Below are 140,714 nucleotides of genomic sequence, written 5' to 3'. Positions count from 1 at the left end.
CGTATCAACAACAAGTACCGAGCACTCTCGAAACACCCGCAGAGTCATCGACAATTATCGAGCGACCCTAATTGCTCGCTAATGAAATCTGTGGCGGTCGTCGGGCGAAACTGCCTCACTCATCTAATTCCTTCCAGCCCACCATGTCTCTGTAGACAACATACGAACGGGGTTTTTCCTCTTGTTGACTGCGCTTCCCAACGAGTTTTTTTTCCACGTTCAATCCAAGTGGATTGACCGAGCCGTGTCCCACAGCTACTACAAGTACGCGGAAAGTTTTTTGTAACAGCTGTTTTTCTCTGTACGCGTCAACGATTGTACACAGAGCCTTGTGACGCCAGGTGAGATTTAGAGCCTTTTACCTCTGAGTGAGAGCTTTGGACCGCACTCAGTCAGAGCTTGTGTCTTCTCCCGCTCAATTCGAGTTTTCCGCTGCCTAATACCGCAAAAAATAGCCTTGAGCCTCTGCACGGAAATTTGAGGCTCATTTCAATCATTGTCTGAAGTCCGCAGCTTTGTCGAGGCCGATTCCGCTCCTATGTCTCGTATTCAATATTTTTTCCCCTGTCTATCCGCTTTTGATGTGTTTTCTCGCTCCACTCGACCTCTTGAGGAGTCTAGATTGGAAAGACCTGAGAAAAACCTGACAAGAACGACGCTCACGACCCCTAATCGAGAACTCTTCAGAGGCGACTGCGGAACGGTGCCCTTGGACGGAGAAGCGTTCCCGTAGATCTGCTCTATTCACGTCATTTCCAAACGTCATGGTCGGAATCGGCCATTTCAATCTTCGACGGGCAAGCGAAACTCTGCGAAATGATTTATCAGATGAGCGTCGCCACTTCGAGGAGCGACGCGGTTCCGAAGCGCTCCGCAGTAGTAATGAGGGTTGCGAACGTAGCCTCTCCTGTCAAAAACTTTCCCAAGCTGTTTGTCTGCGCGGAAAAATTTTTCATCTCCGCAACTCCTGCCCGAACTCTAAGACAATTCGATTGATGGCACCGTCGAATGCGAATCGTCCTCTCCAGTTCGTTGAGCGTTGAATTCACCGAATCAGCCGTGAATATTCGATCGGAGTTGTACCCCATCAGCCACGATCTTCGGTCGATGCCTCTCTCGGTCCATATGATCTATGAGCACGAGGTGGGTATACGATGAGAGCAAATTACGATAAAGGTCGAGGTATTCCCAATATGTAAACCTTCGGTGGTTCCAATAACTTCTCGAAGAGCGCCCTGGCTGTATGCCATGGTAACACTAGCAGAGTGTACCCTTCTCTCCGACCTGCGACAGGCCTTCAGCCACTTCATGGAGTTACTGGCTAAAAAAAAGCAATGGCCTACTCTGTGGCGTACATGCAGCGGGACAGGCTCCAGCCAGCCGGTGGGCAGGTGAGCTAGTCGACTGCCCGACTCTATCTCCAGGGCCATATGCTGGGAGAGCTCGACTTCATTTTCTGACTCGCGTTCTCAAACGGATTGAGCTACCTGATTTCGCGGAAATGTGCTCTAATACTTAACGGCCCGATGATAAATGATCTCGCGGCCGCCTCCTGCTGTCACCTCAGAAAATCCCAGTTTTCCTCTTGCCAGTTCCTAGCCGCACGGCGCTCGCACATTGTCTCCCTTCGAAAACGTTCCTAGAATCTGAACTGCTGGTCTCAGGATCGTTTCCGGAACTGAATTTACCCTGGAATCTCTCCTTCACCCATGTCTCGCGAGAGATAGAAGCGGGAGTCTCGCGCTGAGATGACTTTGTGGGACGATTTCCGTCAGACTGAGAATGATCAACCTATTCCGCGAGACAGAGATCACCATTGAGGTGAGCGCGGAGCGATCCTTCCTCGTCCCACGCTTAATCCAAATGCGAGCCTTGACTGGAGCCCCGATGTTGTCCCTCCTTTCCCTTAGGCTGCTGAATTTGAGCATTCGATGCTCGAAAACTTTCGATCGGAAGACTTGAAGAATGCTTCGGCTAAAGGTACAGCTGACCCGCATAAATGAATGCAGTTCCACTGCTCCCTCTGAGCTCCGCCGGCGCCGATGCCACCGGGGACTTGGGCGCTGAACGGACATCGTTAGGAGGTTTTAATCTCCCTAAAAAGAAAATAATTGATTTTCACTCGTCGATGGGATCGAAGCGGACGATGATCGTCAGAATATTCGTTTTCGGATTATACGCACTCGTCCAACGGCTTCACTATGGGAGGAGAGACTCCACTATGGAACTGCCACTTTGCGCCGAATCCATGCTCCTGGTGGCATATGTCTCCTCGAACCGGGAGGACCCCGTGGAAACGAGGAAATTAAGCAGCCTCACGTTTGAAAAAAACTGATGATATATGTGCTTATCGCTTCTTTCCCCGGCCACTCTCGCATCGGGATATGACGCAGAACGTGGCTCTGGGAATCCTCAAAGTCCGCAGGTGGAGCGAGCGAATTTGGGATATCAGCTGACGCTTAATGACTCGACCCGGGCTCCAGGACCGACTCTGGTTATAGGGCTTTCGATTCAGATGAAGAGAGAAAAGTCCGACTCTGCTCGCGGGCTATGCTCGATTGATGCCGACATCATGATTGAATTCCCGATTTTGGAAAACTACCGAGATTAGATGCAGAGGTACGGGTGCAGCCCCCGATCATGGACAGACTGCAGTTTGGGATCGGCGGGATCTAGTGTATATCTTACTCAGCATCAGCGAACGCGTTAGCGCTCTTTTTTCTACTAGAGCACACCGCTCGTCAAATGGCTCGGCTCCCTCAATGAACCGATTCATTGCGTTCAGGTTTCGGTGTGACAGCCATCCCCTGGGAAGCATGAGATTGCGCCCAAGCATGAGATCTATACGGAATCGTCGGTCTCTCTACGGAACCAAGCAGCCCTCAAACGGATTATGCCACAGCGGCAGCGCGAGTTGCGGTTTGATGAGTTATCGTTCCGGAAGCCTTACCTCGTTTTCAGCCGCGCCTCATCCTCGGATTCAACACAAACATCAGACTGAAAAACGTTCCCACAATTCCGCACACGATGGAGATGTCACTTTTCCTATAAGAGCACAGGAACGCGTCGCCCAAATTGTTTCGAGTTCAGAGAGCTCGGCGCGAATATCGTCGGACCGTTGACTGGCTGATCTGTGGCAAGCGGGTGCGCGCTTCGTGGGCGAAGGACTGAGAAAGGGTCTTTTTGCGTTCACGTCTGACAGCCCTCGCCGTACTGAGGAGGAGTACAAGCACGTGCTCCCGCGCCACAAGCTGACACGAGGTCGCTTTGTATATTCTTCCCGACGAAGCCTCGAGAATTTGAGAGTCTTCTCAAGCCACACCCATGTGTGTGTGCATTCGAAGAAATCCAGATTTTGCGGAGGACCCTTCTGCGAGAATTTTTGGCGACCAGAACGCCCGAGGGCTTCGCTCCAATCCTGAAACAATCGGCTGTGCGCTTGACGCCCTGTCCCAGGGTTCAACTCAATCTGTTCCAGCCTTCTAGGTTCCGGAGCACGAGTTCGAGAACTCTTTTCACGAGACCATAATTGGGACAGGGTGTGAGAAGCCGGGTGCATGAGAGTAGGTTTCTCGAACCCTTCTCTGTCAAAGGGTGGCCACCGGATTATGTATGCCTCCGGGAAACTGAACGAGAAAGAGAACGAACACGACTCTCTGCCCGGCCTGCGAAACACTGATCCTGTAGCGCATGAAATTAATGGCGACAAATGAGTAGCGTATCAGCGTCGGGCTGAGCGCGGAGAATGTCTACGAACTCGAAGTATCCTCTCTCGGACGCATCAGACGATGACTCATATTTTTTTCCCCGTGGAAAGGTCCAGCATTTTCCTCCGTGAAAGCACTCAAGCATCGACTATCTGAATGACAGATATCCCACTGGAGAGACGTCCCGAAGGTATCGGATCCGACAAGCTTCTTTTATTGAATTGAAGCTCCACCTGTTGTGTCGCTGTGTGCCGGAGACCCTGGGGAAGGTCAACAGCGCTTGACCGGATGACAGGTTGATAAAACACGAGGACCAAATCCTTCAACTCAGCACCCACCGTCCATGTCACGACAGCTCTCATCGCTGAATGGCAGACAGACAGCAAGCTTGCGACTGCGACACAAGCTGGGAGAGTTTCGCTTCTAAGCCTTGCGAATCACCTGTCCCGGAGAGTATGAAGTCTTCTCTGAGCGATCAAGTTCTCTTCCGGTCAACTTCGATATCCGATCAAATGCCCTGAGCTCCGATGGACCGCTTGCCGTCTAGCGTTGCTCCGTTGATATCGAGACTTCCTACCGACAACGCGGTGAAAATCCTCTTTCGACCATGGCAGCTTACTCGAACTTCATCTCTCTTCGTCGAAATCTACTTGTCCCCGAAAAAATCCACGAGGATCTCGACGATTTTATGCGAATGCAGTCATGTCATGAGTTTGTTCGGGTAGGTCTCTCCCCGGAACAGGAAATTCAATTAGAAGCCAGAGAAGAATACGACGATTTCGCGGCCAGTAAAGAATTCAGGGATAGGAGGGCGATTCGGGATGAGATCAGACCGGGGAAAACTCCCTGGGAAAAAGTGTTCGACGTTGACGTGAGCGACGCCGAGCTGCGAGTCTGAAAACAAAAGGAAGCCCCGAGCATATAAAGCCAGTGTCGCTTCGTCGACGCCGGCGTGGCTTCTAACAATTGCTTTTCCAACAACAGGAAGGCGCTGAAGTGGCCCGAGAACAAGAGAAGAGAAGCTCCGCAAGAAACACCGCCTTTCAAGCCGCGCTTGATAGCTCAATTCAATACTCCGCTCGGGGAAAACGTACTGAGTGAGTGCCGGAAGGAACCCACACCACCTTACTCGTCAGAGCTCTAATCAAAACCAGTTCCTGGTCACAATCTCAGCATGAGCTCGGAGATCTCGTCGGCGCGGTATCGATACCCACGAAACGGGCCGAAAGAAGACACAACACGTCAATCGATGTTCTCGATCGAAAATTGCCCCTGAGCCGAATCAAGCTGGAGAGATCAAGCTTTAGATGGGAAGATACATAGAGGTCAATCGATGGATGTCAATCGATGTCCTGGATTTGTCTCTCGAGGGACGTCAGCGGCGGTCAATGCAATCGGTGGGCTCTCGATGCGATGAGCTGTGAGTTTCGAAAACGCTATAGGGCGGCTACTCTGGCACATCGAAAAACGTTCGAATGGGGTGCCGATCGTATTAAGCCGATGTCCGGACATCGGCCTAGAAGCGACCCCCGTTATCCTGGAGCATAGCTTCGGAAGCGTCAAGCGAGCGAGGTCGAGTTCGCATATCCACGAAGATTTTCAGAGCTCCGAGGCTATACATTTGATGGCGAATTTCGAGTTGGTCTCATAAACCCCGGTTCACTACTTCAACGCGGGATTCCGAGACATAATCTCTGACTATTCCAAAAATCCCCCCCCCAAGCAGCTTTCTCATGCTCATTTCGGAGATTTGATTCCTCGCCATCACCATGCCGCGCCGTGAATATTTTCCGAGAATCCACAATAGGCAGGCTAGTTGATTTCAGGGGGGCGGCCGCGCAAAAAGAAGGTCTCTCGACGGAGGATAATCTAGTGTGTTCCCTTCGAACCCCTCCCGGGGAATCAAATGCCGAGCATCCCTCTTGCCCAATGACGAGTATTTACCAGAACACGTCGACCTCGCCTATTTGGGTGAGTTCTAGCACAGCTTCAGCTCTACTAATAGTCACTCTGCGTGATCTTCCGAAAAGATCCCCTCCTCGAACTCATACAACTCTATATTCGTCCAATGATTGTTTCGATCGTCGAGCTGAGAAAATGTCCTTCTCGGACCGACTCCTGACCGTCGGCGTCGCGTACTTTGGCGGGCCACCGATTTCATCGGGAAAGGGAACCCATTATCGGGTGCGAGCCTATAGCCGCGTGTCCTTCATGTCGTGAAGCGGCAGGAAAAAACGGCCCTGAACGAATAGAATTCTATACAAATTCAAAGCACTCAGCAGAACCAGATCTCCTACCTTAACTGCGTCGAAATTCAACGGGAATCCCGTGCGCATGCGATTCCGCGGTTCGAATTCGACAGCTGATGAAGGTACTCATCATCCGGACAGCCAAGAGCTCCGATGCGTTGTTCCGCTATGAGCGTATTCCCGCGAATTTCTGGAACTAAAGGATCTGGCGCACGGAGGCGGTATTATAGGGGGCTGGAGACCGGTCCGCTTGGAAAAATGAATTCGAAGCTTTGCTAGATCCGGAAACATCTCCTGTCCACTATTGCGAAATTCTCGCGGAAATGGATTGCGGTGTCGCTATGCCTTGTCAGAACGCCGTCGCCGTTCTTTGGAGTTATGCGTGAAGCTCTGTCATCGTCCTCGTAGATGCTCTCGATTCCGTAGGGAGCCTTCGATCGCGTTTGCAACCGTTCAGTGATGCATTGCTCTCTGAGGAGTGGAGTTCGCAGGATCCGACGGGATAGCTTCCCGAAAATTCCCATAGTACTAGAGGCAGCCAAGCACTCCCACAAACTCTGGGTCCAATCTGAGCAAATGAATTGACTCGAACTCATGTCACAAGACGCTTTCGTATCTTCTCTTTGACGGTCATCAGCGTGTTCAGCCGATAGTCTGGTCCGTCCGCCCTAATGGATTCCGACGCTACGATCGCCGACTTGACTCTGAGATTCATAAGGAGAGCAAGCGGGACTCTGTTGTCTTGATTAAGCCCAAGATTCCTCTGATCCTTCTGTTCGCGTGGCCGAGAACTCTCGGCCAAGGCCGCTGTTCATCCCTTGTTGCAGAACTCGCGAGACTCAGCTTCCCGTGCATGCCTTCTGTCCAGACGTTCCTTGTTTGCTTATTGGCTTAGCAACAAACGATATATCCTGATCGGGAATCCCAATGCATTCCTCAACGGTGGGGATCATAGTACATCATATCTGGAGATTCATGATCGAGAGGATTAAGCGAATCGAGCTCCGTGACATCCAACAGGATCAGACGGTTTACGCACATCGTCAGTGTACCGGAGTAGCCGGCATTACCGTTGTTTCCCGCTCGGCGTACCGGTGTCTGTCTCTGGCGTTGCGCATGGGAATCCACGGAAAAAATGCTGCTTTTATCGACGAGTGCATTTGAGGCTCCCAATGCCCGGGTTTGGCGTGACAGAGCTAGATTCCACGATCACAGGCATTGTGAGTCACGTCCCGCGTGACCGTGATAGGAGGATCCCCTGTGGGCGCGTCGAAGCTATCGACGAAGATGCTTGCGACGCACGGTGTCTTGAGCAGCCAGTTTTGATGCTTTTCCGTAAGCTTTACGCTTATACAACAGCCCATTGATCCGGACGGCATCAGTGTCTTTTCGTGAGTTACCAGCTTATGGGCCCAGATAGAGAGAAGCCCACGTGAAGCATCGAGTGCCATAGAATTGGCCGGCTTCTCCGGTCAACCGGTAAACCAAGCTGTCACATAGGACAGTGACAGAGAGTGTTTTGAGGATGCGTTAGACCCGTGCTTGTTTTGCGCCGCCGCTTGTTTCTCTCGTGCTCTCTCTCGCTTACATACATACATACACTCACTCTCTCTTCGATGTGTGCTCGTTCAATTACAACGAGACCCAACGTCACGTACGTGAGTGGGAGGTCGCGCACTCCCCCGTCTGCTCGGCTCTCCGGGCGGAACGCTGTCCGAAGCGCTCGGTCAGCACTTCTCCGCCGAGCAGCTACCGGCAACGCTGTGAGCGAGACGTCGCACGCCAGCCCGGAACGCATTCATCGGAGCGTTAATGCTTCGCGACGAACGATGAAGTCAGCGGCAAGAAACTACAACAACATCAACGTCGACGCTCGGTCCAGACGTTTCGAATGCGTTGCACGTGATGGATAGTTCACTCGCTCCGCTCGCTCAAATGGAGCACCAGTAGTAGTTGAGCGTTGTAACCATCGGATCGAGTTTCCGCCATTCTTTGCATTCGAGTGCCTATTCCCGGTCCGAAACTCGATCTCTGGGAGAGATCTTCCCGTGCACGCGTTTATTCATCGATAAACTATGTACAGCCTGGATGAATTTCCTCAGAGCGATTCCGCAGCGAAATTCATCGACGAGACCCTGGACGAGCATAAATCTCGCAGATCTGCTCCGATTTACGACGGCACGTGGCTGATACTCACTCAGAGCGTAGAACCCGATACTCCACGAGTGATCACGTCTAATTGAGCAGCGAAAGTTTCTCTGGAATCTCGATCGTCTCTACTTTCTCGAAGTTCCGATGACTGAGAGTTGAAGATTACCCGTAAATTGATCGGCGGAACTTTCCCTGGAAGCTCGGTACTGAACTTAATCGGAGCGGAGCTCGCTCGTCTCGAAGCGTGGAAGCTGCGAATACTGAACTCTACGTTTGGACCCCATGGAATTTGTCCCAGGGATCCTCCTCCGTATCCATTATACCGAAAACAAACTCAATCCCCTTCATATACCTGCTCTCATAGGACCTGAGTCGGGTTCGGATCCCCGTTCGGTGGCGGAATCGAGTGATCTGCTTGCATCCACGGTGCACTTCGCATACTCGGGTGGAGACATCGTCCCGAGGCCCCATCCCCACGCGGCTGTTCGATGGGGTCCGAATGAAGGTGACTTTCGATACGCCTCCAGGGACGACCATCCCATCGGAGCCGGTACATGACGGTCACTCGCATGATGAGAGGGAGGATGAAACTGTGGGCGTGGAGAAATAAATCTTGAGGGAAGCATCTCGAAAAGTCTGCTCAAGGGGAGAGTCCCGCGAAAACATGATGCACATGAGGATCGAACGGATCCGCTTTCGGGAATCACTGAGCGTCCCGATAAGATATCTGTCAACCATCTGACCAATGACACGTATCGCATACACTTTGCACACGTTGCGTGACGGATCGCAACAAGAGCAACCTGCCTGCGACAGGGAGAATAAATTAGTCCTTTCGGAGACGCGATTAGCTCGATATACTATAATTGTATGTTCAAAGATGTGCCGAATCATCGTCGCGAGAGACGGTACCGTCCCGTATGCCCGATTTCCACGTGCCCGATTCCGAGATGCCAACGACGGACTGGGGAAAATATCGATAACCGCACTCATCTTGTACACGAACGAGTCGATATTTCCGATTGGCCCCCCGAAGGTGAGATGATACAGCTTCCGGAATCCAAGCTTTGCAATCGCTTGGATATGGATGTAGAAAATCTTCGGGCGGGAGCGACGCGGGGCGTTCTGACCACCGATGAGATGAATAGATGCATGAGCCCTCCTGCAACATTGCGAGCAAAGGCGAGAGGGACGCGCCAGAGGAGACGATATTCCAATCGCTCCCCGGTTCAGAGCCGCTTCTGAGCGCTCCGTGACCCTTTTTTCCGCTCTCAGAAGAGCTGCCATCGTGCTCATTCCGTACACTTGAGAGTCGTTGCAAGAACCTCTTCGATAAAGTGATTTCATGAGGCTATGTGAGAAGGGACTCTCGGCTGGCTCTGCGTCCGTTGTTGAGCGAAAATTCACTCAATAGTTCGACTTATCATCCTGGTCATGAACTTTGATTAGAGAACCGGCGATACTCGCTGAGCGCTGTCAGAGACACCGAATGTTTTCGGAAAGGACCACGTGGCTGACGTTCAACGTCTCATGTATCCCCAATAGAATTGCTTCCGAGGACGGATCCAATGAGCGAATGTATCTGGATGGGACAGGGCCGGGCACCTGGGCGTCCGCAAGGATTTTTATCCGGCAGCAGGAATCGACCGACGCCACCGCATGAGCGGAGTCCTCCCGGCCTTCTAGGAAGTCAGATTCGTGCTGAGTACGTTCGCCCGAGGAGTGATACATGAACTGAGCACTGGACTGACCGAAGGTTAGCGAAAAGAGCAATAGTTAGAGGAACATTGTCAGTATCGGAAGATTGAGCCGTGGAACGAGTCGTGAGGTCTCGGGGTATCGCATTCTCTCCACCTGAAGGTCACACTCTATAAGCAGGCAGGGTCATTCCCGTCTGGGAGGCCTCCTCCTTCGGAAGGACGCTCTGTTTCGACGGGTGACACCGGGAATGTAAATATACATAGTTTGATCCACTAGACTAGACAATAGACTAGGGGATGAGATCGGGGGTGATGAGGGGGCGGACATCTTTGGGGGTTCCTCCTCATATTATGATGGGCCTCCTTTCATACGCAGGCACCTTCGAAACAAATCCTCCGAAACCGGAACTCTTCAAACAAATCCTTGAAGATGAAGGAAGGGACTCTTTTGTCTACACGGAGTCCGCTAACCCATCTCGCTCCTTGAAAGCCGAATTTTCATCAATTCATCAGCTCCGGGATGCCTCTCGATTTTCTCAGGTGCAGGACCACGCTGGATGCCAACCCGTGGAAATATCCCGCCACGGCTGCCCGTGAAAGAAGGTTCGGGACTCGATTCCGAAAACTAGATAGACTAGAATTGGAATGAATCTGTATTCTCCAAATGAAAATGCATCTCCTCGGATCTCGGGGGAAACATCTCTCTGTTCTGAGGTCACAGTTGACTGAGATTTAGAAAGCTCATCGAGGATGAGGTGTAAATCCCAGACAATCCACATTGAAGTCGATTCGATTCTCATGAGCCACCACGTCATTTCAGGCTCCGGTATAGAGATTCCTACCGACGAGCTTCCAATTTACGACCGCGATCTTCCCTTGTCGACGAGCCTGAATGGATGAAATGAGAGGATGCGCGATATACATTCAAACGAAGACTCCATTAGGCAGTGAACAAAACATCTCGGACTCAATTACCCGAAAGCCCGAGAGTTCGGATATGGGCTTGAGCTCATGGAGCCCCGAATGAATTGTAACACTCGCACCTGCATCGGGGATTCGGCAAACTCTCGCTCGAAGACTCCGAGGGTATGAAAATATAGTGATTCAGAAGGTCCGCGCCCGCCGCCAGGTCGATCGCGATGTTCTCTCGTTCAAGGACTGAGCAAGCACTAAACTCCTGATGGTGAAGTTTCGTCATTCAGCTTCTCTCCTGCTTGTTTTACGAGGTCGCGAAAATATTTTCGCTGCTTGAGTCGGTTTAAGACAGAGATCAACAATCGCGTGACACAGCTTACTGTGGGCGTCTAAGGCCAACCAGTCTATGACGGCTTTCTGAGAGCGACGAGTGTCCGGTCTCACGACGCCAGATCGTCTTAGACAAACCCGGTTCCGGCTCAGAGAGCTCGGCTCTTTTATCTACCGATGGGGGAAGAGTCATCTTTCTTCGTGTAATACAGAGAGGTCCGTCGTGACGGCTGCGCCGCTTGATTTATGAGACCACATAATAAAACGGTTGAGAGAGTCGTGTTGAGACATTTTCGAAACGCTGCAGTGTTTGCGCTCGGTCACCCGAGATCTCTGTCTTGAAGTATTGAAGCGAGAAGCGATGTTTCAATTCTTCTTCGTCGCGCTATCTCTGAAGATGGGAAATTCGATATCCCGTACAGTTGCATCTGAGTCCCAAGATCGTACAACGATATTCTCCGAATACGATGTTCTGACCACTCCAGAGTTGGCGAAGCGTTTTCCCTAGAGGAATCGCTCAGCACACCCACTCAGTATTGCGTCGTCGATTCTTGGTTCCTCCGTCTCTCCATCTTGTGGCCTCGAAGGAATGCAACCCATCATTTTTACGGGTCTCAGAGCTCAGAGTCCTACCAGGGCGGAGAAACGTGAAGGGAGGAAGGTCAGAATCAGGACGTTGACAGCATCTGAAGCGTTCCCGCCTCGAATTATTCTGTCCTCTGTTGCGGTAGCGATAAGGTCGGCCTCTTGAGATGGATTCGGACGGCGACCGGCGGGGAGGTTCGTGGATCTCATCCTGTCACATCCTAGATGACATGTAAAACTCCCCTCTCTACCCTGAGAGAGAAGAGAAAGAAGCCCCCTCAGCTCTCCTCCCACCACCCCCTCCCCCCTGTGGAAGCGCCTGGAATCAGGGGCTCCGAAGGCGACTTATCCGCCACAAGATGCTCGGTTCAGATTGCTAAGGCTCTTCACCGATCGATGAAAGCAGTCCGAAAGAGCCTAGAATTCGCCGTTACCTGGCTTGCCTGCTTCCAAGACGCGATTTGCCGGAATCAGCGCTCGAAGGCGATGTCTCGAGAAAACATCCGGGGAGGTCTCTTTGATCGGAATCCCCAATGCCTATATTTTCTATGGAAGGGAACCATCACTAACTCAATGACACTTTCTCTTTCGGAGCAATCAGAAAACCTCTCATCTTCAGTCAATCGTGTGGCGCTTCGCAGTCATAGACTTCGATGATTGATGCTCGGTAATGTACCTCAGACGCGCTCCTCTGCCTTCACGCCGTTCCACCTGGTTGTTTGTGACCACTAATCCTTTGCGCGTCTTGTTGTGACCGCCCAGGTACGAAAATATCAGGGGAATTATTATTCCTCAACACGATTCATTACTTCAGAATCTCCGCGGCGATGTCGCCCAGGATTTGCAGCTATTCCTACCTTTAAGCTTTATAGAAGTGCTCGTGATTGATCTCGCTAGTCATTGAGGCCCCCAGTCGTGGCGCGAGGTAGGTCCTCGAGCAGGATATAAGTCACTCCGCTCAGCGATTCCCCATTGTAGATCAATTATATTGATGTTGACGGCTTTCCGGTCAACCACACGTTGCCTGGATCTCCTCCTTTCCTAGAGGCTACACTCTGTCTCACACTTCACAATTAATTTGAAGCGCCTCGGTGCCATCATCGCGAACCCAAGATGAGCGGACTGCATCAATTCATGTGCGACTTTGAGTTTTCGGGAACTCAGCAGATCTCTCCAACGAGACCTTCATCCTAACTCTTTATCCGGTATAAATTCGTCAATTTGACTATCATGCGTTTATTCCAGCCGACGAAAACCGCCCTCAGCCCGTGGGAATGTTGAAACTCAGTTCTTCCGTCGTTCCGAAGGTACCTCCGTCCGATTGACGTTATGGCCCGGAACTCCGTTCATTTTTTCTGCGTATTTCCCTCCAGAGAAAAATAAAGCAGTAGGAGCCGTGGAGGGCACTTCGAACGTCTGTTTTCACGAGTCAGACAACTTTCTCCGCTGCGTCTGTCCTTTCCTGAGCTCTTACGCTCGTTTCCTGCCAGTCCATAAGCGGGTTCCTTCTTCATTGTGACGGGAAAGCCTCAGCAGAGAAGCGTTCCGCGAAGACAGAGTTGCTTGTTTCCTCAAACTACGCTTGGCAGGTGACTGACGGCGAAGCTGTGCCATCCTTGGTACTCGTTCTAGACGGCAGAGAAATGAGCAAATCATCCGATCGCAGCTAGAAGTCCCGGCTTATATGGAGGCCAACGATAATAGATTCTACCGTGAGGGAGTATCAAGGGACCCTCAGGTAGGTTGTCGCATAGCGTCATCCGCAGAGATTCCTTATACGAATGACTTCCGCAGGGCGCGGCGTCAAGCCTCCTAGGGACTTGCCTTGAGCAAGAAATCGGTTGATTCCGTCGAATCGCCGTGATAGATGAACTTTGATCATTTTCGTCGATGAGATCGCCGACCGTCTATATATAGAAGGGTCGACGGGTGTCCATTGCTCGGAAATCTTTGGCAACCACCGAATAGACTCTTTATGTTCCACATCTACTAAGGTAAAACTCTGGAACCTGTCGATTCGAGCGCATGAGCAGGGAAATTCTCGACGCTCAAAATATTCGGCTCAATTCATCACTCTGAGGGGCCGTGGATGAGCTTGACTTCCATTGCGAGAACTCCTCTGGAACGAGATGTCGGGGGAGGGGGGAAGGCGGGGGTAGAGGCATTCTGTTCAGTGCGCTTCTAGTACTGCCGCCGACCTCTGAATGAGGGATGGGACGGGAAGCTCCGAGGCGGATCTTTTCTCCGACTCTCCCGATGTAGGTACCGAAATAATGCACACAAGAGCACTGAAATAATTCCCGTAATGAGAACGCAATAAGTTCCGGATTCCTTTCGTCACTCCGCTCATTTCCCAAATTCGACATTATCCGAGACTCAATGTTGACCTTGCTTCTGGCGCGGGGATCTTCCCACGACGAGTTGTGGCTCGTCAACAACTCCAACGAACCGAACAGAAACATGACATCTGCGACGCAGTTTTTTCCGTTTCCAGTTAGACTCAAAACCGCCTCGGTCTATGGAACTACTAAATCATCACCGAGAAGACGTCAGTATAGAAATAAGGAGAACTCTTCGAGGATCCGCAATCCGAACATTATAGAAGCCGGTCGCCCGGAGTATAAAATGTCTGCGACTGAATTGTGAGTTGTACTTCCCAAGCGATGGATGCTCCCAGGACCATCCGAGATTCGCCTGCTTAACCGAACCCCGAGAAAAAATTGAGGAACGACAGGAGTCACTCATTCGCTTCCCAGTGGAGCGTCGAACCATCCTGAGGAAATCGTCGCCAGCTTAGCGCATTTGCCAATTCAAGGAACAACCCCAATCGTGCCTCGATGAGTTGATCTTTTATCTCTTTTCGCAGCAAGGACATCCTCAATCGAGGCAGATATCTATTTTCTGACCACTTATGATATAGAACCGTCGCGCTGCCGTTCGACTTTCACACCAATCCCGCCGACATGACACACGACCCTCGCACGAATACAATCTCCGAGAATACCGAGAGGGAAGTATGACGCATACTCGCACTGGCGGCCTCGAGCTCAGATTTTCGGAGATGCGAAGTTGCTCGCGAATTCCGCCGTGACTCCGAACTTATGGGCTGGAGGCTAGCCGTAGGCCCGAGTTTTCCCGCGCAAGTAGCTCTCAAGGGCTGACAAAGAGATGGAACGGGAACGCGGGAGCCTCGTCGCTTCGAAACTTCGTTCCGCCGAGAGGCCAAGAACGAACTCATCGCGAATCAGATAGAGCTGGAACTGCGACGTAAAAAGCCGCTCCCGGGTTCACTAACTCCCTGACATTTCGAAATACTTACGAACCGGCAAAACGAGGTGGCCGACCATAACAGGGCTCTGCGCCAGCGAACGTGACTAATCCGAATCCGTCGGGCAAGGCGGGAAAACGAGACGATGATACAACTTTTAGTTGTGCAATAAAGTCCGGTGCCGGTTTCATCGCTGTTGTCCGGCGGAGTCTACATAACCATCATACAACCGAAGGTGAGCACACAAACGTTTTTTACGGTCGGTATCATAAATTAGGCCAATTGGCCAATTCCACTTCGAGAACGACGTGAGATGCTGACTCTATTCGATATCGATACTGACTCGATGGCCAGAATGACACCGTCTCACACGGGAAGACCGATGGGATGGCCGCGGACTTGGCGCGTTCAGACTTTGTATCGGGGCGACGCTTGCGGGGGGGTGATCTTCGGCCGCCATCGGAGTTCTGGTCGGGGTCTGCGCGAGAGTATTCGTGAGGCGGTCCCGGCCCCCGAATACACACGCGGGTCCGGGTCCGGATCTTTGGCGCTTAACATATTCGTTCTGTACCTAGAGGGAGCAGAAGTTTTCTGGCGATGCTCAAAAATCGGAGCTCCAGATTCGCGGAAATATTGGCATGACCCCCGAACTCGAGATGCGGAAATTCGTAACACACTCAGGCATTCACGTCGCGGTCCCTTTCGGTCGCTTCATTGTGATTCATCGTAAGTCGGGAATGGAGATGCTGAGGCGCGTTCAATTCTAGAAATTCTTCCCCGTACCCCCGACGGACTCGATCAGACCAACGGATGCCGGAGGGCAACGGTGAGACCGCGTGGAGAAGTGCCCGGGGCAGCGCGGCTCCTTGTTCGCGGTCTCTCCAGGTCCTCTCAGGGAAGGTTTGGCCGAGGGTCCAGGGTGGTTTTCCCGGCGCGGTTCGGTGCTTTCCGAGGGAGGAGGCACCGACACGCCGTAGCTTCTTCAACTGAGAACGAATATCAAGGAGAAGCGTGACCAACTAGCTTAATGAAGAACATGTACCTACTCAAGTCTTCGTTCTCCTCATGCTCATCGCGCTGCTGATGAGTATCATCTGTTCTTCCTTTTTTCTCAATGCGCCAGAGCAGCGATCCGGAGCTGCCTACTCTGAATGTAAAGGAATGCTCGACTCATCTCCGGCTCCTGCGGGCCATCCGACGGTGCAGTGTTCATGTTCCCCTTTGAGAGCCGTTCTCATTGAGCATCGGGACTCTTGAGGACGTTTCAAGCCTTTCTGTCGACACTCGCAGCGCCTCCACAACGAGCTGAGCTCTCTCGAGCATGAAATTGTGTGTTCGGAATTATCCTTCGATGGAGCTCTCCAACCTTGGTCATACAGCTCGCATCTATCAGGCTACAAGCTCGGAGACTCACTGATGTGCCCCACTGATCGTACGGTGCGACTCGCACCTGTTGTTGATCATTTTTTCAGTCAGGTAGGGATCTCTGAGTTTCATTCCGGTGAAGTAAACAGCAATGATGGTCACTGCGTGTCTGCTGTGGGCTTTCGCCCGCGACACAGTCACACGGGAAAAACGCTCAATCCGATTGAGTCGGCAATATAGGCCGTATAGAAAGCACGTTTGAGCCCGTGCACAACAGGGGCTGCTAGTATTCACAGGTGGGGACAGGAGGGGGGGGGGGAGGGAGTTTTGAGGGACGAGGCATTCAAGCCAGAGTTTTTCAGAGAGGCATTCTATACTATGATTCTATGCTATACTACACATTAGGTACTGTAATAAACAATCTATACTCGAGGATCCTCACGAGGTCTATCTTACACGCGACGAGTCTAGTTCGTCACGTGTGATGTTGATTCAGTGGTTTTTGAGGGCGGTCTTGATGTATTACATATCTAGGAAAACGGTCTAGGCAATTATCGACATGGTTACGGATCCACACACGGGTAAGGGAGTTCTTCCATTTGCTGCTTTGAGAATTTCAGTGCAGGGGAGCATACCCGCAGATCTGTTTCGGGTCGGATACCCGAGTTGGGGTCGCGGAAGGAACGCCATTCCACAGCTCAGATGGGTCAGGAGGCTGTATAGAGAGCTTTCTGACCTCGAGAGAGACTGCCACAGGGGACGAAGTTTGGGGCCGAGTGCGAAGGTGGTGGGGAGTTTGTGAGCCGGCGGACAGCATTTTTCTGCACTTCCAAAATTTTTGAGATCAAACCATCGGTTGTTTTCCCGGAGATCTATATCAAATGACGTATCGCAGAGTCAACAAGAGACAAGTAAATCTGCCGTTTGAGAGAGCGGGAGCATCTACATATGTCTGTCTCACACGGGAATGAAGGGCGACACCAGAGTGGATGTAGGTGCAGACTTCCCTGAAGTGGGCTCGAGACCTGAGGTCTGACAAGTGAACATTCTTTTTTGAAAATGACAATCACCAGGTTTGACATGCTTTTCTGAAAGTTTCCGAGCCCCGGAGCAACCCCGAGGCGTTTTACCCTGCTGTCCTGCATTTCATACCCCTTTCCTGCAGGCTCCGAAACCCGGAAAAAACACCATTTACATCGAAATCCGGAATATTTTGCTCGGATATCAATGGGAATGGGTCTTTCCGGGCTTCGGAACCTGGGGAAAAACATTTCCATCTAAATCCGAGAAAAATATCCCGGATATCAATGTAACTGGTGTTTTTCCGGGTTTCGGAGCCTGCAGGAAAGGGGTATGAAATGCAGGACAGCAGGGAAAAACGACTCGGGGTTGCTCCGGGGCTCGGAAACTTTCAGAAAAGCATGTCAAACCAGGCGATTGTCATTTTCAAAAAAGAATGTTTACTTGTGAGTCCAAATGCAATCCGGCGAAAAGAAGGCTCTGTGAGGATTCATTAACGTGAGATGGACCCCGAATCGGAACTTTGAGAGGATTGCATGCGGATCGGGCCATCAAGCGTTTGCCGTAAAAGAACGACACATTTGATCCTTCTAGCATTCGTCGAGAGATGATTGCCCTCGATGCAAGATGCCCGAGCATCAGAGTATTTTCATGGGCGAGGGGAAACGCAGTGACGACCGCAACCGAAATTGCGTTCACAGCGTCTCGCTCGCTCAGGAGATTATTTCTGAACAAGGTAGATGATATTGGTGCAAGATTGGAGTTCTGTGGAACACAACAGACAACCGGGTGGGGACTACTAATTGAGTCGCTATATTTGGACAATTCCTATTAGTCCTGGAGATAGACGCGAATGAGCTGGTAGGCAGCCCCGTGGGAGCCAATCTGGGAAGCGTGGCTAGGAGCCAAGAGTGATCTACAGAGTCGAGAGCTTCACTAATGACACAAAAAATTGTGACACAGCTCAGATTTTTGTCCTCAACCTCGACGATCTGTTCGACTGACTTCAAGGCAGCATCCTCACAGCTTCGCCCTTTTCTGAAGCCAAAATGATCACTGCTTGAAATATCATCGTTTCCAATGAATTCCGAGATTTCATTCGTGAGGAATCTTTCGATGACTCTGTTGAGTATCGGGGGAAGAGAAATCAGCCTGCAGTTGGAAACTGTGATTCGGTAGGAGGAGTCAAGTTCTCTGCCCCAGCCGGTAGAACTTGTTCTTTAGAACTTTTTCTTCGTACTTTTTTTCGTACTTTTCTTCGTACTTTTCTTCGTAATTTTCTTCGTATTTTTCTTCGTACTTTTCTTCGTACTTTTCTTCGTACTTTTCTTCGTACTTTTCTTCGTACTTTTCTTCGTCCTTTCTTCGTACTTCTCTTTTTCTTCTTAGAACTCTTTCCGCAGTCAATCAAGACATCAGGCTTACGGATTTGGGTCGCCAATATGAGGGCGCAGCGTTTGGAAATTTTAGCGGGATCTCCACGAATTCTGATTACCTGTTGCTCGTTTCCGCGATCGGAGCAGTGAGTCCATTCGACAATCTTACTCCCTCCGCTTCGACACAGTTTCACTCGCCTTGAAAATTGGTCATTTCATCCGATTGCCAAGTCTCAAACTCGACAAAAATCACAAGATTTCCCTAGCTCGCGGCTCGTACCTACTTTCTTTCAGTGAACCGGTGTCTTGACTTATTGATTCGAGCGTAGGCCAGCGTGTGCTTGAATTATTGATTCTAGAATTCGATCAGGTCCACTCGCATCACTGTGCGGAGCAAATTCCTCTATCCAATCGATTCTGCCTCTTTCATCGATTCTGCTTTGCGTTTGTGTATAGGGCCAGCCATTCAACTGATCGCCCCGCACGTATATTTCGGGAAAACGCTCTCGGGGTCGCCGGAAGGCGGACCTTGTTCGTTTGAGTCTCCGTCTCTCCAAACTTTCCAACATGAGATCCACCGTGCGAAATCCGTTTTCGTCCGAAAGACATTTCTCCATTTAGCCCGTATCGCCTCTCTCCATCGCATCCATGGAATTCGCACCCGCTCCGAACTTGCGGATGCAAGTGGTACTTGGATATTTTTGAACGTACACGATGGGCTTTGTAGGTGCCCAGAGCTTCGAGACAGTCCCCGCGCATCTCCCGAGAGACGAGGATTCGTCATCGATAAATGCATCGTATAATAGCAGGCTCCCTCATAGCTCGAGGTATCAGGTGAGGAATTACCGAATCAAAAAGCTTTAGTCCATCTCTGGTCGCCTCAGTCGAGGGTGTGAGCTAGAAATAAATCTGGTTCAGGCTCTGTTTACCCTCGCTGTGTATTGGTGTTTGGACGCCCTCGTGATGGATAGTCCGGGGGCCTTTCTGCGTGTCTCACCACAAAATCCGGGGTCCTCCCATGTTTGAGTGCCGTTCACTCGCTCACGGAATTGACGTATCACATCCTCTAGGGTATATGACGCCGAGGAAGCGGCTCGAATCTGCTTGCTCTGCGGGAGAATGATTCCCCTGAATAGGGATCGGAACACTTTTCCTCGCTAGAAAGAACGAGATCCCACGCAAATAGTACTTTCGGCCTTATGTGCGAATAACCCCGTTCACGCGAACGTGCATATGAGAGACGGGCGCAACGACGGAAAAGAATTCACGGTGGGGTCATCCCTCCTCCTCCGATCCAATCGTTGAGGCGTCAGAGGACAGGGTTTCTCGACCTCGAGTTTCAACGCCCGATTCGGATGGCTACTCCGCAGATGATCCGATACCGATTGGGAGGAAAATTCGTACAGCCTCATCCAGCCCCGGAAGTGGATTGAGCCACTTGACGAGTCTATATTAGTTCGATTACAGATGAACGAATGAATCTGTGGTTGACTCGAAGAAATCGGAGGGAATCTAAATACCTCCGTACGGTGGGGACAATGACCTCTGCCAGCCTGCATATCTGAATCTAGCCATCGAATCCCTTTCGGAGGTTTCGTCGCGGGCTCGCGTGGATATATTTTTCCGCTCCGCTCCTGATTCCAAACGACTTGTGGGCACAACGCGGACAAAGTTGCTTCAATCTCCATAGAAATATTGACTATCTGTCCGCCGAACGGGGTCCGAACCGCTGTCCACCGTCGAGATACTACATATAATAATTCTACCCCGACCGTTGACTCCGACGAGCGGTCCACACATGAGGCCGTTCTTGCTGCTTTCTTCACCGAACGCAGCGTCCGTTGCTCGGAAGAATCATGTAGTTCATCTGAAGGGCCAGATGCGGGATGGATCAACATTGAAGTGATTTCTCGACGAGCACCATTACAATAAATTCTCCGTACAGCGAAGTTTCTTTTTCGTTTTTTGGGCTGGTTCACCGTGGAGAAAATGATAGAAAACATCCAATGAAGCGATCATTTATTAAAACAGGAAGGTTCCTGATCGCGCGAGGTTCGTTGTGATAATCTTCTACTGTGCTCTACGCTTCAGTAGGCCTCAGCCGATGTGTACATGCTTCTCGCGGTAGTGCCAGCAGAACGGGTAGCAGAGCGCCACCGCAAGAGTGTGACGAGCGCTGAGTGGAGCCGCATTACTCTAGCTATGAGCAGGCCTGCTGAGGTAGGGGACCTCAGTTAAGCTATTAGAGTCGCCGAAGATACGATGCAGACACTAGGACTTTTTTGCAGCTTAGTCTGTTAGGGAGGGATAAGACGTCTACAGAGAGAGTTTCTATCTTCAGCATGGGTAACTCAAGGCTGCGGTATCGTGCGTTTCCGATTGATCCTGCCGCCTTGCGTTACGGGACGTTCAGGCGCGTAGGCGCAGCCGACGAAGAGTGCGGGAAGGATCTTGGCTTTCAAAAAGACCCGGATTGTCCCGGAGCGGGGAGGGACGCCAGAAGTTATTATTATATCATGAGCCAGCCCAGACCGCTTTTTTTTATCAGCAGGAGCCGCCTCTTCCATCTGGATTCCCCTCATAATTCCCGTTTTCTCTCAACATCGATCGGTCTCTCCTCACCGAAGAGAACGCGGCGTAGAAAACTGTAGTCTCGGGAGGGGACGTTCCACTCCGTATAGATTGTCGGCGACAGATTATTTTGGCGCTATTCGCTATCGAAGGGCTTTCCTTTTACATCCGGGGAGCGGGGAGACTACATGTCGTGTTTTGAGCTCCCTCACGTATACGGACCAGTCATACGACGATTCAAATTCCGTTCGTGATCATAAGATGTCCAATTCAGTCTTCGCCGTGGAATCGATTCCTGAAGAATTCTTCCGGTGTTCAGCAAGAATCCCGAATGTCGACTCTTCCGTATGAAAATGTTTTGTCATGAGCAATCAATCACGATCCAGCAAGCCTTTTCAGCTCTACCCATCTCTATTCCTTCAAGCAGTATGCTCGACCCGACCGCAATGATTCAGCGATGAGGAAAGGCGCCGCCTGGCCTTTTGTGTCCCTCGCAGTCGAGGCAAGCGCTTTAGACTAACCCGAGTTTACACCACTCGAATCCAATTTCCCGGGACGCTTCGATCCATGCGGCAAATGCCCGATGATCGGTCGGCCCTCCGGCGAGAAAACGAGCGATGGAGCTTCGTTTGTCTCTTGCTACATGCTTCACGGGTAGGTTCTTGGAGTGGGACACGCAGAAGGACGCGGCGGTGTATTCGATCTCTTTCGATCAGAATGGGCTTGTCGGCTACGCAGCGACACGACTATTCACTCGAAAAGAGATATTTCCCCTGTCAAGCAAAATGGACAGCTTCCGAAGGAAAACATGTTATCCGCCGCGTCACATGAAATGCTTATGGCGAACTCAGTAAGGAGATTATATCCTGACCGACATGCGCCATCGGATGATCGAGTCTCCGAGCTCGCTAAGCTGCTCGCGAAAATCGAGTGGGTGGCAACCGAGAAACAGGGATACATATAATCCAGGGGCATGCAGATCCTGTGCGCACGATGAACGCTACCATGAACGAATCGGGGAGAGAGGAGACGACCGAGGAGTATCAGACGTGTGCATCGCGTTCCACATTCATATCAAAGCGAACCGATCCACGCTTTCGAATTATTCGATGAGATGAGGTATTTTTCTTTAAATCGGGAGGGAACGTTTTCGGATAGCTGGGAATCCCAGGTGGATCCTTCGCTAGTCGGTCCCTAGCTCATTGATTGACCATGGAACAACGAATGTTCTCACGGAATCCTTATATTTCCGCGATGGAAGGTTGCGGCGTATACATATGTATCTCCGCTTCGCTAGTTGTCTACCTGTCAGCCTTGTTTATGAAGTCTTCGAATGAGAAGCTTCCCATGCCACCATTTCGCGAGCGGATGGAGGATACTAAAACGCTGCAGCCAGCCTCGGGGTTCCATGAATTGACGGCGGGAATACTGTACAGTATTCTCGTAGGCTCGAGAGATTCTCTAGGACACACCTATGAACATATCTCCGCGCAGAGGGATTGTGAGGAGCCGCGCACGGGAAGCCTGAGCCCAGCCTCCTGGAGGGGACCCAGACTGTCTTTCACAGGGTGGATTGCGGTACTCCGTGGTGGATCCAAGCCTCCATGTTGAGTAACAAAACGGAGTGATCACATCGGATGGGCTTTCGATGTCCCCTAGTCAGTCGAAGATCTTGGCTTTAATCAAGGCGGTAGGGAATCGAGAAAGCCTTTTTATTTTTCAGATGCTACATTTCTACGATTCTTGGTAGTAATCGGTTAGTCTGCCCTCGAACCTCGAATCATACTGCGTTAGGATCTTGCAACTCCGATGGGATCCAGCTTCATGTCTCGAGTCTCACGCGATTCACCAAGGAGCCCAGGAGTCCTTCGCGCAGCTTTTGATTCTATTCCGATCAATCTGAGTGTGATTCCGATGATACTTGGTACCGATCAAGACGAAACTACCCGCCAGATGCCTTCCTTGGACAGACCACGGGTTTTGAGGGCTTCCGTCTCGGACTAAAGCAACAGAGCCTGCAGGGGATATCGTCGGGGGTTGATTCTGACGAAAGATCAATCCCTAACTCCCATAGAGGCGGTCCGACGATTCTACCGAATGATCTTCGAGACTTCCTCGAGCCGTCTCCTGCCAGCTCCACTTGGAGAGCATCAGCGACTGCAGCTAAATCGAATCCATCGACGAAATACGCCCCGAACTCTCTGGTGATCTGGTGGTCTGATGCTCGTCAGATACTGCTCCGAGGTATTGCTTATCTAGCTGCTCGCATGTGTGCTAGTCGAGCCTGACTAAGACGGGACTTCGCAAAATGAAAGGCAAGATATTTATGCATCATGGCGCAATCGGTGAGACCCGAAAGTATCCGTGGACGGGAATGATCTGATACGAGTCAACACGCTGACTCAGGTGATTGCCGGATCAGTGGGGCACGTTCGCTTCGCATCCAAACTTCCGGTATCTAGCTCGCGAACGATAGAAGCAGAATCCTCTCTGTGAATCGAGGCTCTACACTACATGTCCCACTACGGTAGAAGGGACGCGAATGATCTGTGCGAGTGTTCATCACATCCTTCGTTGCTTCTTGGGCCCAGTGGTTTTATCCCTCCCAGAGCTCGAATCCCGAAATTCACGGCATTCCGTGACCGCGAGGACTTATCCATGTAGCGCTCGACTGTGACCAGCTGGTCCTGAGCTCCGAAGCGATCTGATCAGAGCTCACAGCAGTCTTTGGCCCCTGGCTCGCGGGTAGCAAGGCCATCGAAGACTGTCCGGAACCGATGCCAGCTAGCCGAGACTCATGATGTTCTAGCCCACGAATGTTTCCGATGTCGTCGAGAGGGAGAGAGGGAAAGGCAAATAGAAGCATCCTCTGCCCCCGCCCGCCCTTCCTCTCGAACAACATGCACATTCCATTATTCATCATAGGCATTTTATTTTTGATCATGGGCTCGAAACAAGCGGTCAGACTGATGGTGAGAGTTCTTTATCTCTCATCCACAAGGGAGTCCTATATCAAGAAGAGGTAATATTCTCACAAACAAGGAATTATTGCCTCCGAAAAGCCCAGAAAAGGCGGCGGACGATCAGGGGAGACGAGGAACTCAAAATTCCGATGAGCGTCTACCTGAGTCGTCTGTTCATAGTTCCGTGTTGCTCGGGAAGGAACGAGGAGACGATGTCTGTGATGTACGAAGACGATGTTTGTGATGTCTGTGAGGAATTTTCTTCGCCGAACAGAGAGCTAACTGTGATGAGCTTCCGCTGTCGACAGAGTCCTCGGCGAGCTCAATCACTGGCGACTTGTCGATCTAAAGAGCCCTAGAGGGACTGTCAGTTCGGAGGAGCCTATCTAGGCTCGAAGCTGACCTTGGGGTGAACAAATAGCGGGATTACCTTGTACAATTAGTGATACTATGGGAGACGACGATTTCTCGAAATCCATCTCGCCTCGCTCACTGTGCCTCTCCGTGAGGAGCGCTCTGGCCATTCCTTACCGGATCGGGTAATCGCTCACTCTCTGCAGGGTAACTTTGAAGTTTTGTGTCTGTCGTGCTTGCAATGGCGCTCGTGGAGATGCTCCTTGCCAGGATTTGCGAGCCAATTGCTTGGGTGGCTCTCGTCCTCGGTATTCTGACTACATACGTTATTCGTTTCTACAATCGAGTGAGGAAACTCCCTCCGGGTCCGATTCCGCTTCCATTCCTCGGGAATCTACTTCGTGAGTTGATTTGAGCGAAGGTTCATCCGCGAAGTGGACGGGTGTCTCCTCATGTCATCTGCGTTTCGTTCCGACAGAGTTGCGAGCGCCCAGGCCACTCTACGAGAAAGCGATAACTTGGAGTGAAAAATATGGGGATCCATTCACCATCTGGTTCGGAAATCGCCCGTTCGTCGTCGCTAATACGAAAGAATCCTTCATGGAGATGTCCGGACCCCTCAGGAATCTCACAGCGGATCGGCCACAGATGAAATTGAATGAGCTTCAGATGAGAGGACACGAAGTAAGTTTGGCGAAACCCTGCTCCTGACTTTCGCTGGGGGAAACAGCGAGCTCTTGAAACTAGACTACCGAACTCGAGGAGAGCGAGCGCCAAGTACGAGGCTCGCGGGCTCGCGTAAATCGAATTCTCCAATCGAATGATAATATCGCTGCAAGAGCGCTGGAAATCACGAATGAGATGTCTTTTTGATTCCATCTCCGCTCAAGGATGTGATCGCGAGCAACTTCACATCAGGATGGGACGTTCTCCGCCGCCTGAGTCATGTCGCTATGAGGAAATACGCTCAAACTGAAAAGTTGGCCAACCTGGTGGCGAAAATAGTCGACCAGGAAATCGAAGACGTATTGGAGAGCGCGGAATCGAAACGTTTCGGCATAGTCGAGTACTTGGAAAACGTCCTCGCAAGCGTTTTGGCCATTTCCGTCGCCGGAGAAAGGTACGTGGATCGATATCTGACGGCAGCATCGACTCTCGATCCAGGAACTTCACCTGTCAAGAATAGACGATGCGGGGTTTCCGTGTTTCTCGCCAAAGTTTTTGGGCGGGTGAATTGCTTACATACCGCTTCGAGGGACGGAGGGGGAAATTTCCGGCGGTTCTTGAAAGTTCAGAGCCGAGACTTGCAAACTAAAGGAACTTTCGTTCGTGGACCAGCCGACATTTTTTTGAGGAGTGATTTTGACGTGAATCGATAATTGAATCGTTTATTTTCGAAACATCGAAACTCCACTCTGGAAAAACACCCAAAAACAATCTTCCCCCTGTAATTTATCCCACAGGATACCTATCCTGGCTTGTGGGGCCATTTTCGAAAGCTCTCGGTGAGAGCTTTCAGAAAAAAAATATAACACCGCCCTCCCTCTCCTTCTGTGGCTACACGCGGAGAAATGAGTCTTTGGAGTTACGATGTTTTGAAAATAAACTTTTTTTCAAAACTCAGGAATCTTTATCTCGCCGTAAAAACGTCCAGGATCATAGTAGGAGGCTGTTTTTCTTTTCAAAATGTAGCCCAGGTCCTCAGCTTTTCAACGAGGCGCCGCACGACCCTATAGCTTCATTCAATCAAAAGTCACGGGCGTTTTAAGAATGGACCACCCCCCATAGACTTAACATTGACACGGAATTTTCCAGAACGGGTTTTTCCCTTCCCTCAAAAACATTGTAGAAACGTCCAGAATCATCGTAGGAGGCTGTTTTTTTTCCCCAAAATGAAGCCCAGGTCCTCAGCTTTCCAACGAGGTGCCGCACGACCCTATAGCTCCATTCAATCAAAAGTTACGGGCACTTCAAGAATGGACCACTCCCCATAGACTTAACATTGACACGGAATTTTCCAGGACGGGTTTTTCCCTTCCCTCAAAAACATTGTAGATGTTGTGATCTTAGTCGTTCATACAACTGTAATCATATCCAGGAACTAAATTACTATCAATAAATCGAACCATCCGTCGCGCCACGGTAGATGCCAACCAGTTGTGGTGGTATCCGGCAGCGCGTACGTGAGAAGGCAGTTCTGCCCGCGACTCGCAGCTACAAGCATCGTGTCCTTATTGTAGATTTAACAAAAATCTAACAGTAGAAACGTCCAGAATCATTGTAGGAGGCTGTTTTTTTCCTCTAAATGAAGCCCAGGTCCTCAGCTTTCCAACGAAGCGCCGCACGACCCTATAGCTCAATTCAGTCAAAAGTTACGGGCGTTTTAAGAATGGACCAATCCCCATAGACTTAACATTGACCTCCGATCTGCAAAATGACTTCTCTCCCATCATGCTGTAGGAGAATATACTGAAGATGAGAACGGATTGAATGAGAGAAAGAACGCACCAATCAATGAGGAAAACTGAAGTTTATTCATTTAGCCCTCGGAATCATACTCCGAATCATCACCCAAGTCCAGATCGGCTCTGGATGCGAGTTCATCGTAGAACTCCTGGTATGGCTGAATGTCCGCAAGTTTTTGTTTTTTGATGGACACCCCTCTCTGTCCATATAAAGATGTCGTAGGGAGTGCCGGGGGCACAGCCGTCTTGGCCAGCAGGAATGTGATCCCCGAGCATCAAGCATCTCCGCTGTGAAAGTCGGTCGGGTGTCCATGCCTTTCGGTTCCCCCAATGCGCGCCTCGCGATGGCTTTTCAAATCACCCGCCATTCGAGAAAAAATCATTGGCGTTTGAATCAATGTTAAGTCTATGGGGATTGGTCCATTCTTAAAACGCCCGTAACTTTTGATTGAATGGAGCTATAGGGTCGTGCGGCGCCTCGTTGGAAAGCTGAGGACCTGGGCTACATTTTAAAAAGAAAGACAGCCTCCTACGATGACTCAGGATGTTTCTACAATGTTTTTGAGGGAAGGGAAAAACCCGTTCTGGAAAATTCCGTGTCAATGTTAAGTCAATGGGGAATGGTCCATTCTTAAAACGCCCGTAACTTTTGATTGAATGGAGCTATAGGGTCGTGCGGCGCCTCGTTGGAAAGCTGAGGACCTGGGCTACATTTTGAAAGAAAAAACAGCCTCCTACAATGATCCTGGACGTTTTTACGGCGAGATAAAGATTCCTGAGTTTTGAAAAAAAGTGTATTTTCAAAACATCGTAACTCCAAAGACTCATTTCTCCGCGTGTAGCCACAGAAGGAGAGGGAGGGCGGTGGTATATTTTTTTTCTGAAAGCTCTCACCAAGAGCTTTCGAAAATGGCCCCACAAGCCAGGATCGGTATCCTGTGGGATAAACTACAGGGGGAAGATTGTTTTTGGGTGTTTTTCCAGAGTGGAGTTACGATGTTTCGAAAATAAACGATTCAATTGACGTTCATCATGTGCCGCCATTGCAGCTTCGAGAGAGGTGGTGAGGAATTCAAGCTCTTCCAGAGAGCTGCGAAGATCTTCGAGAATGAGGCATCAAACGGTCTTCCTTCTGATATACATCCTTTATTGGGATACATCCATTTTAGACGGGAGAATGCGGTCCGGAAGGCCATCGCTGACATCGTCAGCGTGACCGATCGGATGTACTTGCAGGGTAAAAACTCATGGACTAAAGGTGAGCGTCAAAAGCAGCCAACATCGGCGTTCGACTAGGAGTCAGCCTGCTCTGAAGAGCAGCGATATGTCGTCCACAGGTCAGAATCGGCATTTCGTCGACTTCCTCCTCAATGCCAGGGAGGAGCTCATCGCCGAGGAAAAAGGATCCGCGAAGTATCTCCACGATGACAATCTCAAGAACGTGGTATTGGACATCTTCGGAGCGGGAACCAGCACCAGCAAAACGATCTTGGGCTTCAGTTTCCTACATCTAGCGAACGATCTCGAGCTCCAAGATGAACTCCGCGAAGAAATCGTCGACGCTTTGGGCAGCAGAGTGTGTGGAGCAGCAGATCGAGGGAAAATGCCGAAAGTGGACTCGTTTTTGCGAGAAGTCATTCGTGTGCACCCTCCGGCCCCATTGGGAATCGGGAGGAGGACTCAGGCCGATATAATTCTAAGTACGTTCCTACGTACGGTCCCGCGATTACGCTGTTTCCCAGTCTACCCAATCCATAGTGCTCGATGTATCAGTGGCTTGCACGGCTGTTCTTTCCAGATCGACGCCCCGTTCCCATAGGTACCGACATGTTCATGAACATTCTCGCAGTCAACCATGACAAAGCCATCTGGGGTCCGGATGCGGGCGAATTCAACCCACGCAGATTTCTGACGGCGACGAAGGAGCAAGTCAATCGGGGAGCCACTTCTTTCGGGCTGGGAGCCCGAACCTGCCCAGGAGAGAAAATGGCACAGGCTGACATGTTGTACGCGATTGTCCGAACACTCCAGAATGTCAGACTAACGTGCCCTGATGGACCCGGCACTGCTAACTTGAACAGCATTGATTCTGATCTCCTGATCGATGCTGTGAGACAAGACCTCATTTTCACCAGAATTGATGTTTGATTGTACGGATGCCAATCTCCATACCGGACGAGGTGTCGGAGGGAATCGCCGTCAAATAAAACTCCTATCGAAACTCCGCTAGTGGCTGTTTGGACGAGCATATTTCCTGTGAGACAGCGCTCATGTGCTGATCCAAATTATTATATACATCATGAAGGGGTTGATAGAGCGCAGCGTCGCCTGAGCACGACCGTGCTTGGCGTCCCGCTCGCGAACGATACATTGTAAAATTATAAGCACGATTGTACCCCGCCTGGTTCGTGCTGGGCTGAAAATTGCACCCTGTCATATTCAGCATAAGATCTTCTGCGGTGACGTCAGACATGGACTCGCGATCCATGGGGAGGATGACATACGAGGAGAGGTGGATTCGTGCTGCGGCACGGTGTGAACACTCTCGAGAGCGCTCCAACGACTCATGTTCGATTGATATTCGAATCTGATGTTTCGATTCACGCCAACAAGAATATCTGCTTCCGAGGATCGGAGGAGGAAAATTGGTGGGCCGAACGAGAATTCGGAGCTCCACTGTCCACTATCCTCGCCAAGATCGGTTTGAAAGAGGGAACTAACCGTCCTGGGGACACATAACTAGCGGCTGGGGACACATTCTGCTCTCAGAACATGACGCGTCTTACAGGTAGTACCGCTTGCTCTATCGAGACTTTTGAAGAGAGACGCGGCGGGACAAAAATCATCCGCGTGCTTCTGCTTTCTATCGAGTCTTGGGGGAATGCGGAGTACCTTGAAGAAGTACATATTCCAGTCAAGGAGACTTTCGCCAGAATTGTGTTCGCTTTCAATAATTGCAGTTCTCCCCGTGACGACTCGATCTGGACATTATATATATATATATCTCGATTGTAGTCGCATTGAGAGTTTTATGGAGGTATCGACTTTGTCGGCAGCACAGATTCTCTTGGATGGAGACCAAGGGTGCCTCCCTGTAGGTCCTCGAGGGCGTCATCGCTGCAAAGAGTTGAATGTTATTAAACGGTTTCCCGGAAGATATGACAATCCGCAATCTATCGGGAGAAATCGGTCTCTGAAGATAGACCTCTCAATAGGAACCATGGATTTTCTGGGCTCACCCTCACCCGAATCGTCGTTACTGCGATGGAGCGGCCCTATTGCTAGCTGTTGATGGCTGTCATTCCGGCTGCACAATGGCGCTGGTCGAGTTGTTTCTCGTAAGACTGACCGAGCCGATTTCATGGATCGCCTTGGTCCTCGGCCTACTGACGGCCTATTTGATTCAGTTCGTGAATCGGGTCCGTAAACTTCCGCCAGGTCCATCGCCGCTACCTTTCATCGGGAACATTCCCCGTAAGTTCCTTGATGCGCATTTCACGAAGTGTAATAACTTCATGCGGGCGTCCTCTGATACTTCTCCCTTCTCGTGAAGAGCTCCGGTCGGAAATTCCTCTGTATGAGAAAGCCATCGATTGGGCTCGACAGTATGGAGACCCAATAACCGTGTGGATAGGGCCTCGTCCGTTCGTGATAGCGTCATCGAAAGAATCTTTCAAGGACATCTCGGGCCCATTGCGTAATCTGATTGCCGGCCGGAATCCCACAAACATTGGCGCGCTCCAAACTCGTGGATACCAGGTCTGATGGAAATCCGCGCGTAATATACTTTCTCGGTCCCGGCTCGATATCTAAAGCGTTGCGCATCGCCTCCAGGATGTTCTGTTCAGCGATTTTTCGCCAGCATGGGATACTCTGCGAAGAGTCGCTCACGTTGCGATGCGTAAATACGCTACCACCGAAAAACTGGCTAATTTGGTGGCCGAAACCGTGGACTCGGAGCTCGAAGGAGTTTTCGAAGGGAGAGATGAATGCCGGTATGAAGTCGTCGAGTTTATCGAGGGAATAATCAACAACGTTCTGGCCTTGTCGAGCTTCGGAGAAGGGTGAGTGAACGCCAATCAGACTCTCGACAGCAGACCTGAGAGCGGCCACTCGCCAGAGGAGCGCGAATTGGACAAGACGCAACCGAGAGAAGATCAGCTTGAAGCCTCTATGGGCAATAACGACAAGTGACTCACAATCAGTGATGCGATAAGACAAAGGGGAAGCTGAGTATTGGGAGATGCACTTCGACGATCCCTCGGAGTCAATTTCTTTGAGCATGCTTTACCTATGGTCTCTTCCCCGAATTTCTTCCAGATTCAAGAAGGGAGACGAGAACTTCGAAAAAATGAGACGAGCCAATCGAGACTTCGAAGTAAACTCTCCGAATGGACTGCCGTCGGACATTTTGCCCATTCTGCGCTATTTGTTCCCAAGGCAGGAACGAGCCGCTCGAGGAGCTATCCTGGAAGTTCTCGACGTCACGGACGAAATGTTTGCTAAAGCGAGGGCAACATGGACGTCCGGTGAGCTTTGGCGGCCTCGATCCAGATCAACAGCGATGCTCGGAAATTGATCTATCGCTAAATTCCCCAACTCCTCAGGGAAGAGTCGTCATTTCACAGACGTTCTACTGAACGCTCGTGAGGAATTCGTCGCCGAGGATCGAAACTCCGCGAAGTATCTGACCGACGAGAACCTCAGACAGGTCGTCCTGGATATCTTCGGCGCAGGAACCGGGACGAGCCGCGGTATCTTGAGCTACTGCTGCGTAGAACTTGCGAACGATCCCGAGCTCCAAAGTGACTTGCGCACAGAAATTCTCGAAGAGCTCGGTTCGAAACGCTGCACGGCAGAGGATCGCGAACGGTTGCCGAGGACTGATTCCTTCCTGCAAGAAATAATACGATACTACCCGGCTGCTCCGCTGTCTCTCCCTCGGAAGGCCATGACCAACACGACTATAAGTGAGTTGCGACGCGGCATTCTACAGGGTGTCCCGTAGTTCTCTTCTAATTCTCTTCGTTGAATTCCCTTCAGACGGTCGTCCCGTACCGAAAGACATCGATGTCATGATCAACCTGTATGCCGTGAATCGAGACGAGAGCATATGGGGAAGCGATGCGGGAGAATTCAGGCCATACAGGTTCCTAAATGTGACGAAGGATCAGCTAACCCGCGGCTCCAACTCGTTCGGAATCGGAGCACGGTCTTGCCCCGGGGAAAAGTTAGCGCAAGCGGACATGTTCTACGCGATCGTAAGAACTCTCCAGAGAGTTAAACTCACCTGCGTCCATGGACCGGGAACAGCTGATTTCGGAAAGAAGAATTCCGACATATTCCTGGAATCTCCTCGGCAGAACTTGATCTTCGCGAAAGTTGATACCGTCTGAATGCGCAAACATTCTCCGTGCTAGAGCCAGTGTAAGATATACAATACTTAATTGAAGGATATCTTCTCAACTGAGCTATCTTTCTATCTCCTTCATTGAGCTGAACAATTTCTCCATCGGACCATCATCGTCTCCCCTCGATCTTAATCTCTTCTGATGAATGAATCATCGAGCCCCGAGAAGGTCCGGTCGCTGCCTGGCGAGCGGATAATCAAGAATGCCGGCCGATCCCCATGTCATCTTTGCGGTTCCCAATAAAATATGAGAATTTGATCATCACTCACAAGTTCACTCCGGACCCCTCTGCATGGAAGCTTCTTGCCGCCAATCGAGGCAAATCGCATAAGCGACGTAAGCCTCTAGTTCTTTGCCGCTCCTGAATATTTCCGGCGAGAGGGTTCGAAAGAGATCGCGGCGAAGTTCACGCCTTCGGGTGAAACTCCTTTCCGTTGTTATGAATCGACGGATTCTAGCGTTTCGATTCGCGAGAAAGTTCAGGATCAATCGTTCCTCAGCGATGTTCGCTGCCGATCACCCCGGAGGACCTAAAAGGGGACACGGACCCGAATTCAGGATAGCCCGGTCTGGAGGAAGGCGATCTGAGCGTTCCGAACGTATTAAGGAGACCAGAGGGCCGTCGCTCGGGAACCGTATGCGAAATTCGGTCATGTGTTCCCTTCGGATTGATGGTCGCTGCTTCAAGCTCCTCTGCGAGGAGACTTCTAGTCTCAAGAGCGCTGCAAACGGTCCTTCTCCTCGGAAGTTGAGGTTGGGTAAACGGGAATCTTCAAACCGAATAACGCTGGAAGTGCACCTCAAGCTGTCCACTGGATACGAGGGAGTCATCATCTGAATTTACTCCTATTGTTCGTTTCCCGTAGCCCCACAATCAAAGAATCCGCCCCGTCGGCGTCGCTGCATGAGTCTAGGTGCTAGCTCACAGCATTTTCGAAGATTTTCCTCCTCCGACATGTATCTCGATGCTGCTCGCAGAATATCGATCGCAACGACACAAGATTTTCAAGCGAGACCGTGACTCCCTATCGCCTCTTCCTGCCAAGCAGATAGCTATTTACGTCGATATCGGAACGAGGGAATGAAGGAGCCATGCGACGATCCAAGAATCCTCCTGGACCAGAGTCTGATTTGGAAGAAACACATTCCTGTTCAGCTACCCTGACTTAATTCTCTCGCTTCTAAATGCCATTTGAGGAGCGGTCGGAGATTCGCTTCCGCTCGTGAATGTCCGCGCCCAATGCGAGCTCTGGAATCCGGTGCGCAGAGAGTGAGCTGTTCTTCCGAGAGCCGAGAATCCCATCACAACTCCGGTCTGAGCATCATGGGGCAATTCCTATCAATCGGAGCCATTCGTATGGATATCAGAATTGAAGATCAAACGACCCCCCTCAGCCCCCTCGTTCCGCCGCTTTCCCACCAGCCCCTCGACGCCAGGTCGAGGATGAAGGGACCCCATAGGCTCGTTCGGATCGAGAGAACCCATCACGGAGATCTCCTCAATTCACGCGATTCGCATTCCTCTGCCTCGACAAATATGGGTGTGGGCAAGTTTTTTTTTAGCATCGAATGTATTCTGTTAGACAAGGATCGTGTCAGCCTTTCACGGGTCGAGGAATCGAATCCTACTCGATTGTCCGTGAGCTAGCGTCTTCTCAACGACGAGGATACGACGACGCCGTGCAATTCATAGCGCCTACGTAGCTTCTCTCTCCTACATCGACCCAAGGTCTTGTCCTACGGTTTGTCCGTGTTGTTCAGAGAACCTCCATTCCACTCGAGCCGGCTGCGGCGTTTCTCGCCGGCTTCGCAAGAGTGCCACCTGGAGTTCTACAGTGGGCGACATCCTGAGGGAGTCGAAAGGTTTTCATCGTTGATCGTGCATCAAATGTGAGAATTTTCGATTTATTTCTCGATTGCCGCCTCCCTGGCTTCCTCGGCCCTAGATTCGCGTTTTTGAGGTCTTTTCTCTTTCATCTGATCACAGATATCCCCTGGTGATTGCATATTCTGAGTAGCATGAAGACCTCGCAACCCCATGAGGTCCTGAATCATGCGCTTATCGAATCTCTTTCCGATCGAGTATGCCTTCTGACATTTGGGGGAGGAATCTATCGTTTCGGGATCACGTGCTTGCGACGACAAGAATAGAGATCGAGAATGAATAAAGTCTCTGAACGGACGCGGGCGCAAGGACGAATGCGATCGCCGGTAGCGAAACTCCGATGACGCGTTTCCACCACAGTCATCTCGCATTGCCGGCAATCTGCTCGCTCATTATTCGACACCGATCCCGCTTTTGGCGGTACTTGGCACCGCCTGAATATTACGGTCCAAGCCCCAGCGATTTCTCGAAATTCCTTCACGGAGCGTTCCCCTTCCCCTATGATCCCCACCAAATGGAATGGGGGAGATGGAATGATGAGGCCCGGAGATAGTATGGAGGCCAGCACCCTCCGTTCTATCGCCCACGCTTGGAATGAACTTATCGGCAATGATTTTCTTCCCAAGCTTGATGCAGAAGAAGCTTGTAAGCTCACCAGCTTCGATATAAGTGATCTCGTATCCCGTCCATCGTTAATGCAGACGCTGTCGAGTGGAGAACTCCGTATGCTCGCGTCGGAGTTCATTATTCGAGCGTCGTGCTCGGGCGAGCGCATATCGAGGAGATCCGAGTTAGCCTAAATAATTTCGCCGTCGCGTACTGCGGTCGATCCCAAGCCTCTTCGGCTGATTGACCACGGGCGAGAGTCGATGAGAGCGTGCCGCTACTTTCTTTTGTTCCGTGATGGGAAGCACTTTCTCTGTTCGAGTGATTATTATTATTGCTTGAGGTAAACTCACCCAATCGGAGAGAGTCCTGTGGGGATGAAGTGGATCGAGGAGAGCCTTAGTCCCTAATTGAATTGGCTTGGAGCTTGTATACGGATTCTCCGACTGACAGTTCCCCCCGGTTCCCTCAAGTAGGCTTTTCACATCATCGCAACCGGAGCGCGCCTCGATCCGTCGAGAGGAGTGCGATCTTGCTGGCTCCTTCCAACAATAATTGACGGAGAAATTGACGATATTATAGAAGAAAAGACGATTCGCGTCGGACTTGGAGGTTGAATCGACATGGAGTCCGCCATTTATTGAAAAGTTCCGCAATGGGCTGCGGGCCATCTTGTGCAAAAACTTCTGTGGTAATCGTTACACCATCTGAAAAAGACACGACTTCGGCGGCTGGAGCGGACAACGAGGGGTGAGCATAATCTTTCTGACGAATCTCGTTCACACAATTGAGCTCCGGATGGGATCTTTTCCGCGACTCACCGTTTTTGGCACCAGATGCGTGGGAGTCGCACTCTTTCCTCCCATCACGGAGGACACGTTTCCGCGGATTCTTCATTCGCTCTCCATCTCGGACGACGGGTCTTGCCTGGCAATCTTTGCGATTTGAGCAATTCTTACAACTATGCTCTCGCGACTCCTATTCGACTCCGCTCAAAGCCGTGCGAAATTCACTTGACTTGCGCGTCCATCTCGTCTCTTTCCGGACCTTAGCTCTCCCGAGGGGCTCATGCATGAAAGTCAAGGGAAACTCTTAAAATATGAAAGTTTCTGATCGTGAATTCTAGAGACCCGTTCGGATCACTCAAGGACACCTCGCCCGTGCACAAAGGACTTCGGAGCTCCTTGAAGAGTGGGAGGCGGATCAGTTCCGGATTGTTGACTCCTGAGAAGAGGAAGCTCGTGACCGAATTCAAGGAAATGCATCTCCATTGGAAGAATACTCAACTCATAGGTGAGACTCTACGACCTCCTCACCCTGGCGGTTTCCCCATACACCGCCTATCGCCCCATCGAATGGGACCCTCGCTTTCAAAGGAGTATATATCCGCTACCTGTTGGTGATATGCGCGAATTAGCTGCGAAAGAGCGATTGACGACATCAGAATCGGAATTTACAGAGAGTCATGCAGCCGATGTCACTGGCTGTGATTTCGGCAACGACTGTTTGGCCACTTGTTCAGGCGACAAAACAGTACGGGTCTTCGAGCGGTACTCCGATGGACAGTTCATTGAGAAGGAGTGTTCCCCCCTAGTTGGCCATACTTACGCGCTGACCGCCGTGCGCTTCACAGCGTCCGGACACCTCCTCTGCTCGGCCTCGATCGATGGCACCTGTATGATGTGGAACGTGGAGGTTGGTTTCGAAGAGTTTCGCATCGCGGAACTCGATGGGAAGCAAGACCTGTCATTTGAGGAACGTTTCGGATATTCTGCTCGATTATTGAGTTGTTTTCTTCCCGGAAGACGGGTTCCCAACTAGCGACCTTGCGACATCCTTCATCCAACTCTATACGGTGCTGCGCATTCGCACCTTCCGAAACGTTGCTGGCCACAGGCGGCGACGACGAAACTCTCGTCATATGGGACGTTGCGACCCGGTCTGTGAGTCGCACCCTCGCGGGTCACGAAGCCACGGTGGGTCAAGCTCTTGCTTTCGCGGACGGGGTACGCAACCTCGAACGGTTCCAGGAAATCTGGTCGATGAGCGTACCAGACAAATTTCAGGTCACCTGCTGTGCTTTCACCCCGGACTCGAGTCTGATCATGTCGGGAACCTCGGAAGGATTACTGAAACTCTACGACGTTCGAGGAGGAAAATGTCTCTCGACGAAATTAGATGCTCACGATTTGGGTGTGCTCGCATGCGACTTCTCTCCCCAATACGAGTCTAATGGTGGGTTCATGTGAGACGAGAAACAAAAAATCGAATCGAGGCGCACCAGAACTGGTGAGCGCGACTGACCTCGATAAATCCTTCAGCTTCTGCTGGAGGGCCTTTCAGTATGTTCATGATGGCGTCCGGAGGAAATGATGACCAACTGCGGGTGTGGCGCATCGAAGCTGGACTCCATTGTCAGATTACGCTAATTTATAATCTTCAAGGTATGAAAAGCGGCTAGCTATGCATTCGTAGGTTGGCAAGGTCTTCTGACAGACCTATCAATTACGAGGCTCGCTTCCAGGGCACTCAAGCAATGTGATGGGCGTTCGATTCTCCCCGGACGGAGCGATGCTTGCCTCGAGGTCAGGATATCGAATGTTGTTTCTGGGATCCCCAAGAACCGATAAGGGGGGCTTATGATTGAAGAGAGAGCTCCGAGAGCGGACCGAAGTTTACATAATATGTATTCCCTCACGCGTTTTCAGTGCTGGCGACAAAGTGGCCATCGTGTGGGATGCGGTAGGTGGGAAGCTGACTTTCTTCCAAAGGCTGCACGGAACCTTAAAGTTGTCGTCTAAAATGCTTCGCATGCCTAAAAAATCTCCAAAACCTACTGGGTTGGGAGAGTTTGAGTAAAAATGTTCCCCCAAGTGTGTCGTGTGGGCTTTTCAGATCCGGATGTACGAGACGACCGCTCAACGGTGTCTCGCCCCTACGTACACGGAGTACTTTGGCAGTGGCGAGACTTTGACTCTGAAGAGGCGAAAGCATTTGGAATCTCAATACGAGCCTATTCTGCTAGATCAGGTACATCGAAGTCCTTCGGGTGCAGTCGTGTGTCAATTTGGAAGGACCTGAAGGTTCTAGCATCTCGGTCGAGAGTTCGAGATTCACTCCGGATAGCACATGGACCCACACGAGAGAGCATGTTTGGAACCCATCGATTTGGTCGTTCTGCATGAGGTTTCCCGGGGACTGCGTCTTGAAAATGAGCGCTTTCTCCACGCCGGGAGGGAAGTGTTTTCGTGAGCGGCTTCCACAACAATCGTATGCGACACTACCGTAATCTGCACCGGAGCACCTGCTTCATGCTGAATGTCGCGATCGAGATGGCTCCGGAAACTCGAATTCTCCCAGAGAAGCATGCGGACTCCCCTTTTATCGAATTTCAGTGTAATGGTGAACTTCTCCAGCGCTTAGAGGGTCACCAGAGCTATGTACCTTGTTGCGCGTTCGGCTTTGACGGCAAGGTGAGTGAGAACATTCGAAAAAATTAATTCCTCCGCGGAATAAATTGTGCCCGTTCTTCGATTATCTTTCAGGCGCTCGCTACGGGGTCAAACGACCGCACCATAATTGTCTGGGCTCTGGAAGACGACGGCAACGGGGAGCCTTTCTCTGTGGGTCCGGTGAGCATCGCAATCGAAGGCAGCCGAGCGAGGAAAAGAGTGGCTGACAAGGCAGATGCAATGGAGGTTCTAAATATCGATCTTTCCCTCAAAATAATCATTCTTGCCGGTGCTTAAATTGAACCCCGAATTCCAGAAAACAGCAGCAACGAATCTCCCCGTGGCTCACCGCATTGCTGTGGTGTCGCAATGGGACGTCAAAGACGTCGGCCTCTGGCTCACAAAGCTAGGTTTACCGAATCTGCAGAATGAGTTCCGCAAACACGCCATAGACGGCCAGGAGTTACTCCATTTGACTCACGAGACGCTGACCAACGTCCTGGGCGTGGGTAGGTGTCCATCGCGACCTAATGACACACGCGCCGAACTTGCAGCGATCGATTCCCGCGATCGAACGGAGCCCCGTTCTCTGAATGCTCCCTTCTCAAATGTCACATTTCATGCTCGTTGCTCGAAACATCACCGTAAATCAAAGTCGGAGCCGCATCGATTCCTTTACTCTGAAATACCACAATCATTCCTCAGTTTCTGACGATACATCGATCGGAAACCGAACACACAATCATAACTGAGAGCATAGTAAGCGGCTGCTCTCTCATTGCAGAAACCCTCGGGCATCGGCAAAAAATACTGCGGGAAGTTTCCCGGCTGAAGAACCCCCTGTGGAAGACGTTCGCGCCGGAGGACGAGGATAACGCGCTGATCAAGGTGAGAACAATTGATGCTCCAAGGGATATCAGATCATATTTCGTTCCGGCGATCCGTTGTTCAAAAACGAAGGCGATTCGGAGGCCGGCCACTCGCCCCACCATTATTGGGGGTGAATTGAAATCGTCAACTTTTTTCAGGAGTGTACTTGTCCGATAACGCATGAAGTGATGCAGGATCCAGTAGTCGCTGCAGGTGGGTTGGAGCTTTATTTCTTGAGATTAAATTTGAACTACGGATCTGATTCCCCCCAATAAGCTTGAAAGAAACTGTTGGCCCCGATTTTCAGATGGATACTCCTACGAGAGATCGGCCATAGCGCAATGGTTCGAAAGCGGTAAAGAATCAAGTCCGATGACTAACGAGCCTCTCGAGCACACCATGCTTATACCCAACAAAACTCTGTATCTTTTGCTCAAGAAACTTTCCAACTGAACAACTCCCCCCTGCGAAAACAAAAAAGAAAAAGTGATAGCATTCTTCCCGCAAATGAAGGAAGTTCGCTCGTCTGTCAGTCGCGTGAATAGCGAGAGCTGCTGACGAGCTTTCCAATTCAACAGTCGAGTTGGGAGGCGGGAGTTCTTCGCCATATCCCGGCTTTATCGTAAGAACATTCATGCTCATTCTCGAGCATGCTTCGTGGTTGAAATAAAATGTTCGCTTGCCTCATCTGTTCGTCTCGATATACCGGCATGCCGACGGAGAGCGTCGCTTAGAAGTTCAACCACAGGACTTGCATCCTATTGATCCTGATCCGAGAGAGTTTGCAGTCCTCTCCTACCGGAGATCACTGGTCTGCGTTGAGGAAATTCCAGTTTCGTAGGGTCGATTGTTCGGCAACTCTACTCGAGCTCGAAAATCGTACAATCATACTGGACGAAACGCGGATTTTGTGACGGTGTCCAGTCTCCAAGGCTAGATTCGATCCATCGTCCGGAGACGCGTATGCCGGAATTTTCCACCAGGAGTCCATACACATTTCAGCGACTCCGACGCCCAAAAGTTTTAGGCAGCTACGCGTCGAAACGGCTGCGAGTCCATCGGGATTATTACGAGCCTTCGGCCGCTGACGGAAGCCACGCATCGCTTCGTCCACCTTCAAGGGAGTCGTTTCTCGAGTCAACGCAAGAAAGATGTATCCCCAATCAACTTGACAAGGAGCCTCTCTATGCCCCATCCGTCGACCGCTCGTCGCGGATACCGAACACTTAGCGATGTTCGGGAAGCTCATGGACATCATCGGGAGATCGTAGCGCACAGCTAGCGATGTTCGGGGAGCTCATGGACATCATCGGGAGATCGTAGCGCACAGCGCACTGCCTTCTCGATAAGATCGGATCAGCTTCGGATCTCCTACCCTTTGGGCGCTTCGCGACGACTCTGGCGGCTCACTGAGCTTCTGACGGAACCCTTGCGATAACCCGATGAGGAGAGTGAATGCTGGATGATGGAGTAATCGAAGGTGCTTCGGTTGACCGTGCGCTGACTCATAACGCTAAAATCGAAGAATAGATGCAGGGGGGCTCTGCACTGGAGTTGCGAGGTTTTTCTATGGCGAATGCATCATCGTCCCGAGCTCATCGAAATCTGCTCTCGAGAACTCCTCGGAAACGCTCATCCTCATCGGCGCGAGAACATCTATCATCTGACATAGAGGGGAGCCACTGGGGCGTACATCATTTCCGCGTAGGTTTCATCCGAGGTACTTCCCGATCTTGGAAATCTTCCAATCTCTCCTCTGAAAGAGAAACCATCACGACAGGAACGATCAGCGTGTCACTCCCTCGGAGACGTTGAAACATGTTCATGAGAGACAATCCTGTCTGACCGCTCTTCACTTGGCACATCACCCTCTGGCTTATCTCAGATCAGGAAGACGTACCAAGATTCATAAACCTGAAGTCGTCACGCGGAGCGATGCCTGCATTCGAAAATGAAGGGGTGAGCTGAAATGTAGGTATGGTAAGCTGAGATGCCTAAGCCGTGGTGAGTGGAACGGCTGATCGAATACGGTGTTCCTCTGGGGAGCACCCAAGGACAGTGAATTTTTACGGTATGTGTCTATGATGTATTTTTTTGGACCCATCCTCATCGCACGGCCACTTTTGCTGACGATACATTCGTCATGGTCTGGAGCAAACACCGGAGTTAAAAGTTCGCATAGGCTCATCATCGTAAAGAAACTTCACTGAAAAAAATGTTTCGGCTACAGCGGTCCTGTTCTCAACGAAAAGGAGACGAAATCAATGCAGCTTTCCTCAGCCCCGAAACACTTGGAGCTGACGTTGGAATCCATCTGGAAACTCAGTGACGCGAGATCTTGTGCATGCCCACGCCTCGATGGACAGACATGGGTATCTCGGTCTCATCTCAATTCTTCTTTTGTACAACATGCTGGACTCGAAGAACTTCTCGAATGATCCGGGGGAAGAATACTAGGAACAATGATGAATAGTATTTTCGTGGAAGCCTTGGAATCCGTGAGCAGCTTCGGAGAGCAGAATCGGGACGATTTCCATAAATAGCGAAACGGAGGTAGAGAATTTCCGAACAACGGTGTCAAAGTCCCGTAGATATTGGTCGGATTACTCATCGAGTAATCCTGGGCGTCTCCGTCCTTCGAAAATCGACTTTGCGGGCTGAGATAAAGAGCTACCACAAGAGCTGAAACCCCGCCCAGAAGATGAACACAGCCGGATCCCGCGAAGTCGAGAGCTCCAAAGGCTTTCGAGAACCCATGATTGCCCTACAGCTTGAAATTTCATAGTTCAATTGTTACCCACCGATGCTGAGGAAGCTGAGCCTTGAGAACGGAGCGAGCCATCTTGCCGATCAACCAGGATCGTCGGATTGCAATCCCAAACAACAGAGACTGGGTTACACGAGCTCACTCAGCCCGCTAGAAATCAGAAAACTCTTATGGTATTCAGCAGCGAGAACACACAATGGGCGCTATATTTTTTTCTCTCGGCCTTTGCTCCCGGTACGATTGTCGTCGCTGCTATAGAGATTGGGAGCTGGAAGAATCGAGCCTGGCTACTGGAGCTCCGACGATCCGGATCCTTGTCTCTTTATTTCTTCGGCGAATGACGCAAGACTTGAATATCAATCTGGCAATTGATTCGCGAAAACGTGGACCCATGACTGAGTGAGATATCAGCGTCCACAGCGAAGAAGTCGCCACCAACTCGATCAGAAGTCAGAGCATCAGCTGCACGATAGAGGAGAAACTCCCGCCGATAGACAGGCCTCTGAGAAAACACACCCGGCAGCGATCACTGAATCCTCCTTGGAGTATTGGAGTCTGTAACCTAACAGCCAATACGTGACCCCGCCCAACACAATATCCGCTGCGTTTTTCATCAGAATGTTCACTTCGTTCTTCGGTGCGACCCGATTCTAGAAGACCGAAACCTGAACAGGACTGGGAGTCGTTGCCGTTGTCACGAAAAGTCTTGGCAACGGACGACGCAACGATAGAGGAGTTCGGAGAAACGAGACCGATGTGCAAGCAAGGGCAAAATCACGGAGGTCTGTCCGGATGTCTGCGAGTGCAGATACCGAGCCTACAACTTTGCATTGTGAAAAAGGCGATCGAAGCGGTCATGGGAAGCCATCTAGCATCGTCGCAAGAGGATGGCTCGTCGGGTTCCTCAAGATTCGTTGAATTATCCGAGATGATGCTCATCCCGTCGCGATCTTCAGGGATGTTTTCTGCGGAGGATGATTTTCCATCCAGAGGGAAGAGGATATCACTGGAATATCTCTCGATTCCCCTGGAATAACCTCGCTACGTATTTTAAACCATCGAGTGCTCATTCAGGCCTAATCTTACGCTTGATTTCGAGCCGAGAGCAACAACGATCCTTGCGACAGTGGGTTGATGAACTGTTCGAAGAAGTCTGACTGCCTGACTGGGCTTATTCTATCGGTTGGTTGCCTTCTGTGAATCCATTATTCACGACTTACTTTCGGTTGCTGAAGTTATCCATTGAGAATCCTCTTTCCGACGAGTTGTTCTTGAAGGACTCCCATCGAGTAGGCAAGGTCTCATCGGCTTGAATCTGTAACGAGTTGCCTCCACTCGGCTCAGTCATTAATTCCCCGCTGCGATAGAGGATCTCAGTCGACTCGAGTCTCCCGACAGATTCGCGAGCAGGAGAGAACTCGGGATCAGTCGTGCTCGGAAATCTCATGGATCATCCGTGGGAACCCATGGTGATTATCACCACGGAGCGCGGGGGCGACGGGAAAATCTTTCTCGTGGAATGAGAAACTCTCGCTGAGCTTCCCCATCGGATGTCACCGTTTCCATGGGATGATGAGATGAGAATCTCGACTTTCGAGCAAATTCTCCGTCGCGACGACATCGAAATGGAGAAAGGATGGGTAAAAGGAATGACGTCGAAAAATCAATATTGAGAGATTTGTTTATTTCAATCAGTACAATACTCATTTCCATTCTTTCCCTCAATCGACACTATGCCCGTAATTATGATTCGTAACGTAACAAGGACGGGCTACGGAGCCCGCTATCTATCTTCATCACGCGATGTCGCGGCGAATTGATTTGTCGATCTTTTCCTAGCCATACAGCTGCGAAGCCCCCTTTCGCCCGTCGAGGGGAGGACATGACGAAAAATGGGCTCCTAACTGAGTCTGCTCAAAGTGGGAAATCTTATTCAAATGGCTACAGATAAAGAACTCGGCGGGAGCTGTTGGAGGTTGCCGAAGTAATACATGGATATCATCACATGAGGCGTCTCGATAATCAGTAGGTAGTCGCAATGAGTTCCATCCCGTTTCCATCGCACGACGAGCGTTACAATGACGCAGGATGAACTCAACGGAAGACCCGAATCTTCTCCTAGGAGGACGACTGACGGGATCGGGTTCGAGCGTTTCCAAGTACTGTCTCGTTGGGTTGACTCGTGATTTATTCTTTCCCTCCCAGAAGGCGCGTTCCGAAATGTGCCGTTTATTCCAGCACGATACAAGGCTCATATGTTTTCGAAGTCACAGTCCGGATTCGACTCACAACCTTAAATAAATAACTTTTCAGACGAGTTTCTCTGGATGCTCCTTACTCTCCCTACCGATGACAAATCTGACTTTCTCCTCTTTCACTCGGTTCAGTGGTGCACCATCGAAAGAAGGAAACAATGAAAAAAACACGCTCTGATAACCTCGAACTAATGCGCTGACATGGCCTTCTGCAGGTGAGTCTCTGTTCGAAACATTTTTGCTTATCGCTTTCTATCTCGGAACTCGGTAAAGGAGCGATTGATTCGTCGACTACAACGATCGCGAACTGAAAATCGAATCTGAAAAATAGGAGATCTCGTGGGCCATGAGCGAAAAAGAGAGGAGTCATCTCGGGGGAAAGCACTTGAGCAGCTGTGCTGATACCGGACGATCTCATCAGATTTCGTGAACAATGATAAGAGTCTTGAATTTCAGTGATTCGTGAGTGAGAGTCTTGAGTGCACGGAAATGTGAAGAAGAGGTAGAGGGGTGCGCGGGACTCCGGTGGAGTGCAGCGGTCTCATCAGAGCGTCAGGGAGGTTCGATAGATCATCTCCTTCGAAGATTATTCGTTAGTTTCGTGGCCTCTCAGAGAGAAGTCGAAAAATACTCGTTCAAACCACTTCGTCGCCTTCAAATTGAATCGTTACCCTGAAGCTGGTGTGATAACCGCTCGGAATTTCCAAAAGCAATAGAGTGAAAGGTTTGGCGGTGTGTTAAGATTTAAGATTCGATTTCGCCAAAGGTGTCTCGTGATGATGGGGTAGATATCAATGAAGGAATCCCCACGTGGAGATAGGTACTTCTTAATATGTTTCGCGTGTGATGTGTGGTGCAGCTCGTTCACCAAAGTGCCGTGATCAGACGGGTGCTGGGTCGAAGAAAGAGTTCGTCAACATGGTATGTCACGTGTTCGATTTTAGGTCTCGGTGCAATCGCTTCGGTAGACTGGTTTGTGGTTTTCGGTCGGATGATTCCTCGGTAAGAGGGAGAGCTCATACATACATACGTACGCACGATACAATTCAAGGAAATGAAGCATGTCGATGCATGGATGCGTGATGGTAGCTTGGCGAATGCACGGAGGCTCAAGCCACGTTTTCATATAGGTAATAATTTGTTATCGCAGAAGTCGTTATTAAATGATGATCGGTGATGTCGGCGGTGGAGAAACGGGGGACGATCTTTTTCCCGAACCGATGCGGTGAAATGTTTCTCTCAAAGGTTTCTCCTTTGGCTCTTCCAAGTAGTCTTCTCTGGGTGGACCGCAGTCGTGGGTGGCGACCCAAACGGAGTAGGAGTTACTCTAGGTCTGAGATGCTTTTCCGATAAAAATATCCAGAACATACATTCAATGCTAGATGTCGAATGACTCAGTGATTTACAGTCATCAATAGAACCAAGGATCCAATTATTATTTGTTGCTCAATGGAGGGGCAGTGCCCGATCTCTGAGTTTCGGTATCCGTCATGGTAATCAGTTTCATTTTGTTTCTGCGGATATAATTTTTTTCAAAAGGGCATTCATCTGTGGCTGCTTGCGCATGCTTGCGTGCAACTCGCGAAGTGAATGCAGTGGTCGATATCATCGTGAAGTAAGCTCGGCGAAGTCCGATGAGCGTGATTCTGTGTAAACAACGCGGTGAATGGCACGAAGGAATGTCGACGGAAATCAGACCATATCATTAAAACACTCGTTGAAAAATCTCTTGCTCAATCCCATGATCGCGATTACCAATCCCTCGCGGTGGGGCCGGGTTTTCTCCAAAACGGATTTTTTGCGTACTGCAAGATTCGTAACCGGGAACATCGGCCGACAAGGATGGCAAAAAAATTACTCATAGGCTGCAGGTTGGGTCCGATCCCGTGGCTCTCCGTCATCTGGATTTACGGATCTACAGTGATCGTATGCTCAATAGGGATCTCGAGATCACGAGGTAATGGACCAGAATGGTTGGTCTTCATCTCCGTCGTCGATGTACGCTAAATCCTTAGTTTTGTTAATAAGTGAGTTTCGAAGCGGAGAGCTCACGGGATTGTTTTGGGCGGCTGTTGTCGGGGGAGAACTTCTCGAAGACGACCCGCTAAGTCACAGGACGGTGTCCAGCATAAACAGACTGCGAGTTCGGCTTTCATCCTGAAATTCAAGTTCAATTTTAGGATATCGATCATCTTTCTGGTTCACCATTCGAGCACTGTCAGACTCAAGTTTATCAGGGGGCAAACGGGGGAATTCAAGGTGCGCGTAGCTTTTCGGACCCGGTCCCCAGCTGTTAACCTCATTTCCTTACAACGGCCGGATAGAGGCAGGGACTCCGAGTCTTCGCGGACGCTTTCTCCCTCGGACTTCGACCGGGTCGTTCAGATCGACTCAGGGAGGCTGGCAATCAGGATCATGATTCCAATCTAATGGAAAACGGCAACCAAGACCGCGATTCTGATGATGATGAAGATAATGATGATCGCATTTCCCCCGAGCCAAAGATTCAATTCTCCGAGCGGGGCATCCCCTTTGCGGGAGATTTTCCTAAGCGAGCAACCCTTTGAGAATCCTTCTTATCACCCATTATATGACGAACGTTAGAGCATCGTTTTGGGTGAAGACTCGTCATTTGGCATTCATCTCTCGGACCGAAAAGCCAGGGAACCTATTGAGATATGGGAGGAGCAGCCGTGCGGAAGAAAAAGCGCAACGGAAGCACCGAAGAAAGACCGCCGGACGAACAAGCAGCTCTCTTATTCAGTAGCAGAAGGACAGGCAGCAGCAGCGACGACGACGACAGCGACGGTCTACCTTCCATTCAATCGGGTCACGAAACGGGGTTTCTTTTAAGAGAAGTGGAAATAAAGGGAGTGGAAAGAAGATTCTTTTTGTCCCGACTACCGTCGCGTCGTCGGCCTGCGGGTCCTACCGAGCTGACTGAGCTGGGCCCCAGGTCCCTTTCGGGAAGAACCGCCTTTTCGGTGTACCTTAATGCAGCTGATAACCCGTCCGTCCACGACCATCGTCGCAGCCATTCCGCGACTGTGACCGACAGCGATTTCGCCTTGAGGCCTCACTATTGTGCTCTCCAACGCGAGGGGCACAATCAGGAGGAGCGGAGCCTACAGACAGACCTCCACAACAACAGTTACCCCATCGCCGGCTCTGAGTTCCCTCGACCGATGGAGTTGTCGTCGAACGCTGGCGTACCCTCGAGACTCATCTGACAGTGTTGCTCTTCATTTTCCCTGACAATGCGTCCCGGCAATCGAGTCGCAGCAGGCAGCAGCACCAGTTAATAGATGGAGATCCACCTGCCCCTAACGTACAGCCCGCCGGCCGGCGGCGTGACGAATATGCTTCCGACTGCGCGGCCGAAGGTCGGTGGCTCACAGTAGCAGCGCAGAGGCCACGCGGCGCGACTGAAGGTTAGGTGGGCTGGTGGATTGTCGACCCGGCGGGCGGACGGTCGGTCCTCGGTTTTGTCGCTCGGTTGGCTGTCTTTGAAGTCTCAAGGTCGTGAGTTCTTCTCAAATCCCCGAGGTACATTTCAGAGGCAGATATCCTAAAGTGCTGCGAGGTCTACTGTAGCGTTGCAAACTTTCACAAACGGAGCGAATTGGACTAAAAGTTGCTCGCCACTTGAGTGCTGGTGGGACTTATCGACAATCGCGTCCACAGAGAATCGATGATATATGCGCGAGATCGTAAGTTCGATATCCGTTTCGAGAACCGGGATCCGCAGTGCCTCTTCACGCTCGAGGAATACGTTGCTTGTGGGGTTTCTCCTCCGGCTTCATCGGAATGTCGACGGAATGGCGATTCCGAGTTTTGGATGAGTTTTTTACCCTGCCCGCCGCGCACTTTTTGCCAACTCGGGAGAAGACATTGGTCGCGACAAACGCCAACGGCAAATAACACCGCTTAGAGAGGAGCTCGCGGACCCATGGCCTTTGGTGTGTTATGCGCGCTCATGCCCAGTGCACCCACCGTGTGCAATAAAGGTCATCGGCGCGATCGAACTGCGGGATCGCTCCGATCTTGACGTGGCGTTTAGATCGTCGATTTTCGCTGATTGTGAGACGCGACCACAGCGGCCACAAGCCTCGACGGGATGGTGCGCCCTTGCCCAACATCGTATTCAAGACACCGGACCCTGGTCAAGTCGAGCCATTGAAATGCTGGAACGCTCCCAGTCTGATTTCGCAAGCTCTCGAGTGCTTCAGAGCTATTCGGAAATATCCCAAACAACAAAGCCCTCGAGCGTATGGCTGACTGAGAGTCGCTGCGCTCTCCTATCTAGACTACGCTCCCCGGAATCGACGGCAGACTGCTCCCAGGATCGGGACCGCATTTTCCCTTTGGGAAATGTGTTCCTCACCACAAGACCATGAATGATTCTTTCAGGCTGAACTTCAAGCAGCGCCCCGCCCTCGAGCCTTCGGGTCAGTGCTCCGCATGGAGAGTCACTTCAGCTGCATTCGCGAGAAATTCGGAGAGACCTCACCGCGAGGCCTTCCGAGCTGACGGAGGTCAGAACGAAGGCTCGCGCCTTCTCCTACTTCATCCATAGTGCTGAAACATCAGCCTGAAGCGAACTTGACCAAGGGGCGGAAAGCCGGAACGACTTTGCAGCGACCTGACGCTCGCATGGGTAGCGAGTAATTAGGCTTTTTAGACCATGAGAATGGAGCGACGAATGGCGTTCACGCTGTTGGTGGTGGTGACGGCGACGTTTGTCCAGAGCAGTCGACCGGCAAGCTTGATTGAGAGAATGGCGAGCGCCAGACCTTGCGACACTGGAAAGAGCAGGGGCAGATTGCCTTCAAGGGGAAGGAATCATGACGGAGGTCGGCGAGCAAACGGGGGTGGGAATCCCGGACGGAGGTCAAATGCTGGTGGCGGCGTTGGAAACACGAACGAATTCCTCTCAGAAGCCAGATGGATAGAGAGATCCACGCTGTTGGACAGATTGCGCATATCGTCGCTGTCAGGCAGTTGCCTGGCTGGCTGGCTCGCCAACCAGACCTTTGCATGCCAGAGCAGCCCGAGCTCATTGTCCGCTTCCACGATGGCTCGATAGCCTCCTCCGAGCGAGACGTAGATACGTATAATGATGGCTGCCGAGTCGGCAGCAACAGTTCGCCGCCAGTTGGATCGGAATGGCGAAGTACTCGATGTTGCTGGCATGCCGAGTCTGTTTGTCTGACACTCGGTATGCTCGCTCCTCCGTCCGTCGGCATACCCGACTGTCGGTCGGTCTGTCTGTCCGTTCGACCAACCGTTCTTCTCTTCATATGTCTGCTCGTCCGGGTGAGTGAGTGAGTGAGTGAGTGAGTGAGTGAGTGAGTGAGGGCATGCAGGAAGGCAAGGCGGCCTCTGCGAACGGAGAGCGCGAGTTCGCCGAAGGTTCCGCGATGCGCTTTTCAGAAGTTGGAAAGAATGGAGGAGCGGAGAACCTCTAGAGACGCCGTGGCATCTGACACGCGAGAGGTACTCGGAGAGGAGCCCCACTTCTAACCCTGACCCTAGCCCTCCGACGTTGCTAGCGCCGCTGTGCAAAAGGAGCAAAACACGCTTGACGTCGCTTGTTTTTTTCGTTCGTTACTCCGCTATTCTTTCCGCTGGCTGTTGCAAACTAAGCGTGAGTTGCTGCTTCGGTGCGTTGTTGGCCCTGTTCCGCGCCTCGCATCCGTTCGCGGACTCGCTCCCGCACTTGTCCCGAGTCGAGAGTCTCTCCTGCTGCTCTCGTTCGCGCTTGAAATCCGATCTCGACTTTTGTTGACCAACAGATAAGCGGTCGGCAGCGATGCTCATCGCTACGCCACCGTTGTTCTGTTTGGCGGACGATGGAGATCATTTCGAGCATCGTCGGCTTTCGAGCCTTCGATTTCCCCCTCGCTCGCTGCTCCGACCTGTTTCGAGCCAATAAACGAACTATTCGGAGTTCACGTGGTCGCCTCTCGCAGTCCGCTGCACGCCACCGTGTTTGCAATTCAGCAGCACGGTACGGGTCATTTCACATTGAAGACTCGCAGATGCCCCTTGATGCAATTCGATTCCGAAGCTATTGTCAGCTTGTCGCTCCTGATTTCACAGGGGTCTGTGTCGCAGCAGCCCGGAAGCCTTAGCGATTTGTCTGTCGAGACGACAAAGGAGGAATAACGAAACTCTCGACAACATGCTCTCCTCCGCCGATTCCGACAGCGACGTCAACAACGACGATTATTCGATGTACTGCGGAAGAGGAGAAACTCGGAGGCATCGTCGGGCGGCGGACAGGCGTTAAAGGAGCCTGTTCTTTCATCGCTGTTCCTGACAGATGAGCGATCATACGCCCAACCGGTGCTGTTGAATAGTGATGGATAACAGTGAGTGCCTGCGACACGACAAGCAATTTTCAAATTTGCGTCAATCTACTGCGAACTCACTTGGAGCCCCTTGGTAGTAAAGAAGACGACGCCAGACACCGTCCCAGAATAACAACCACGAGCAGACGAGGGATAGAGAGAGAAAACAGAGCCACAGAGATCGTCCTCTCCTAATCGAATTTCCCTCTGTGGTGAGAGCCATTTCAGCACGCGGCTCAGCCCGCGTCTCGGAAGTTATGCCTTTTCCACAGCTTCTTGTGACTCTAGATATCTCTTCCTCGAGGAGACGGAGGAAGAAAATCATCGTCTGCACCCCATTTCTCGGTGTCGACAATGCGATTGCTACACAAACGTGGCACTCAAAGACTGCTCGTCTGCTGGAGAAGCTCTGACTTTGACATCGAATGCGTTGCCTGGTGCGGGAAGCCCTCCCAGAGCGTCCTCCCTACTACTGGCCCGCATCGACAATAAGCATCGGGAATCAACCATTCCCCTGTATTCCGCACAGATAAGCATGCGGAATGCAGTCTATAGAACGATCTTCGAGTGCCAAGCCAAACTCTTCAAATCGCCCGCTCGCGGATCTATCAGCTAGAAGTCGATCAGCTATTCTATCTCATGAATGTATTCTCAAAATTAGATTTTTTTGAAAGAGTCGCTCACCCTCTGGCACCACACAAGAAACTCATCAAACGACACGAGACCATCATGATCGGCATCGATTAACTGTAATTGGAATACACCTCCTTTATAATATTGTCTTCATCTAATCCAGGAAAACTACGAGGCGACGGGAGAAGTTCAGAATGGCTGCGCTTATTTCGTCGCGTACGACCCAGGTCTGATGTGCGCATAGACAAATGATTACTCGCTCCTCGCTCGGTCTGGCAGACATACATAGGTATGGTAATAATTAGAGAAGAACCGCATGACTCGTTGTCCAAGTCGAAAGCATTTTCTAGAATTCCCTCACTCGGCTCGCGTCTTGTCTACTCTGCGGTGATCGCAGGAAAGCCTGGGGTGCTGCTGACTTACGTTGAAAATCTTATCGACGTGCTCCTTGGCCGTATGTTCGTTCACCTGCGGCTGTGTCCAGTGGCCCAGCATGTCGTATATGGCGGAAACTACACGCAGCATTTCCGTGCGAGAGATGAAGCCATCTCCATTTAAGTCGTACAGCCCGAAGATCCACTGCACCTTCTCTGTGACACTGCCTCGAGAAAGTGATGAGAGCACCTGCGCGAAAACGTCGTCGAGTTAGTCGCAGCGACAGGAGGTCGGTGATGTATTTGATGCATGTCGCAAGTTGCATCACAGGGCAGATCCCGTGCAGGTGCATGATCCCCGTTCCCCATCCCATGAGGTCCTATTCGACCCTGATTCCTCGCTCTAGAAGAGGTACGCATCGCACCGAGGCCATCTGGACAGGATTTCGTCACTGAGGATCGCCATTGAGGCCGAACGCTTCACTGTGTAGTCGGTGGTCGTCATTTGGTCAGAAAATGAGTGAATGAGAAAACGAATATGATCATCGGGACAATGACTGCTCCTCTGGCAAAAGAGACGCAGCGCTGGAGAAGTGGTCGTTAGACGATCAGCGATGAAATACCGCAACCATTGTCAGCCTCGATGCACACGGCTGCCATGGTCTCTATGTGTTCCGTGCGTTAGTGTCCCCACGTACCTGGAGAAACTGTTCGAACGTTAGGCATCCGTTGTGACCATATTGCTTCATGGTGTTGAACACGTAATGGGCATACTGAGAAGCATCTGAAATGTAGATTTGCCGCTGCAGTCTCCGTTCCTCGGTTTTGGGAGCCTGAGCGATTCCGCCTCGATCCCTGCATCAGGGTCATTTCCCGAATATTTTCTGAATTTACCTCCTTGTGGGAAAAATTGGGCAAATATGAGTTTGAACGCGTCTTCGTCGACTAGACCCGTTGGGCATTCCTGAATGATGGGGGAGAAAGATGATTGGATTATTTATCCGGTGCTTTCAATAATTTCGGTAGCGACGCGATCGGGTTCGATCTCGTTCGGACTCACCTGCTTGAATCCCTGATAAATGAGACGTATTTCCTCGCGGTCGAACTTCGTATTCTTACAGAGTTCGTCTAGTCGTTCGGGCTTGTATCGAGGACCGAACGTTTCCTCTTCTACCTCGGGCTCTGAAATGAAGACGGAGAAATCATTAATCAAATGTCCCGATCTCTAAGGGGTACTCACTTCGTCGGCGTGAAATTTCCGACAGCGATCTCCCCCTTTCCCTCGTCGTCGGCTCTCCCATCGAGGAATTGTGAACGATTCGCAAGAATGTATTACGATTTCACGTGTGCGTGTCTCAGAATCGAGCCGCGATGAAGAATTGAAGCGCAAAAACTCGCGTGATCTTGTTTTCAAATGAGAGTCTAACGTTCCGCCGCAGCGAATTCTCCCTCGAACGTTTCCATTCGAATGGAGTCTCACATCGTTTCTCAGAACTCGCCGCGGCCATTGAGCTTTCGTCCGGAGAGTGAGACCGGCTCCGCCAGAAGCTGGAGGTTCGAGCACGGAAATTGCAGCGCGTAGAAGTTGACAGAGCAGGAGTGCGTTTTGGTGTTTGCTTATGGGGAGCCTGTTGCGGTGAGGAATTTCAGACAGACGCACGCCACTGGAGCAGCAGCCCGCTACGCAGAGGAATGAACTCCATGCGAGCTCGTTTGCGCAAGGCTCCACCGAAAGTAGATATCGACGAGAAGTTCCGCGAGAATGCTCCAAAAAGCGTCTCGGAACGGAGCAGAACAGCATTCGAGCGGGGGCTAATAAAGCATTTCGCTGCAAGGGGTACGAAATTGAAAAAAATTGGTAGACTTCGGCAGAGTCGACGGTACGACATAGCGACCGGTGAGAAAGGCTCTGAGGCATGAATTCAGAAAGCCGTGCGTATGGCGAAGAGCTCAAGAGCAGCATCCGAACGTGGCGAGGAAAACTTGGAATTATCTCGGACATTTTGAGCACGAGCCGTGTTCCGAATAGCATCTTCGTGGAATACCTCTCTCGCGTTCGAGCAGATGAGCATGGAAAATCGCGCAATGCGATCCCCCCCCCACCTCCTACTCGCGCTGAAGGGATGCCTGCAAGCGTCGCTCCAGAATGTGTCCCATATCCATCCCATATCACAAGACGTCCGAGTGTAACAAGAGCAGACTTCGCTTGTAGGATCTCGGACATGGATTTCGTTCTCATAATCATCAGTCTTTCCCCAGAGATCAGCCCCAGTACTTGCACAGTCCACCGGCCATCGCTTCTGGCAATCGAAAGCGAGCACAAAAATTAGTCGTCCCGTCTCTGACGAGGGAAGCTAACTCCAAATCTCACAAGATCCTTGCGCCAAGCATCCTTCGATCCGACCCAGCTCGGAGCCCAAAGCTGGCGGAGCCCTCCCTCTAGTGGATGAACAACCCTTTGTTTGCGGGGGAAAATTTCCATCACGGCATTAGCACCCGAATTCGATTCGTCTAATATGAACACAAGCATTCCCGGTTCTACATTCAAAATAATATCTGGGTTCAGCCAAAAACCATTATTTAGGCGGCATGGAATATCGGAAAGTAATTAAGGGTCGCCATCGCGGGACAGCAACAAGGAACGCGCCCAACTCGAACAACTGTCCCGGAAAAGCTGCTTACCGACGCTGCTGCGGTAGGGATCTTTCGCACGACCTAGCGCTGTACTCTGCGAGAAAATCGAACGGAGTCGAACAATGTCTGCCAAGGAGTACTGTCCTTGATCGACGGAGAAATAAATCGAGTGAATTTCAAGGATCAACGCGTCGAATTATTACTCAGGAATCGGCGGCACTCACCAGCCTTCGAAGAGTTCGTCAGACCTGCCCGCACCGAGGCGAACATCGAGGCGACAGCCATCAAGTCTCAAGCTTGTCCTATTCGTCTCAATAGGCCGCTTTGAAGCGTTGTTAATGTCTCACTGTTCACCGGTGTTATGGAAGTTCCTCGGGTAGCTCTACAATGTTCAGGACTCCCGGGAAGCGAAGTCGTACTGGGAGAGAAAGTCGAAGCCGCTGTCTTCGAAAGAGGATGCTTCTCGCGTATGTAGACTCATTCGACAATCTGCGACGAACCTGACGGATTTCTCCCCGGGCCTCGGCCAAATAATACGAGTTTTTATGGCGAACCGACTGTACTGGTCTCTGCCTAGGGTTTTTCGAGCGAGCGGTTCCACCTGCCCAGTGGGTTGGTCGATCGGTCAGTTGGCCCTCTTAATTTGCGAGAGCTGTACCGCTGATGGCGCAGTTCTTGGCGCGCCACTCTGATACCGTTCATCTACGCACAGGTTGAGAGATTCATGAGTTGGCACATGGATTTTTTGTCCACAGTAAAATGAGCGGTCACGGCGGAAGTTTCAGATCTTCCTCCGCGTTGGAATGCCTCGAAGTGGGTGAGCGCGTATGCGTTCGCCGCTCGGAATCCGTTAGCAGCTTTGTTTGCTGAAACTTCAGCCGTCGCTGCCGCTGCACAAAACACAGGGCATTGTTCGCTGCGTAGCACACGGCAATGTATGAGGGAAACTTCACTGGCGACCGAGAACTCAGATGTTTTGCGTTTCCTCGCCGCTGAGGGTCTCCGGCACCACCTACCTATATATGCAGATCTCGGACGTGCAACGATGCGTTACGAGAATATCCAAGTCTGCATTGGTATCTGCGCCCGATAAAAGTTCACTACGAGTCGCTTCGAGTATCGGCGCAGCTGTTGCGGGAGATTTCACTCGTCGTTTCCCTCAATTATGCTGATGGATCCCCCTCACTACGGCAGCAGATTGCTTAAGTGACAGAAAAATCTCTCCAAGTCAGCGTGTTCTCCGTACGGGAGCAAGCGCCCCGGCGACCTACGGGAGAGCCTCAAATTCATTCCCTTACTCAGTTGATCAAACTCTCGACAGATTCTCATCGAATTTCTCATCGAGCGGCGCGATACTATGATAAGAATTATGTCACCGAGCGAGGGTCCTCAAGCCCCGAATTCTCCCCGGAAGAGTCGATCTAAGAGACGAACTCTTAGGAGTCTGCAACGATGGCCCAACTCCGTCGAGTTGTGAATGGGTCGAGGTTAATCCCGATGTCGACTAGGCACATTCTTTCGAGGTGGTAGGTCTGATTGGAGTTCAAGCTCCGCTTTCGGATCACATTTAGCGCGCGCTACAATGGGGCCGGATCCAAGGACATTGGAAGCGCTCACCCTTGGAACCTTTCCGCCAGCGGATCTGAACACCACGAAACCCCTCTCACTGGCGAGCTTGCACGGAAATCTGGAACGAAGCTCACGTCGGCCTCCATTCCTCCACAACACGGGAGGGGCTCTTACAGATAGTCGACTCGTTCGTGATCGTGGTCGACATGTCGAGAAATCTCTCCGGAGATAATCAGAGTCGGGAGCGGACGAAAAATTCGCACCGACCAGAGATGCGTACTCGCCGAAGTGGGGCGTCCAGCTCACTACTCACGTCGAGTGAGGAGCTACCTGACCAGTCAGCCGCATGGCAGACTCCCTCCTTCTAAACAAGTTTGGCTGCCGGTGCTTGAAAAGGTTCTGAGCGAGTCCTGACGAGTGCGATTTGGCTTTGCCGCCACAAACGAGAAAAAACGGATGGATGCCAAGTAAAGGCAGACTCATCATTTTCCCATTTACAGCAGAGAACACCGAAGTCAGCTCGCTCCCTTGTCAGCCCGAGGCCAGTGACGCCTGGTTTCGGTGGGGCATTCGAACGACTGCATGCAAGCTCCCCACAGTCCGACACTTCCAAGAACGACGTTTCGAGCTGCTGACTCTCCCGGTCGCTCTCAGAACGTCCTCCGAAGCTATCGGGCAGTCAGTGCCGGAGCCGACCGAGCCTGCTCTGAACGTCTATGACATGAAAGCTATGGGAAAAGTCGCTTACGCGGAGGGAAGTTTACTCACGAGTGGCGCGGGCTTTCTCCGATGACATTTTGTTCATGAGGGAGACAAAGCCCTCCGACAGGATCTTGTAACTTGAGTAGTTACTCGACATTGTCGTACGACGCGCGTTTTTTCCTCCTCCGGGTTCTTGCCTATATGCGCTCCTTGGAGTGGAGTGAATCGCTGTCTAGCTACTCTAGCTCGTGTTGACGTTCATCGGAGACACTCGCTCCCAAGGCACGGCGGCCAGCAACTCCACACATGAGTGACTATTTCACGCTTTCACGGATGTCACAGCCTGCTCGGCTTGAGCGCGGTCATGATTTGTTCACTGAGCACGATCTCGGAGTACTGCACTGAGCTGCACAAGATTCCCTCTGCGAGTCTAATCGTCGTTTTTATCCTTGTTCGCGGGTGGTAGTTCACCTCCTTGCCCGCTACTTGCGCGCCTAAAAACGTCGCTCACAAACCTTAGAAACGCTGGGAAATCTCGTAATAGACCCTGCGTTGCCTGCGAGGCCGACGCGGCTCTCCTCATGCACCGGCGAGGCGTTTTTATTTGTCGACGTAGGTGAGTAGTCGCTTGATGAGATTTCCACACTGGACAATCCATCTTGTACATACTCTCTCTCATAGCAGACATGAAGCCCGCGCTTCATCTCGATTTACGAGCTCGAGAGTCTTACACTTAGTTAGAGAGTCCCGGATGGGTCTCCCGCTATTCGCTTGGTTCTTTCCGTTCTGCGATCCCATTGTTCAGTATTCAGGATGCTCCCCGGTCGGAGGCGATCTAAGTACAGGGGCATTTTATTATCCCATTAGAAATATCAGCCGAGGCTCCTAGCATGGGAGGCTGTGACCTGGAAGCAACGGAGCAGAGCGTCCGAGGGAGAAAGCTCCCCAAAATCTATTCCCTGCTCATGGACAACGATCGGAAAACGGCTGCTGGCTCCGACGCCAGGAGGAACATTCCATCGCAAGGAACTCCTAGGCGACAAAGCAACTCGCCGTCTCAGGCGGTAAGTAGGTGAGCCGGTGGTCCCGGACCACAGCCGAGCCGGATCCGAATTATGTCAAGTATTCCGAGTGTGCTCGCTTTTGTTCTTTGTTCGAGTTTTTCCTCGCGGTGTCGTGATGGAAAATTCTCCTCTGTCAAAAGCAGCTGCTTCATTCTACGATCTCGGACGAGCTGCGTGTGTGAGTTAATAAAGCAGGTCAGGGCTCGAGGTCATTTATTTCGTTCTGCGATAAGAGGAACTACTCCTAGCCCCATCTATCGCTGGGACATCTATCGCCGCTGGCGTCGTGGGCGATCGCATCCATCGAAACAATGACGTCACTCTCACTCAGAAACGCCGACGACTCAGCGGTGCTCGATGAAAACGATTAGCGTCAACATTGTGGAGCGGGGGAACGCGAAAGCTAAGTCCAGACGCTCTGAGGGTCGAGGCGAGCCGAGGGCCCGTCAACACTGTCAGCTGGAATGATCTCGCTCGGTCATCATCGATAGGCACGGAGGACGAGCTCACGTCGAGTTGGGGTGTCCGGGGCGCATCTCGGGAATGAAGCCATCACTGGCCGGATCAAAAACGAAAAAAAACTCTGCGGCGAGTATAAGTTCTAGTCGGGACGTTACGGATGAAACTCACGATTAATCATTCGCTCTGTCCAGATCCAATTCATGAGTGCGTTGAATCTTCTTGAGGCCAGTCCATGACCTCCACTCGGGCAATCAGCCATCGTCACCACAAACTTGCCCGCACAAGGTCAGCGGTTTTCGCATCGAAGGAAGGATCAGCGGGGTTTGCTCGACTCTGCGAGACGGATCGGACGGAACCTCGGATTCCCGAATGTCTTCTGATCTCCTACGCTGCTCGGTGTAGGAGATGCAGCTACTCTAGGCCGCATCTATTTATGGCCGCCTGAGAACACAACCTCCTGGCGCACACCGTTCATAAAAGGCGGAACTTCATCAGGAGCGTCACGGATCCGGTGTTACTTTCATTGCCATACAAGACGTAGCTTTTTGCCGCAATGCCAAACTTTTCCATGAGTGCCCCGTGATCCGAGGCGGCCCGCGCTGCGAACAACTGGAATGCGGATGCTGATAACGAATGGATGGGTGATTTTTCGCATGTAATTCGCAGAATGCGTCCGTCGGCTGCAAAAACATCGGCACTTGGACGCATTGTCTCGTTTTCTGGGGGAAGGCGCCCGGGACGAAGCCCTTGGCGGACAACGGAAGCAATCACTCGGCTACCCCATCGGGATACTTTTCGAGAAGAGGAGACATTCTATCCAAACGCTCCAAGGGCGCAGCAGAACGCGTCTCTTATTGAGCAGGGCAGCTCGCAGGGGGGTTGAGGGGGAGGGGGTTTCAGCTCTCTCAATGCCAGCTCGCGCGGGACACCCGATGCGGACACTCTGGGTTTCGGTACCTCGAACATCATCGTCGACGACTTGCATGAGACCACAGAACAATCGCGGACGACGATATCCCACTGGACTCACTTTGGAGGGCCCTGTCCCGGTTGATTTTGGTGAGTATCGCGGACACTTTGTGCGAAACGAAGTTCCCGGCCATTGCTGTGCTCTTCCCATGGGACACACTTGATTTTAGTAAATATGTCGAGTATCGCGATCTCATCGGCCATCCTTGGCGGAGAGCGGAGTATAGCCACGAGCTCGTCTATTTTAATATGCGACAATGGGAGCGTCTGCTTGAATGGGCAACCCAGCTAGCAAGGTGGGCTTGTGAACGGAGGAATATTGTCTCACTGTTCTTAATCGCTGAGCTTGAGGTCAAATCGTCGATCGTGGCGCATCGGCGTCGCTCGGCTGCCTACTCAAGCTATCTGATACTGCGACGAAGACACCGGATCTGAATGAATCACCGAAAGAGGCATCGTCAGAGACGGGCTCTGGCAGAATAGATGGTGATCTCACACTGAAGAGATCATCCCCACCCTTGTTTTCAATTCATATCGCGGAACGAACCTCGGCGTCGAAGGCTCCCCTCATCATGATTCAAGATGAGGTCGAAGAGAGCTCGATCAGATGGAAATACGTCGAGAGCGTTGGACAAGCTTCTTCGCGTCGCTTGTCCACAGAATTCAGCGCAATTGTTTCGAATCGACATGTCACGAGGCGTGACAGGTCTGATGACTCTCGAATAGCGCAAATACGACTCGCGGGGCCGGGTAGATAGCTATACGTATGCACAAATGAGCGGAGTCGCGAGCAAATAGGCGGACAAGGAGCAACTCCTATGATGGGAGTACATTCGCAGGCGTGAAGCTCCTCAGGATTAATGTGGTCCTACGTGAATGACAGGCAGTGGCCGAGCGCGGTGCAGTGAGAGAGTGACTGATCGACCAACTGACTACTACCAACCAAAACAACAACAACAAAAACAACAACAGACCTTTCACGGGAGCTTTGACGCGTTCATTCGTCATCCGGTTCATAAGGGTGAGGAAACTTTGGGGAATAAGTTTGTTCCCACTCATGTCGACTGCTCTAATGCCGCGGTCCGCTGCAGCTAATGCAGGTGGCCGCCTCTGACAGATTCACTTGCCAATTGCTCGAGCGTCGCACCGACTGACGGACCTCGTGACTGACTGTGGGTCTCACTTAGTGACTTGCTGACTGACTGACTGAGCGAGCGAGCAAGACAAGAATGGAGTGGAGTGGCAGCACTCCCAGCGCAGGTTATTATTTACACTCGCGCACAGACACCGAACTTCAACAATGACGAGTTCGCGGTAGGAATGTCGACGACGTCTCACTTTCGGCAGTTGCAGCAGCAGCATCGTGCGATATGAGTCGACCCCATGAGTTCGTCCGAGAAACGATAGCCTGTCGACACCTCATTTCCAGAGAACACTCTCCCATGAAGACGCGCGCCAACACTCCCCAACTAAACAACTGCTTGTTCTCGTGCTGTTGGTGGCAACGCCGCCGCGCCGCGACTGCTGCTGGTTTAGTCGAGCAATTGTTGCGAGCAGGTAGACACTCGGATGAGCGGGCGAGCAGACAACGCACTGTCGCTCTTCCCTCAGATTAAATGTGGCTTCGTGGTGTTTTTTCCTCCGTCAGCCACTTGATCTGGTGTTCGGTCGCTCTTCTAGCGGCGCACGCTTCCGCGAGCCCGCGAGTAAGTCAGACAGTCAGTCGGACGGCTAGCCGAGGCTCGGCTCTGAGTTCTCGAGAGCATTCGCAAGCGCCTCTCGTGTCTACCGGTGAATAGGCGGCGAACGAAAGTTATATAGAGACAATCTGACAGACAGCGACCAGGCATGGCCACCAGCGGGACGGACGCACTCACGGTCGGTCAGACGAACTTGCGTACCGACAGACGGGCTTTACACTCTGCCGGGCGGGCATCGCGAGAATTTACAAACAACGCCCGACCACCAGGTACAAACATCTCCACGAACGTCTCCGTTTGATGATCATATCGCGAGCTGTCAATCGCGAGTCGAAGGCCTCTCTTGTGGGCACGATCCTCGTGGACGAGCACGAACTCACTCCTTCCCTCCCACCCTCTCGAGCACCGTTCTACATGTAGGTTGGTCGCTCGTTCGGTCGGTCGATCAGTCGATCGGTCGCGTAGCAAAATACCTCATCGAGATCCTAATCGGAAACTCGGTTCCCTCGCTGCTTTGCCGGTTCGATTGAGAGTCCTGCCAGCACGGCTGCAGCACCGCTGCACACAACTGCACCACTACGACCGCTACTGCCGCCATGAACGCCGTGGTCGCGATCGTCAGCAGCAACGTTACCACCGCGCCGCCGTACCAGAGGTTTCGGCTCGGCAGATTAAATACAACGGATCTGCCTGATGCCTACCTGCGCGCACTGCTCTCGCGAAGTCAAGTCACGCTCCATCCACGCCGCTCTCCGATGAGGTAGCGGATTACCGGAGCATGAGGCCGACCTCCGAGATGATCGGCACGAAGGCGACCGGAGAGTGCGTCCCTGAGCCGGCCGCGTTATTATGAACTGTCCGGTGTTGGTTTTATCGAGCTCATTGTCACGCTTGCGTATCGGAGCGCAGGAATACGCAGCAGTCGGCGTATGACTTGGACGAGTATTCGTACAATATAGAAGCGAGGGAATTTCGTGACACGTGTTCTTCGGACGGATATGCAATGCGCTCCGTTGTGGCCGATCCTCGGTGAATAAGAGCGAGGCTGAGCCCACGCACGAGCTCGGGACGCAGCGGACGGACGGACGGACGAACCAGCCGACCGACCGATCCACCCGAGGGCGGGCGTACGGACACGCAGTCGTGCTCGTTCGAGTGAGACCGTGAGTGAGCGTCAACGACGCCTGGCTGGAAAACGGAGTCACGTCAGGCCGACTCGCCGGCCGCATGGCCGAAGTCTCAAGAGGGACCGCGGACACAATGATGAGCTTGCGAAAATGTTCACTTGGATTCATTGACTCTCCCCCTTAGCCGTCCCCCAACCCACCGAGCGCCCGCGAGACCGACTGCTGGATGATTGACTGAGTGAGCGGCTTATGGACTGAGCGAATAGTATTGCCTCGAGTTAGCAGCGCAGTTCCGAGACGGGGCGAGCATGTTATGGAATGCCGGATTTTCGGGGAGACCAGTTAGTGACCAATCGAACAAGTTGGACGGAAGCGACTCCCGGTTCGCGGGTAGCAGGCATGACTATTTCTGCGCGCCTTAGTTCGCTTTCCACTACATAAGTATGATTGTCCTTCTACTTGAAAGAATAATTTGCTCGGACAAACGCCCGGGGAGCCGTTCCCCCACTATCCTCGCCATCGAGCGAATTACGTCGACCGTCGATGGGGCTCGCTCCCTCCGCAGCTCGGCAAGGCGACCACCGAACTTGGTGAATAGGTCATGGTCGTGGGGTGTTAATACAGAAGCCCGGATTCCTCGAATCGAGGCGCAGTCGGCGTTCTCGGCAAGAAGAACATGCTGGGAAAATTCGGGAAATCCAATCAAATCCTGGTCGGCGGTTCGCATGAGCGGGACAAGAGCGCTATTCCCGCAGCCGTTTCTCGCCGGAGCTTGGGCCGGCTCTCGCGGAGGCCCTTCTTCTGCTCATGGACGCGATCATTTCCTCGATTTCGGAGCGGAGGAATTTTGATTTTGATTGCTCTATTCACCATCATGCGCACCCCGCTAGAATCGCCGATCGATGACGCAGGAGTTCCTTTGAGATATCAAATCGAATTCCTGTGACCGGATCGTTCTTAATTGAACAGTCGTCATGACAGCTGAATAAGGAATCCGGGTCCTGCACCACCAGCGCGCTATCGTAGACCAGGGGGAATGAGCACCGTCATGTGTCATGCTATATCTAAGAAGCGAATGACAGCCCACAATTTTTCTCCCGTTTCCGGTACGCGATTCGTTCTTCTTGGGAGCCGGAGTCGGAAGCTCGACTTTCAAGTCGTGCCCGGGATCGATTCGCTCGCTTCCGACCTTCGCGAGGATATATGAACCTAATAAGAGTTCATCAGTCAATTGGACGGCGTTAATTGTTCAACTTGGACGGAGCTGTTCGGTAACAAATGCGGCGGACGAGCAAAGTGGATCCTTTAAAAAAATCGCCTTCTCTTTCCGAGGCTGCCAAAAGACCGCGAGCGAGGAGGGTCGCCTGCGTCGCTCGAAACCAAGAAACGGTACATCCACCGGTTTTGCTGAAGCTCGCATCATTAGGGCAGTTTTTTTTCTTCTCGTGAGCAGCCGCGGATGTATTGTATTTCCAAAGTTTTTGGCGGTAGATTTTCTGCTCCACTCACTCCGAGAGACTCTTGTAGCTCTCGCACTCCACGACTTCCCCCGGTCCTGGCGGGGAGGCGCTTCACGGCACCATGTCTGCTGGAAATGCGAAACCGAGCCTCGCCAATCGAGTTCTCTTCGAAAGGGATCCTGCGCTAAAATTGGAGAACTTCCACCTGCCGCATATTAGATCTTCGGGGGAGAGCTTGACATCTAGCATTGACTGCTCCTGCCGCCACTTCTTCGTGTCCCCAGCGATGAGTGACATATATTCAGGTGCTCCCGCCTGAGACGTCTGACATCTTGATTTCTCCCGAAGCAAACTGGGCAGCGGCTGCTCACAGACAGCTGAGAAAAGCAGAACGTGTCGTTCCTCATCTCTAACGGGTGTCGTCTGAAGGCGTTTGATGGACACTCCTTGTAAACCAGATATCAATCAGTAAGCTCTGTCTATCGAAACCGGCGTGGCATGGCGAGCTTCCCAGGGAAAGGAGGTTCTCCGATAGCGAGTCAGAAGTGTGTCCTCGCGGAGCGCAGAGTGCTCTTCCTGAGCAGCAGGTGTTTTCGAGATGTGCTCGTCGAAATACCTGACTTTCACAACGATTTCCGTCCACGAAGAACGTTCATCCCTAATCTCTGCGGAACCACGGACGGAAGAGGAGCACTTGAAAATTTTGTAGCGAAGCATCGTTCAGATCCGCCACAGAATCACGTATCCATCTCCTCAGAGCGTTTCTTCACTCTACGCTTTTCGACCCGAAGGATCTCTTGAAACTCCGTATACCTCCTAGACACGCGACGGTCAGTTTCAATATTCCGCGCGCTCAGCCTGATGTCAGGTGCTTCAGAGGACACATCCTCGTCGCAGTCTGGTGCTATATCCACTTGAATGAAGAGAGTCGGGCGCGTGCCGCGCGAAGCTCAAGACATTTATGTATTTTCGACTCAAACGAACCGTCTGACTCGAAATTGAGGAGAGCGATCTGGATGGAGGGCGGAAGTTTCAGGCTGAAAATTTCAGCAGAGCGCGGGTCGCGTTTATTTTGTTCGAGGAGGCCTCAGGTCTTCCTCTGACTGCTCTTTTGTGGATTCTCCTCAGCATAACTTTATCTTCGGAGACCGCACGACATCGAAGAGAGCGTTGTGCAGTCGCTCATAATATCATGAGCCCGTTGTGATGCGCTTCCCCCCCCCTCCGATTCCAGGGTGAGACATGTGCCATGTTCACCGTCGTACGCGGCTCTAACCTCACTCCGCACGCATGTCCCGCCTGCCCGCCCGCTATTCCGCTCTTTCCTCAACCCGTTCCTGGCTTCGACTTGACAAACTCGAGAGTCAGTCGATACGGGGAATCGGACTGACGGCGTCGGGCATGGAGTGGACGATTGGGCTGTAGTGGGCGCTGACTCCGCTGCGTCGACAGAGTCTAGACTCTCGTCTCAGCTCATCTCTCACTCTCATCGATCACTTTGTGAACTTACCGCTATCAATAACAGATTGTTTCTTCTTCTTGGTGACTACCGGAACCTGATCTTCACGGCTCAGCATCCGAAAGAAGCCGGAGAAGCCGGTCAGCATGGAAGCCAGAGCCATCAATTGACAACACCCGACAATCACAGACTCACATCCGAAAGCCTACACCTCCATGAAAAGATCGGAGAGCGAGACACGGAACATCGACTGACGGGCTTCGTCGAAGCTCGCGTTCCGTGATTGTCGCAATTCTCACAGTTCCAGACACTGTGTTGTTGTGTGCGCGGCTGCGTCGAGAAGCTCGCTTTTGGTAGCATTTAGAGTTCGAAGCCCGGTGGGAGAGTCCATCAGGCAAACCGAAGGCCCGTCATCTCTAGGCCTAGGTCTCCGCTCTGGCTCATATGTGACGTGATGCCACCTGGTTTTAGACGACTATTTTAGAAACTCAAGCCGGCTCTCGCTGCTTCAGTAGAATATTTTCTGAGAGAGACAACGCTGTCTGGGATGACGTGCGAAATTTCCTTGAGCCCACAAGGAAAAAAGAGAAGGAATGAACGACGCGACGTGGCTCACTCGCTGCGATCAAGGGGAAGGAGGAGCACCTCCGTTCCCGCGCTAGAAGGAGCATGGAACAGCTCGATCAAGTGCTAGATCCAGCCGAATTTTCTCAGGCACTTCCCGATTGACGAGCGGTGACACCTTCTCACAGCGTGGGTTGTTATAAATCATCGTCGACGTCAATCGGAGCTCGGTAGGTCGTTTTGAATTAGCATAGACTCTGACTGCGAATGATCGAGTGTCGGATTAGGAGCCGGTCTGGTAAGGCATTCGCTCACGATCGATTCAGATGCGTTATCAGCAGGAGACGCCGCAGCGGACCGACGAGAATTTCGGATGAATCCGAATGAATTCATCACCAAGCTCGATTTATTCGGCCCGCTTCGCGATCGCTCGTGTGCAATGACGGTCACAGGTAATAATTGATACGTTGCTTGTGAGCCACTGCGTCGCTAGCGAGCGAGAGGGCGATCTGGCGAGAGACAGTGGCAAGTATAAAGGCAATCGCTCGCCTTTGGGTTGGGTGGAAACGGCGACCAAGGTCGCCTGAATACAAATGAACGCTTGCTGAGCCCGCTGCTCTACTAGTACTTATCAGACGGAAGCTGCTGCTCATTTATCAAGACGAAGAACGAACACTTAAAGAAACTGCAATCGACTTCCCTTGTCTCACCCAGAAAGACTGCTCCACGGGCTGAGTCTTTTCCGATCTTGGCCGCGAGATTCCTCGACCGGCATCAATTCAGCGGTGTAATGTTCTCACTGATGTTCAGAAAGTCGCGATGGATCGTCGAGGGGGGCTCGCTTTCTATTTTTTTCATTCGATATCCAGATCTTTTTCTCGTCTAGAACAAGTGCCTCCAGAGGTGAAGAGATCTCACAGGCATCATAAATTATTTGAACCATCAAAAAGCCACCTCGACTCTCCAGCTTCTTTTATGATCGATTCTCTACTCCACACTTTACGCTGACGCCGTGGTGATGATGGAAACTCACTTGCTCTATTGCGAAGCTTTCCGTCTCAATCGCCCTTCGCTGCTTCTTCCCTGGTTCTTCCTCGAGGCCTCTGGACGAGGGGTCGGGGACGAAACTCAGCTCCCCCGAGGTTAATAGTCATTATCACCTCGAGCCATAAATCATTCCTCGTTTCTATGCAACGAGGTCGAGGCAATGCTCGTAGCCGTACGCGTAGTCACTCAAAACAGGTCTTCCCTGAAAACGTCCCAATGCCAACCACTCTGTCGGTGCGCCGCGGTGCTGCGGTTCGGTCTTCTCTCCTGCGGCAGTCAGGTGCGATTCACTGACGACCATAGGACGAGCTAGCTCCGTTATAAGAGGTAGACATATATGCATTTCTCGTTCATGCCTTTCTATTCGTCGTGATTAGGCGCGCGAATATTCTCTCGATTTCATGCTGCCGCATACGCCGTGGGACTCGGAGACCGTGGGTATGCAATAAAAGAACAACGAGGAACAAGGACGGAGAGAGGATATTCGAGCTTCAGGGCGCGACCGCCGTGATGCTTGTCGCTCAATGTCGAGAGAACGAGCGATAAGCACGCCGGCGGATATGATTTCCATAAAAACAAAACTCGGTCAAGTTGAAATCGCACAACTGTAATCAGATATTTCCTCGCTGTCGGCACGACTGGAGTTTTTGCAGACTCCCCTCCGACGCGGACTAGTTGCGCTCGCTCCGAATGCGTACCCTGCCGTTCCGAAGGGAGCTTGCGAGCAGATTCTTCGGGGAAGTCTCCGTCAGACGGAAAGCAACAGAGTGCTGTTCCCTCGGCGAAAAGCGAACTTTTCGCCGACCTCGTTGGCCTCACACGCTAAGACTCACACTAGATTCCGGAACGTGGCTGTTTTATAGCGTGTAATTTTCTACTTGTGCGCCATAAGCGGAATGAGCTCGGCCAGCTGAGTCTCGCCGCCTAGCTCAATGACTAATGCCGCATGAGTTCAGGGCTGGCGATCTCGAGTCCAAAAGTCGACAACATAAGTCAGCGGCCCGCCGTGGACGACGGATTCATAAGCCTTTTTGTCTAGCCTAAAGCGGGCTTGCGACGATGACGAGGGACCATTTCGACGATTGGCCTTGTGTACTTTGGAACGAAAGTTTCCCCGATTTAATCCGATTCCGATACATTTTCCCTTTATGCCATTCTCTCCTCCTCTTTCTCATCTTTCCCGATTCTTTCCCGGAGCGAGTGTCGACGAAATTCAATGCTTTTCCAATGTTCCCTCTCGAGAATCTTCCATTGGCTGTTGCAGCCGAGGGACCGCATCCCAGCGACTCGGGCCTCTCGTTTTTCCGGCGGAACGTTCCGAATAAAATTCCATTGTATTCTCGCAATAACTGACGTCAGGGGCGGTCGGGTATACTATTCCCGTCGCGAATCTGAACATGAGGCTCCGATGTCTCCCTCAGCCGCGACCGTTGTTACTTTTGTAGCCCCGGATGACCTCTCTGCCCCCGGAATATTGTGTCTCGGAGCGTAATGCCTATCATAAGGCCCGTTGTCCCCGGATCCAGTGAGACGGAAATTCGAGCGAATCGGGGAGCGATAGAACGGAAGAGCGAGGTGGGAGTATGAGCAATTTTTACCATGAACTGGCATCATCGTTCAGCGAGTGTGCGTGTCCTCGATCAACAGTCATTATCGTTGTCGTCGTCAACGGAGATCGTCTAACGACGTAACCCACGAGATACCTTGCCGAGATCCTCCCTCCTTCCGCGTTCCGGAGGAGCCGCAAGGCCCCGCGACACAAACACAGTGGGAAGCTCCACAGCTGATACATCACAGACAACAAATATTTGCCCATCTCCTGGGTCTACAGCCTTGCGTCAGAACAAGGGCATCAGACACGAGTACAGACAGAGCTCGGAACGTCTGCCGGCGATGAAATGGATCGAAACTCATTTTCATCGAGCGGAATTGAGGATGCTCCCTGACAAGCGAACGAACGACACGACGTCTGTATTTTCTCCAGACGCCTCTCGCTTTTTTTCCGAGGCGGATCTCGGCTCATTCTCCCGGAGAATGATGAGGTGTCTTATTTCAACAAACACAAAAGCCCAAACTCGTCACCCGACCCTGAACAAGCAGAAGCCGTCGGAGGGTACTGCAGGCGGCACTGCGGTTGCGGCGCGTAATTTCAGTAACCTCCAATCCTTATCTTGAGGAGTTTGCTTTCAACGACTGCCGGCCGGGACATGCTCCGATGCTCCGAGAGAAACAAGCGCTCGTCTAATCGAACATGCATGCTGCGTCGATGCAGGAACGCTGGCATGCCGCTGATGTTCTCCGCTGTAACGGATCCGGCACGCATTAAGAGCGTGCTTCTCACCATCTCAACATCGCAGAAGGTCGTGCCCAACTCAGGTCAAGCTCCTCGCGGGGCAGAATTCTTTTTGATTCTTCTTCTCGGAAAGCCCATCCGAGGACAATGGAGCAAGCGATGGAGAATGCTTTAGGAATTGTGCAGAGGGAGGCCGAAGACAAAATCTCGCAAATGTCCGTTCCTCTACGCATTCCCCTCGGCCCTCTGGAGGATTCAATTCACCCGTCTCCGTTCGGAAACCGGTGCTCGCTATCGAAATATTTCGGCCTATGTATGTAGACTCGATATCATGAACGACAGACACGTCGAGCTCACAATGTAAAAGAGTTCCGATACACCAGTATTTGGATGGTTTTTGGGACCTTTCCAACCTCGGGAAGGAGGCATATTCTCGATTCAATGGTTACAATTCTCAGGCTGTCTGAGAGGACGTCCACGTTACTCAGAAAGTAGCAACCTCCGCGGACTCGATTGTACAAGGAGGCTATCGCCTCTGAACATCATTTAATCTCCTATCACTGAGGCTTCGACCTCGCACGATACGATTTCCTCCCCAGATGCTCTGATTCGGAGAATAATAATTTCCGGCGACTTGACGAGCTAGTCCGTCCCCTTTCGGAGGGCGTATTACGTGCCTCACCCGCAGCGACCGAAAATTTCAATTTCGCTTCTCCGCGTAGCGTTCGTGTGACTTTGCGGTCCGCCGAATCCCGACCGCAAGGAAAGGAAAATGCCGGGGCCAGCACGGATTTCGCCGCGTAATAGGTTCAGTCGTTGCGCTCCGTGACTTTGTCTGCTCGCTGGCAAAGAAAAATGAATAGACGCTCGTGCTTCAGAGCAGAGACGCGTGGCGGAACTCGCGGAACAACGAGATAATGCTATAATTCTAGCGACATTTGTCTTCTGGAGCTTATGTAGTCGCCGTCTTCGGCTATCTCGCGGAACGCTGTTTGTTTCGGCGATTCTTGAAAATTGATAGTTGACCTTGAGCATCTCGCGGATTTACTCATGGCGGGTCCAAAATGATTATGGGAAGCAGCGGGTGATCGGGAAGTCTGGGTGAATAAGGCCCCTTCTCTTGCTCTTGAACCTCGCGATTGTTCTCCAGAATGAGGACGTTCGAGTGCAGCGCTCTCGATTCCCTTGAACTTCCGCGTCTCGATGATTCCTTCCACCGCAATGCGATCCTTGAACGTTACGGGTTCGGTAAGGACGCCGCTGAACGTCTCGTTTATGCTCAAAGCTCCTGGTCCTGCTCCGGTCAAGAGAGCGCTTTTCCCCCTGCCGATATTTCTCCCTCAAGTCATTTCTCCCTCAGAATGTCTGTGGAGCAGCTGAACAAACAGTCGCGCTTCACGAGCGGATTGACTGAGGATTTATCAATTAACTCCCTCCGAAGTCTTGCCAGGAGTACGGGCAAACTGGTTTGCAGCGGCGCGGCGGTAAGCCAGTCGTCCAGTCGATCCCTCCGTCGCTCGTTCGTTCGGTCGGTCGGTCAGTCAGTGTGCGGCGGACGTGTTTGATGGATCGGCCGGAGCTCTAATATCGGGTTTCAAGACCACCGCTGATCCTCTTCTGGAAGCGACAGGTTCCCTTATCGGCGCGTCTCAATGCACAACGTTTAAGCATCTGCCGCCACGCCAAAACACTTCCCGCTGCGGCTCTGAGTTCTTAGGTGGCCTTCCAGGTGATATATGCTCGGGATCCTTTCTCAGTCAGCCCTTCGGTGACTTTTCCTTTTTTGTTCCTCCACTACCGGCTTCATATGAGAGCGGAGATGCAGTGGGTGCATTCATCTCAGGGAGCTCCAGCTCGCGAGACCTGAAGGTGTTTCTTCATTTATGGGATGTCTGCTGTTCAGGTTGAGCGTAGGAGGGACCTCAACCCTCCGCCTGGAGTTTGGTCTCGGGGATTCCCTGACGTCGGCTGGGGGGAAGGGAATAATTCCAGCTGGATATCCGGCAGCCACTTACACGTCGCCGGACTCGGCTGGTCGCCATGAATAATAATCAAAACGGTGAAAATGGTGGAGGGCGGAAACAAGTTCGCTGTGGAAAGGTTCGAGACCAATGCGCTACGGAAAAACGTACGGGAACGAGCGCTCTGGAGATGATATGGCTTTTGTGACGACTGTCGAGGACTCTCTGGGAATCCCTTCGGAATTCAAGCTCGTTCTTCGATACCGAGACACTGAGCAGTTGTCGATGGGACAGTAATAGCATGTTAGCCCAGCATGGAGAGACCTAGATAAGTGTCTCTGACAATGGGTAATGAGAGAGGACGCTCGGTATCGTACATAGAGAGAACACGATACGGATCGTGGAAGCCCATCCTTTGCTGTCTAAACGTCGGGTATCATCGTGCCTGGACGGTCCGTGTCGTGATCTATCGGAGGATCGATCCCACTCGCAGACTCTCGAAGTCCATTTTTTCTCGCTCTTGTCATCCTTTTTTTCCTTCATCAGCTCCAAGAAATACTGAACTGACAGCCTCAAGGGGACAAGTTCGTTTTTGTACCGATTCCACTTTCCCGTCTACCAGTCTCTCTGTCATTCATCCGCCTACGCGACGTTTCCCGAGTGGCTGACGGTCGTTCCGCTACGCCACGGAATGCCCCGGGATCAATTTTAATTAATGTCAGCTTTGAGCTTCAGTCGGGAACCCTTGTCTCCGTTTTCTTTCTGAGCGTAGCCGTTTGAACAGGAGTCGATAAGGATAGCTGAGTGGGTGGATAGAAGTATGTATGGATGAATGGCTCCATGGATGATTGACTTTCTGCCTGCCTCTATGCCTGGATGATGTCGGTGCTCGGGGAACGGGTGTTCCGCGCTCTCATCAAGGAACTCGAATCCTCCGATCGACGGTTCCGCTCAGAGAGAAGTCGAGAGTTTCCCGTGGGTACAGAAGTACGTCGGCGGTGAGACAGCCGCGGTAAAATTAGGTACGGGATTGTAATTGAAAGACTGCTCATACCTGGAACGGAGCAGCAGACTTGTTGCTGTATCAAAAACCATCGATAATTTGATTCAGCGGGCCTCTCTGGGGGAGGTCCGGCAGGAGATGACACTTTTTGCGTCTTGAAAAAACGGGCACGCTACCTGTTTGCCTCGTCCTTGTTTATTCGGGAAACATACTGCAAAGCTAAGGGTGTGGGCTACAGGCAACTCAGGGCTTACATCGGTGAGGCAGACCGACTTACGTACGTCAGGCTACGTTTTAAGCGAACAGGTGTCAGTGGTACGGATAGCGTCCGATCTCCTTCGACTTAGTGAAAGGTTCTCTCCATGGGTCAGATCCACGTCTCACCGACGAGCGACGGTGGGAAAAACACTCGGTCTAGCAGGTGAGCGAGTGAGGTCTGTAAGACCCTCGAGCCGCCCGCCTGTCATAAAGGGAATGCAAAGATACAGAAAAGGCGGAAAACGCATTACTATCCGAGCGCTTCGTCCGGAACGAGTGCGACAGAGCACTCTGTAAAGCTTCGAGTGCAGATTCAGAAGAGCCAATGAGAAAGTCCGAGAAATACGACGGGAATCCGTGCTAGCCGATCTGGGTACACCCTACACGGGAGAAGTTGCCCGCGATCGAGATCATCAGCAGGAGGGAAAAGCTCATTCTTAGTTCGATCGTTGGAGCTCGGCGAAACGAATGAACGCGGCTCAGATTTCAGCGAACCATTGTCCTCCGGAACTTCCGTGAAGCTACGGAAAATCAGTCGATAAATTGATGTCTCGACGCAGTGAGCGTTTCGGTCGCGAGGCCGATGCGGAGCAGGACCGGGAGAGTCTCCCATGAGGGGAATCTTTGCTCCGATCGAGGCTCGGGAAAACCTTAGGGGAAAAGAATGACGTACGACCTCACGAGCCTCCAAGAACCGAGAGGCCCAGCTGGGGAAATTCCGTCATTCGACGTCATTCCGGTTTGGCTTCCAGTTCTCTCCCTCCTTCTTAGTTTAGCAAAACAAGCTTCTCGAAGGGCAAAGGGGAATCTGCTTGATCACAGCACTTATTATCCCCGATGTGTGCCGCTGAAAACCGGTGGGAGGGATGAAGGCTCGACGGTGCGGGAGCTCGACGGCGCGGCGGCTCGATCGCGCTAACCCTTACCCTAGCGGGGAGTTTTCCGTCTCCTCTGGGAATGTCGGCCTCGCTCACTCCTTCGTCATGGAACACTTTCCTTGTTGACTGCCTGCACCTAAACTGAATTCCTTGATATATATCACTCACCCTCGACTGCCTATTCCGGGGAATAGCTTCGAGGACCGCTGACTCTTACTCGTTGCCGGAGGAACCCCGGCAATTCAACTACGGCGGAGTGGTCCGGTTTGACGGTCAGAACTTTCCGCAGCTAACCCTTCGGAAGCTTTTGTCATCATTCCGCGTGAATGGACGTTCTGAACTCTTCTCAAATCAGGCACCTGCGCCCTTGATCGGTTGACACCAGGAGCCGGGAGAGAAAGCTGTCGGCTGCGGGAATATTGTGAGCCCGCCTAGAGGAGACAACGAATTTCTCTCATAGCTCGGGTGGCAGGGACCGAAACTTTCAGGTTACATCAATATTCACGACCGGCTTCCAAGCTACGCTTCCGAGTCGTGGATAAAAGGCAACACGGAGTTTGAAAGGGGCCGCGAGCCCACGCGAAGATACCAATTATTCTAATTACGCCAGCTCTGCGAAACGTAGCGAATTCACTTCGTCGAGTAGCGCATCTTGTGTGTTGTGCTCTGGCGCTCGTAATCCCCTTTGCATACATACCGAAACGGCCATCCGCCATATCTGGCTGCATGAGCTGTCTCTCCTTTCCTTTGATTCATCCCTGGTCCTTCCGTCCGAGCATCCATTCCACGACCGCTAACTGAGTGTCACTTTTCCAGATGGCGACGGACACCGAACGCTGATTGTTCCATGGGGAACGCTCTCCGTAGCAGATTGCAACGCCAGAACCATAATACCCATTCGGCGCAGACACAGGTCTCGTAGCGTTGTTCCATTCGATAGTGCTGTGCAAGCGTTTTCCCCTCGACGATTGGACTGGCCGGGAAAACGAGAAGGATACGAATCCAAATCTGATCGCTAGGCTCTCGAAGCTCAGCTCCTTAGCGATTGCTCTCTCAAGGAAAAACAATCGGGAGGCGGAGCGTGGCAAAGACGAGAAGAGGAGAGCACCCTTCTGGAAGACGAATCTTCCGCGTGCATTTCCATGAGAATTCTCGGTCGGCTCGCGCTCCAAAGCTTGTAGAGGAGTCGTGAGGTGCCCGACGAGCTCTTTCCGGCCCTAGAGGGCTCGAGCATCGGCTCCGGACCCGTTCGTCCATCAACGGAAACATCCGGATCTAGACACCCTGGGCTGTTCCACCGGATGAAATGAACACGACGACTCATTCCTCGAGCGGGATCGTGGAAATTTTTATGGCGCTTCTGGCGTCCGGAATTCCACTTACTGGGCTGGCCCGCCGCTGACGGTACAATGTCTTGGAGAGTTTTTCTTTGTCGCGACCCAAGACGTTCGTAAGGCGGCAAGCGGCGGACGGCTTTCGAGGATCTTTCACGTCTCTCATCTCACCGCGCTTAGAGGATGCGAGAGTCTCGTCGTTGAGCCGCTATTCACGCGACATCCCTGAGACGGATTCTACCAGCTTTGACGGCATCGTGGCTTCCGCCCACTTTTGACATTTTAACGCGCTAGGATCGCATCGGGTGCTCGAGTACTGATTCACGCCTGGGAAATTCTCGTGTGCGGCTTCAAGTGAGCGCCAACGGTATCCTTACTGACTTGCGAGGCGAAGGCTGTACTGGTGGAGAGAAAAAATTGCCGCGTCTCCTAGAAATTCCGCGACCGGAATCCGCAACTTCTGCTAGAAGTGAAACTTTTCGCTTATTGGGACAAACAACGTCTCTGGAGTGGGCAACTTTTTCCTGAAATAAATGACTGTCAACCGAAGTGGGCTGAAACTTTTTTGAAACAAGTCTCTCTTTCCCTCTAACGAGCGGCGGTCAAACATTTTGTTTCAGAACAATGACCCCCTGCCAAGAGAAGAGTATTCATTCTATCGCGACGTTTGAGAAATTCCCCGCTCCCCTCTGGAACTGGAACAAACAGGACGCGCCATTATCTACGCCAATTCCCGCGAAAATTTCCTTCTGGCACCCGTTTCCCTCTTTCTCAAGAGGCTCCTTTTCCAACCCAACATTCGGAGTCAGAGCTTCTCGATTAGGGCACAAAATTCAATCGGGACCCCGGGGGAACCAGTGTGGGGCGTAAACAGCACAAGAAGATGTAGAAGAGGCCCCATGCCAGGCTGACGGAAGATTCCTTTGCCCGCGGGCGGTAGGCATTGATCGTTAGGTTAATTTTGTCTCGGAGATAATGAAAGCATCTGAGGCTTTGACGCCGAGCTTTTTCCCATTTCGCGATCCCCAAGCGCGAGTAGAGATGGTTTGATAAGTGAGCCTGAAGCCATGATTCTCAAGTCATCCTCTGTGGGGATTCCCGGGGAGAGAGATCCCCCCTTCGCTTTTCTAAGGCTTTTTTCGATGAGCGAGGCTGGAACAATTGTTTAGATACAGGAAAACGCGGCGAATGCTACCGCGACGTGATTTCTATTCTCTTCCGTCTGAAGGCGACACAATCCGCCTACTCGTTCGGCCGTGTTTCTGTTGTTTCCTCCGGTTGTCTTCTGTCCATGTAGGCCGTGCATTGGCTGTCAAGCACATCCGCAACGGAGATGCCTGCTCGCGGCGCATCTCAGGGGAGAAGCGTGAGGGGCCGAGAGAGATACGAGCACGGAGCGAGCGGTCGATACCGTCACCGATACTTGAGCGAGTCTCACGGCAGGAATCAGGGTCCGCGCGCCACGCAATCGAGACGGGACGAGGCTCCGATTCGTCCGATCGCATCGCAATATGTTCGCGGTCGGCGATTGACATGTATCTCAATGAGGACATTGGATGACACAATCGATTTGAGGAGAACCGCCGATTGACTTCCACCGTCCTGGTTCCCCATGCGCTTTCCGGTGACCGTGTCGCGGTGAGGAAACGGGGTTCTTGCCTCGAGGAGGAAATCGCTAATTCGCTCGGACTTCGACGGGAGAACGTTCCCGCTCTCGAAATTTCGAACACAGTCTCATCGCTTCCTCTCGAGCTTCGCCTTTGCAAGATTTCACTTGTGACTTCTCCTTTCGAATACGTGCGCTTGCGTACGAATGGCTCAGAAGAAAGATCGCGGAGCAACGCACCCGGCAAAACACATGACGTGTCTGTTTTGCGTCTGGGAGAGCAGGGGCACGATATGACCACAGACGGTCTGGCTGGCTTCCTGATGGAAGTTCTCTATCCGAGAATTTCTCGGGAATAACTACGTTGAGCCAGTTGGCTTTACGACGGTCGCCAGAGGGTATTTTGCTACCAGAGCAGATGAAACTTCTTCATATTCACAGAGGATTCCTCGACGCGCTATCCGAGCAGCTGTAATACGACGGAACGTGCAGGCACAGACCACGCTGATAGAGTCCAATCAGAAAATGCTAGAGTCCGTGTTTATTCCAGTGCGATCCGTGCGGCTGCGATGCAGCTAAACCGAGCTCCATAGCTCGGTATCGGATTCTCTCATCCAATCACTATTTTCTCGGGTAAGACGCTCGCTCAGGCACCGCGGAGTGGTCTAAGAAGCGGTACTTCAATCCCATGTAGTGCAACGGCAATCTCTCGCGCATATCCTGAGAAACTTATAATGCCCAAAGTTTCGATGAAGAGATAGACGAATCTCCCAGTAGGCGTGTGTGAGCCAACAACGTTCAGCTGCCCGTCCATGAGTCTGTTGATGCGAGTTCAGTAATTTGGAGACGCCCGTCCAAGTATTCGCCTTCGTCGAGCCGGCGAGAGGAGGTCGGGAGCCCACCGATATCAAATCCGTAGAAAAGACTCGTTCTCGCCTGGATTCCGAATGGAGAGTTTTTCCCTCATCCGGAAGCACGATCCCCCTCTGACTCGGAGTATCCGTCATGTAACTCGGACAGGCATCCGATCCCCGGTGATGGGTCGCTGCCCTCCGTGAACGAAGAGCGATGGTTGCAACCACTCAAGTTGGCTTACACACGTGCCGACCGGAGGAAATGAATTTAGTCATTCGTATTAATGGCACAGTTGTACTCAGACTGCAGCCGATGACTGCGTTCCAAGCGGAACGCGACGAAAATTTTTAGATCGCAGCGACGGGCTCGGTCGCCGATCCATCTCTTCCGATGGAGCGATTCCTCTCGGAAAAAATCCCCTATTCCGTTCCCACCAACTTCCAGTCGCCGTAGAGCCGATAGCTCCGCCCTGGGAGGAGAAAAACACCCGAAGACCGCCAAGCGGATTAGGGGGCGAACATACATTACACTTGAGCTTATAGCGATATATCCGAAGTCGTAGGATAGTCGAGGGATTTGCATGAGCTGGGAGATACACTGACAACAGAGTTCTGCATACATTCAGCGTTAACCGCAACGATCGACTGAACAAATTGGAATGGCCTTGAAGACGGCGACGAACAGCTAACATTTTCACGGGCGTTCCAGACAAAGGAAAAACGCGTCTAGTCTCATTACGGTCCGTCGATGTCGTTCGAAACGGAAATCAATGTTGGCAAACTTTTGTTTTTCGACGCTCCGGGCAGTTTGCCTCCGTTTTGCTCCACGATCCGCGTCCCGGAGGCCATGGGGTTGCCGTTTCTCTCCCAGTTGCTCGGAGCTGCGAAGACTCCTGCAAGTCACTCCGCCGAGTTGCTCCAGGGCACAAGAGACAGTTTGCTGTGCCAACATCAGCTTAGTCTATCTGTCGAACGTGTCCATCATCTTACGGGCCCGCGGCACCAGCCTCTCTCACTTCTGGTTCGACCAGGGAGCACGTCACGGATGGAATCATCTCATCACAAACTCACGTCGGGATTCGTGCTCGCCAAAGGTCAAGCCAACAATCAAGAACGGAAACACCAGCGGTCTCTAATTCAATATAGAGGTGGACGCCAAGGCTTCCCATCGATTTGATTTTGGAATCACTCAACCGAGAGCTTCCATGGAGGAGGCATTCAGTCCTCGTGTATCGAATCCACGGAATACCGGAGACTACCGCAAGGAATCCAAATCTCGTCCGCACGAGGACTCGCTCTGGCATTGCCCTACCGAAGTCTGAGGTCGCGCTCATAGAGGAAGGTACGCCAGGTACCCGAAAACGATGGATCGTGCGCGAGGCACACTCAGCCAGATCGAACCGGGAGTAAGGATTCCACGCTTCAGCTATGAATCATCGTTCTTGCTCGCTCGCGGGCTTGAACGATGAATTTCAAGAAGATCCCACAACGAGCAGGAGAATGAGTTTTCAGGAAATGGACCACGGAAGAAAACGCGAAATTCATCACCTATCATAGCCGCTCAGCACCCTCTAGATCTGGACCGTATTCCGGAACAGAGGAGAACGTTCCCCTGCAAACACCATTTGAAGAAGTTTTGAGCATTCTGTTGAGGAAACTAGCGCAAATATTTGAGCAAGAAGCTCCAGCGAGAGTTGGGAAGGTTTCGGTCGGCTTCGCACCACCCGCTGCTCAGGAGATATGCTCCATGAACGAGAACTTGGATGTCCCAAGCGGCGTCCGTCCAAAGCCGACGAGCACCCAACTGCTACCGCTCCGCTCGGTCGCTCAGGAGCAGCAGGGGTACGACAAGCCACGGCGTAAATATTACGCCACTTGTTATAAATTAATGAACACTGACTACGTCGTTAAATGCTGGTGTTCGGCTGTCGGCATTCCAGAGCGACGGAATAACAGCGATGCGGAACACCTGTGCTGCTGAGCCGAACTTCGAGAGCGGAAGAGAAGAATATTTCCCTCGGAGGCACATCTCGCCCTTCTCAGGAAAGCGAGTAGATTCGGATATTGTTTGCCCGTCCGCATCTCTGTGAGCTTGGCACCTGATTCCCGGCGCGATTCTCCGCTGCGTCCCTCGTGGAATATGAACGAGATCCGTCGTCGATGTTTTCTCACGCTTAGAATAACAAAGAGCTCCCTCCTGATCATGCAACTAGTTTGAACCAATATTGTGCTTGAGTATATTTTCGCCGCTATCAAGGGATCAGAGGGATTTCAAAGGGTTATCCTAAGGCCGCGCTGGAACCGAAGGTCGACGAGAGAGCATTCAAAAGGAACACACGATACGAGATTATATCCTCCGACCGTCGCTCCCTCGTCCGATAGATAAAATCCGGGGCATCCTATTAGTTTCAAGGAGGGAACCGGTGGGAACCTCCAACCGACGCACAATCTGTCCGAGTGTTTACTGCTTGCTCGGGCCGCCTTATCTCCCGGAGCCGTACGGTAGTCGCAGCGAGGCCGAGAGTCGGTCGGGCACAGTGATGTGTGAACGTTAACTGACTTCTGAAATGATGATAATGAGTCGCTCTCTGGGGCAGATTTGTAATCTATGGATACACATCCGCTATTCAGTACGTGCAACGTAGACGATAATTGTTCCGCTAATAACGTTCACAATTACCCAATGGAAATCGTCGGACCTCCTCCTCTCCCGCCCACGGTTATCAAAGGCACGAGCATCGTTAATGTTTTCCGCCTTCCCTACCGACGGTAAGCCAATTTTCGTTGTCCCAACCTCCAGGTTTCCCCCTCACAGTTCGGGAAAAGACGCGTGCGTCCAGCGGAAAAGCTCCACTCATGAGTAGTGAGAGGAGAGCTGGAGAACTCTTCCGCTGAACACCGACGGAACTCCGAGTTTTCTTGGCACCCTCGAAGGAAACACAAACAATGTATGCTGACACGAAGCCTCGAGGTGTCAAACGGAACGGGGGAGAGATCATTATTGTTGTCGCTCGATGAATTCTTCCCTCGGAGCTTCAATTTATTCCTCGAGTCGGAAATCACGGCTCCAGACTCCGAAGTCGAGACCCAGACATCGGAGCCAATCGGGCTCGGTCGGGCAACGATGTTCTTTCCGTCTGTTGCTTACGTCGTCGCACGTAGATTCGATTGACGGCGAGCTGCGTCTCCTTTTCCGCATGGACGCTTGCGAGTAGGTACATTCAGCCGGACCGTCCGCTTGTCCGAGCTAGCCGTCTAAGAGACCAGCCAAGATAGCAATTGGAACTCTTTGTTGGACGTCTATGAATACGAGAGAAGGGCGACAAATTCCCTTTTCGCGACGTAAATCCTGCAATCGAGCCCCTTATTCCGCTGCCAATGCTACGCTTGGAACACAAATAGGCGTGGGTACGCACCCTGATACTACGCAGAGCTGCGGGCGGAGAGTTAGAGCTGCCGTATACGCTGATGATCCGCGGCAGTTTTCGGGTGCTTCCCGCCTGGAGTTCTGATGCCGATGCGAATATTTCAACTTTGCTTCCGATGGGGATCACTTCGAGCGATATCGCGAAACGCAGGAAGATTTCCGCTGCCATCAGTTTTCTCTGTGGTGACAATGGGTTCGCGTGGAGGTTATGGCGGACGGGTGAGCGCTCGCTCCCGAAAAGGGACCGGCTCGCATATTCAGCAGATGATGAGCGAACCACATTTCCCACATGCGCGGAAAGAGGAGAATTCATTTTCTTCTGTTATGTTCTAGGTTCGAGCTGTAGAGAGAGCAGATCTCGCCAAAAGCTCTGCCTTCGATATTCAGATGACTACCTCAGGTGTGTATATCAAGCCTCGACGATGGATTCGACAGATGCCGAGAGCGCTTGCAGGGAGCGCATAAAGCGCATCACTCGGGTCGCCGAGTTCTCGGAAAACTTCGCCGCGCGAAGTTGCGAGCATCCCGCTTAGAGAAACCTGTCGGCCTCCCCGACAGGAGAGTCGAGATTCATCGAAGTCAAATGTTCCGCGAACGCGAACCCTTTCCCGATGGATCGATCCGGGCTCGCGGGAAACGAGGAATAGATGGAGGTTTCGATTGATCGATTCAACTCGGAGACTCTCAGGAGGAGCGCCAGAAAGATGCTCGCGCTGTCTCCTAATTCAATTCGAAAGCAATTTCTCTGATTGTGTCTACGAAAAGTCGGTGGACCCTGTGCCACAGGCTCTTCATTCAATCAGGCAAGGGTATCGTCACCATCACACTGTGGAACGAGAAAGTTTCTTCCCGGAACTTTGCTCCACAGCTCCTTCGAGGTTCTAGCGCAGCGATACGAGGTCTTCTTTGAATGAGACCGCGAATCGGAAACCGGAGTTCTGGAAGTTTTTGGAATGTCGAGTTCCTCTCCATCGACTGCCTTGTTGCGGTGCGCGCTTGATGCAAGTTTCAACGGAAGATAATGCTTGACCTTGACCTCCCTCTATATATTGAAACGGCGCTAGTGGTGCGGGATTATTGTCTTACTATATATCTCTGTAAAAGGCTGTTCGGTATGGGAATGAAGAATCTTTGCCAGCGACCTCCGTCCTTCCTTACAATATCAATGACTCCAACCTAATCTCTCGGTGGAAAACCAGGATATCCGGGGAAGAGCTCGCAGTTTTGCAGAGGACATGAATGCTGCTCATGCGCACAATCAATTTCGTGGGTCTTTGAAAAGCTCGCCAAGCAATACGGAATCTCGAAGTTGAGCAGGTTCTGTCTCCCCGGGCTTCCGTCAAGGGAGAATCAGCCTCGATATCCCGACAGATCCGGAATCTCGGGATTCGGAGCTCCGATTCAGCAGAGCTCTGCGGTGTAGCTCTGGTTATTTTTTTCCCCTTTAGACCTCTTCAGCTCCCGGGGAATTCACTCTCCGAGGGGAACATCCGTTCAAAAGCTTTGCCTACGGCTCGACTCCGACCCGAAACTCGAGCACGGTTGTTTCGTGCTTTAGCTTTACCGGAGGAAACAAGACCGGGATTACGATCGCCCTTAGGAATTCGGAGCGTTGGGCGACTCGAATCCATTTTCCGTTTCCTGGTTCATTCATAGATCATCGGATGTTATTGGAGAAGCCTCACGGCGCACCGAGAAGAAGCAATTGACAGCACATCGTTCCCTGTCTTTTTCCTGAAGACAGCCGTTCCACGCCTCCCGAAGAGAATAACATATCGGATGAGGGCGCCTTCTCTCGATGTACGATCTCCACCGAAACCGATGAACATGCATTCTTGCTTCTCACGCTAAAATCCCAATGCGCTCGTCGTTCTTGCGGTTCGAGCACTAGGATACGAGCCGACGTTCCGAGGAAAGGAAACTGCACAGCATACTCGAGCTCGAATATAGTGATCGTATACCATCAGAGAAAGTTCAGTATTGATATTGATGGGTACAAGCCGCATGCCGGTGTTCGGGCGGCACTGTCCATGTATCGGCATCTGCTTCCAGGAATAAAAGCACGCGTCTGACAGCTCGGAACTGAATAGGAATCGCCGAGTGGAACAATCGGGCGTCTGATTTATAACCGGCGAAACGGCCGAATCCTTGAAGCGATCTGAAGCCTAGTTAGCCGCAAGGTTCGCGTAGCCTCCTCGATTCCCTGTCGATGCTGTGTCGAGTTGGAGGTCGGGGGGTGCTGCATAGAGTCGCAGAGACTACAGACCTTTTCCCCGGAATCCTCAAACGAAAGCCGAGGGTAGAGCTCTCGAGCAACGTCCGTCTGGGCTTCAGCGGGAAAACCTTCTCGCCACGTGCTGGCGAGGCCTCTTGTAGCTAGATGGGGAGAAATGGAAAGAGATGGAGTCTTCCATGGAGATCACGAGAGAACGATCTGATCGAGACCAGTCGCCGATTAGAGTTTCCTCAGAGAAACTTGTACAGAACTTTTCAGGAAATGGTCGAGAACTCGCCGCCGAAGACCATTCGAGCTCGCATCTTTCGCGTCGTGATATGCTTGCCGCATCCCACGAGAGCAATGCACCCTTGGGGGAGGAAAGGGAACTTAAATACAGAGTATTACACCCATAAATTAGAAACGCGCCAAACGGAACAGGAATGCCCAGACTCCTGCTTCACCCAAACCAGCCTTTCCAGGATCACTCCGCCGCTTCTTTAACAGTTTGTTGGTCGAGTCGCTCGCTCGCACTCGATGATGAATCGCCGGTCCGGCAAACCCCCTGAGAAAGTCAGACTTTCCTGGAGTCTAATCGCGAGGCGGTGCATGACCATCACAAGTTCCTTCCGGACATCCTCCGAGAGCGGAACTTTCAGCCATTGGGAGCAGATGGCTCGCGGAAGACGCGAACGGCGAGCCGATGAAACGAAGCGAATCTGGCCATTGAGCAGGAGTGCGAACGGCGAATTCCCGCGTAAGTTCCGCTCGTAGACCTAACCCTCGATTTCGAAATTGCTCGAGTACCCGTTTGTGCTGCAATTCTTTAGCGACCTCCCATTCATTCTCCATCCACTTACGTTATTTCCGCATGGGACCCGCCCGACCCCTCGGCCCATGTTGAAAGGATGGAATTCCAGAATTTCAGCTTCCTCTCTCTCTCTCTCTCGACGTCCGCGAGAGCGATATCTGAAGCTGCAGGCGCCTGTCCCGCGGACGGTCGGTGGGCTGTCTCGCGGGCTGGCTGATTCGCTCGTCCGTCCGTTTATAGTTCACTCCGTACGAATGTATATGTGGTCCCCCCGGGAAACCTCACCCTGAGGGTTTGTCTATCTGGCAGTTGTTCCATGGGTGAATCCGTCCGACTGCACGCTCCGTAGCTGACGGGCTCGCACATTAGTTTGCTGGGCCCGACTCTGTCTCGCTGAGGTTCTAAGTTTATGAAAACCCATAGAATAGAAGCTCGGCGGAGGGAACTTGACCAATTCAAAGCTGCCGGATGCTCGCCGGGCAATCTGACATTACATCCAGTAAGATAAGGCGTAGAGCGAATTGCGGGAGAGATCCACGAAGAAACTCGAGTAATTTACTGAGTTCCGCAGTGAGAACGATAGGATAAGCGGCTTTCCGCGAAAGCGTTCTCCGCTATTTCTACTGCGCTGACCAGAGGTCTGGGCCCTCACAATCATTGTCTCGAATGTCAGCAATCATCGTGTGAGCACAGTGAGGGGACTCCATAAATTTCTTATGGCTCACTGAGCCGTTCCGAACACTAGCGTATTATCTGACCGAGGGGCAACTTGCTTACTGTCGTTCGTTTCTCTTCCGAAGTCTTGCTCCGACGACCAGGGTCGTTGGCCGCTCCACGTTCTCAGAGCCACTCCCAAGCTGCATTGACAGTCGTCTGCCGCTCATATGGGCAGGATTTCACCCCGGAACCTTCAAGCTCTTCGGCTGCCTGTCGTCGACGGTCCGCGGCATTCCAACGCGAAGGTGCTCCCGCAGAGGATCCTCATGCCACGTAAATGCCACGTGAACGAATGAGCGAGACGGCACAACGATAGACCGGAGGGAAATGAAATTGAAAAGCTCACAACCGGACCTCGGGAGCTTATTCCCCATCAGCCAGCGCTACTCTGTTTATATGTTGCCTTATCTATTCCGCTCAACTAGTCGGCCCTCAAGCGTGAGCTCTGAGTACTCGTCCCTCCTGGCGCTGTTCACGGGCTCCGAACGGAACACGCCCCCACAAGGGAAGCTGGGGAAACCCATCGGGTGGTTCTGCTCGGAGCCACAGTCGTCGGTAGAAGGAGCCCACCAGGACTTCAGCTTCCAGATGGAAGTCCACGTCTGGTCGGGAGCAATCGATGTGTATTTTCTCCGGTCTTGAGCGATTGGCTATCGTTGCCTGCCATTTCTTTCTCCTTCATTCCAATTCTCTCCGACCATGTCCGAGGACGACGCCTCACTTCCTTTGAGCTTGCTCATTGTGCCGCTGTTATCTCCCGATGTAGCGACTGCCAGCTCCAATACCGCTGTTCCCCCCGCTGGATTCGTTTGGCGGCTTTCTCCTGACCGCAGAGCTCCTGATGTGCACACGCAGACTGCAGCTCACACGATGGCTGAACGCAGGGACCGACCGATAGATGGATGGGAAAGCACGTAAGTGAAGCAGAAGCATTCTTGCTCGTCCAATCGTGGGTCACTTCGACTGGGATCACTTCGGCAGACAAGTCGTTCACCACTGTAAGGGACTCCTCCGTTCTCGGCTCGTTTCCGCCGAAATTTCGGTCTCGCGTTACATCAGTGTAACGAACTGGAATTTTTCGGCGGTTCCCCGAGTGACTCTCCCACCAAAAGTTCTCGATTCCATCCATGGAGCAGCAGACTCGTCTCCATGGAAGCCGCATCCTGTACGGCGGCGGCTCGAAGATTGATGAATGCAGAGGAATCCATGGCCCGACGGAACGCGAACAAATGTTCAACGGAAATGGTGATGATGACCTCTGAACGCATCCGTCTGATGCGGCGCCGTCGGTCGGCCTAACCAGCTACAGGTTCCGAGCTTCTGACCGACCGATTGGGAGTCCGTTGCGACATGTTCTATCTTCTCGCTTCGAGATAATGGGAGGAGGGGAGATTTCGGGATACATCTATGAGGTAGGTTGGCGGGCGCGGGCGGACGGGCTGGCTGGTGGGAGGGGAGACCATCGGCGCCACCATGGAGACGATTTCCAGGCAGCTCGGCGGATGGGGCGAGCAAGTGAGGAGATCGTAGGACGCGGGAGAAGATGAAACGAACGAGTAAAAAGCGAACATGGGAAATGAGAAGCCGGAGCCTCAGGTCAGAACCATTTGGCTTTTCATCACCATCATCAGAGAATCATCAGCAGGAGAGGAAGACGGAGAACTCGACGACGACGACGAAGAAGACGGACAGAAGGCAGCGAGAAAAGCACTTGCTCTTGCTACCCTCACTCACTTAGTTTCCGCTCGTTCCTCCATCGTTGAACACCCGTGATGTTCTGAGAGAACAACTGTTGCAGATCCGACATCCTCACGGGCCGTTAGACAGGGTAAGACCAACGGGACTCGGGCGGACATACGCACTGCGAGACGAGCCGCCGCCGGACGAACATAAAGATGGGACGATTGGTCGGAGAGAGATTCGAGCGACAATACTGTCGCTCCCACCAAGAGAAACGAGGCGAGGAGTTCCGGATAGTCGACAGACAATTTCTCACGCACTCGAAAGTTCAAGCCCGCTTCCTCGCGCCCCGTCCCACCTGGCGATCCACCCATTCATGCGTGAGAAGAATGAAACCGAGACCTTGGAAGAGTCCGAATATTCTCGATTCCTCCTGTTCTCCAACACCTCTGAATACTGCGCGGGCCGCAGCGTTGAATGACAAGTCCAAGGATTCGAGTCAGCATGAAATCAGACAATCGAGGAGCTACGAGCCGGTCGGGTCACAGGTGGGAACCGATACGAAATTCATTTGGGAGAACTCCGAACTCGGGGGAGACGGAACGATTCGTTGATCCTGCACGCCGTCATTCCGACCGAATAACGATCAGATTTGGGGTCAATGCAGGCGATCAGACTACAGATTGAATCGAGATAAACGTTTTAGCGACCGCGCTCACTATTCGCTTTATGAGGGGAGCAAGTTTCTGCCCAGAAGAGCTGAACGTACGCGAGCCCATATGTTGCGTACACGTAGCAGCAGAGTTAGTATGCCATGCATCAATAAATGGGCCTAACACTCGTTTGAGACCACCAGCTAACCATACGAGCAGTCAGCGAAGTAACGGCAGAGCGCCCTCCCTATGGAAATTGTATTGAGCTCGGCTCGTGAAGCTTTCGCTACCTTCTGCATTGGATGCACTCTCATCACAGAAAGCCAGGCCAGGCATGAGACGATTGTAAGCGAACACTTGTTCCATCGATACCGTTCCCCATGGCATATTCTTCATGGATTGTGATTCTCCTAGAGGGAATCCCGTCGATGCGGATATTGTGTAGGAATTCACTGGATGAGGGAAAACCGCGTCAGGACGGACGGGATTCCGGGATATTCGCCTCTTGAATGACCCGAACCTGCTCACTGAATGGCTCTCCTCGAAGCCTTATGCGGAAAACAACATCGGACTCCAGGCCCTAGGAAGACTCAAAACGCCTTTCCCGCCGCTCCGAATGTCCCAGAGCGACTCGGCCCCGCTGATGGGAACGATCGCTCCTCGTCCTTCGAGCTATCCGATTCAGTCAACATATCACATTGCCTTCGCGGAATGCCGCGACATCGATAGGAGCCGAGACTCTCCCCAAGGAGGCTGAACGAGGAATACGCGGGAGGGGCGGACGGATCATGCCCTCATTTGTGTCGGTGCAGAACTTCGGAATGAGACATGTTCTATTCCTCGCTATCTTCCCGAGAGCCGAGCCGGCGTTCGAAGATTTTGAAAAATATCTCGAACTCTGCGCTTCCGCTCCCTCGGAAGTTTCCTCCTCTCCATTCCGGCTTAGATCTTCGATTAGCTGTCGGCGCGAGAAAAGAAGCCTCGCTGGGAGGTACATTATAAGAAAATATAGGGCGACCAGAGCATGGCAAAAGCAGTGAACTGTCCCCGCTCCCCTCTCTGTCGGCACACAATGCGAAAAGCGCCGTAGGCAAATGCGGTGCTGCCCGCCGCCATAATGTTTCCAGCCCTAGATGGAGAAGATTATCTACGCGCGCCGTCGGAACATCTTCGCTTCGAAATTACAACCGACCGCCGAGTCTGTGTTTCTGCTTTTCGCTTCGATTCCTGCTGCTCGGCTCGGGCAGATCCGAGGACACCGGCACGATTGCGAAACTTGATTCCTCGGAGAGACCTCAGAAAAGACTGTGTTTCGTTGCCAAGGGCGTCAAAGTACAGCTATGTTGTACTTTCTGGACTTGACGCGGAGCTCCGGCGAGGCACCCTCGGATGATGAATCGTTAAACAATGAAGCAGATCCGATGATTGGATCGACGGTGCGGTGCGTCTCCCGAGAAGCGGATTCCCGAATCTTCCCCGACGACTCCCCGACTCCCCCGCGGCTTCCAGCGATACGGGCAGTGTCGTTTTCCACCTGTGAGACCCCGATCCGCGGGAACATTCGGCTGGACGGACTTCAATAATTTGAGTGGGTGCGTTCCCCCTTAGCGTTCTGAGAGTCTTTATAGTTGACATGATTGTCAAGTGCCTCGACGCGGGAGCAACCTTCGCCAGAGTCGTCCACTGGATCGAGATTCCAATACTGACGTTAAAAATTCGGTTTTTCCCAAGGCTCCGCTATTTCCAGCTCCTCTGCGTCCGTCTTCTCGACGGAGGAGCGAGAACTGAGAATAGCAACCCCGGAGTACCGGCGAAGAATTCCAGAACAGACCTCGCTCCTCGATCGAGTCTCGACAGGGTACATATAAATAATATTTATTCCCCGTGACAGCCTGGATCCACTCTCGGCTGAAACATTCACGACGACAGGAATTCCGCCGCAGCTCTGCCGATCCGAGATCCGACTACTTTCTTAGATGCCACGTGTTGTTTATTTTCTCGAATCGTAAATTATTTTCCAGCGCTGACAGCTGTCTCTGGCATCCCACGTCAAGAAATGTATGATGAATATAATGATGGTGGTCATGCCGGGCTTGCAGCCAGATCCGGCTCATCAGAAGACCCTTCCGGCCCGAGACGACTCGCGCTTCCGTTGCAAACGTTCCGCGAGGGGCGGACCATTCTGCCTTCCACCCTGGCACAGCCAAAACCGCCGCAGCCGCCATCATCAGCATCACCTCTGCGAGTATCTACTTTTAAACAACTCGCTCTTCCTGAATATTTTCCGTCCGTGCAACAGGCCTGTCATGGACGGCTGACCGAGCGCCTGCTTCCACACAACTCTCACCTTCCCCCTAGTTGGATGGCGTCTGCGACTCAACGCTTCGAGATGACACTTCCTCTTGCGAGCATGAGATGAGTCGGGAGGGGTCAACTCATCGGCTGTCTCGGCAGTTCGATGACAAGCTCGGAATCTCTCTCAAATCACCGAGTTAGTACCCATCGACATCGAATCATCCGAGCGTCGCAAGCGACAAAGCGACGCTTCGAAATCGAAATTAGACGTTGAGAATGAATTTCGCGATCGAGATGCGCCGCACGAACGAGGAATCAGTGTCAGTCGAGTCATGCGGTCTGTGCATGATGATTCGATGCGTCGCCTCGCTTCCAATACAATTATTGGACTCGAGGCTCTCTGCAGTGGAAAGACGACTACGTAACGACTGAGTTCAACTTACGTGATCTTCCTCCTCGTAGGAGTACGGTGGGTTTCACTCCTTTGAAAAGTCCGGAGAATCCCATGTATATCGAAGCGAGAGCCATGATGACTGCGTGGTCGCTCACACGTGATGATCCCCGAGAGTCGAGAACGACCGTCTCCCGCGTGGAGTTTCCTCTCTTTTCTCAGGAAGCTGCCGCCTATAATCAGTGTGTTTTGTACGAGTGGGCGCCGAGGGAATACCCAGAGACGGTCGCCGTACCCGATTATGGGTTCGGAAATGTGAAGGATTACAGAGCGTCGTCCGGTTTCATAAATGAATGTCCCTGAAGCATCACCAACAGCCACCGCGGAATGTTCTCTTCCTTAAAGGTTCTGTGCTGAAGATCCGGTCCTCGAACGGAGCGTCCTCAAGAGTGCAGGACGAATGAATACTGTGTTCCTTTTTTCTCTTCTTTCTTCAATATTATATCTCCTAATCATAGATGATACGGGGAAGGCAAGGTGGAAAATGGTGGAGACACGGATATAGAGTTATCGAGAGGAGGAGGATGGAGAGGCATAGAGCTTCACAAGGAATCAGAAGAGATAAAGAGCTAGTTCGGGTCGAGGTAGAAAGTCGAGAGAACAGACAGAGACGAATGGGAACGGAAAGCGGACGGAAGGAGGAGGTGGATAGGGGAAAGCGATACGGATAATGGAGAGATATCGTAGGTAGAGACCTGTTCGGAATCTTTTACGACTGGGTTTGTGCTCTCTGTCATCGACTCAAGAGTTGAGGACCGGGGACTCACACTGTGGGCGAAGAGTTTGCGCCCAATCGGAGAACTCCACGGCCAGCTCAGAAAATAGGTCAGGGGCTAAAATAATTAGCTCATACTACGGTGACTGCAGGGAGTGTCGACATAAATCAGAATTGCATAGGAGCCAGCCACCCTGCCTGCCTCCGGGCTCGCTGCTCCTCCAGTTGCTTGAGGTCGTCCGCTGTTTCCCGTGTCAGCTTCCTTGCGAGCTACCTGAGCCCGCCCGTGTTGCCGCATTCCTGCTGTTGATGTCACACTTTCCTAGACATGTTGCATCCCCATGGGGACTGGCTAGGCTTGCGGGATGTGGTTCAGCGTATTCTGCACATACAGTCGCAGCTCAATGAGGGATATGAAGTTGGTGGGCAGCGTGGACCCTGTAGCTCGACCCTTGCAGACGAAGAGACCCGACCGTGGAGGACGTTCTTCTTGCAGATAGGCAAGATAAGTCGCGAATGTGACACCCGATTCCGGAAGATCGCTTGATTCTCCTTTACGTATTGGATCTCGCTAATAAGGGAAAGCCGATTTATCCGTGCCGCCCGCGGCCGAGAGCGATGCGGGCACTTGTCGTTGCGCTCGATGGATGTCCTGCAGCGGTGAGGAGGAGCGAATCAGATTTTGGTCATCCGATTCTGTCCACGACCAGATAGGACAACCGCTCGGTTTTCGTCTTCGCAGGAGAATTTCGCTCCGGGGAACTCAGCGGAAGACACGCTGCTGCTTTAGGACTCCGGGTGAGTACCGTCAGCGGAAGCAGCAACGGCGCACTTGCGACAGAAGTAGTGTTTACGATTGTTTTGACGTCGTGCCACGGATATTCGAGGTAATTCTTTATCTCGTCTCGTCGTTTAATTTCCTTGCCACTCTCTGTAGCTACTTCCTCCTGCTCGGATCACTAACACTCTGAACCGGCGTGAACTTTTGAGTTCCAGGAGGGAGAACTGGACACCCGAAAAGCGTGCACTACTCTTCTCGGAACCATCGACGGCTTCACGGTCGACGGATCCGAATCAAGTTAAACCGAGCTTGAATCGTCGGACCTGTGCGCTCATTTCAGCCGATGTTGCACTCGCCTACGAACATTCTGTCGCGGGGTTTACGAGGGGTTTCTGGGTCGGCGAGCACTTTCGCTTGCTCTCGGTCATAATCCCTACGTGCAGTCACGCTCACCTGTTGTTCGACTTCACGTACGCTGAAGAAGGACGATCGAAACGGACAAACGTGGGGCTCACCAGCTACCGGTACACTGGGCCGGACCTGGCACCACCGTGACCCCCATGTCGAAGAATCTTTCGTCATCATGATAACGATTCTGTCGTCGACCCGGGCACGCGCGATCGTATTGCCGGCAGTATGTACGCGGGAGAATCGCAGAACATTTAGTTGACGGAGAGGGGCCGCCGACGAAGGCCTCCTCGCCCGTCTACGACCGGCCTGTGTTCATGCTGCGCATGAATTCTCCATGCGAGCGCTTTCGATGCCGAAGCTCGGGATGTCTGTTGGTCGCGAATTGCCGCGCCGAGATGCCACTCATGGCTTCGGGATATGTATTCGCAAAAAGACGAGATCCAGAGGAAGAGGCTTGCGCAATCGCTGGGGGATCGCGCAGGACATCAAAGACCCTCACTCGGCTCAAAGCGCATTGAGTGTTGGCGAATGAGAGCGGTTATCCCCGTTTTGTTTTCGAGCGGTCGCTTGCAAATTATATTCCGCGCTGGAAGACACGTGCTCCCCGCCCGAAGGATGGCTCGCTACGCTGGGTAGATTGTTATACGCTCCTCCTACTCCTACGTCGCCGTCAGCCGTCCGTAACATCTACCGGACGGGCTTTCATGAGACGACCGCTGATGTTATAGGCTCAGCGCGAGCCGGCAGTCGCTGTTACGTATAGAAATAACGTGAACCCTCCTTGCGGGCTCGCAAATTACAATGCGACGATTAGAGTCGGCTTTCATAAGTGTCGCTCCGGTCCGACGACTGTCCGGACGATCGAGTGAAAATGGCTCAGTGGGTGGAGCAGCGCAGCCGTCATGGGCTTCCTGGGGAGTTACCGGATGAATTTCCACGTTCATGTTTGCATGAAGCTCCCGGATCGACTGGCTCGTTAATTCGTTTCGTTACGTCGCCCGCAGACTTAATCTGTCCACGAATTAAGCCGTGCTCGTTGCTTGTAACCATGGAGCGACCTCTTCCCGTCTGGCCGAAAGTCTGCCTATGTCGCAATCTGTGGCATGCGGGGAATTCGCGGAAAGCCCATGGACGTGGAGCGAGTCTTTCAGACTCGAGCTCCGCATAGCGTGACATTTTTCAAATCCGTTCCGGGAGGCATTCTGAGTGAAAGTACGCTGCCATTCTGTGGTCATTCTGAGGGGCGTCAGAGCTGGTTGCACTCGGCACGTGTGGGACTGCTCTGGAATTTTCGGATGCGGTCGAAACAGATTGCTCGGAACAATCTTCTCTAGAGAACGATATCATGCATGATAACGTGCATGAATCCCTCAGCCTACATATGAAATGATGATTCAGGAAACTGCTCTCCCGGGAGATCGGATCCTGCCTCGAGATTCCTTCGAAATCCTCTGGAACAAAATTACGGTGCCGCGCTTGATGAGTTGCTGTTACCCCTCGTACCGGTGATATGAAAGATGCAGCGTCAAAGAGGGTCAAATCTCTTTGACGAGACGGTACGACAGCGGCAGAGAAACTGCTCTGCAGCCACCTGTGCGAGTTGCAGGTGAAGTCAGCGGCGAGAACTCAGTCTCTGAGGGTAGAGAAATCAGTGACGCGGCGGCAGTCGTGCCGTGCGCGGAAAGCCCGATCAAGGAACTGACATCGTCGAGCGATGAAACGACGAGGGATTGAATAGACCGACGTGAGTTCCCCAGAATAATGTTTCCCTCTTTTCTCGAATGAGCGCAGATAGTAATGAATGCGGAGTCATCCGATGCGATGGCGTCGTTTTCACTCGTTCCGTCAAGTATTGAAATCAATCGTAGCTCTGCTCCTTCGGAATTAACAGTGCTGAGCTTCGAGAGCCTAGATCCATGAGTTGGCCTCCGACTAAGGCCAGCCCGGAACCACACTGAAGTCAACTCCGGATGATCGGAGTGAGGTCGAATTCTCGATTCGAGGGAAAGATGCTGCGTTCTCCGTCTTGGTGTCGCTCGCGGAAAACCGCGATGGAGAAGACATTCCGAACTGAATGCCGGGATGATTGCGGAGGATACAAGTATACCCATATCGAGATGACTAGACTCCTTCTACGAGATGACTAGACCCGTGAATCCCAATTTTAGACATCGAGTGCTCGTCTATCAAGGAAGGTGGGGACAACCTGGAAGAGAGCAGAAACTCACCCTTTTTCTTGGAGCCGAACATTGTTTGCTTCTTGATATTCACTTGCTCACTGAACTTTTCTCTCTGCCTTGCACTGAGGTATCGTTGAACAACTCGCGTCGCGAAAAAAGTCCGAATTTGGTAGAACTGACCACAACACAAGAATAAAGAGCCAATCAATAAAGCCGAATCTCCTCAAGTGTCCCCCAGATTCGACAAGGAGTTTTGGCTCTCGTCGGGTGAGAATTTCAGAGGAGAGCGAGGCAGGGTATTTCCCCGCTGGTGTGAAGGTCCAGGAAATTGGATGACTGATTATGCTGAATGTCAATGTGGATGCAGATGTGATGACGACGACGGGAACCCGACGATGTTGCCCGCTGATTTCGACACTGAAGTAACGGATGGAATAATTTAGTGAAAAATCGATGAATATGCTTCTGTGATAGACACCAACTGAGCAAGTGTCAGCTAAAGGAGTTCATCGTTGGGGAACTCCATCCCGCCTAGATCAGGAGATCCAGAGGATCTCTATCCGGTTCCGTTCGACGCACGTTGCGGAGGATGTTGAGGAGCTGGACGGAAAGGGATCTCGGCGAGGGGAACGTCGTCCTTTCTCTCTGAGGGTTCTTCTCGATATTCTTCCGTCTCATGGCCCGCTACCACACTGCCGACTGTTCCCTTTCCCGACGCTGGTAGGAAGCTGTGCAAGATTCGAGCTCGGAGTATGTCCGTCGCCCCTACGAGCCTGACTGTCTGGGGAATATCTCCGTCCCGATGCTGAAAAAACGGAAGAGACTCCCTCTGCCGCTTCATGCTTCCGGGGAGATCGGGAATGGCGCGATGGAAAGAATGGAATTCCCTCCGGGAGCTTCTCGCACTCAAACGAGGTCGAAACCTCGGAATTCCCCGCACAGCCTGATAAACAATAGGACTCATACGGCTGGTATTCGGCCCCCAGAAATGTCAAGTCGGGTTTGGGGCGAAACGGAGAGAGAACTGGGAAGATGGCCAGCCGGTGAGTCCCGCATGTTGAAGGAATGTCACTTGAAAACATGCGAAGAATTTCTTCTATGTACCTCCTCTCCGTAGCTCCCAGCGCGTTGAGGTTATTCTCGCGCCGAGGGGCAGGAACACCTTTTCCGAGGATCCGTCGCACGCTGGTCGAGGATCACATTCAAGGTGGACATAATCATGTACTTCAACGCTCCCCGGGGCTGGTTCTGGTTCTCGTGGGGAAGTAAATGAGTCGAAAAGAGTTCCCGACCCTCGTAGACCATTCTGCGTTGAGGAGGAATAGCTCTCACGGGAAAGGTCGAGGCCTTGGAGGACTCCAGACTCTAGTTCGTTGGACTCTTTGTCAAACATCTCCAACATATGAGTTGCTGAATGACGTCTCATCCGTGCAAGTCTCCTAAAACCAGAATGTTGCGAGGTATTCTAAGAACACTAGCGATTCCTCTCGCTGCTGAGGGACCCCTTTGCGAAATTCCTCCGGGTCAAGAGGATAATCCCAATTTCTCCGCTTTCCGGGCTGATCAATTGGGTTGTTGTGTGAACTAGAATGAGATCATCTACCAGAAGGAGCAGAAAGAGATCACGCCATGGCGAAAGGCTCCGGTGCAGTTCCTTCCTACAGAGCACAGCGATCATTCTCACCGGACAGATTTAATTATGGGCAAAAGGGAGACGAGACGAGAAATCTACAATTTTCGCAAGAAAGGAGCAGCTTCGAGTCTCGTCGCGGAAAATCGCGGACGAAGTGTATTGCTCTCGGGAAACTGAGTCCCTTGGGAGCATTTCGGGAGCAGAAAGGTGACCAAGTCCCGCCGGAAAACACGCTTCCACCGTCCCATCCGAGTTTTCGCCAGTTCTCGATCAGTGGAAGGCAATCCGACGCTCGCTCTAAGATGAAGCGCATTCACAATTATTTTAGGGTCAACTCGAGACTCTACCTCAAAAAACAAAAGAATCGAATCCAATCTGTCGGAGCCCCCGTCAGGGCTGCTCGGCCGAGAAATTCTAATTCAAGTGATACAGTCAGAGCCGAGCCCAGGAACTCTTGGGAGAAATGCGATAGAAAATTGAAAATCCTTAAAGAAACGGCGCGGCACAGAGCTCGAGCCCCGATCGAGCTCCCCCCCCCCCTGGCTCAATGGCGCCTATCGAGGCGGGCTTTAATGAGAATCCTATACGTCTCACAATCTCCTACTGTCGTTTGTCGAAAATCGCGGGGGAAGAGGGGATTCCTGGGAGGGTAGCACTTCATTCCTGTCGAGGCGCCCGTGCGAGAATGATGTCCCCTGTCCCTCCAGACATATTGACAAGCCAATGATTGACTCTCATCCCAATATGAATTACCTAAATATATAACCTCCTATTCTCGGGGTCTTATCGTTATCATTTCCCTCATGGAACGTCGGTTCCCTCATTCTAAGGAACGTTCTGAATCACGATCCCTGGAGCGATTTCGATACGAGCCCGCTTTCCATCGCAACGTGATTTCATATTCAACAGGGGAGTTCGGTCTCGTCATCTGCATACTCGAGTGATTTCCTATTCCTATTTTGGGAAGGTACACGGCCAAGGTCTGATGCGATCGAGCGGCAAATAGCCGGCTACCAAGCAAGGCGACCGATCGACCAACAAAGCTCTATGCATGTGAGTACATGCAGCTGCTTCCGCGCATAAACAAACGTATATCGAAACAGTTTTGCGACTTGTCAAAGAACCGGTCGATGGAGACAGCCACTCTGTCCTCGATCGGTCCGATGCAGAGGGGAACCCTTTTTCCCTGTTCCCTCCATCAGATTGAAGAAATAACTGTTGGACCTGGCCCGGGCTCGAGGGGGAAGCTCGAGAGGGCGCGTCCGTTGCTACCGCACCTGCTGTCAGACGATCAAAAACAATCAAAATCTACCTCACGTAGATCGCTCATCTCATAGTCCTGGACCTCCTAGCAGAAGACAGGAACCGACAGGGACACGAGGGAGTTTAACGTTGTCGGGTGGATTAGACGGGATGCGGGGTGCTTGCGGCAGCGGATATCGAAAGCCGATTACTTGCTGCCTTCATTTGTTGCTTGACACCGCGGAAGTCCGAGACTTGTCCTACAGGATGCACTGGATCGGTCGTGTTCGACGACTTACCCCAAATCTTCACCCATCCATGCCGTCCGCAGTAGCGGTTCCGATGGCATACGGACTTCTGCTCTGCCTCAGCATCGGGGGGAAGCATAATAAAAAGGCGGCTTGTGTCTCTGGACCTTTATGTATCGGGAAGCCGACTGGACGGCCCGAGGCTCCTAGCCTAGTCACTAATTGACTCCTCACTAACTCACTAGGTAACTAGTCAATCATCCACCAGAAGATGATGCTCTTCGGGAGCTCCCCCGATGAGCGGTCGATCACCTGCAGGCTGAACCTGTCGATATCAGAAGAATTTCGTGGCATCGGAGTTCGGTTTAGGAGTCCCTTGGCGGGAGAAAGTCCGCCTATTCGCCGAAAATGTAGAGAGGTGAGGAGCTCTCGTCCCAGGATTTTGACAGATGAAGAACACAAGGTTCTAAATATTCGGGAGCAGTGGCGAGTCTGGGGGCGGGGGGAGTGGGGGAGAGAGGGGACACGAGATTTTGGAAGCCGGAGAATAAAGTCTCCGATCCCTACCATCGAAAAACGCGCTCCGTCAGCTTTGAGATTCAACGGATTTTGGCTCGAGCCGAGCGCTATCCTGCGAGATTCGTGCCCCTCTACGTCTGGAATCGTCTCGCCTCTTCCCGGCGGGAAAACGGAATTCCTCAATGGGAGCGGGGAGCTCTTGACCTTCTCTCGAAATAACAGATGAAGTGCTTTTGTCTGCCGGCGACAAGGACCACAGCCTCGGAGTCTCTGGTCCGTACACGAGTATTCCAAAAAGGATTTGTCTTCCAGAATCGTATCTCTCGCTCTCGATCACCCCGCGGATTCAGGCTGCGAAGAGGACAGCGGAAAGATAACAAACTGGTGCGTCCCGATCCCCTGTTCAATGAAGCCGTAGTGACGAAAGTCCAATGCAAACGCAATGGGTCGCGTCGTCTTCTTCGGCGCAGTACTCAATGCGCAACCTCCTCTGCTGCGCGGAAATGGAACACGATCTCTACTAGGTCAGAGTTCGAATTGCGTCGTGAAGGATTCCGCTGTTCTCCGCTTATCGTCGATCAAATGCAGCAAGTGTGACACTACACTTGAACTCGAACGTGGTAATCAAGTCCGCGAGCGATTACACGGAGTCGCCTTGAGATCCAAAGAGCATCTCATCTCACAATAAATCCCTCTGCGACGCCTCGATTTCATCAGGTAGCGGATGGAAGACTCATCTTCATATGAGCCGACATGAGACCAGCTCCTGTCAGGGAGGACAGCGGAGCTCAGGGGCGAATAGAGAAAGAAGCTTCCGTTGATTATTATGATAACCATCCAAGGAAAAAAATTCAGTGCAGGTTTAGCTTGAAGCCAAACCTGTGGGTTGCGTAGAACTACGTCAACGTACTCGAGGGGACTGATCGCGAGATCGCGATGAAGTCTATGAAGCGAATCGAGGGAAGATTTATTGTTTCAGTCTATGATTATGAAATCGAGATATAGATAGTTGAAGCGTGGCTTGAAAATATAGCTTCGCGATGAATTCCGATCCTGGATTCTGATTTGGGGTCCTCAAAGATAAGTTTCAACCGATAAAGTCCCGATCCAGAAGATAAAGTCTGGCCGCACTCTTCCGGAGCCGATGAGGTTCGATTCCAGATGAAAATCCTGAATCCTCAACGATATGCTCCTGTCATCTCAAGTCTCGACACGGAGGATGAAGTTCGGACGCACTCTCATGAAGCCAATGAAGTTCGGTCCCGCATGAGAATCCCGGATCCTCAACGATATGTTCCTATCGTTATTGAGACCCGATCCAAACGATCGAGCAGTCGAGCGGAGCCGTAATTTGATGTAAGAATTTTATCGCAGTAAGTGTCAAATTCGGATGAGAGTCTCGAGCCCTCATTCAGCGAATGAGGAATATAGCTCCTTGCTCAAAACCTCCAAAGTTCCTCGGTCCTCACTGATGAGGGAATAAGGGATGAAAGTATAAGCCGACGGTGAAAAGAGAAAGTCGAATATTGCAAGCCGTTTGCTGTATCGGATCATATTATACGCGTGGCTGAGATTCAGTTTTCCGGCTTTGAGCACCCGAGACGGTTCTGGAGCCGGATCCTGTCTATATAGTTCCCATTATCAAAATGATTCAGTTCGGTCGTGAGGTGACCAGGCGGCGGCGCGTATGCAAATGTAGATGTGTCGGGCGCGCTGAGCATTCGACTCGCCTCCGGAGTTGCGTGGGAGACGATGTGCTGATACCCCAATACAATACCTGATCGTTCGCCGCTTTCGTACCACGATTGACAGCTCAGTGGCACGATCGTTTGCTCCGGCACTCCGGCGGCACCCTTGAGTACCACAATGCATCATAACGCATCACGTTTAGTTTCAATGTCCAATGATTCTAAATAACTGAGGTGATTCGAAGGTTCCAGAGGTAGTTTTCTGGACTCGGAGTCGCGGGGAGTTCACTAGCCTCTCTGACAGTTTTCCCCTGCCAGATGTCGCCTGAGAAGCCTACCGCGATTTCGAAACCCTCAATCCGAAACCATTCGTGCATCCGTAACTGGATCCGTCACATTTTTTTGGACAGCGTCCATAATGACGTAGTTCTACGTCAAAATTCTCAGATTCTTCTCTGGTCGAATCCTTGCTTGAGGAGAGCAGGGTTTGGTCAATTTGTCAGCGTTTCGGCTCGTTCGTCTTGTTCGGAGCCTGCTCCCCGGACGGTGCACCCTCTGACGGGACTTGTGAATGTTTCGAGTGACTGGGTCCCAGATTCTATCTGGGAAAGACCAACCTTGTCGGAATCTCTCAGGAGAATCCCGTCTGATGCACAGAGTGCCGCTCACGAAGTAGTCGAAACGGGAGCGCTCGTTCTAATCATCGACTCGACTCGTTCAGCGGCTATGCTTCCATGGAGGGAAGGATCGAAACTCTGGAAAACTCAGCCTGTCTCAATCGAGAGTCCTCCAGAGTACTTTGTGATCTCTCATTTGTCCGGTCAGGATGTCTGTTTCGGAAAGCATGCGGGAGGCTTCATCGTATCTATCTACGAGAAAAAAGTTGTCACGACCGAGAAAGCCACAGAGATCCGGAGAAAACGCTCCACCAAAAGTTGATTACATGCGCCATTTAACAGCGAAAGGCGAACGAAAGTTCATAAGGGGCAAAGGGGAGTAGACGGATATAACATCTCGTCCAGCTCGGCTGAACCGTCTGGGGAGCTGGCTGGCCAGTCAACTCGCCATGGAGTGATGAATTGAGACCGCAAGTGAACTTCAGACGGATCACTAGGCGAGAGCTCCGTGTGCGACTCTCTGCCATTCTCACCCAACGCGGATCTGAATATCTCGGCCGGCTCCTGCGCGTTTTTGCCTCTGCCAGTGGCCGCCCCATGGATGCCTGCCGACTCTAACGTGAACAGCGCAGAAAAACTTGAGAAAAAATGGAGGAAACCCGAGCACGTCCTCCGCAGGAACGATCGTCGAGGCCTTGCCTGAATTTTCAAGCTGATTCTCATGTGCACGCGCAGAATCCATTTATCCGCCATAGCCGTCGGGAGAGTGTCTCTCGAAGGTTCAGAAGAAGGTAGAATGACTCGCTCGATATGGCTCCGCGTGCGGCTGATTAGAGGGGACGCGAATAGCAGCGCTGCGTTTCCAGAACGGAGCGTCGTTGCCGAATACAAGCGAGAGAAAAGTTCCAATCCATGACAAGGGACGACGCGGCGACGCCTACCTCTTTCAGACAAGGATTTGAGCTAAGCTCCTGACATTGTTCAAGATTCTTGTCTGCCAGCATTGTTCCCTCTTTCGACATTGTTCGCAATAAGGCACGGCTGCCCTATTTTTTCTTCCTCAATAGGCAACTTTGGATTGATTCAAAATTTTCTGCTGCTCTTGGAGATTAAGTCAGAGTCGGTATTCAATGAGCGAATGAGCATTCGGTCGAACGGATCAGCGCAGACGTCGTTCGTAATAGCTCTGCGGGAAATCGTAGTTCTGAGACAATGGCAACACCCACGCGCGGTACGCTGTTGGACAGGGAAAACATCGCCACGCTCCCGGCTGCTGAAACTCGGAGTTCCTGAAGTTCAGGTCGGAACTTCCCGCCTCGTTCATAATCTCCACAGAAGGATTTGGATAGAGAATTTCCGACAGAGCAAGTCGTTCCCTTATTTTTTTCCCCTTGAGTACGCGGAATCAGGTCCCTGGACAGCGTGAGAGGAGGGCCAGCTGCGGGACTCCCGTTTAGGTGAACGCATCTGAGCAGCTCCGACTCACAGATGGTACGTAGGACTGAGCAAGATTATTATTTCCTAGAGATTGTCGGTACAAAAAGGGTTGGATAATCTTCCTCCTTAGATTCGATTTACTCAAGAGCAGGACTGCGGGAGGAACCTGACCACTCAGAGAGACAGCAGCTCGAGAGCACCAGACAAACACGAGTAAGATTATTCCCAAGTGAGCTAGAGAGGCGATGTCAACGCCCAGTACCTGTGTCGACGCTACTACTCCCCTCTATGGCACCATTGTTTACCTATATATGTATATGGTATGGATATACTTATGTATGATATATGCTCAGCGGCACTCTCGCTTATCAAGGATTTATTTATGAACAATGCCTATAGGGAGTCATAACTACATATATACATGATGAACAAGAGGCTTGGCAAAGATAAGAATTGTATGACAATAATTATAGAAGATTCTCATTTGATGGAAGTTGAAACATGAAACTTTCACTCACATTCGCTCCCGGTCCTGAGGAAGAGTTCAGGGCACAGGGAGGAATAATTCGGAAGAAAAATGCCGTGAGCAGCATCTCGGAGGGGATTCTCTCTCCCTTTCATTCATCAATGCCTCAGATGAGCAAGTCCGACTGAGAACGTGATGAGTCCGTGGAGTAGTCGGTCGGGTTCCGGCGGTAATCATCAAACGCAGCGCTTGACGCGACGCGCGACGGCGGAATCGCCGCGATTCTGAATGCGTCGCCAGCAGCCAGGGAAGACGGGGCGTCGGAGCCGTCCCCACGGCATAGTAGGTGAGCGTCGTCGTGACTTCCCATGGTTAGTCGGGAGGCCTTCTGTTTTGAGTCTCAACTCCTCTTTCTGAGACTCTGCTGGGGGCTCGCCCCTCATCGAGGCTCGGAAGCTCGCGGAGCGTTTTGCCCTGATTTGATTGTTCCAAGGCCGGACGAGTTCTTAAGTCACGTACTGCCATGCGCCTGCAACCGAAACGAGATCTGAACAATCCGGCCTGGAGCCGATTTGATAGAAAAACGATGAGCGGTCTCCCGCAAACATCGCCTCGCGTGTCTCCTCGGGGCTAGATTGAGTAATGCTGGTCTTTTTCCGAATTGATCTCGACTTCGGAAGCGTCCGAGCCCTTGAGCCAAAACTCGAAGTGATGGCCCCATCGGAACATGTGTATGCCTAAGTGACCATAAAAGATTCACAGATATTGGGAGCGATGGAAAAGAACAGCATTTCGCAAGACAAGCGTATCGTTATTTTTATGCTCGGAATTCCAGCCTCGAAGCAGGAGAAGGGAACGGCTCGGGGAGGTCGATCGTTCCAAGCTTTGAAAAAAACATATTCTGTCCAAAAATTTCTGAAAATGTGTCCTCGGGAAAAGACCGAGTAAAATGAGCGAAAAAAACCTCTCACACAGAACCCCCTGTTCAATCGAAGTGCAATAACAGCAAAGTCTGAAAAATCGAGAAAAAGTACGTGGGTAAGTTTGTCATGACTCGCAATGACAAGGTCAACGGTTACGGTCAAGATTCAGTTACCAATCAGACTTGCCGTTTGGTAAAAGCATTTGCTTCGTCTCTCTCTCCGTGTACGTAAGATATTATAACCTCAGGCAGTTTGGACGGGTATCTCGAACGAAGCTCAAGATATGGCAAGCATCAGTGCCGAAACTCTGGGCCGAGTCTCGGCTACTCACCTTCAGTGAGATTGCACTACCGATCTTCTGATACAGGGGGTTCTGGTATTTTCAGGTCAATAAATTATTGTCTGCTTTGCATGTTCTTCGTGGCATCGACACCCTTACCGCTCTTAATAAGCTCGTCGATATTGATCTCCGGTTTTTTCGGTGCTTTCGAGTTCCGTCGGCCTCCTCCTGTGGATTCCAGCCAAGCTTTTTATCCTCCTTATCATCCCGTCGTTTTGCATCCCGAATCCTGAGGTGCGCACGCCGACTCGGAAGAGACCAGGAGCATAATTTCCAAGGCAGTTCGCCGCTCTCACCTGCGAGTGATTTCTTCCGGTCGCTCCCTTTCGTTGCGGGTTTCTCTGGTGCTTTCGAGGCACTCGCCGTTCCTTCCAACGCTTGTTTCTTCTCCGCGGTCGCGATAGCCCCCGCAGCCTTACCGGGTCCTGCCGGACCGCCGGCGAGGGCATCCTCTTCGTCGTCGTCGTCTTCGAACTCCTCGTCGATCACTTCTTCAGCGAGCATTGAAGGATCGAAACCTGTCGGAGCAACGAGGCAACTTGTTACGCGAATCTTTTCGTTTTCAGCTCTGCCTCGAAACTTTCCGGTTTTCCAATGAAATCTTCGACAGGTCCCGAGGCTATCCGAAGTCGGATGGAGAGAGGATATATTTCCGACAAGGCAACAGGTCCGCGTCTCTGACCTATGGTGGTGCCGAGCTGCATTTTAGCTTTCTGGAAAATCGCGGAGAGCTTTTCCTGCACGACGTTGATGCACATCGAAGTTAAGGCCAACCCGAAGAGGAGATAAATGAACGTAGCCATCATGAAGATCGGGTGCTCAGGGACCAGGTCGCCAAAACCTGCAAACGAATCCATCCGTCAATCTGATAGTGAATTTCCTTGCCTGAGAACACCTCGACGGGACTAGCACTGGATTGGGTCGGAAGTGGGGGCTGAGATTCTCACCTACAGTTGACATCGAAATGAACACGAAGTAGAATGAATTCGTGAAATCCCAGCGCTCCCAAAACGTGAATAGCGTGGCTCCAGCCGTCATATACAACGAGAGTATGATGAGAGCAACCGTGACAGGGAGATTGAATTCGTCGTCGACCTCTGCATCGAAATCCTCTGGACCTTCGGATTGGCCGACCTCTGTGTCTGCTTTACGGGATTCGATGTCGGTTCCTGTTTCTCCCTCATCCGCAAGTTTAGGCTTCGGTTTCATGTACGCAGGATATGGTACGTAGGTCATCTTGTCGTTGACTTTCTGCCACACGAACGCGACGTACTGGGAAGAAAATTGAGCTCCTCGTGAACTCAGTCTTTGTCGATACAGCGATGAGAGCTCAGAGCATCAGAAGGCAAATGGGAACGATGAGTGCGGGATTCCGACCCGAGCGGCCACAGGAAAACTCCGTCTATCTGTCTCGAGCGTCACTATACGAATCACAGCCGAGATCTTAACTGACTCCAAAAGATGAGTTTTCCGAGGGATATAGCGATATAGCTTTGAGTGGACTCTTCCCACTTCCGGAGCGCCGAGCCATCCCGTCCTTCTGCTGGCGGCTCCACGTTTCCCCCAGAGAGCCACGTGCTTGTTGCCCTTTAGAGACGAGTCACGTTACGAGCGATCGAAAAAAAGAACTCACCTGGACGGGACCGCTCTTGTCCTGGTTCTTCTTCGCGCAGGTTCCAGTACGGTAGAAATGCTTGGCCAGGAAGAAGAACCACTTGATCCACCTGGTGAAAAGTTTCCCCAAGTCGGCAAGAACCATAAGTAGCAGGGGGATGCCGATGATGCCGTAAAAAATCGTGGCGATTTTCCCTGCAGTCGTCGAGGGCGCGATATTGCCGTAACCTGTTATAGAGCAATGACGGGAAGTTTAGGTTCGGCTGTTACTATGTGCAGCGGTTGCGTGATTAAGAGCCATTGTACGAAGGCAGGGCCGGCAAAAACGACTCCATCTACCTCGGGAGCGGGAACTATTAATTACATACGGAACCGCCCGTATCCGCTTGAGGATATCCATGCGATGGAATTGAGAGCCTTCAAGGTGGTGCCGCTCTCGATTCTAGAGCACCGATTCTGGTGTTCACTCAGAGCGGGCAGCATACGTGGAATCTCAATGATTCGTAATCGTCAGCAGGGTTTGTGTTTGTATCCTTGGCAGGTGGCACATGAGAACTCGCGTGGGAGGCAATTTATGAGATCGACCGCAGAGGATTCCGAGACGAAAGGATACATCATAGATCCCGAGGTCCCATAGCTCATAATTGATCTGTGACCGAGAGCTCTGGTTGTCCATGGGTCTGGGGAATCCCCCTTCTCTTTTCGAATGGATCCGAACTCTCTCAGGGGTCTACTCGAAACCCTGCCCATTTCACAATACGCGCTTTCTTCAATTCCTATTCTCTTCCATTTGCACTCTGCAACATTGTTCACGAAGTGGGTGCTTCTATCAAGAGGGTGTGCTCTGCGTGCAAGGAAGTCTGGCAAGAAAGCACTGCCGCGAGAAAAACAGGAGGCGGTCGACATCCCCGTAAGATATGGTTGGAAACGAGCAAGATAGATTGTGCGTATAATAGAAGCCGATAGCAGTCTCCCTTTTCTGTGAGAATCTCTCGCTCTCGACAGAGGAGGAGGGGAGTCGTTGCCAACAACTCAAGTGACCTTGACTCGGTGTCTCAAAGACCTCATTTGATAATGAATCACTTTCTCAAAGAGCTTCCCATAAAACACAGGAGAGGGATCCTAGCCCGAATCGCACCTGATTCGAAGACAGAAGCACAGGCCCGCGAACAACGGAGTCCGCATAGAACAATAACTCTGAGAGACATGACGATCGAATGAGTCGGACGCTGAACAGCTCTAGATCGTGTTGGATCGAGCTGAGAACTGAGACGTTCCGGAAGCCATCGGGGATTTGCCGCTCAGCAACCGCAATCGTTTTTCTCAGAGCTCAGATTTTCTCACGGAACCTCCCGATCGAGCGAGTCTATCACAGAATACTTCCGATAAGGCTCGAATGATAGTGGAGACGTGCCCGACTTCTCCGCGCAACAGATCCTGCCTTCGGTAACAAGTTCCAGATTCTCCCTCCACGGCACATCCTTATCCGTCCGGCGCGAAATGGATGTTTGATCGCCGCACGAAGGCGGCATCACCGTTCTCATCGTATCATCGAATTCCGTTCTCATTGGCAGCAATGGAGCGGTATCTATTGTTTGGTTCGTCAATGAGGGGAGCTGATTCTCCAGGCTTACAATCGCGATCCCATTGAGCAGCTCCATTCGTGTGGAAACTCTCCTCATTTCATCTTTCTCCGACCAGCTCCATAGACAGCATTCTAGAAGCTTTGAGCTCCTTCCTGAAGCCTCTGCTGATTCCAAGCCAGGTCGATCGTGAGTCGCGAATCGTCACTCCGAAGCTCGTAAGCCTCAGCCAAGATTCGTCCTCGCTGAGTCTCATTCACGAGGATACATGACACTCTCGACCGCGCGAAATCGATGAGCGGAGCGCGTGTGAGAGTTGAGACGACTATGGTCTCATCCTCGCTCCAGGACGAACACATTTTTCTCCCGAAAAGTCCATGGCCCTTCTCCCGAGCATAAATCCAGAGGTTATCGGGGGAGGAATTTCGCACTGAAATCCTTCGCGGCCATCCTCGCGAGGAGATCCTCCAGGTCTGTGTATGAATTCAGATTCTCAGGAATTCTAAATAAGTGAAAAAACAGGTATCCTCCCACGAAAATTGCGCCCTGAGATCGGTACTCCGAGCCCACAGTCTTTGGGTGACTTTCCCGCCGTGCTTATTCATGCAGCGGAGTCTTCCCCGGATAGGAATCGAGAGGGGCAGAGGGGGGAGGCGTCGATGATCATGATTCTCTACTCGACGCCTTATTGTCCAGACAGAAACCTCGACAGCGGCCATGGCCCCTGCCCTGCCTAGGGCCCGTCACTCCTCCCATTCTCAACTTGGCTCAACGACTCCTACTTAGTGAGAGGCAAGCCTCGGCGCGCCGGGCATCACCGAAGGTGCAGGGATCGAACCCGCTACCTTCCACTTGAGCGGCACACCGTGAAGCTACGAGGAAGAGTGTTCGTCCCGAAGAGGCCTATTCGGCCGCCTAGACCTCTTGTCCACCCCGAGCCTCGCTCTCGAATTAACTTCACTGATACTTCGGCCCGATGCCGGGAAATCGAAGATTCGGTACGCCACTGCTTCCGAGCAAGTCGAGTGAGCCCTCAAAGGTCCGTGGACTATCGAGTAATGACATTCACTCTCAGACACAGCAACCTCTGTTTCTCTGTCGCCGTCTTCATATTGAGCGTTCTAGAACGGAAACAATCGAGCATCCGAGGCCCGATCCCCCACACGGCGCATCCCAGTGCGTTTTGTCTTCCCAGCTTGAGAATCCAAGCCCTATCCGAGGAGCAATAACTCCTCCAAGGGATTGTGATCCTAAGAATGAACCCATGAAAAGATTTATAATCCTGGTTCCTTGAGAAGGACTCGATATGGGCAAAATAACATCGATGGCGTGTCCCCCCCCCCCCACGAGCTGAGTCAGCCAGCCTATTGGTTGCAAGCTCTTGACGAGGGGCAGCCGAAAAATGACACCGGACCGGCGGATAGACGACGCTGCGAGACGTGAGTCCCGATGCGGAGCACATCCAGAACGACGATGTCTGATAACTGTTATTCTGCGTGAGAGAAATCTCAGAATCGACTGACGATTACATGGCTCAGAAACATTCATTTCTCCTATCAATCAGCAGCTCGTTGCTTGTTTAGCCGAGCACCACAACAGCGTTATTCCCGGAGAACCATGTAATATTTCGATCGCCTGCCATACCCTCAGGCAATTCCGCGGCAGTGGCGCGGCGGCGAGACGTTCGAAACTTTGTATCGTCGACGAACGATTATTAAAAGTATTTCCCTTTGTCTCAGAGTCGGTCGGCGTAAGCAAACTCCATGCGCGGCCGTTTAGTGGGACTGAATGACAACAGGGCTCTTCGAGTTTGACGTGGCGGAAGGCTCCCCGAATCGTTCCAGCCGTTGTTGGCAGCATCAGAGCGTTTGTTCTTCCTAGGTATTTTTCTGCCGCACTGAGCTCGCAGAGGAAGTCGAAGCTATATATCAGCAAAGTTTATGGCGGCGACGACCGTTGAGAACAGCGGTCGCGAAGACCGACCGATCGAACGACGACGCCGCGGTGGCGTCTTTTGCAGCACTGTGACCCTAGCTCTGGCAGTTGAAGCTGCTCGTTGTGTAGAATCGAAGCTGTCGTTCCGGTCGTCGACGACAACGACGGCGACCTACACTCGCCCAATACACCACAACGCCAGGAACGAAATCTCGACTGCCGAGGATGAGCATTCTTGCGCATCGTCGGTACGACGACGCACGCCGACGTCGCGTCGCCGCCACCTCTGACAAGAGTTCGAACACGACGGGCGGAAAGAGCGGACGAGAGCAGCAACACAAGAAACGTTTCGTGCACTTGCTTCAGTTAGACATGGCAAGTGGCGGGCTCGCGTACAATGACAGATTGTGTCTTGTAGCTTTGAGCGAAGCCTCAGCTAACCCATCGGGCCGGATCAATCATCTGTCCGTTCCTCACTTGCTCTCAGCTCGCCAGACTCTGACATCCGCAAGGCGAGCCGCTGACGTTTCTCGTCGAACGAATTCTCGGACATGCGACTTCCGCTGCACGCGGGATGAGCCCCGCATGCAGGCAACGCTTGACGCTTACCGAGCTGGATGGTGGAGCTCTCGACTCGGGGAAAAGTGAGCTCGCGTCCGCTGGCGAGTCTTCATCTTTATTCCTCCTCGCCTACCCTAGACCCCGTTTTATTTCTTCTTTTTCGTGAGTCACTCATTCTATTTCTCGTATGAGGCTAGATAGGTTCAAGGATACAGGGGTATCACACAGAATTGGAACGCCTAGGAAGCCTACGCCGTACACCATGCTGTTAGAATTTCGGGTGCGCGGCACGACGTAAAGAATTCGAGATCGGCTGATAGCGGACGAGAAAGTTATTCAGCATTCGATAGAATCACCATCACCGTCGGTATTCGTGTGTGACGCCCTACCATCAGCGGATATGGCTAACTGCTATGAGAGCTTCCTTGATCTATTCGGTTGGTGATCTTTCTTTCTTTCGACTAGACTTGATCACGAGAAATCCGTCACACCAATTGGGCAAGCTCAGAATCCTCCACCGGACCTTAATCAGGCGAAAGCTTCTGAGATCGGGCCCGAGATCGTTAAACTCTCAGATGACGCTGAGAAGCAATAGAAACAGAACGATTTCTTCAAGTGACTCACTTGAGATAAACCTACCGAGCGTTGTGACGATCGTCATGCAATAATACAGGGATCCAGTATAAGTCCATTGGGTCGAATAATTTCTCAGGAACTCGGTGTCGTCGAGATCGAACACGACTTTCTCGTGCTCGAGCAGGGACTCATTCGCGAATCGTTTCCAATCCTCGATTGTTCGATTCCTGAGATTAGCTTGAAGTGAATCCAAGAGAATCTTCCGGGTTTCGTTAAGATACACAGTTTCCTTAGCCTCTCGCTCTTCGTGCGGAGCCTCTATCCACCTGAACATGGCGGCACCGATGAAACAGTACACCATGAGACAGCACAACAGCATCAGATGGGAGAACCATGTCTCTGAGAATTCTTTGATTTTCTTCGCGAGTTCAACGCCGCGTGAATAAGCGGTTCCGATGCCTCGACCTGTCATGTTGGCGACATTCATCGGGTTCACGAAGAAGAACTGCGGCGGTTTCCGCCGGTCTTTCGATTGGATCGAAATGACAGATCTCTGCGAGGCGTACAGCGGTCTCCTCCGTAGATTCGACGGGGTGCCCGGTCGCGAGGGCACCCGCTGCACGCCCGAGGGGGTCCCAGGCCGCAGGGTTGCACCCGACGACATTTTAGATATAGAACGTCTTTTCTTCCGATTCGAGCGAAGTTGTCACAATGGCACCACCGACACTTGACATCCACAACGTCAGAGCACTGATCACAGATCCAGAAGTTAGTTGTGCTTACGAACGCGTGAATTGTCAACGCGCTCTGACCGCTCGAGAGCCCAATTCACCTGGACTCGAAGACACCGTTCTTGAGTCTAGATCTGGCTTTGAGGCCCGTTTGCCTGTCTGCCCACCGGCCGGCCCGACGAACCGGGATGGCCGAGAGCGACACTGGGCTCTCCGAGGAGAGCCAATCGACGGTTCAGAGAAAGTGTCTGTGTGACTGACTGAGAACCAGAAGCACTCGCCGCGTTTTTGAGGATGACTCCCGGATGGGGGAATCCGTTTCCGACTCTACGAGACTTCCGAGCGCAGGTAGAGAAACTCCCGGTCAGCCCTTCGATAGAGTCGAATGCTCCCTCTATGTCTGACAAATGATCAATTTAGATGGATCCTGGCTGGTTTACGGGTCTCCACACTGCGAAGAGTTCATATCGAGAGACCAAAACCGCCAGGAGGAGAGAGAAAGAAGCCTACGTCCTGCGCGCTTCGAGAGCCGAAGGAGCGGTGAACTCGGCCGCGCATGAGCTATGCCGCTCTGGAAGGAAGGCCCCTCCGGAAGATTCTCGGGGCTAGGTAACATGAATCATCTCGAGCCGCTTCTTGAACTCCGCGGCATGGAAAATGTAAAGACGGTGTCCAGGTAGGCGAGTCGACTCGAGAGATTAAGGAGATCGACAGCAGAGCCTCGATCATATCGGCGCATGAAAAATTCAAGTAGGTTAGCCGTGGTCGGGATTCTATAGTGGAATACTCGAAAGTCGACCCAATCAGCTTCTCGATGGTATCAAGCTTGTCCGCAATAAAATTACCTACTAAAATAATATTTCTAAGATATAGGTTCAATCAAGATTTTTACGTTTAGGGCCGTGGAGTACGACCGCTAAGACCGCCTCGCTCTCCCCACTCAGAGAGGCCAAACGGAACGCAGCGGTATTGTGCTCGATTATTTATCGTGGACTCGGAGGAAATGACGAAGGCTCTCATTCTGAGCTCTATCGGCCATTTCCTCTCGCGGGCATTTCTCCCGCGAGAAGCAGTGCAGTCCTGTCATAAAAGGCTTCGAACGCGAGGGGAAAATAGAAACACTTGCCTAGCGCTCAGCACGAGCGCGCAATTCCTCGAAAGAGCAAGCATGACTCACTCAAGGAACGCGCTAGACCTTTCGTGCATTACCGACCCCGCTGATTTGAGGACGTCGCATGCTCGCAGGCCAGCGCGAGAACGTGCGTTCCTTTCGGTCGCAGACGTCGAGCGCCCCGAATCCTCGATGACTCGGCGAGGCTCGGGTCGACGCCGGTCGAATCGCCCAATCGCACTCACGCGTTTATGCACAAGTGACTGACGAAATCTGTAGGTCATCAAACCGATGACCGATTCGCGACGTCCTTCTAGTCAGCTCGAGGACCGGACGTCGATGCAACCGCAAACTCGAGTTTCCCGATCAAAGAACATCCGGTCAGTGGAGAGGCCGGGCTGGAGTATCGCGTGGATTCCAAATTGATTCGCCTCCAGACCTTGAGCGATCCATCAAGCAGTGATCCATTTCGGAGTCCGGATCCGATGAATCGACGCAACTTCTCCTGCGCGCTCCCATCCGAAGCAGTTTCGGGCTGGATTCTCGTTTCTCTCGCAGGAGCTGAAGCCGTTCCGATACTTGGAAATCTCCCGCTTCGAAGCCGGCCGCGTGCCGGGCCCGGAAGACCGCGGATACGGCGCTCGCCGTAAACCGGGATTCTCGACGAAATAATTCTCATGCAGCGTTCCCGCCAAATAAGTGGCTTGGGAACTCCGCTTTGACCTTTGGCGACGCCAAGGAGTATCAAATGGGCTATCTTCGCTGCCACGGCCGATCGGCTCGGTCGCGGCACACAAACCAGGCAGCCAATCGCAGGCTCGTTTGCCCGCCTGCCCGACCGGTGGGTCGGCCGAGAGAACGACGACACAGTGACGGAGTGACAGACAGAGGTGTCCTTAAAGCCGGGGCCCGAGCACGAGAACTAAACAGGAATGTTCTCAACAGATGCGCTTTCTTCCTTAGGCGTAATGTCGACCGACCGGCCGTCCGACCGGCTTGTCGCGCTGGCTCTGAGAGGGCCAGAGCAAAAAAGCACGCTAGCTTGCTTTGATGGGATTGATGAGCACAGCACGTCGCGCGGTGCCGTCATTCGCGCTGCCGGAGAAACCGAGTGATGAAGGGCTCTGGTTGCTGTCTTTGTTTCTATTCGGACGCGAGTTCCCATCGCGTAGAATTTCGTCGTCCTCGACATGACTCATGGAGAATATTTTCCACGTGATCGACCTTCCGGGCCTTATCGGCCTCGGGATTCCACGAGCGATGAACTGTAGTCATCGTCATGACGTTTCGCGCTGAAGTCATCGTACACGCCGGAGCTCGACCGCACTAAGAACGAGCCGGTGTATCAAACGGAATTGATCGGCTGTCACTGCATTCGAAAAGCAGGAAAGAAAAGCCGTCAGCTATCGGGCGATGTTTTCCACTGAAGCTGAATATCCACCGAAATTCTAGTTCTCTGTGAGAGCATACTCACCGATCGTCGTAAAAACTGTTGAACAATAGAACAGAGCACCCCAGAATGTCCACACTTTCTTATCGGACGGTGTGTAGAGATAAGCTTCCCGGCGGAGTGTGCGGATCTGTTCCTCGTATTCCATCACTCTGTACTGCGCATCCGATTGCCACTGGCTTGCATTGTGCGTCCGTAAAGTACTGCTCAGTCGATTGATCACGAGATTTCTGAAGTTGATGATGGTGTGTTTCTGCCGTATTTCATAATCTTCTTCAAGCCACACGAACAGATGAGCGCCAGCTGCGGCGTACAGCAGCAGAATTGTCAGTAGCAGCACGTGTGAAAACCACTTTTCGGAGAAGGCTTTCATTTTCTGTGCCATCCGGATACCGAAGGATTTCGTCTTGTCCGCGGTCAAATTCACGACATGCATGGGGTTCAGGATGAAGTACTGTGGCGGTCGGGTAGGATCTGATTGGAATGAGATGACCGACATCTGCGATCTGTAATGGGGCCTCCTCCTCAGGGTACTGGGGGTCCCGGCCCTCGAGGAAGATCTCGAGTCGCCCGAGATGCCCCCCGGGGTCAGCGATCTCCGCTCGCGGTTCGCCATCTGTAAGTCGAGACCGGATTCCAATTAATTGTTCGATAGAAAACTCTGGTAATCAGCGATTACTGCCGCTTCCAACGGGGTAACCCCGTTGACGCATCACGCCCGCTTGTACCGGATGTTTCCCGACGCCGCGAGGAGCCTGTCGCCTCGACCACTCAAGAAGCACCGGTTATTTTTCGCAATTTCCCATTGCTGAACTGGTCGGTGATCCGAGCGGGCCGGAAACAGAAGCCTTCTCGCTTAGGGAATAAGAGGGAACGCGACGAATTACAAAAATCACCCGAAATGTCAGAGCGAGATACTCACCGTGCCAGCGGAGAGATCTCCCGCTTTGCTGCCTCTGTTTGAGTGTCGGCTCTCGCGGGTCTGAGAGGGAAACGGGAAGGAGACCTCCACCATCAGTTCTAGTCGTAGCGTCAAGCATCACGATAGTGACGATCATGTGGGACTCGACCCGGAGTCGGAGCTCACAATTATTTCGCCCCAGCTCAAGACGCTCTGGACTCCTATGGCACACCGAGAGGAAACTCTTAAGTCCCTCACGATCTCGAACCACGATGGAAGACAGCCACTGGGGAACGGCAAGTCAGAGGAGTCGTCTTCTTTCGCTTTATACGCCCGTTGTAACGGAATTCTGTGTTCGCTCGGAACAAATTCCATCGATGTGGAAGCATTTCGGTCTTTTAGCCTTCCCCTCACTAGCTGCTCATTCGCGCTGAAAATTCGAATCACCCTCTCCCGCGGAAGCCAAGCTCAGAGGAAGAACCCTAGTGAGCCATAGTCTCTCGCCTGAATGAGTATAATGGAGGGTGTAGTTTGTGCGAAAAGTTATCCGTAGTCGTTTTCCAAAGCTCACAACTGGTTGTTTGCTCCCTGTCCTAACGAGCTGGAAACAATAGACTTCCTTGAGGCAGTACCGAGATCCTGAATAAATTTTCCCTGGTTTCGGAGGACCGTAATCAACATGCAAGATATTTTCAAAGATATTCGCAGTCGGCTCCCGAAGCTCCGCAGTGTTGAAACTCGAGTGTCAACCCCGGGAGGTGAGGATAATATTTATCTGACGTCTGTCAGGCTCTACCTAGTAGGGCCCGCGATGCGTTCCTCAGCTTCGGCGCGGACTCAGTCCATGGAGTTTATTACATGGTCAGCCGTCAGTCCGTCACATGCAAAGATTTTGAAATCACCGCGAGTATCTCCTAAATCAGGACACGTCATTAATTTTCAGGCGAGGTCTTCCTTGAACACAGGACAAATGGGGGAGGATTCACGTCGATCCAGAACCCCGAACCTCGAACGCGAAACTGTCAAGGTTTCGTTTACGATTTCAAACCTGATCTGCAAATGGCCGAGCTCATTCCGGGTTTATTCCTCGGTAACTGATCTCCAGCTGGGATATCGGAGCGAGGAGATCGCGCATTCCTTCTTCGAAAATATCTAGTCAAGTCCCGAGCTTGCGCTAGTGAAGCATTCAATAGAATACGGATCCATCGTATGATCCTCAGAACCGAATTCCTGTTGAAATTCCGCAGGTTCTCAGGACGTTGCTTCTGAGCTGGAGCTGCTGAAGTCTAAGGGTGTCACTCACATCATCAATGCCGCCTCCGGGATAAAAAATCATTTCCCCGACGATTTCAAGTATAAGAGAGTTGAGGTACTCGATATCCCTGAACAAGAAATGAGATCTCATTTCGAGCACTGTAACAGCTTCATTGATGAGGCATTAGCTTCGGGCGGCGCTGTTTTCGTCCATTGCAACGCAGGTTCGTGAAAGCGGAATTTATCATTCAAGCGGGCTTTGTTTCGAACATGCCATTTTCGGCTCTCGCATCTAAGGGGATTGACTCTGTGACCCTGCAAATGGCAGCCTCGTCGACTGGAGCTATCGGTTCGACGGAGTGTCCGATATGAAGGGGACTTGGATATTCGGGAGTCCAGTCTCTAGTGTGCGTGGAGCATGTACAAGCTTGAATCTCACAATTTTGACGCTTCCAAGAGTCATAACCTACGGGAACCTTTCAGGAGTTTCCAGAAGCACAACCATCTGCATAGCGTACCTGATAAGTCGGAAAGGAATGGACCTGGATAGGGCCCTCAGACACACAAGATCGATACGACCAATCGCTCGGCCAAATGAGGGTTTCATGACCCAACTCCGCGCTTACCAATCCGATACGATAGGACCAGCCTCATGATTTTTTGTTGCTGAGAGGATGTAACTCCCTTATCCTTCCCGAATCCTCGGTCATTATTCGCTCAAAAAATGCAGATTCTTCAATGCAGCCAATCTTGAGGACTCCCTCTGATCGGAGCAGAGGAAGCTTTCTCGGTTACTTCATCCAATTCATGTTCAATATCACGTGTGCTTTCTGTTCTCGGCTCCTATACATTTTTGCTTGGGGAAGTCCGCGGGAATTATGTTGAGGATTCCGATGTCTGATTTACATCTCCAGCTACCCTCTCAGCTGCCCACCAGAGGCTTCCGCTGTCCCAAATCCGGAGTCAACGGTCGAGTCTAGTCATTACAAAGAGACGCAAGGTGCTCGTGCAGCTCCCTTGGTGCAAGGGGTCTTGGGCAGCGTCATGAATGAGTTGGATAGAGTGAAAAGACCTGTGATCATAAGCTAATCTCAACATCTTCAACCATCTTGGTCAACTCCAATAAAGCGACTGTCTCTTTGTGGTACTTCGAGACGACTTCATTCCAGTCCGGAATGGCAAAGTTTCGACATTTCTATCGTATTCGTCAGCTTCTCATGCTGCGTCGAAATGAATCCTTATTCGAAATTCATCAAGTTGCGAGTGTACAATGTATCGGTAGGAAACCTCAAGTGCAAATATTTTCCGCAATCGAATGCGGGGGCAGGATCGGAGGGAAGGCTCAATTTTCATCGGGACAAGTTATCCTTCCTCTTCCTGAATCTCTGCCGGAGTCCGCTCTTTCTGCGATGGCAGTACGGCAGACTACAGGGGATATCGCAGAGACCGTCGCGGCGCGGGGACCCCGATGTGCTGCCGAATCACATCTGCCGGATTCCGGGGGGAACGTTCCTCGAGCCGGGCTCATCGGGCTCGCGACACCTCATTTCTGATTTACCCGCCCTCCTGACCCGGATTTCACGGACGTTAGTTTTCTGCGGTGGCGGTTCGCGACTCCCCTCGAGCGATCCAGATTCCATATTTTTGTGGCAGTCGCTCGGACCCCTCGATTGGGCGAAGGGAATCCTGATACCACCCCCGAAGTCGCGGACGTCCGAGGCCTCTGCGACGGGAGAAGACTAATTCACCGTCTAGATCGATTTGACAGCGCCATCGAGAGCTGGCGTCGCTTGAAGAAGTCAAGAGGTGCACTGAACATTTTTAGTTTATCTATGATTCCCACGACATATCCAACAAGTAACACTTGGGGAGTCGAAGCACCCTACCACAGGTTGTGCACGGCTCTTTTGGGGGGCATTCGCCATCAGTTTCCATCAATCTAGGTCCTTCGCGGCCAATAAGATCATGAAGGTGAGGACTCTGAAAGAAGACGCTCATAAGACGCTCATCCGAATACGTATTTTGGGTTTCGCTGGGGGGGCCCTTCCGATCATAATCCGAAAATGGGGAGAGCCTCGTCGCAAGGGGTGTTAGGGTCACTCGCTCATGCCAGATCGATTGCTCGGTATCGACACCGACCAAATCTCCACCTTGACTCACTCGGCCACGGCAAGATAACGCACTTCGAGATAAGACAGACCGGTCCCTCGGCCCTGGTCCTGTCCTCAGGATTCTCGGAGCCCCCCCCCCATTCTGAGCCCATTGATGTCCGTCATATGAATGTGTATGAGGAATGCAACTCGTGAATCCGCGTTTGGGGATACGTGATGGATGAGAGACAAGGCAAGAGAAGCTCGATTTCCAATGCCCTCGCGAATGATGTTTCATTCCCCTCACTCTCAGCCTTCTGGGGTACTTACGTGAGGATCAAGCCTCTTCTCCCTGTTTCTTCTCCGAGTTCTTCTTCCTCCCTAGCTCGGCTCTGCCTCTGTTCGTTCATTTCTCTGGCATCTTGACCGTAGTGCTGTCGATAGAATTCGTCGAAATTGTATATTTTGCTACGACCCATCGGGGGTGGGGGTCTAGCACTAACATGCGCGCCGCGCATCGAAGGTTTGCGGACCGGCGACCCTCCGAATGAAGCAGGTGATGCCGAAGTATCTGGAAGTAATCAGAGCCATGAGTCCGTGAATTTCCCGATGATTGTCAGACCATATGCCAGTAGATACTTATATCCGACGTCCAATCCGCTCGATGGATGCGATGCTACTAAACAATGTAGACTCACTCCTCAACTCGGCATCGTAAAGACGCTTCGTCTCCTCATTCGAAAGAACTCGATAAGCCTCTGACACTCTCCGAAATTTCTCAGCCGAATCCTCCTTGTCTAAATTCTTATCCGGATGGTGTTTCATCGACAACCTGATGAATGGACATACTTTTAATTTGAGAGGTCGATCGAAGGTGGGAAAGCTCAATCGTAGGGGAGCCTTTCGAAGACGATACACAGAGACCAAATCAGAGGTGGGCGCCCGATTGCCCATTGGCCCTCGCTACTCGGGGGTGCGTGACTTGATCGATTCTGACGAACCTATAGAACGCCGACTTGATTTCCTTCGATGTTGCGGACAGTGGCAGCTCGAGGCAGTCATAGTGAGTTCTCTTGCTTGATGCATTCAGCGAAAGAAGTCGAATGAAGCGGTATGTACCAGGGGAATCTGTCGATGCTCCACTATTCCCAGTAAGCGAGCGGCATCTTCTCAGCATCCTACGATGACTCAAACCGCGCGTAGCGGACTCATCGCTCGGGAGAAAACTGAACCGCGCGCCCGAACTTCAGTGAATAAACCTGTTCGATGTAGAATGTAGACAAGAACATACGAAAGTCACGCCATGGGTGTCGCCATCTTGGGAGCGTTTTGGACGAGAGAAAGAATGAGAAGATTCCTTTTTCGGATGATCTGGTTCCCTTCTGATAATACCTCAGAGTATCAATCCAGAGTTATCCCCGCTGGACACCGAAGAGAGATGTAGGGAGGGATTACACATCTTCGGACTTATCATTTCTGGCGGCTGCGCTCCCTTAAAGGCCTCCCGATGCCGAAATTTGAATTTGTTGTGTCGGTTTTTTTCTCTCCACCGTGGGGGAATATTCGTCTGTCGCTGAATGTGTGTCTGCGAGTTTGCGAAAAACACTTTCAAGCGGTGAAACAACTTGTAGACTTGTCCCGTTGATCAGATTCGACCGTTGCCGTTGAGAAGTTCTCCAAGGGCGCATTAGATAACTCGCTGACAACATGTCGTCAACTTCACAGAAGCACAGGTCGTTTGTATCCGAACCCATGGGCGAGAAGCCGATCACGGATGTTGCCGGCATCGGAGAGGTGGGTCGTTTTCCGTTTTTACGGACTCATCCCCGACGTATCCATTCGGTCTGATCCCTCTCGCCGGGCAGTCGATGCGACATGCCGCTAACGGCGACATTCCCGGTGTATGCCCCTTGCGGAGTGATGCACATTCTCGAAGCCGAACGTTGTTGAGTCACTAGATAGATCGAATATATTATCCTTGACCTGTCAAGTGAGACCATCCCGGGGCTCGCGGATCTCAATGATAACATTCTCTAAATCGATTTCTTATTTGCAGGTCCTCGGCAAGCGTCTCATCTCCAAGGGTTTCGACAAAGCCTACGTGTTGCTTGGCCAGTTCCTGGTCCTCAAGAAGAATCAAGAGCTCTTCACCGAATGGCTGAAAGAAATATCCGGAGCCAACGCAAAACAGTCGAATGACTGCTTCCAGTGTTTGAAAGACTGGTGCGACGAGTTCCTCTAAGGCGGATGATCCCGAACTCGAAACTCGCGCGAGAGAAGATTTTTTGACCTGTCCTTCAGACACGGAGACTTTTCTTAGGGTGCAGGATACAGTCTGGATGTTCCAGCTCGATGCCTTGCTTACCGATTGTAAAAACGGAGGTGAATGATAACTTTAAGCCATGTTACATACAGATTCTCATAACCGAAAATGTTCCCTAATACGCGAACCATACCCGCTGATCCCATGGTCCACCTACATTCGAGTTGATATTTCGGATACAGTCGAATAAAAAGTTTGGAGCCACGTTTTGAAACAGAGACTTGAGCGAAATTTCCTCTCGTTGGGGCGTTGCTCGATCTTCTTGATTCGTCAATCGGAAATGACAACCGCCATTTGTGCTTGGCGACCGTTGAAGCTCATGAACCGAATCCGACTCCGAGATTTGAGACTTTGGCATCGCCGAGCTCGTCCACAAATTGGAGCGCCCAGTTCTCCGTGGCGGTCCCATCTTGTGACTCCCCAACAGGGATGAACGCCAGCCGGAAGTGAGCCTGCTCACCTGATTGAGACATCCGAAGCATCTAGGCCGCCGATACGACTAGCTTTAGGGATGAGCCTGCTGCTGCGCGTGCCCCTACCAGCGAGCGAACTCGTATACCACAGTATCTGTGTTTCGTCTGTATTCCGCCGCTTCGGAAGCGGTTTCCGAAAGGATCAGGCCGGGGGAGCTCCCCTTCCGCCATAGTCACCCCTGCCCGTCTGAGTCGGGGTCTCCGCTCCCGACCGGTATAGTTTCCGTGAAGTTTAGATTCCATCCGCCGTGGAGGCAGGTTCGAATCCGTTCAAAGTTCGGGAATACGGGTCGCTCCTTTCTGAATCTCAGCATTTGATTCGATGACTCTCATCGTATCAATATGGGCTTGCAAATGAGATTTCCACAAGCCGGGAACGAATTCTCCCCGGAGCCAAGGTGGGCTGGTTGCCCAAATTCGACTCAAAGAGCATCCGGGTACCGAAGACCCCTTCGAACGGACCAAATCAGCAGGACCGCGATGATCGGTAGCGCTCTCACGAGATCTAAAGTCAGGTGAGGGAAATGTTTATCCAGCTTGAGAATTGACCGCGTTGCGGGATTTCGGTCGCAATCTTGGCTTCTCGCCCGGATCAGAGTGAGCGATTTCTCTCAGAACATACCCGTTCTCCCGACGAGCGATTCCCCTCATAATTGGCGCCATCAAACTGACGGGTCTCGCGATTTAGGCTTGATCGCTTTATTGCTGTTGTAAAGCATACTCGCGAAGCACCCCTCGAGAACCTCCGGGACGAATGAAGCCTGAGGAATAACGACGGAAGCGCTTCCTGTGGACAGAGCGCCTCACTAGAGTAAACTGCATCGCCTACCGTCGGAATGTTCCGCGGCTGACTTCAAACTCCGACGGCACTCCTCGGCGGGATCACATGATATGTCGCGTCATATGAGAAGAGAATGGTAATGGAAATGGTAATTTATTGATCTAGATGGGTCCTCTATGTATATTACGAGATGGCGCATCAGCCTTTCATGTCAGGCGCTATTAAGCAGATCTTTGGTCTCCTTCTCCCATTTTTCTAGGATTCGTTTGGTTTTTGCTACGATCGAAGGGTCCCGTATTTCCTCTTGGAGGCCTAATCTTGAGAGGAAATCTTCGTCCGTGTAGTATGCGTCGTTGCATTCGAAGATCACATGTTTTACGGTCTCTTCAAATGTTCCGCATCTGGGGCAGGTGTCCTCCTGCTGTGGATCAATAGACCTACCTCGGCTTTTCGTTGGTAATATTCCCGCTCTGGCCAAGGCCTGGAGAGTGTCCCCTCTTCGGTTTCCGTAGAGGAAGGTTTGGATACCGAGGCTGCTCTTGCCTTGCCGGTAAACTTCTAGGCTTGATTTCAGCATCATGTCCTGTCTCCAGACACTCTCCTGGGTCTCTCTAATTTTCTTTTTTATCTGAGAGTTATAGGTATTCAAACATGGTGCTCCCGAGATTGAATATGCAACTTCGATTGTATCGCAGTTGTATTGAATTCCCGGCACAGTGAGAGAAAATTGCCCGTCTCCACTTCTTTCGTTAATTATTCTTTTCCGTTGTGCTTTACCAACATGCCGACTCTCTCGGAAGTATTACGTTTTTTGTAATTCGAAATTCGAGGATGCCGTCTAACGAAACTCCCACTCGAGATAACTCCTTCCTCCGCCCCCGCGCTGCTGACTAATTGCACTAATCCGGAGGTTGATCGATTCCCCACTAGGATTCTCTGGAAGACATGTTTCGGCGGCTCCGAGCGGCGCGCGACGTAAAGCTAAGCTCGAAGAGCTGCGCGGCTGCCTTTCGCGATAATGAAACATGACTTTGACTCCACAAAAAGTCGCGTTGCATTACTTGTGAGACTTTTCTGCGCTTAATAAGACGGTCTAAAATTATCCTTGAGCTCTCTCGGAGACAAAATGTCGACATTCATGGGAAGGACTCCCGAATTTCGTGGTCTTCCCGTCCAAAAAAAATTGTGGGTCCCCCCCATATAAACCGCGATTACTCGGTAACCATTTTTCGACTCCTGCCCTGAAATGCCTTGCTGAGGTCGGACAGGAATTCCTTTCGATGCACCAGCTGTTCGGTATCCGGAAGGTTGAGTAAGCTCGAGGAGTGGAGAGCTAGGAAAAGGTAAAAGGAGTCTTCGTGAATTTTCCTTGATCGTGCTCATTTTCGAAATCCTGCGGCCCCGATCGAAGCTTCACACACCAGGATACAACTGGGGGATAGCTGTGTACGGTTATCAGCCAGGCTATTATTACGCAAGATCGTTCCATTTTGACCACGAGAGTTGTCTCTCCGAGAGGGGGCAAAGGCCGAGAGCCGACTGCGAGCTTAGCCGAGAACAGGGGCGACCTCGCGCAGGAGCGATTTAATGCGCATTCTCCCGCTACCTGGCTACCGCCAGCGAGCAGGTCGGCTGATTTGCCCGTGCATATATCCACCCATGGAGCCCCTAACTTTATTTCAAGAAAATTAGCATAATTTGGGCAACACAGATATCGCTAGGCAAGTCACGCGAGCATCTGCGCTATCGCCTAATGAACGAATGAATATTAATGGAAAAAAATAAAATCAGCGCGCGGGGTGGAAAATCCTGCATGGCGTCAATTTTTTAAGCTGAATCCGTGTCAGACAATCGACACTTGAACCGCCTGGGTCGGAAGTACCCCCGGCCGGCGACGCCCTTGGCGATCGATTGCGGTGAATCTCCAATTTCTGAGGTACATCAGGTAGACTGTCGATTGCCACTCTCGATTGCGGCTCAAGGAAAGTATTCTGAATCCGAAAGTTCTGCGCGCCACATCGTCAGGCACCGGAATTCTCGGGAATAATTTCTCTTGCTAAACCATCTGGAGCTCGAGTTTTGAGGCTCCGGTGGGAATCGCTCAGATCTTCTCACCCAGTGACTCTCGAAGCGCCGAATATCAGGAGGAGATATCGACCGAGGCGGCTTCCGGCAGTCCCGGAATCGAAATCACGGGTCCCGCGTCGGAATGTCTGTATTCGGATATTGGCAGATGGACACAGTGAAGATATCCCAGTAGTTCTCGAAGTACCGCGGTAGAAAGCAGGACAATGTGGGCCGACTACGACGTGATCGGCTTTCCCGCCCTTCTTTTGGTCCGACTGAGTGTTCGCTCCCCGACGGACTCCGCGTCTGGCTACAGGAACTGCCGACGGTCTCTCACCGTGGCGGCAAACATTCATCTCCGAATTCAGAGCAGGGAGGCGAATCTCTCAACGGGGAGCGTATCTTTCTTTCCGTCTGAGGAATGAGCGATCCGGAGCCTGAATCCGAAGTAGTAGAGAGTTTTAAAAGTCTCGCCTTTTCTCGACTTCGCGCGTTAATGGTCGTTGACTGCGACTTCCCATCGGAATATGGAAAGCTCCGCAATCGGTCGCAGAGCTCCTCCTGTGATCGGGACCTTTTAAAATCATCTCAGCTGTCATTTGCACACAGCGAGTCGGACGCCGCGATCCGCAACAATACCGACGCGTCGGTATTGTCGGCATCGTCGGTTTAGCGACCGGTTGTGCAATCGATTGATGGTCCGTTCTGAATGCAACGGCTTCATTTTTTCGCTTTTTTCTCCCCCTCCCTCTCCTTTTTCCTCGAAGATCTCGCGAGGCGGACGGAGACGCCTTCAATGACGCCAGAATGAGAGTTGATTTTTCAATGATTCGTGCCGGAGTGTGCCGCGCCGTTCCGCGGATCCCCGAGAGTCGTAATTCCTCCCGGCAAAATTCGAAATAGGCAGACAATTCACGTTCAGATTCGATTTCTTCTAATAATCTCCAAATCTCATCTTCGAGCTCAGGCATCCAGGCTAAAGAAATGTTGGGCTCCTTCCCAAAATCATCGGAAAGGGCTGAGTTTTCATGGGTGCGAGGCCGCACAGAGTTTTTTCGTCTCTGAGACGCTGAGATTCCACCTAAATGGAGGCCTGAAACGGAGAGCCGCGACGATTCCATAGCGACGATCCCTGATCCAGAATCCGACACCTCAATCCGAATCGGAGAGACAATCTTCTTGTGATCGAAACGTCTTAGGGAGCGCAGAGTGTTTCAAAGTTTCAAGCAGGGTATATCTGCTGTTGTAGTACTTCGGGAGACAGTTTGAGGAGACCCACAAGATGGGGATGTCGGCAAGCTTCCCCGCTCTTGCCCACTTCTCGCTGACTGGATAGCAACTAACTCCCACTCCTATGGCATGCGCATCTGAAGGCTTATGGAAAGCTGCTGAAGTTGTCTCCCGAGCCTCTCAAAGAGGACTTCAAAATTCCTGAATGTTCTCAGCGATTGTTCGGCAGGGAGTGCTGTTCTTGTTGTTCCAATCGACTGATCGTCATCATCTTGTGCTCGCTGATCGAGCACTTTGGAAGAGACGAATCTCGTTCCTATCCTCGATCGTGTTAGGTTGCATTTCAGTTCGAATGGACGTCGAGCACCGGCGCGTGCTCGTGTCGAACGCTTCTAGCTGTAACGCATACTGAACAGGCAAACGTCGTCTATACGACGGCGACGGTGGCTGCAGCGGCGACAAGCGGAGCCAGCCCCGGGCCTGGAGTCGGGCTCAGACTTAAACACCAGTTGTGAAAAACTGCCTCGAGGAGGAATGCGATGCATGGCCTGTACACATGACCATACCGACCGCTCGTCCAGACCGCGTCTGTCCACTCGTTCGTTCGTTCAAGCCATCTTCGGTGAGTTCGTCCGTGTGTCCGCGTTGGTCGCCTGCTTTGTGTGTCTGAGAGCGTGTCTGTCAGGAAGCGAGCGAGTGAGGGTGTGCGATACGACGCAGGCAAGATACATTCAAATGGAACGCATTCAAATGCGTTCCGCGGCACTCGGAAATTCGCGAGGCCCGCGGACGATGACAAGTCTTCTACTCGGTGCGCGGCTAACCCCGAACTCGACTCATATCGGTCCAGACGCTTTCCGTGACTGACTCAGTGTCGCTGTCGGTGTCCAGCGCAGCACATGATCCTCGTGCGGGTGTAGCGGATGAGGGATGAGCTCCACACCCTCGACTCCATCCTGGCAGGTTACCCCCCCAGATGGGCTGACGGGAAAATAGCCAACCTCATAAGAAGCGGGAAATTCTGTCCCTTTCCGATAATGTGGGCCGCTCTGCCCATTGAAGTCTCAATTCGCTGCTCTTTGTGGCGCAACGGATTCGGAGAACAGTCGTTTTGTCGAGAAAGAGAATAAAATGCAAACAGAGCGCCTGAGATTGATGGCCTTAGGTTTTTACTTTTTCAAGATGCGAACGACGCGAGTGAGGACGACAACGGCGACCACGTTGACGAGCACCTCAACGGCAGCGGTGATTTCCGCATGAAAACTACACACGGCAACTGCGGCGTCTGCGATTCCGCTACCGTCGCCACCGGCGTCGGTAACAGATGAAGGAGCTGCTGCATAAACATCCCGATCCGGAAACCTACACGTCGCTCCAACGATGCTTCCTTCGTCCGAGGAACCTCAGAAATACCGAATATGCTGATATCAGAAGTGTTTGCATCTCTGGAACCGGAACATTCGATAGCGACTTCTGCGATAAGTTCTGAACGCTCTCCGTGCTCGTTCCGCTTCTCGATGGAGTTCCACGGAACCGCGAGTCATCGACTTAGACGTAGATACCCCCGGATGAAGTCCGTAGGTTTTAAAGTCTCTCGAGCCAGTAGGACGGCTCGAATCGTCAAACGAGGGACTCCTATTCCCCGCGCTGTTTGGCTCCTCGGAGTTTTCCGAGAAAGTCGCTGCGACAAATCCTTCGTTAACAGTCGGCCAATTTACTTCTGGTGAATCCCTTCCGAGCGTCAGGAGATTCGCTCGCTTGTTTGTCTCGATTCTCTCAGAGTGGGGAGGAGGGCGCCGAATGCGCGGCCAGCTGATGAAAGAGGGATTAACTTGTCCTGTTCCTCTCCGCGTTTCTATTTCTGAAGCGCTATCATAAGAATTCTCGTGGAACACCTCGACGGCCATGGGAGCCATCCCCGGGAGTCGGGATCGGAGTCCGGCAAGTTGTTGCAGATCCGAGCTCTGTTCTGAAAGCAATCGAGCACTTGTCAAATGTGATTTCCCTGAGGGTTTCTCGGAGAATATCGTCCGACGGCTCATTATAACCCAGCGATAGAACAGAATTCGGTATGCGGTATCTTCGAGCGCATCCTGGTACCGTGATTCGATGTCCGGTCCGGCATACGAATTCTGGCCGCTCGACGTCATCCTCCCCCCGCCTACCACCGAGCTCTACGAACGCTCCGAGAGGCAGACAACGGAAAACCCGACGCTTGGAATCGGTCGCCTCGACGCAGCAATGAAGGCAATTAATAGGGATTTAAGTCGGGAGCTTCCACAAAGATGTTCTTGTACAGTGTCTCAATCTCTCCGTTTTCCTCTTTTTGCTGCTGCCGCCGCTGTTGCGACCACCCATCCTGGCGGTCGGTCTTTTGCCCCGGCTCCCAGACCAGTGGCCGTAGCGCCGGCCGGGCCGGCCCTTTGCCTTATTTCGCTGCTAGCCGGGAAAAGGAACAGCGCAAGCGGATGGCGGAGAAGCGAATTGAAAGAATGGGAGAGCTTCATCAAGACTCCCGGACACTCGCTCGAGGGAAACGAGGTTTGATGAAAACTTGCCTCTCTCACAAGCACTTACAAGAAATCTAGAAAACAATCTCGCTATTCTGACCGTTCCTCTCGGCTCTCCCTCAACGCCGGGAGTGTGAAACGATCTCACTGGTTTGTCTCACCGCGAAGTGTCTTCGTGAATCTCTCTCTGCCAGTGATTGTATCCTGAAGTTCTCGCACCGGACCTGCAGGAAGCTCGATACGATTCAACTATCCGACCCCCGTACGCGACTTATATCATTCATCGGATTTCCCGTGAAATGAACCTGTTGTGCAATAGATCCAGTATCGCGTGCTCAGTTTAGCCGAGAGTTATGGAAAACTCACAACTTGTCAGTGTCGTTCCGCTTGCGAGAACCGAAGTCGCGTTCCCAGTGGTGGGAGGAGAGGATCCGCGGATCAGCCGATTTCTGCATGCCGTCGCACAAGACTTCCGCGAGGAGCTGCGAAAACGCGGCCCGCGATAATCGGCTGTTCCTGCCGAGAAGTAAAGCCGGAACGAGCTCAATGCGGACGGAACCCATGCTCCAATAGATACGAACCCCGCCGTAGTTGCTTTCCATGGCGAACGAGGGCTTGGTCTAAGCCGGATCAAAGTGTAACTTTCTCCATTGGATTACCCAACAGAGATTCAGACCCTCACCCACACATTCATCAAAAGTTGCCGTTACTATTCGTCTGTCTATCGTTAACCTTAAGCTTTCCTCATCCGTCCGGGAACTCGTTCGTCCTGCCTGGCCGAACGTTTGTCTACGCGTTCGTCCTGAGGGTCATCCTTGTGTCCGCGAGGTTTTCCTGCTCTCCAGGAATCGGAAGCAGCTTGGCCGAATCCCTCGTTGCGATGACCTTACTCGTTCGAGCCCCTTCAATAGGGAATCTAATTGCGAGCGACGAGGTGCCCTCGATGATGCAATGGAGCCCTCCATTTCTCTGAGCCCTCGCCGCAGAGGTCGTCATTGGAATGCGGAACAAGTCGTGGACGCCGGTGCTTCGGTCACAAGTCCACAACTGTCACTCTGCTAATGTTGTCGATCTAGCCATTGGTTCCCGTAATTAGATCGTATTGGCTCTGGTCCAGGTTGCCGGAGGCATCGAAAGAGATGGAAGATGATGTTGATCCTTCATAACGTCGTTGGCCACTCGATAAACACCGAATTCGACCGGCGGCGGACGAGCTCGCTACCGACAGCTCAGATGTTCGCGTGCCTCACTCTACCCTCGTGACGAATATTTGGCGTCTGAGACGACTGGTCATTCCTAACTCCGGCTCTCAATCGATCAGTAGTGTTTAGGGACTTGCAGGTCTGGGATTTCGTTCATGCATGATCCGATGTGGGCTCGATCGCAGCATGACGGTTTGTTCGCAGAGGGACAAGGGATGCTTCCGCATGCACCTCGCTCGTTTCCTTAGAGGCATCGGGAGGTATTGCTCTGACGTGTTCCTTTATAGAGGAGGTCGGCCGATTGCACACATTCGTATTCCTCCACTAAATAGGAGATCGGACCGGTTAAGTATTCGCTTTTACATCACGAGTATTTCCCGCGACGTTGTCACGGCACATCCGATATCGGAGAGAGAGGGGGGGGATAATGCGTCTCATCAGTGGCTGCCGATCCACATATATGACCCCGATGCATGAAGAGCTTCGTCAGTTGACCGAATTGACCGAGCGCAAATACCGTCGCATCCCGAGGCGCTCATCAGGAGCGCTGAGCCTTCGCAATCTCGACAACGATATTCGGAGCGAGGCTCAGAATCATGTACCGTGCTCCCCGCTCGATCAGCCTTCGGATTACTCGGACCTTCCCTATCCGCCCAATCGGCCAAGGCAAGTACTCGACACTCCGATCTGGACGTCTGGAGCAGAAAAGACGACTTGATCTGAATGAAGAGCGATTGAGCTCGTGGTGTATCCCGAGCGAGCTCTTCTTCAAACTCATATTCTATTGATTCAGAGATGGAAGATCATCGTCATCCGATGGAATTCCTTTCTGAGGATGCTCCTGAAAGAATCTCGTCGGATTTTCGCCCCGGAGTGGATCTCTGGCTCTCAGATTGACCTATGCTCTCAGTATTCTCATTTCTGGATATCGGAGCGTCGCCCTGCATGCGTCGAGGAGGTCGGACCGCAAGCATGTCGAGCTTTTCGCGGACAGAAAATGCGCTACTTTCGGAGAGTCGACGGCATGGAATTACGCCGGTCGATCGGGACTAGGCTATCTTCGATGGGGACACCAGAATATTCCCGGATCTGCCCGGGTTGTCATTCGGTCGAGTTCATCTTTTTTTTTAGTCCGATCACGGGAGTTTTCACTTTCCAGACGAAAGCCGGATGATGAAGCCCTTTGAAAGAATATGATACGCCCGAGAAACCCAAAGACTCTCAATCGAATGGGTTCACGACCTGTCGGAAACGCTCGATCGCTCTGCTCGCCGATGTGACGTGTCCACCGTGCAGTGAAATCTCGTCACAAGGAACGAAGTGACAACGAATTTTCAGTGAAACGAACTTTTTCTCTCCCTCCCACTTTGCTGGCTTGCGATAGAGATCTCGATGGCGAACATCCGTTGGAGCGAGCTTTCATCACATCGAACTTATGTATCTATTCGATTCCGCGAGGTTCGTTGTAACGAGATTTCACTGTACAGTGTATTGATCATGAAACGGCATTTCGAATCGTGGCTTGAGCCGAAGTCATCACGTGTGCAATAATTTTCAATGCGACCAACGTATTCATATTCCATCCATAAGGAACACGCTCATTCCGACCGTCTTCTCATCGGAAGAATATTTCCTCTTACGAGTCGGTTATTGGAGTCATTTCAAAGCTCGTTCATTGCCACGCGAGGTGCTTGGAGAAGCGCAGGTGCGAAGCTCAACGGGCGTCTGTAAGGTAAACAATTTATCCGCAAATGGAAGAAACTGGGTGAGCGGCAATAAGGGATCCACGCAGCTAGCAAACCAGTTTGTCGGACTTTCCTGCAGCCTGCCAGCCAGCCCGTCGGCCCACCCGACCGCTGCCGCCGCCTGCCCCGATGCCTGCCTAGCCCCGGAGCCCGTCGCCCAAATCCCACCAGATGAGTCCTCCAAGTGCTCGAAAGACAAAATATATCGGCCGCCTTATTTTGGATTTAAAAAGCCATTTATAGTATTTTTCTCTTCCGAGGCCCGGTTAGGCCACACTGAGGAGGAACGATAGGTACTAGGAGAGCCGCCGTGCAGGAGGGCGGCGCCCCGCGTGCCCTCCTATGACTTTGTTCCGCCGTTTCTTCAGATGTACTCACGATATGCTCGAGTTCTTCCTTCCGAGATCGGAGCGGTCCACTTCCGCGTGCAGTGTTCACGAGGTTGTTGGTTCATGATCGCATACGAAGCATCAAGTCAGGAATCGATCCAAATCGGTTGCTCTGACTTGGAAACTCAGCTCGAACGAACGACGATCGGCTCGCTCCTCAGGAGTCGACTCTGTACGTGTCAAGGATCGTCACATTGGTCACATGAGCCCTGCATTCCCCGGAGAGTATTCCTCTGACTGCATCAAAGACTCCCGGACTTCGGTTTGATGCTCGAACATGATCACGCTGTTTAGGTATTTCGAACTTACAACCCCATCGTCACATCCTGGAATCGGTGAAAGTGGAGGAAGCTCGAAACGGAGGACTTTTCGAGAGGTTTATTTCTCTTTTGCTTCTCTCGTTCTCGTTTCCTCCATTGCTCCTCGGGTCTGAGTCGTTCTTCTCCCCGTCTCATACAGCTCGTCGTCGTGGTGCACAAAGAGAAACGGTAGAAACGGATTTTTATGAGGTGATGTTATGTTTAATTAAAATGTCCTCGGGGAAAAATCAATCAGCGAGATGAAGCCACTTTAGAAAGACGACCCTCCGTCCGGCTGGACCTCGCAGAAGCCTCGAAGGACAGCCCTGATTGGAAATAGTGGTCCTCGTCTCACTTTCCTCCCTCCTCTCGCTGGGCGAAATTCAGTCGGTCTCTCTCCGTTCTAGTTGGCTTGCTCTGCAATTCATTGTTTCATTTTCTCGAAGAGCACGCATTACCCTCGAAAGATCTGCACCGGCGTGAACTCACATGAGCGCCATGTCAGAGACGGAATCAGAGGAACATCCCAAGAATATTCTCGAAACAGGAAAACAAGATAACGTCAAATCCGACTCGAAGAACGGTATTATTATTATCGATGCTCCGATCGATTGCAAGCGTTCCACGGATCCATCCTCCGATCCGTAGTCGTTCGCTGGGATTCGACGGGGACCGCGGAAGCCGAAAAGGGACGAATTTTTGAGCAGGGGACGACCGCATTCATCCGCAGCCTCCGACGAGGGACAAAAACAGGCAATTTTCGGACCGTTTCGCGAGCACAAGGAACGTTGAAAAATGGCGAACGTTTGTTTGAGGAGAGCCGAGGTGTGTTTTGATTAAGGTCCCGTATTGTGGTCTACGAATCCACGGGATGATTGAAGTCTGAGGTTGTCTGTGGTCTCGCACTCCGCTCGCTGGAGAAGCCGCCGATGCCTTGAGCCCCTTGTTCGCGTAGTTCCTCCGCCTCAAAACATCTACGCACAGTCGAACTTCAACTTCGCTGACATGCTCTGGAAGCCATCGACTACAGGGAGGTGGGTCGGACCTTAGCGGTTCGTCCTGCATAAATTTCCGCGGAAGCGGCTAAGCAGCCGCCCGGGCGAGCGCATCGCTGTGGGAGATCCGATTCGAGGTCTATCGGCGTCCGTGGATTCGACGTTGAGGAGGAAAATGAAGCGGAGACCGCGCGATGTCGACAGAGTCTCGAGCCGATTCCGTGCCACTCTTCCGAAACAACATCTCAGAGATGGAGGCAATCAATCAGGTGTCAAAGTTTCTCTATTCTGCTTCTCTTCACTTTCGCTCCTCGTCCTCGGCCATCCCGATGCTCTTTGCGTTCCCTCGTCTCGATACCTATTCCGTATCCTTGCTCACTGTGTCTGCCACTCGTTGTTTTCCCCGGACGACCGGTCGGTCGGTCTCGAAATAAGCGAACAGCCGAAACGCGATGGGACGAAACTTTTTCTGTCCGCCTACGAAGATTCAGGCTATGAAAAAAGTGGAGATGTTTCCATTCTCCTGTCAGCGAGCGAGCGGGCGGTTCGGCATGCGTTCCGGCAGACCAACGCCGGGTCGAAGATCATGTCACGGAACAGTCGCGACACGCACCGTCAAACTAATGTTCAAACCCATCAGTACCCGCGCAACGAGAGCGTTGACGAGCATCGAGACGAACTTCAGTCATCGGGTTCGTCAGCGCTGGATTTCACGAAGTAATTCCGGTTCGCGCGAAGGGAATAAGCCTCGTTCGTCGTCTGGAGAAAAATAATAATCAGCAGCGAAGTCGTCGAGGGAAATCGGCAAAGTTTCACCGAAAAGTTCACTCTGCCCATATGCTTACTAGCTGGCAGCGATTTCGGAAGTCGTTGGGAGCATGTGGTTGCGGGGGTCATCGGCAGGATTTACCGCTGGCTCACCTACTACCGCTCGTAGCTGTCATGCGGCGATGACTCACGTGACGGCGTCGTATGCGGACCCGGATCGCTTTGTGTGCTCGAGTTGGCCAAGGTGAAGAAGAGACGGGAGCACTTGGAATGGATCTGGCAATGGTCGCAGCTGGTACCGGTTTTTGGCATCGATTTGCGCCAGTCAGCATCCAAGAAACCATCTCGCCCGCAGGCGGGAAGTTGGACGAGCGGACGGACGCACGCAGAGGCCGGCCGGCCAGGCCCGTAGTGATCCGTCCAAGCGGTAGCGGACTGGAGCCAGGCTCGAGGCTGAGAAGTGCGGAGGAAATAACCGGTAGAAAAAAGCGAGCCGATGACCACACCGATGCCGCTGACCACTCGGTAACTCTTCCAGCATGTGTGCTCCTGACGAATGTGGCTTCGTTCCTCTCAACAATGAATTCACTCCTCGCCATCTTCCGATACAACTTCTATCGAGTTCGGTGAGACACTGAGCACGGATCGGGAACAAGAATCACTGCGGCTGTCAACGAAGAAAGATCTTTTGCTGACTGAGTGAGACTTCGTTGATAGCTCCTTGTGCGCCCTTTGGTCGGCACGAGCCTGTGGTAACAGCTGCGAACGATTCGAATTGCTTAATCACCGGCGTGACATATGCCCTCGGCCACCATCGGCCGCAAACTCATGATTCTATATCGGATATTGCATTTCTCATGCTGCTCTTCGGCTCCCCAGAACAGTTCCGCATCATCATCACCATCATCTCGGTGGGGCAATACGCATTCGCTCACTGCATCTCCGCTCGAGTCGATCTCTTTCTGGTGTGCACTTCACATTGTTCTACTGCGGGTCGATCGGTCTCTATATTGCCGTATCGACTCGTCCAAGAGAGAAATTGCGGAGAATCGTATAACGTCGAGCAAACTCCCCCCTCCCACTGTGGGAGCTTCTGATCGCATCGTTTGCCCGAGGAAGGCCGAGGGTGTGTCGAGACCGAACAGACTTCCTACCGCCTCTTCCCGTAATTTCTGGAAAATACCTGTTCCGGAAAAACTTCCTCTTCTCCCCGAAATCCATAAAAGGTCGCTATCAGAGAGAGACTGAACGAAGCGAAAAGTTGGGCGACATACTCAACGACTCAAGCCGAGCTTCGAATTTCAAGCTCCGAAAGAACGCGGAGCATTCGAGGCGCAGCGGAACACCATCACGGAAGAAACAAGTGACGGGCGACGAGCAAACCATAGTTAAGCCGGATTTGCAACTCCGATGAACACAATAGCTTGCGAGGATCCGGAGAAACTTTCGAAAACCTCACGTGTCGCGTTTGACCGCGCCTCTTCGGGGTTAATGTTTGACGGCGAATTTCTCGTATGTACACTGCCGCGTGATCGGCTCGGAGCAGCTGTTTCATGTTTGAAAATCTCAAAGTCAATTTCACGGAATTATTCCATTTCTTTTCCATTTCTTCGCGGAGAAATGACCGAAACCCGAATTGCTCGGGGCCGCCGCCGAGTCTATTTTCAAATTGTATAAAATTCGCTGAGTGAGCGCTCGCTGAGAGAGACTCCTCAAAAATCACTCCCGAGGAGTTGGAGTTAAATTTAGCGCGAAATCGAATCGAGAAATAACGGCGGAGGTGATAGAGTAATGGCCGTGAATTTATGGTCGGGTCGCAAGCGTCTCAAATGCAGGCACAAGGTACAGCAGGCGGGAAGCCGGTTCGCCAGTCGACCGACCATTCGGGAGCAAGAATCTACGGTCGGCCTTCCTCCCAGTCCTTTGCAAGGAGGAGAGCTTCGCGCGTCAAGTCATCTCCACACTCGACGGGCTAGTCGGCACGGTGATGCCTTGCCATGATGTAGGTTGGTGCCGAAATATTTTTTTAGACGTCAGCTCGATATAGGAATAAGATGAGTCGGATGGGTGACCTAAAGTGTTTCTATAGCTTCCACTTGCACCTGATTCCGCCAAACCATCACCGACAGCAATGATCTCTGCGGCAAATGATGTCGGAAAGAAAAATCTTTTGCCTGCCTGCCCGTTCGCTTGCACCGTTTTTCGGTGGGGACGCGAAGTCGATGTTGGCAGCGGCGCTTCTGCTGCCTCGAACAGAGAACCAAAGCAGAGCTCGCCAGTCAGCAACCACTTCATAAATCACGAAGGGGTGGACTTACAAATGTTGGCACCTTGCTTTCAGCTGCCGCTCGGCGCTGCCTGCCGCTTCCTGTCCTAGTGTAGTGAAAGGCGACGCCTCGTCATCACCATCGTGTTGTCGAGCCGCCGGAATGACACCGAAACTTCACGACATCAAAATGACACCTTCTCTGAGCGTCGGAGAACTCGTCCTCGGGAACGAGTGAAACCCTCCGGACTAAGCATCAAGTCGTCGAACGGACGCTAAGAAATACAATTCGAGCTCGCTCGACGAGACTCTCCCTGATAGTTTTTTTTCACAAACGAATCGTCGATGAGCGATCATGTGCTCTCTTCGAATCCCCATGGGCATCTGCATGAGCAAGGCATTAAGGACGGAGGATACGTCGGGAATCGAACTTGATTTGGTGCCTAGCCAAAAGCGCACATCGTCACCGGACGTCAGAATCACTCCGTCCGGGAAGGGCGTCGAGCTCCCGAGGAATCAGTCGAGCCTCTGCGAGTGTGAATCGAGTTCATCATCTCCTGGACAAAGCTCGGCAGTGGACATGAGTCAGTGCCAGCAAAGAAAAGCGCTACCAGCAGCGGTAGCAAAAGAAAGTCCGAGCGCTCCCTCGGACCACAATGATTTCAACTACTTCCGTTCTGTTTGCCGTCCCGAGACTTTCACGAAGGTCCTCGTGTATTGGTCAGAATAGTTCCCTCGACATGGTCCTCTCCCTGGGCAATCCTTCCACATCATTGACGGTCGAGTATATATATAGATTGTATATATATAAATATAGATAATAAATACCGGTCGTAATTTTCGTCGGAAGATTCCAGACCTGCGACCTCGCACTCTTCCCGAAGATGGAGTCAGCGGTTCCCCTGCGCACCCAGATTCCATTGGACGGAAGCGGTTATGCCTCCGTCTTCTCACTGATTTGTGTGCTCATTCACAACTGATTTCCCATTCCATCCACCTACATCGCTGGTTCTGATGGAATAACAAAAAAGCATCCGACTCATTGTATATACCTAGTACAACATCGCCATCTTGCGATGCCGCAGTATCGGGAGAGCTCCCGTCAGCTCAGTCTCTTTACTGATTCGAAAGCAGCGTTACAAGCATCTGGAGGCTACTGCCGCGCCGCAGCTTCCACCAATGGCGCAGTTGTCTCTGGAGACTCCATCGACGTCGAGTGTCTTCACTGCATTCCAATCACGAAAACTCGACTCGATATGGCTTTGCATCGACCCTAAAACTTCTCTCAGCACCGCCAGCCTTCCCCAGTGGTCCGAGCGACTGTCGAAAGCATCATTTTCATCATGGGACACGATTGCTAGAAAAAGACTTCAGCAGTGAAAAAAGTAGATATCAAGAAGAAGGATGCGAGCGTGCATCTGTCATGAACCTCGAAGTCTACCTAATACCGGAAGAAACATCATTCCTCCCGATCGGTATGCCTGAATTGTCCGAATCCACAGAATTTCCTCGGAATCAATGAGAGATGACCTGGAGTTTGCTAAGAAAACTACGCGACTCAATAATGCACGAGACTCTGTGACGAGGAACTAGGGATTTTGCCTAGGAAATGCGTGAATGGTCATACGATGGACGGACGGACGGTCGGACGGAAGAACGACGTAGGGGAAAAAGAGCTCATACAAAAACTATGGAAAGAGTCTTTCAACGTCGGGCGGCGTCGGCGGCAACGAGGCGTCTTGTGGCCTGCTGAGAGCAAAACGTTCGCGCGCCATTAAGCCCCTCTCACTTTTTTCTCTCTCGGAGACTAGGCGGCTGGCTAGCTTTCATTTCTCTCTCGGTAGCTCTCCCGGTTTGTCTCACTTTGAAAGCGTAAAATGCAAGCTGTGACTTCTTTTTATGTTTAGGAGCCTGAATGCGATTGTGGTCCGAATGCGTTACGAGGTGCAAACAGCGGGGAACCTCGAGTCGGAATGATGCGACACTCATCTTTTTCGGTAAGTGGCTCTATACAATCTCTTGCTCTGAGTGTTCTCCTCGCTTCGGTTTTCTTTTCTTCCGACGTTTCTGCCGCGACGCCGTCGCTGCTTTCTCCTGGCGACTAGCGGCCGCGCTTTTCTGGTGTCTATTGCCCCAGCTTTTGTTGCGAAGAAATACTCGCACGCAAGACTCCGTTCTGCGACTTGGGACCGCGAATCGTTTGAACCATCGGTGAGCCGGGTAAACTTTCCGAGGAAGGGTCTCTTCGACGTTCCATTCAGAGCAAATAGAGTGCCGCGGCAGAGACTCACAGAGCAGGAGACTTGATTACTAGAAACGAAACGATGGAATTCATCACGGGGGGAGAATGCGAGGTGGTGAGCAGAATGTGTTGTTCCGTCAAAGGATCTCCTCGAAAATTCGCAGAGTAGTTCTGGGACGGAGAAATGGGCTGGTCAATGGAAAGGAAGACGAGATGGAGAAATGAACGGAAGAAGCAATCGAAACACAACAGGGAGCGGAACCGAGCCGGTTCTCCGAAGTATTGGTTTACTATTAAAAGTTAGCCCCGGCGAATGAGTTGGCAGGCGCCGACAAGGATATTCCTTCTCTCGTTTTCTTGCTCTTCTTGTTATAGCCCCGGCTTCCGTATAAGATCGGTTGTTCTTGTCGGATCGAATTCTATCAGATGAACAAACGTTTGAATCGACCCAGCGTGGACCTATCGACCTGCCCACCGGAGCAGCCGTTCTCCGTTGGAAGGAACGTCGGCGTTCGCTCATTCGTCCGCGCGATTCCTCTCTCTCTCTCTATTCCGTTCTTCGCGTTGTACCGTGCAAGGGTTTGCAATACACAACTACGAGTACTCTGGGGTCTTAACAACGAAAGCTAATTCCCTCTCGTTGTTTTAGTCGCTCACTGTTCCTCTCTATATTCGGCACTGGTCCGCTTGTTAGCCATTAGGGGTCCTCGAAAGAATTCTCTCAGGACTAACACACAACAGCTACAACAACGACTTCGGCGGCGACTGGCGCCGCCTTTGTCGCTGTTGGTGGTGATGATTCCACGGTCCGTTGCCTACTGCCCCCCGTCGACGTTCCTCTCTTCTCGTGTCCTTGCTTGGCATTGTCTAAAAATACACATTGTACATACCATTATGAGTGCGACGTTTCTCTATGTTCGCGCGACCACATTTCGCTTACGTCGGTGTCGCGGGCAACCAGCTGTTCCTCTCTGGAGTAGTCTACGCGGGGACCAGTTTTTCGGGCGTGCCGGAACTGAAATTTCGACTCGCATATGATTTTGTATGAAAATTCCTCATTTGCTCCGGAATTCCCTGGGAGAGCATAGAGACGGCTGAACGCTTAACTTTAAGCGCCATCGAGGGATCCGCTGCGTTAAGTACGTCTTTTGACTTACTGCCCCTCCTCGCTCTTCCGAGTTCTCGTTACTGTCGATCCTGCCCGGGATATTCGGCCGTCATTTGTATGCAGTGACGCATTGCGTCACCTAATAATATCATCGCGTGTCAATGCCGTGAAGTAATTATACTAGTGTCGTCCATTTATGGTACACACGGAGCAAGACGCGTTCGGAATAGTGATGATATCGTTACGCGGGCTGGTACACTATATGTATATAGATCGGAAACGAGCGGGGCAGGGGCTCCAATGGATCGAATATTTGCTTCGAGTAATAATAAAAAATGCCAGGCGAGGAAATCTCAGTTTCCCAGTGAATAAATGACTGTTGCCCCCGGCTTCACTCAAAAAAATCTCAAGCACGTCCCATTACGAGATTTTTGAACATCATTTTTCCTGTGTGCTACCCCCATACTGTGCTCGAGGGAGTCCGGTCGCCATCGGAGTCTCAGTGCGAGGAAATCCCGGGAAGTAGAGACACCAAAGAACGGGCGAATGAAGCAGGTGGGGGCCCGACTGTGCGTCGGAGGGACGCACCGACCGAGAAGCAAACGACTTTTAAATCCTGGTACGATACTGTCACGATGATATCTGCTCGCTCCTGGCTGTCTTGGGTCGGAGAGAACGCGTGTGCCATGTCGTCTCTTCTTTGTCTGGTGTCAGTCACGTCGGTGTTTGAAGTCAACTCGGAAAGTCCTCGCTGCGTAGGGTTGAGGAAGAAAAAATATCAGCCTCTAGCTGTCGTCCCGCACAGTTTGAGCTCTGCTAGCGGTCCACTCTTCGGGGTTTCGGTTTTCTGCCCCTGGGAGAAGGAACGAGTACGTGATCACGGTAGTGAAAGCCAGAGAGACAGTTCTTCCCGAGTCAGAGCGATGGTGCTCGTAGCCGGCAGCGGAACTCCGGAGAAACAGAAGCTGAACCGTCGATAAGCCCAGTTAGCCGAGGATCAAAATTCCTCTGCCCGTGCTCCCATTCGTAGCGTGAGCGTCACGTCGGGACGGCGGGCATGGCGTGACGCCAAATGGATTCCAATTAGCCATGGGTCCGACACAGAGTGTTCTGAGCGTGGTCACTGTGGAACTGCTTTGTTCTGTCGTGATGAAAGCGAACCCGCGCTGTCGATACCGGCGGGAAAGACGAACAGCAAAACAGAGAATCGATAGGTCTCGTTCAGAGCCGCGAGATCATCTTCCTTGATACTCTTCGATATTGATGACCAACGGTGATTATCACCAAGAAGTATCATTATTTTATTATAATAATTGTTATTTCAAACAAGGATCGGACCATGATGACAATCAAACAATGATGAGATCTAAAACATGATATCAGCCTTCACCTTGAGGTCTTGCTTCGAAATCTAATATTCGAATGGCGAGGCAATTCACTCCGGGTAGACGGGTACAATTTTCCTGATGATGTTGATTTCAGGCTTATTGAGTTCAGGTGTCGTTCAGGGTCCTTTTCTTTCCCCCTCCGTGCAGGCGAGAGAAACTTCCCTATACCGCATCATAAGAGATCGAGATTTCGCCTGAAATCGTGAAGCAATATCCATTCTTAAATGGACGACCTTTCAAGAGCGATTTTCGAACGAAATAAGTCATTCGTTCGGAGCCGACCTGGTACCCTGGTTCTATGAAGATATCCAGTCGGAGAGTGATTGACGATGCCTTCGTAGCACCGACGATTACGAGCAAGGGCCCTCGGCGGCGATTCGGTCAACTCCTCGGGAATTCCCACAATGATGATCGTTTCTCTCTCTCCCTCTGTGCCACCATTTGGGTTTCTCCGAAACTGAGTGTCTTGAACAAAAATCAATGTCCCAAAATGCTTTTCATCGCCACCCACCCGCCACCCTTGTTCCGTGCCACTGGCCGCCGAAGCAACCATCCGGTTTGGCCCCGGCGGAGGCTTTACAGACCCCACGGTTGTGACCATCTCGTCTACTCGACATCCGTTCGAAATGGTCGCGTAGCACAACGTTCATAGATCATAATCAAACCCAACGAAAACACACCACTGAAGCCATCGATAAAGCTCGTCAGCGATGCCGAGTTTTGTAATCACGGCAACACCTGCCGCTTGTGAAGCGGAATGTGCTCTCGAAGAAACGGAGCAAAACGGCATCATGAAGACTTCATATCGGAGCGCCTATGGATGAGTGGATAGATGCTCAAATGGATGAATGCATGAAAAACGGACTGCGCCACCGAGCGTCTTTCATCTCCCTCCGTGTAGTAGTTTCAATGCAGCAGCGTTTCGTTTCTTCCTCGCGAACAAAAAAGTAGCTCGATTACGATAATGATAGTAATATTAACATTAACTGGAAGAGACAGAGAGAAAGGAAGAAGTTGAAGATAAATTGATAGGGTTTTTATAGCTCTTCTGACGCTACGACGTCGGAGGGAACTGAGCAAGCCTGCATGCAAGCAGGCAAGCAAGCAAGCAGGCTGGCTGGCTGGCTGGCTGGCTGGCTAGCGTGTTATTACAATCCACTTCCCCGACGCAAACCTGGAGGTTTGCCTTGCCTCTGTAGGACTTTCTCAAGAGAGTATTAAGGCCAAATTACCGCGCGGGCGAGAGGTAGGTCAGCCATGCAGCCAGCCAGTCGGTGTTATCTGTGCGCATTTGTTCGGAAAGCAGATTCTCCGAACCGGGAAACAATGAGCCTGAATCTGCCAGTGTTATCCTTTTCGTGAGCCGGGAGGGAGAGTTCTTCTTCCTCCGATTTCCTTAGATGCCCCGACCGAGATATTTCATTCGACGGCGATCACGTCGCGAGAGGACCGAATCATCGTCTTCACTGAGTTAGAGAGCTCTCAGTACGCTTCGGGATAAACTCGATCTGCGATTACGCACTCGATGAGGTAATCGTCACACGGCGCAGCCATCAGAGAAGTCCGACCCCGATTCCACATCGTTCCCCGGGGGAACTCAACGATCGCCGACTCACCCGGCCTGCCGAGCGACCTGCGGACCCGGCTGAATGTTCGACCTCGCCCACGCAACCCCATTCACTTCGGATCGGAGCACAGATACTCGAAATTTCGACGATTCAAAATAATGAAGGAAATGATCGATAAAGCTCCCGACGGCGAATTCTCGGAGAGTGTTGGCAGTCTTTTGATCTCTATTCAGAATCAGCCGATGTGAGTTTCCTTTATAATAATTATTATACCCTTCGATATCCTCCTAAAAACGTGGATATGGGAGACGTTCCTGAAAAGGCTCCGAGTACGCCGGACACCTCGGTTTCGACGACAGGAGATGGCGCCGTGTTGCGTGACCATAGTAGAACGGCCGGAGCGGGGGGGGGGGGACGAAACTCGGGTGGGTGGACTTCTCTATGAAATTTCGACGTTGTTCAACTCCAATAGAATGCGTTTCCCTTTGGGATTGGTTCGGCCCGACTTCTATATGTATCGGAGAGAGCGACTGTGCAGCCCCTAGTGCCGGCGGAAGAAGGAGGGGATGAAGACGCGAGCGAATGGCCGCGGATTCGTTTCATCGGAAGCGCTGCACGCTATGGCTGAAACGGATGCTTTCAGCGAAGCAGACGCAAACTGTCGCGAAAGGAATTTGCTTTCCAATAATCTTCCCCTCCTGGCTTAGGCGACGACGATCGCCAACTCAATGAGAGAAAGCGTCTCCGTTCTCGCTAGAATGCTCGCAAAAAAAAAGTCAATGTCCATATCGAGTCTTCTGGTTTTTTTCTCGTCTCCCGGAGCAAGGATGGAGCTTCTCGCTTCAATGCGTCGTTTCTATACCTCCGCCTTCTCGATATTGAGCGCTGGGAGCACCGGTCAAGCAGCTCTTAATGCTCGTTGCCCCCGATCTCTCGCTGATACGGCGCTGGGATTGCCTTCCGATTCAGTCAAAGATGATAATCGGCGACATCCCTCTTGATCTTACCAGGTCGACCGTTGCGGCTCTCGTTGGAAAAGTCGCACCATAAGATGGGATCCGTCAATAGGAAATGGAGGAGAGAGACATCGAGGCCCGGGATGGGAATATTTCCCCAGACAGTGAGAAGCACGGCGAAAAACGAGTTGAGAAAATCGATCAGAGAAGCACGAGAGTCGGAAGGGTGCCCCCCCGGATAGGGTTCAGTGATATCAGGGGCTTGATAAAGGGAGTCGGTAAGGAATAATTACGGCTGAAGAGCTCTCGTACCCGCATGGAGGAAAAAGGCGAGCCAGAAAGGGAATTAAATACGTTAATCAATCTCGTTCGGATCACTTTATTAGTGTGCTTGCTCCACTCGAAGTCCAATCACCTCCTATCCCCGATGCCCGCTGCTGAGTTCGCAGACGAAAGTCGACCGCATCGTTCTTTCGCATAGACTTCACCCCTAAACACCATTGCTAGCTGCTCGTGGGATAACTTTTCCTCTCTATTCCGTCAATCTTCGGACCCGTTCCTATTCCAAATGGAATCTATG

The 140,714-nt window shown here is 51.9% G+C and overlaps 8 protein-coding genes across 8 annotated transcripts; 5 read left to right on the top strand and 3 right to left on the bottom strand.

Moving 5' to 3' along the window:
- Nucleotides 1-24,795: 24,795 nt before the first annotated feature.
- LOC114828210 (cytochrome P450 2B6) lies at nt 24,796-28,221 on the top strand. Its single transcript, XM_029111356.1, has 5 exons — nt 24,796-24,955; nt 25,033-25,238; nt 25,445-25,674; nt 28,069-28,132; nt 28,189-28,221. Exons 1-5 carry the CDS (start codon nt 24,796-24,798, stop codon nt 28,219-28,221), a joined length of 693 nt encoding a protein of 230 aa, XP_028967189.1.
- A 13-nt stretch (nt 28,222-28,234) lies between these two features.
- On the top strand, nt 28,235-32,688 carry LOC100908312 (steroid 17-alpha-hydroxylase/17,20 lyase). Its single transcript, XM_029111355.1, has 9 exons — nt 28,235-28,277; nt 28,357-28,719; nt 28,818-29,161; nt 30,235-30,493; nt 30,573-30,778; nt 30,854-31,083; nt 31,340-31,548; nt 31,627-31,989; nt 32,063-32,688. The coding sequence occupies exons 1-9, from the start codon at nt 28,244-28,246 to the stop codon at nt 32,413-32,415; spliced, it is 2,361 nt and encodes a 786-aa protein (XP_028967188.1). The 5' UTR covers nt 28,235-28,243; the 3' UTR covers nt 32,416-32,688.
- Nucleotides 32,689-35,576: 2,888 nt separating this feature from the next.
- LOC100908167 (WD repeat, SAM and U-box domain-containing protein 1) lies at nt 35,577-39,794 on the top strand. Its single transcript, XM_029111354.1, has 15 exons — nt 35,577-35,671; nt 36,048-36,214; nt 36,339-36,616; nt 36,727-36,897; nt 36,988-37,156; nt 37,243-37,365; nt 37,446-37,506; nt 37,630-37,663; nt 37,817-37,951; nt 38,317-38,394; nt 38,467-38,580; nt 38,690-38,882; nt 39,158-39,261; nt 39,402-39,456; nt 39,551-39,794. Exons 1-15 carry the CDS (start codon nt 35,577-35,579, stop codon nt 39,694-39,696), a joined length of 1,923 nt encoding a protein of 640 aa, XP_028967187.1. The 3' UTR covers nt 39,697-39,794.
- Nucleotides 39,795-46,374: 6,580 nt separating this feature from the next.
- Nucleotides 46,375-88,895, bottom strand: LOC100908029 (calsenilin). Its single transcript, XM_029111342.1, has 7 exons — nt 88,811-88,895; nt 52,686-52,807; nt 52,520-52,589; nt 52,324-52,409; nt 51,675-51,875; nt 51,303-51,365; nt 46,375-46,422 (listed from the first exon to the last, which is right to left on the bottom strand). Exons 1-7 carry the CDS (start codon nt 88,893-88,895, stop codon nt 46,375-46,377), a joined length of 675 nt encoding a protein of 224 aa, XP_028967175.1.
- A 12,019-nt stretch (nt 88,896-100,914) lies between these two features.
- On the bottom strand, nt 100,915-108,951 carry LOC100907888 (TWiK family of potassium channels protein 18). Its single transcript, XM_029111343.1, has 7 exons — nt 108,351-108,951; nt 103,652-103,860; nt 102,966-103,290; nt 102,701-102,859; nt 102,315-102,536; nt 102,118-102,183; nt 100,915-101,284 (listed from the first exon to the last, which is right to left on the bottom strand). Exons 1-7 carry the CDS (start codon nt 108,949-108,951, stop codon nt 101,262-101,264), a joined length of 1,605 nt encoding a protein of 534 aa, XP_028967176.1. The 3' UTR covers nt 100,915-101,261.
- Nucleotides 108,952-113,159: 4,208 nt separating this feature from the next.
- LOC100904854 (dual specificity protein phosphatase 1B) lies at nt 113,160-114,390 on the top strand. The gene is made up of 4 exons (XM_018639375.1): nt 113,160-113,238; nt 113,424-113,570; nt 113,728-113,958; nt 114,218-114,390. The coding sequence occupies exons 1-4, from the start codon at nt 113,160-113,162 to the stop codon at nt 114,388-114,390; spliced, it is 630 nt and encodes a 209-aa protein (XP_018494891.1).
- Nucleotides 114,391-115,546: 1,156 nt separating this feature from the next.
- LOC100904709 (dnaJ homolog subfamily C member 30, mitochondrial) lies at nt 115,547-117,124 on the bottom strand. The gene is made up of 4 exons (XM_003742902.2): nt 116,826-117,124; nt 116,523-116,656; nt 116,155-116,395; nt 115,547-115,714 (listed from the first exon to the last, which is right to left on the bottom strand). Exons 1-4 carry the CDS (start codon nt 116,999-117,001, stop codon nt 115,669-115,671), a joined length of 597 nt encoding a protein of 198 aa, XP_003742950.1. The 5' UTR covers nt 117,002-117,124; the 3' UTR covers nt 115,547-115,668.
- Nucleotides 117,125-117,374: 250 nt separating this feature from the next.
- On the top strand, nt 117,375-118,362 carry baf (barrier to autointegration factor). Its single transcript, XM_003742901.2, has 2 exons — nt 117,375-117,618; nt 117,881-118,362. The coding sequence occupies exons 1-2, from the start codon at nt 117,532-117,534 to the stop codon at nt 118,064-118,066; spliced, it is 273 nt and encodes a 90-aa protein (XP_003742949.1). The 5' UTR covers nt 117,375-117,531; the 3' UTR covers nt 118,067-118,362.
- The last annotated feature ends 22,352 nt before the right edge of the window (nt 118,363-140,714 follow it).

Source organism: Galendromus occidentalis, unplaced genomic scaffold, assembly GCF_000255335.2.
Source record: "Galendromus occidentalis unplaced genomic scaffold, Mocc_1.1 scf7180000077435, whole genome shotgun sequence".
Lineage (NCBI taxonomy): Eukaryota > Metazoa > Arthropoda > Arachnida > Mesostigmata > Phytoseiidae > Galendromus > Galendromus occidentalis.
The sequence above is the reverse complement of the archived record's forward strand: the minus strand, read 5'-3'. Positions and strand labels throughout refer to the sequence as shown.

Coding starts and splice junctions, on each gene's coding strand:
- LOC100907888 (XM_029111343.1), bottom strand. CDS start 108,951: ATGTCGTCGGGTGCAACCCTGCGGCCTGGGACCCCCTCGGGCGTGCAG. Junction 103,291..103,651: donor ACAAGAGCGGTCCCGTCCAG/GTGAGTTCTTTT, acceptor TTTTCTTCCCAG/TACGTCGCGTTCGTGTGGCA. Junction 102,537..102,700: donor GCAGCTCGGCACCACCATAG/GTCAGAGACGCG, acceptor TTGCTCCGACAG/GTTTCGATCCTTCAATGCTC.
- baf (XM_003742901.2), top strand. CDS start 117,532: ATGTCGTCAACTTCACAGAAGCACAGGTCGTTTGTATCCGAACCCATG. Junction 117,619..117,880: donor ATGTTGCCGGCATCGGAGAG/GTGGGTCGTTTT, acceptor TCTTATTTGCAG/GTCCTCGGCAAGCGTCTCAT.
- LOC114828210 (XM_029111356.1), top strand. CDS start 24,796: ATGGCGCTCGTGGAGATGCTCCTTGCCAGGATTTGCGAGCCAATTGCT. Junction 24,956..25,032: donor ATTCCTCGGGAATCTACTTC/GTGAGTTGATTT, acceptor TCGTTCCGACAG/AGTTGCGAGCGCCCAGGCCA. Junction 25,675..28,068: donor ATTTCCGTCGCCGGAGAAAG/GTACGTGGATCG, acceptor CCGCCATTGCAG/CTTCGAGAGAGGTGGTGAGG.
- LOC100904709 (XM_003742902.2), bottom strand. CDS start 117,001: ATGCTGAGAAGATGCCGCTCGCTTACTGGGAATAGTGGAGCATCGACA. Junction 116,657..116,825: donor ATCAAGTCGGCGTTCTATAG/GTTCGTCAGAAT, acceptor TCCATTCATCAG/GTTGTCGATGAAACACCATC. Junction 115,715..116,154: donor AGAAGAGGCTTGATCCTCAC/GTAAGTACCCCA, acceptor GTCTTCTTTCAG/AGTCCTCACCTTCATGATCT.
- LOC100908029 (XM_029111342.1), bottom strand. CDS start 88,895: ATGGCTCTCGCTTCGATATACATGGGATTCTCCGGACTTTTCAAAGGA. Junction 52,590..52,685: donor TTTATCAGGGATTCAAGCAG/GTGAGTCCGAAC, acceptor CCCATCATTCAG/GAATGCCCAACGGGTCTAGT. Junction 51,366..51,674: donor ACGTCGATAAGATTTTCAAC/GTAAGTCAGCAG, acceptor TTCCAATTACAG/TTAATCGATGCCGATCATGA.
- LOC100908167 (XM_029111354.1), top strand. CDS start 35,577: ATGGGCTGCGGGCCATCTTGTGCAAAAACTTCTGTGGTAATCGTTACA. Junction 35,672..36,047: donor GCTGGAGCGGACAACGAGGG/GTGAGCATAATC, acceptor CGTGAATTCTAG/AGACCCGTTCGGATCACTCA. Junction 37,507..37,629: donor GGAGCGATGCTTGCCTCGAG/GTCAGGATATCG, acceptor ACGCGTTTTCAG/TGCTGGCGACAAAGTGGCCA.
- LOC100908312 (XM_029111355.1), top strand. CDS start 28,244: ATGTACTTGCAGGGTAAAAACTCATGGACTAAAG. Junction 28,720..28,817: donor TCAGGCCGATATAATTCTAA/GTACGTTCCTAC, acceptor TGTTCTTTCCAG/ATCGACGCCCCGTTCCCATA. Junction 30,779..30,853: donor TCCAAACTCGTGGATACCAG/GTCTGATGGAAA, acceptor CATCGCCTCCAG/GATGTTCTGTTCAGCGATTT.
- LOC100904854 (XM_018639375.1), top strand. CDS start 113,160: ATGCAAGATATTTTCAAAGATATTCGCAGTCGGCTCCCGAAGCTCCGC. Junction 113,239..113,423: donor TCGAGTGTCAACCCCGGGAG/GTGAGGATAATA, acceptor ATTAATTTTCAG/GCGAGGTCTTCCTTGAACAC. Junction 113,959..114,217: donor TTTCGTCCATTGCAACGCAG/GTTCGTGAAAGC, acceptor GGAACCTTTCAG/GAGTTTCCAGAAGCACAACC.